The 143,733-nt window shown below is 46.6% G+C and overlaps 3 protein-coding genes, 1 long non-coding RNA gene and 2 pseudogenes across 11 annotated transcripts; 2 read left to right on the top strand and 4 right to left on the bottom strand.

Annotated features, from left to right (window-relative positions):
- The first annotated feature begins 3,903 nt into the window (after positions 1-3,903).
- Positions 3,904-12,328, top strand: LOC133749316 (5-azacytidine-induced protein 2-like; annotated as a pseudogene).
- Positions 12,329-22,822: 10,494 nt separating this feature from the next.
- Positions 22,823-27,503, bottom strand: LOC133749677 (tRNA (cytidine(32)/guanosine(34)-2'-O)-methyltransferase-like). Its single transcript, XM_062178962.1, has 2 exons — positions 27,394-27,503; positions 22,823-26,550 (listed from the first exon to the last, which is right to left on the bottom strand). Exon 2 carries the CDS (start codon positions 26,280-26,282, stop codon positions 25,302-25,304), a length of 981 nt encoding a protein of 326 aa, XP_062034946.1. The 5' UTR covers positions 26,283-26,550; positions 27,394-27,503; the 3' UTR covers positions 22,823-25,301.
- Positions 27,504-27,686: 183 nt separating this feature from the next.
- On the top strand, positions 27,687-48,751 carry LOC133749561 (uncharacterized). Of its 8 annotated transcripts, XR_009864595.1 has the most exons (9): positions 27,687-27,828; positions 31,483-31,530; positions 31,684-31,871; positions 34,422-34,551; positions 42,202-42,321; positions 44,380-44,504; positions 44,682-44,806; positions 45,300-45,451; positions 45,734-46,797. It is a non-coding gene; the product is annotated as an uncharacterized LOC133749561 (long non-coding RNA). The 8 variants fall into 8 exon arrangements; XR_009864596.1 differs by lacking the exon at positions 31,483-31,530; XR_009864593.1 differs by lacking the exons at positions 31,483-31,530; positions 31,684-31,871; positions 34,422-34,551 and adding an exon at positions 46,804-48,751 and having other exon boundaries at positions 45,734-45,916.
- LOC133749915 (OCIA domain-containing protein 2-like) lies at positions 40,157-40,617 on the bottom strand (annotated as a pseudogene).
- A 35,974-nt stretch (positions 48,752-84,725) lies between the features above and the next one.
- Positions 84,726-89,744, bottom strand: LOC133749317 (H(+)/Cl(-) exchange transporter 4-like). Its single transcript, XM_062178508.1, is given in 14 exon segments — positions 84,726-84,922; positions 85,663-85,946; positions 86,011-86,227; positions 86,304-86,693; positions 86,787-86,973; positions 87,377-87,504; positions 87,507-87,751; positions 87,753-87,913; positions 88,051-88,131; positions 88,451-88,599; positions 88,602-88,656; positions 88,796-88,910; positions 88,983-89,471; positions 89,734-89,744. Coding segments are annotated over 14 exon segments (2,709 nt in total).
- Positions 89,745-91,399: 1,655 nt separating this feature from the next.
- LOC133749319 (female-specific lacrimal gland protein-like) lies at positions 91,400-96,419 on the bottom strand. Its single transcript, XM_062178509.1, has 6 exons — positions 96,345-96,419; positions 96,128-96,267; positions 95,372-95,442; positions 94,705-94,815; positions 93,924-94,025; positions 91,400-91,536 (listed from the first exon to the last, which is right to left on the bottom strand). Exons 1-6 carry the CDS (start codon positions 96,417-96,419, stop codon positions 91,400-91,402), a joined length of 636 nt encoding a protein of 211 aa, XP_062034493.1.
- Positions 96,420-143,733: the final 47,314 nt, after the last annotated feature.

A 143,733-nucleotide genomic window follows, 5' to 3' on the forward strand; every position in this document is an offset into this window, starting at 1 on the left:
TAACTTTCAAATAAATAAATAAATCTTAAAAAAAAATATGCATGAACCCCAGATCTGCGTTCCTGGTGAAATTCTGGGTGTGTTAGATCTTAGTTGGATAACTTTGGGTAAATCACGTTGTTTTTCTGAGCCCCAGATACTCTTATATAAAATGGGAAGTGGCAAATGATCCTTGCCATACCTTACAGGGATATTGAGTTGGAAAACAGTACACAGATTTAAAAAAAATAGATATTTTTTAATTTGTAAGGCAGACTTATAGAGAGGGAGAGACAGAAAGATCTTCCATCAGCTGGTTCAATCCCCAAATGGCCACAATGGTCAGAGCTGGGCCGGGTTGAAGCCAGGAGTCAGGAACTCCAGCTGGGTCTCCCGCATGGGTGGCAGAGGTCCAGGTAATTGACCCGCTTCCAGTGCCTTCCCAGGCACATTAACAAGGAGCTGGATCAGAAGTAGGGCATCTGGGACTTGAAGTGTTTTTGTAATCTACAAGTAACCAAATAGAAGCCGCACATATACACTAAGTGTTTGGATATGAATACATACACACAGAGATATGCTTGTCTAAAGAACAAAGTGGGGCTGGTGCTGTGGCTCAGCAAGTTAACGCTCTGGCCTGGGGCGCCGGCATCCCATATGGTCGCCAGTTCGAGACCCAGCTGTTCACTTCCGATCCAGCTCTACTGGTGGCCTGGGAAAGCAGTAGAAGATGGCCCAAGTGCCTGGGCCCCTGCACCCACGGGGGAGACCTGGAGAAAGCTCCTGGCTCCTGGTTTTGGATCAGCACAGCTCTGGCCATTGCAGCCAGTTGTGGAGTGAACCAGCGGTTAGAGACCTCTCTGTCTCAACCTCTCTCTGTAACTCTGTCTTTCAAATAAATAAAATAAATCTTAAAAAAAAAAAGAAAAAAGCAATAATTGGGGACTAAAATAGAATCTGAAACACCTGAGTGTAAACATGCAAGGAGGCCTCTTTTTTTTTTTTTTTAAGATTTGTTTATTTTACTTGAAAGAGTTACATAGAGAGAAGGAGAAGCAGAGAGAGAGAGGTCCTCCATCCACCGGTTCTCTCCCCAATTGGCTGCAACGGCCATTGCTGGGCCAATCTGAAGCCAGGAGCTTCTTCTGGGTCTCCCACATGGGTGCAGGGGCCCAAGGACTTGGGCCATCTTGTGCTGCTTTCCCAGGCCATAGCAGAGAGCTGGATCGGAAGTGGAGCAGCCGGGACTTGAATTGGTGTCCATATGGGATGTGGGTGCTGCAGACGGCAGCTTAACCCGCTGCACTATAGCACCGGCCCCAGTGGTAAATATTTTTATATAATTCAAAAAATGCTGGGTTATAGGTGTGGATCAATTCAAATGTAGTAGGAAGCGTTCATAGACTAGATAGATTAACCATTTGACCATTTATTCATGATTGTTAATGTATTATTTATTTTGCTAACATTTTAAATGATCTAATTTATTCTATCTAGTTTTAAGTAGTATATCTGTGATTATACATTGTTAAATATGTATTAGTCCTATTTTTATATTTATGCTGTGATACTTATACTGATTACTGCTGGATGTGTGTATTTCTCCTTGCAGTAGTATGTGTTTGTGACTCATGTAATTTGCTACTCTGTTTAGGTGCGTACCTATTATGAATTATCAGGTATTTGGAGAACTGCCTGCCTTATCATTAGGTAATCACTACATCCCATGTAACTTCCCTTAAAGTCTAAGCCTGAAATGGATATAGCTAGTCCAGATTTATTTGGATTAGTGTTATTTGGTGTATAACTTTTCATCCCTTCAAAATGTCTATCTACACTTTTAAGTTTGTCTTTTAATAATTTTTTTTGTTAAATTGGCAAAATTGAACATATTTGCCATATTAAAATGATGTTTGAAAATAAGTATACATTGTGGAATGGCTACATTCAAATAATCATAGTCACTACATCACATCCCTATCATCGATTATGATAAGAATACTAAGAATCTAACCACAGTGTTTTCCATAGAATACATTCTTAATAATTATTGTCACCATGTTGTACAATGGGTCCTTAAACATATTCTTCCTAGGTGACTGAGGTTTGTTAACCTTTTATCAACATTTGATGACTATACATTTAAAATGGGTTGCTTATTAGCTATTGAGTAATACAACTTTTGATCAATGTCTAAGAAATTTATTTCAATCTCATTCTTTCCTTAAGGCCTAGGAGTCAATTGAAATCCTTCAGTTTCATTAATCTTTTATATTTTAAGTAGTTCAGTCAAGAAAAGTGGGTTGGAATAGTTTGCTGTTGGTAAGAGTAATAAGTAAATATTCTACCTACTTCATCTAATCTTGGGCTAATAGATAGTTAACCCCTCATAGTGCTCCTGGATAGCATAACAGAGATGTGGAGCCACCTACTAATCTGTTCAACACGTTTCAGGCCCCCAAATGATAGCAATGCTCTTCAAACATTATCAGTTTGTTGGTAAGGAAACAGTAAAATGAGCATTTTCATATGTTATTAGTGGGAGTATGTATTAGTTATACTGCCAAAAAGCTGTTTAGGGCCCGCTGCTGTGGCGCAGCAGGTTAATGCCTTGGCCTGCAGTGGTGGCATCACATATGGGTGCTGGCTCGAGTCCCGGCTGCTCCACTTCCCATCCAGCTCTCTGCTGTGGCCTGGGAAAGCAGTAGAAGATGGCCCAAGTGCTTGGGCTCCTGCACCCGTGTGGGAGACCCAGAAGAAGCTCCTGGCTCCTGGCTCCTGGCTTTGGATCGGCACAGCTCTGGCCGTTGCGGCCAATTGGGGAGTGAACCATCGGATGGGAGACTCTCTCTCTGCCTTGCCTTCTCGCTCTGTGTTAACTCTGACTTTCAAATAAATAAATAAATATTTTTAAAAAAAGCTGTCTAGAAATATGTCAGTAATTCCATTTTTCAGGCAACTATAGTATAAAAAAGTAGGCCAATGTAAACCAAGATTTGTGTACCCAGTTATTCATTTCAGCTTTGTTAACAAAAGCAAAAATGTGTATTATCCTACACAGCCAGGAATAGGATTAACTAAATAAAATAAAATACATAACGTGCCAGCACTGTGACACAGCAGGTTAAAGCCCTGGCCTGCAGCGCTGACATCCCATATGGGCACTGGTTCAAGTCCTGCCTGCTCCACTTCTGATCCAGCTCCCTGCAAATGCACCTGGGAAAGCAATAGTAGAAGATGACGAGGCCGGACAACACGGGCTGGCTCATCCAGCGCGCGGGTTGCTGGGTACCCTCATGAGGCTTACCGGGTCCACGCGCGGGTCGCTGGGTGCTCTGAGGAGGCCGGCCAGCACCAGCGGGCAGGCCCCGCGCGAGGGCTGCTGGGTACTCTGACGAGTGGGCCAGCACTGGCGGCCTGGCCTCGAGCGAGTCGCTGGGAGCTCTGACGAGGCCGGCCAGCACCAGCGGGCAGGCCCCGCGCGAGGGCTGCTGGGTGCTCTGACGAGGCCGGTGGGCGCCAGCGGGCCGGGTCCCGCGCGCGGGATGCTGGGAGCTCTGACAAGGCCGGTGGGCGCCGGCGGGCAGGCCCCGCGAGAGGGTCGCTGGGTACCCTGATGAGTGGGCCAGCACCAGCGGGCCAGGTCCCGCGCGCGGGTTGCTGGAAGCTCCGACAAGGCCGGTGGGCGCCGGCGGGCAGGCCCCGCGCGAGGGTCGCTGGGTACCCTGACGAGTGGGCCAGCACCGGCGGCCCGGCCCCGCGCGAAGGTTGCTGGGAGCTCTGACTAGGCAGGCCAGCACAGGCGGGCCGGGTCTCGCACGCGGGTGTTGCTGGGTAACGGGCCTTCTCCGGCGGCTCCTGCCCGGCTCGCCGCTCCTTCCGGAAGCCCCAGGGCCCCTGCCGGAGGGCGGGTCCGCGGAGGGCATGGGGCAGCGGCAGCGTTCCTCCACGGCGCACCCGCAGCAGCTGCCTTTGCGGGAGAAGCGGCGGGAGCCCTGGTGGCCCCTGGCGACCCTGGGTAAAGGCAGCCCGGTGGCCTCACCTGGGCCGCCGCAGGCTGTCATGATGTCTGCGTTCTGAATCAGGAGAGCGCTCCTGAGAGATCCAGTGACTCCGGTCTCAGTATGTTCAGGGACGAGTCTGTCGCTTCACACTTCGCCCTTGTCATGGCATATGAAGATCTCAAAGAACGCCTTCGCGATTCAGAGAACTCGTTCTTAAAGAAGCGAGTAAGGTTTCTGGAAGAAAAGCTTATAGGCGCTCAGTTAGATGAAGAGACGCATTCCTTGGGACGAGAACAACTAAACAAGGCTTATTGTGCATATCGAGAGGTTTACGTTGATAGAGAAATTTTGAAGAACACGCTGGATAAAATGAACCAAGACAACTCTGAACCTCTGAAAGTATTGGATGAACAGCTACACTCTAAAGAAGTAAAATGCCTTCAGCTAAGAGCAGAAGTAGGAACTCAGCAGGTGCTGAGAAATTCAAATCCTCCTTTAAGGAACTGGGACTTGGAAAACTTGAACTGTGACCTGAACATCCATGGTTTAGAAAAAGAGCTGGAACTGGTGAGGAAAGAATGTAGCGATCTCAAAATAGAGCTACAGCAGGCCAAACAAATGGATCCATCCGAGGAAGACAACCTGAAGAACAGTGCTCTTCCAAGAGCAAGCATTTCAAGGGATAATATGCAATGAAGGACCCTTATGGGGGAGAGGGACAAGAAACTAGGCCTGGGCAGATATCAGGGGCTTCTTAAGAGGTTAGATGTTCCCCAGAGTCCAGCGGGCAGGACGTTCTCTGGGAAGGAAAAGTCAATCCCCTTCAGAGAACCTCTAGGCATGCCCAGAGCAGAGCTGCCACTCTCCTCAGCACGTTCCCTCAGCACTCTCCTCAGCACTCTCCTCAGCACTCCCCTCAGCACTCCCCTCAGCACTCCCCTCAGCACTCTCCTCAGCACTCCCCTCAGCACTCTCCTCAGCACTCTCCTCAGCACTCTCCTCAGCACTCTCCTCAGCACTCTCCCTCAGCACTCTCCGATATGCTAATTGTCCCTCCGAACCAGCCAATCCCGTGTTGCCACTGCATCCCATATGCTAATGGTCTCTCTGAACTGACCAATCCTATGCATGCGCATTAGGAATATGCTAATTCGTTGCCTATATAACCTGTGTGAAACTGCCGCTCAGGGCTCCTCACTGCCTGAGGTGGGGGCCCGTTTGCGCAAACGTACAATAAAAACCTCGTGCTTTTTGCATCAACTGGTCTGGAGTCTGGATCTTTGGGCGTCCTCCCGAGCAAGTGGGCATCTCTGCAACTGAGAGGTCCTACATTTGGCGCCCAACGTGGGGCTCGAGGTCGCCCTCAGACCCATTCTCTGCAGGACCAGTTGGAGGTATAATTAAGTGTTTTCTGTCTGTTGTTTTTTGTCTTGAGTATTCTGACTGGATTCTGACTGAAGTATTCTGACTGGCCAGTATCTGACCTGACTCTGTGGGACCAGTGGGGGAGGCAGGCGTGCCCAGCAACCCCTGGCCCGTTCCCCGGAGGACGCTCCGGGATGAGAGGGGAAACCCTCGGTCTGTTCCCCCGGAAGACGCACCGGGGTGGTCTGGAGGTGGGTCGGAGACCAAGTCTCCCTCCTTCCCGGGGAGGGCTGGTCAGGCAGCCGCTCCCAAAAATAGCGCAATAGCGTTCGATTTGTCCTAGATCTGGTGCCATGTGTTTTGTCTTGCTTACTGTATATGTCTGTGCATTGGCTGTTCTTTTTGTTTGGGCTGAAATCCTTGTACGCATGGGTCAACAAATAACCACCCCTTTAAGTCTCACTCTAGATCACTGGAAGGACGTTCGAGAACGCGCGCGCCACCTCTCATTGGAGGTTAAAAGGAAACAATGGGCAAAATTCTGTTCCTCAGAGTGGCCGGCCTTCGAGGTCGGCTGGCCAAGGAACGGCACTTTTAACCTCGATATTATTTTACAGATTAAGGAACGAGTCTTTCAGCCAGGATCCGATGGACACCCTGATCAGGTGCCCTACATTACCACGTGGGAGGATCTTTCACGTAACCCCCCTCCCTGGATAGAACCCTTCTCCTTCCCGACGGAGCCCATACGTACCCCGATACCCCCTCCTCCTATCCCGGTTGTGCCAACCTCCTCCCTATACCCTCTGAAGGAGATTCGAGATCCAAAACCTGACAAGCCACCGGTTCTTCCGGCTGATCAGGACTTTCTGCGCTTTGACTCTCCCCCACCCTATCTTCCCGGCCAGCCTGCTCCCCCGCAGGAACTCCCACAACAACCAGAGCGGGATGTGCAACCTTCTGCACCATCCCCTGATTCCACGAGGGCAGGGGAAGAAGTCTCAGCGCCTTCCCCGCCCTCCAGCCGCCTGCGCCTCCGTCGGGGGCAGGCAGGGGGCTCGGGAAGCGTCTGGACTTCGCAGGCTTTTCCTCTTCGCTCGGTGGCTGGCCAGATGCAGTACTGGCCATTTTCTGCTTCCGATCTTTACAATTGGAAAACCCATAACCCCTCTTTCTCTCAGGACCCCCAGGCTCTGACTGGGCTGGTCGAGTCAATTTTATTGACTCATCAGCCCACCTGGGATGATTGTCAGCAGCTTCTGCAGACCCTCCTCACTACTGAGGAAAAGCAGCGTGTCTACCTTGAGGCACGGAAAAACGTCCCTGGAGCAGATGGCCGACCGACCCTACTGCCAAACGAAATCGAGGAGGCGTTTCCCTCAACCCGTCCTGATTGGGACTACACCACCGTTGCTGGTAGGGAGCGACTTCGTCTTTACCGCCAGATTCTCCTTGCGGGTCTCAGAGGGGCTGGAAAGCGCCCCACCAATTTGGCCAAGGTACGTGCAGTAGTACAGGGGGCTGAGGAAACGCCGGCAGGCTTCCTAGAAAGATTAATGGAAGCCTACCGTATGTACACCCCGTTTGACCCCCTGGCAGAGGACCGGCAGGGAGATGTAATCATGTCCTTTATAGGACAGTCAGCGCCGGACATCCGCAATAAATTGCAGCGGCTAGAGGGGCTTCAGGGGTATACTATACAAGATTTAATGAAGGAGGCAGAAAAGATTTACAACAAAAGGGAGACCCGAGAGGAGAAGGAGGAAAGGATCCGCAAGGAGCAGGAGGAAAGGGAAGACAAAAGAGACAAAAGACGTAATCGAGAGCTTAGTAGAATTTTGGCCACCGTAGTGCAGGATACAGAAAGGAGTAGACCAGGACAGAATAGGGACTTGGGAGACAAACGAAAGCCTCGGGTGGAAAGAGATCAATGTGCCTATTGTAAAGAAAGAGGACACTGGGTCAAAGACTGCCCGAAGAAAACACAGGGACCAAAGAAGAGACCAGTTCCAATCCTGTCCCTGGAAGAAGACGACTAGGTGAGTCAGGGCCAGGAGCCCCCCCCTGAGCCCAGGATAACCCTTGAAGTGGGGGGCAGACCGGTAACCTTCCTGATTGACACGGGAGCCCAGCACTCGGTACTGACTTCAGAAAAAGGGCCTTTAAGCTCCAAGACTTCCTGGGTTCAGGGGGCAACTGGAGGGAAGTTATATCGCTGGACAACCAATCGAGAGGTCCAGTTAAGTACAGGACTTGTGACACACTCGTTCTTACTAGTGCCAGACTGCCCCTACCCCCTCCTGGGCAGGGACCTACTCTCGAAGGTAGGAGCCCAAATTCACTTCCATGAGAAAGGAGCTACCATCACAGACTCAGGAGGGCGGCCCCTCCAGGTATTAACACTACACTTGGAGGACGAACACCGATTATTCGAGAGGCCCTCGTCCACCATGGCTCCCATGGACCCCAAGTGGCTCACAGATTTTCCTCAGGCCTGGGCAGAGATTGCGGGAATAGGGCTGGCCGTCAACCGGCCTCCCTTGATCATAGATCTGAAGCCCACGGCCATTCCCGTGTCAGTTCGTCAATATCCGATGGGCAAGGAAGCTAAGGAAGGTATCCGGCCACATATCCAGAGACTGTTACACCTAGGCATTTTAAAACCTTGTCGTTCACCTTGGAACACCCCCCTACTACCAGTAAAGAAGCCTGGTACGGGTGACTACCGCCCGGTACAGGACTTGCGGGAGGTTAATAGGAGAACGGAGGATATGCATCCCACAGTGCCCAACCCCTACAATCTGCTAAGTACCTTGCCTCCGACCCACGTATGGTACACTGTGTTAGATCTAAAAGATGCATTCTTTTGTTTAAGACTGAGCCCTCAGAGCCAATCCATCTTTGCTTTTGAGTGGAAAGACCCAGAGACCGGGTTTTCAGGACAACTCACCTGGACAAGGTTGCCCCAAGGATTTAAAAACTCGCCTACCTTGTTTGACGAAGCTCTGCACCTAGATTTGGCCGACTTCCGAGTTAACCATCCGGACCTGGTCCTCCTGCAATATGTGGACGACCTCCTCCTTGCCGCTGAAACTGAGCAGGACTGCCTAAAAGGTACCGGGGCCCTGCTACAGAGACTGGGGGAATTGGGCTATCGAGCCTCCGCGAAAAAGGCCCAAATATGTCAGAAACAGGTGGCCTACCTAGGCTACCTCCTAGAAGGAGGGCAACGGTGGCTGACGGAGAGCCGAAAAAGGGTGGTTGCTCTAATTCCACCCCCCACCGATGCCAGAAAGATGCGGGAATTCCTCGGGAGTGCGGGATTCTGCCGCCTTTGGATTCCTGGGTTTGCGGAGCTGGCAGCCCCATTGTACCCCCTCACGAAGTCCAATGCTCCCTTTCAATGGAGAGAAGAGCAACAGCGGGCGTTTGACAACATAAAAAAGGCCCTATTGTCAGCCCCAGCCCTGAGCCTCCCTGATATGACCAAGCCCTTCACATTATACGTGGATGAGAATAAGGGAGTGGCGAAGGGAGTGCTAACACAAATGCTTGGACCCTGGAAAAAGCCGGTGGCATACTTTTCAAAAAAGCTAGACAATGTAGCGGCCGGCTGGCCTCCGTGCCTCCGCGTGATAGCGGCCGTGGCAGTTCTGGTGAAAGACTCGGATAAATTGACTCTAGGCCAACCTCTCACCATAGTGGCACCTCATGCTGTGGAGACAGTTATCCGCCAGCCACCAGATCGGTGGCTCTCAAATGCTCGGATAACTCATTACCAGACTATGTTATTAAACTCAGAGCGGGTCCGGTTTGGGACTGCCACCTCCTTAAACCCGGCCACCCTGCTCCCGGAACTGGGGCCCCAGGCCCAGGTAATCCATAACTGTCATCAAATCCTGGCTGAGGCCCACGGCACCCGAAAAGACCTAACCGACCAGCCTCTGCCGGATGCCGAAATGACCTGGTTCACGGATGGGAGCAGCTTTCTACAGAACGGTGAGCGGAGGGCTGGGGCAGCGGTGGTGGATGGAAAAACTGTTATCTGGTCAAGTGCCTTAAAGCCTGGAACTTCTGCTCAAAAAGCCGAGCTCATAGCCTTAACTCAAGCTTTAAAACTGGCACAAGACAAAAAGGTCAACATTTACACAGACAGTCGGTATGCTTTCGCCACTGCCCATGTACATGGGGAGATATACCGGCTAAGGGGCCTCTTAACCTCAGCAGGCAAGGACATTAAAAATAAGCAGGAAATCCTAGATCTTCTACAGGCCCTGTTCCTGCCTAAAATGTTGAGTATAATTCATTGCCCCGGGCACCAACGAGGAGACGACCCCGTAGCAAGGGGAAACAGGATGGCAGACGAGGCCGCTAGGGCGGCAGCCCTGAGCCAACAGGTGCTCCCGTTAAAGACAATTGAGCCCACCCAAGTATCGAGGGAACCACCTTTCCTCTATTCGGACCAAGACTTAGATACGATCCAGCGGCTCGGTGCAGAGTATGATGAACAAATAAGGGTTTGGAGGCTCGGAGAGAAAATAGTCCTGCCACACCAATTGGCTAAAGAAATAATTACCAGCCTCCATCAATGGACTCATTTGGGACACAAAAAGCTAAAAGCAGCCTTACAGGAAGATAGGCAGTCTTATTACATCCCCGGACTTGACTCTTTAGTCCAGCAGGTGACTGAATCCTGTGTTCCGTGTGCCAAGGTAAATGCCAGACACCTCAAGCTCCCGGAGGGAGCTAGGGTAAGAGGAGACCGACCAGGAATCAACTGGGAGGTCGATTTCACTGAGATAAGGCCGGGCAGTTATGGGAATAAGTATCTTCTAGTTTTTGTAGACACCTTCTCCGGATGGACTGAGGCATTCCCCACAAAACGGGAAACCGCCCAGGTGGTCGTTAAGAAGATCATAGAGGAGATCTTCCCCCGGTTCGGCTTGCCTAAGGTAATCGGGTCCGACAATGGCCCAGCGTTTGTCTCCCAGGTAAGTCAGTTGGTGGCCAAAGCATTAGGCATAAATTGGAAATTGCACTGTGCCTATAGACCCCAAAGTTCAGGACAGGTAGAAAGAATGAACAGAACAATTAAAGAGACCTTGACCAAATTAGCGTTGGAGACTGGCGCTAAAGACTGGGTCCAACTCCTCCCTATGGTGTTGTTCCGGGTCCGAAACACGCCCTCTCATTGCGGGCTGACACCATACGAAATCCTTTATGGAGGGCCCCCACCAGTAGCAGGCTTGCTTGACCTTGCCAGTGACTCTGTTGCCGATGCCCCTAAGTTACAGGCCCGGTTGAGAGCACTCCAGATCATCCAGAACCAGGTCTGGAAACCTCTTGCAGCAGCCTACCAACCCAAGACGACAACCATTCCACATCCTTTCCAAATCGGTGATGCTGTGTATGTCCGAAGGCACCAATCTAAGACTCTAGAGCCCCGGTGGAAAGGCCCCTTCACTGTGCTGTTGACAACTCCCACCGCTCTCAAGGTCGACGGAATCGCTGCTTGGGTCCACGCCTCACACGTGAAGCGAGCACCACCTCCCCAGGGCCCCGAGGATCCGGACAGACCAGCCAAATGGAAGCTCCAGCGCACTCAGAACCCGCTCAAGCTAAGACTTTCAAAAACTGTTTAATATTTGTGATGTTCCTGGCCTTTCCCCATTGTTTTTCCAATCCCCATGCTCCACAATTGTTAACGTGGAACCCAACCCAGTCCAGCAAGAACAGAGTTCCCTCCCTCCAGTGAGGCAGGCTCTCCCCAGGCCGGTCCAATAGATTTTAGGATTAAAATCTTTGCAAAAAGAAAAGGAGGGAATGAAGGACCCTTATGGGGGAGAGGGACAAGAAACTAGGCCTGGGCAGATATCAGGGGCTTCTTAAGAGGTTAGATGTTCCCCAGAGTCCAGCGGGCAGGACGTTCTCTGGGAAGGAAAAGTCAATCCCCTTCAGAGAACCTCTAGGCATGCCCAGAGCAGAGCTGCCACTCTCCTCAGCACGTTCCCTCAGCACTCTCCTCAGCACTCTCCTCAGCACTCCCCTCAGCACTCCCCTCAGCACTCCCCTCAGCACTCTCCTCAGCACTCCCCTCAGCACTCTCCTCAGCACTCTCCTCAGCACTCTCCTCAGCACTCTCCTCAGCACTCTCCCTCAGCACTCTCCGATATGCTAATTGTCCCTCCGAACCAGCCAATCCCGTGTTGCCACTGCATCCCATATGCTAATGGTCTCTCTGAACTGACCAATCCTATGCATGCGCATTAGGAATATGCTAATTCGTTGCCTATATAACCTGTGTGAAACTGCCGCTCAGGGCTCCTCACTGCCTGAGGTGGGGGCCCGTTTGCGCAAACGTACAATAAAAACCTCGTGCTTTTTGCATCAACTGGTCTGGAGTCTGGATCTTTGGGCGTCCTCCCGAGCAAGTGGGCATCTCTGCAACTGAGAGGTCCTACAGCAACAGTGTACTGGGAACTGAAGAGGGAAATGTCTGACTTACATCTGGTGACTCAAGTACAAGCTGAACGGCTAAGAAAACTGAAAATGCCAACTGCATTCAAGAAAGCCCGTGCCCCAGTAACCTGCACTGCAGACCTTGGGAAAGAGCACAAAACTCCACTTGACAAATTTTACTGCATCTTATAAAAGACATCTGTGTCTATCACCAAAGCTGTTTTCACACTATTTCTTCCACTTTACCAGGAGATATAAAGATTTTATCAAAAAAAAAAAAGCAGTTCTGCAGTCATGGATAGATAATGAGAGATCTATTCCTAGTGATAGTAAAAACTTTCAGGAACACGAGTCTTACAGCAGAGAGTTTCTAGAAGATAACTCCTGGGTATTCCCAAACCCTCCTAAGTCAAGTGAGACAACATTTAGGGAAACTAAAACTCTGCCATCACCCAATCTGCCATCATTGCAATTCCTTGGATCGACATAATTAAAACTGCTTTTATAAGAATGAATTCTGAAGAGATTCCTGATTTTATCATGAGAATACTTTATCTCTCTCAGTAGTTCTCCCAAGAAATTATTTAACAAACTGGATTTTTGAGTAAATTTTTGCAGGGTTCTTCAGTGTATACGTTTGAACACACTGCATGATATTATATACTTGATTTTTCCATTGCGAAAGAAGAGTACCCTCCAGCTCTGTATACAAAGAATCAGTTATGTGCTACTATATTAATAAATAAACAAGGTATGTTTCAAAAAGACAGTTCTGCCTTTGATTATAATTGTAAAATTTTGCCTCAAAGGAGACATTTTTTTTCTTTTTTTTTTTGACAGGCAGAGTGGACAGTGAGAGAGAGAGACAAAGGTCTTCCTTTGCCGTTGGTTCACCCTCCAATGGCCGCCGCGGTTGGCGCGCTGTGGCCGGCGCACCGCGCTGATCCGATGGCAGGAGCCAGGTGCTTCTCCTGGTCTCTCATGGGGTGCAGGGCCCAAGGACTCGGGCCATCCTCCACTGCACTCCCTGGCCACAGCAGAGAGCTGGCCTGGAAGAGGGGCAGCTGGGACAGAACCGGCACCCCGACCGGGACTAGAACCCGGTGTGCCGGCGCCGCAAGGCGGAGGATTAGCCTAGTGAGCCGCGGCGCCGGCCCAAAGGAGACATTTTTAAAAAAGATTTATTTACTTATTTGAGAGGCAAAGTTAGAGAGGGAGAGACAGAGAGGTCTTCCATATGCTGGTTCACTCCCCAAATGGCTGCAATGGCTGGAGCTGAGCCAATCAGGAGCCAGGCGCTTCTTCTGGGTCTCCTGCATGGGTGCAGGAGTCCAAGAACTTGGGCCATCTTCTACTGCTTTCTCAGGCCATAGCAGAGAGCTGCATCAGAAGTGGAGCAGCTAGGACTCACACCAGTGCTCGTATGGGATGCTGGTGTTGCAGGTGGAGGCTTAACCTACTATGCCACAATGCCAGTCCCAGTAGACATAGGTTTACAAAGTGTGTGAAATCCCTAAATATTCATTCATGAAAGTAAAAAGAAGGCATTAATACAAGAAAAAAGAATGTACGTAGCTTCAGATTGTATATAGATTCAAATAGGAATGTAATTAGAGTTCTGTTGACTTTTAATGCATAGATATGAAAGATATCATAATGGAATATAAATATATAGGTTCAAAAAAAGAATACTGGAACATGGATACCTCAAGTTAAAAGCCACATCATAGTGAAATGCCTCAGTGCTGGCCAAATGTGTTTCCTGCTTACTTTTCAAAAACGGGGGACTGACCTCTGTGTTCTCTCCCACTCCTTTAAACATCCTCATGGGAAGTGCCAACCTTGGCCACCCCAGATTTTGTCATGCTCCCTTTCCCAACACCACATCCTCTAATTTGCACTAGCTATTTTTTTTTTGACAGGCAGAGAGGACAGTGAGAGAGAGAGAGACAGAGAGAAAGGTCTTCCTTTTGCCGTTGGTTCACCCTCCAATGGCCGCTGCAGCTGGTGCGCTGTGGCCGGCGCACCACGCTGATCTGAAGCCAGGAGCCAGGTGGTTCTCTTGGTCTCCCATGCGGGTGCAGGACCCAAGGACTTGGGCCATCCTCCACTGCACTGCTGGGCCACAGCAGAGAGCTGGCCTGGAAGAGGGGCAACCGGGACAGGATCTGGCGCCCCGACTGGGACTAGAACCCTGGGTGCCGGCGCCACAGGTGGAGGATTAGCCTATTGAGCCGTGGTGCCGGCCTGCACTAGCTATTGATAGCTGTGTAGAAATGTCATCCTACTACGGTATCATGGGAAAGCAACTTAAGACTTTCTGTCCTCAGTCATCCCTCAGCCCTGTTAGACACCAGAAAAGTGAATCCCCCTAGCCTATGCCCACTGACCTGGCTGCTATGCCCACCTTTTCACTCCAAATCCTGGTGTCTCTGTCCCTAGTACAGTTGACCAACCTGGGAACACTAGGATGAGAAGTTCTTATGCACCTGCACCAAAGCTGTTTATAAGCACAGGGGATGTTGAATGGGCTGTAACAAGCCATAGCCAGGGCAGGAAGGAACCCCACAAATGCTACGAAATCTCTAAAGACCCATCTCACGATAAAGAATACCACCGACACTCTTCATTTTGGTTTCCTGTGGCTGTGTAGTTCATTGGGGTTGTATATTGCAAGAGGTAATTATGAAGACCTGAGATAATCAAGGAAGCATATTTTGGTGGTTCTGGTGAGTACATAGCATCAATGTGGTGGTTCTTGGTTCAGGAGAGAATCATCAAAGGTTGCCATGGTTGGTGGATGGGGTTGTAGGAGGATTGTGACATTGACATAAACTCAGACTGTCTCCCCTTTAAGTCCCATAGAAGTTAAGATGCCTGTGTCCATACTGACATGTCTGGGTTTGAGGTTTCACTCAAGCTCCTGCCTCCAACTTATTTCTAATGCAGACCCTGAGAGGCAGAAGGTGATTGCTCAACTGTGTGGTTCCCTCTCACCCATTTGGGAGAATGGAGTGATTTCCTGGCTGCCAGCTTCAGCTCAGCCAACCACGGCTGTTGTAGGCAGGTGGAGAATAAACCAATGGATAAAAATTTCCTTTCTGCTTGTTTTTGTTTCCTGTCCCTTTCCACACAAACAAAAATATCCTCCTTTACATTGAAGTAAAAATAGTCTGTGTGTTCACAGAGAATCCTGACAGAAATATCATCCATCTATCAAGTTGCCATCTCTAGTGGTAGGTGGGTGGGGAGACCCAATGTGGGCACACACAGCTGGTTTGTCCTGATGACAGTGCAGAAATTCTCTTCTCTGAGTTAGACATTGGGCAGATCTGGGTTTGAATCATATGAGCTTGTTAACCTGTGAAGGGTGAGAAAGTGAGGGAGAAGCTTGAGATACGTTCCAGACTAAAGGGAAGAGGACCAGATTGGGAGGGAAGAGTTGGCTCAGCTGATAGAATTTTACTGGGACCATCAGTTGGATGCGTGTTGAAATGATGATGATGTTTAGATTTCAGGGTTTGGTTATCGAAGAGAGTGTTGTATTTTGAGGCTATCTGCCCTATAGTGAAGGGGTATATGTCAGTTAGTCATGTAAACAGGGCAAGGGGATTACAGGAGTTTATAGTAGAGCTACTGTGATTTTCCTATAGATATAAATTTCAAATGAAATATTTTCCAAAATAACTCTCTCACCACAGTGTCAGCAAGGCAGGAACTCAGTTAAACCCTGTCACGGAGGCTGAGTCTTACCCATGTCCAGGTGAACCAAAGCAATGAAATGTGTTGCCTTGAAATCTGAATGGGATTAATGAGATGATGCTTGGAGGGTAGATTAATGGCCACTATTTGTTTAGTGTCCAGGATGATTCTAGGATGCTCTGGACTGGTGGTGCTTTTCAAATTTCATTTTGCCACATGTACCTCTTCCTTTAAAAGGTACTCTGAGTGCTGTCTGCCTTTCGCCTCACGTGACAAGTGGCAAGCAAGGGTGTATACATTACAGCCTCTATGGCTAATGAGCCGTTTCACCCTGGGTGCCCTTGTTCCATTTTCATCATGAAACTCAGAAGACTTCTCAGTCTTGCATATGAATTTTTGTGGATTCTGCTTTGTGTTCCCTCCTCCATGCAAACGTCATGGGTAAGACTCAGACACTTGGACAGCTTGTGAATCCTCCTGGTAGGTCTTTCACCTCAGTGATTTTGCTTTCATAAATTTCTCTCCTTTCATGTTGAAAATTTCTGCTTGTGTCTGGCGCTGAAGATCAATAGGCTAATCCTCTGCCTGTGGTGCTGGCACACCGGGTTCTAGTCCCGGTCGGGGCGCCAGATTCTGTCCCGGTTGCCCCTCTTCCAGTCCAGCTCTCTGCTATGGCCCAGGAAGGCAGTGGAGGATGGCCCAGGTCCTTGGGCCCTGCACCCACATGGCTCCTGGCTTCGGATCAGCGCAGTGCGCAGCAGCCATTGAAGGGTGAACCAACAGTAAAGGAAGACCTTTCTCTCTGTCTCTCTCACTGTCCACTCTGCCTGTCAAAAAAAAAAAAAAAAAAAAAGAAAAAGAAAAAGAAAATTTCTGCTTGCCTCAGCCTCCTTTAATACACCTCATAGTTTGCTAAGGTATGCATATTTCCAGTGTGTATCATCCTTTGGAGAATATTGTTACTTAGGCAGACAAGTGCCTTCAGGGACACAAGGGGTTAACTTGGTAGTGATCAGACTTCTGTCCCCTCACCCACACTCCCACCCATAGCGTGGAGAGTGCTTCTGGATCGCAGGTTGTGGAATCAGTCTTCTGTTCTGGGTGGAGATGGAAGACAGTGCTATTTCTGCCTTGAAAGGTTGTGGATGCACAATACTTCCATCCACTTTTGGAACTGCAAGGGGGAGAATCATAACCAGAATTTTATTTTGTTTCTCATAAAATACATTCTTTTTTTTTTATACTTTTTTTTTTTTGACAGGCAGAGTGGACAGTGAGAGAGAGAGAGACAGAGAGAAAGGTCTTCCTTTTGCCGTTGGTTCACCCTCCAATGGCCGCCGCGGTAGCGCGCTGCGGCCGGCGCACCGCGCTGTTCCGATGGCAGGAGCCAGGTGCTTCTCCTGGTCTCCCATGCGGGTGCAGGGCCCAAGCACTTGGGCCATCCTCCACTGCACTCCCTGGCCACAGCAGAGAGCTGGCCTGGAAGAGGGGCAACCGGGACAGGATCGGTGCCCCGACCGGGACTAGAACCTGGTGTGCCAGCGCCGCAAGGCGGAGGATTAGCCTGTTGAGCCACGGCGCCGGCCTAAAATACATTCTTGATTGTCATGAAGATGGGAGAACTGGGCCCAGAACCACTGGTGTCAAAGAAAGCCAGCAGTTCCAAGTGCAGGTCCAGGGCTTTTGACCTTCCAGGACTCAGGTAATATGGGTCAGTCCAGTCCTGAAGACTTCTTTTTCCATTGCTTAGGAAATAGACTTTTAAAATAGTTTTGCACATCATGGGTAAGCAGCAGGTTGAGTAGAAAGGTCATAGTAGTCAAAGTGCCAGGATTCAATTCTAGGGGTCACTTGGGAAGCTGCTTCATCTGTCTACACCCATATTTTCTTATCATTGACACCTCCTTTTCCATTTCATCAAGGATTCCCCTAAAATTTGCCATGTGCCCAAAGGAGTTATATTTTCATTTTATTTATAAAGATTATATACTCATAAATGTATGACTATCAAATATTTGAAAGATTTTTTACCAAAATAAACTCACCTTTTCATTTTATTGTCCCACAGATTTTTGCAGTCCCCTCAAATAACCTTGATATTCTTATGAGGTGGATTTATAATTATTAAGTTATATTGGTATTGAATTATATGAAATGATATATCTACATGAAGATGAATTTAGTGAGGAGTTGAAATATTTTTTTAAATATTCATTTTTGAATATATGTTTATTTGAAAAGCGGAGTGTCTTTCCCTCCCTCTCTCTCTCTGTCACACACACACATACATACACAGAGAGAGAGAGAGAGAGAGAAAGGAGGGAGGAAGAGAATTTTCTTCTGGTTCACTTTCCAAATGGCCACAAAGGTTGGACCAGACTGATTCAAGGAGCAGGGACTTCCACCATTCATGTGGGTGGCAGGAACTCAAGTGTTTGAGCCATCATCTCCTGCTTGCCAGACACATTAGCAGGAATGTGGATTAGAAATTTAACAGCCAGGATTCAAACCAGCACTCCAATATGGAATGCAGGCATACCAAGTGCAGCTTAACTGCTGTGACAAAGGTCTGCCCCCTCACTTCAAACACTCTTAATTAATATAAATGTCTGGTTCAGAGTACAATATAGTTTTGTGAATTAAAGCGTGCTATGACTTACATACAAATGTGATTAATAGTTGATTTATATATATGAAAATGTATAAATATATATTTAAGTAGAAGAACATTACTGTTGGCTTCACTTACTAATGTGTCATTAATTTCACTTTGCTATTTTCTTATTTTTTAGTATATATAGAATGTATAATGATCAGATTAATTAGCATATTCATCACGACAAATATTTGTCATTTGTGTTGGGGACATTCAGAATCCTATTAGCTATTTTTAGACACACCATTAATTAACTTTTTAATCAGATATCTCACTGTGCTGCAATCATTACAAGTCACTCCTCCCACCCACCTGCACCCTTGTACCCACCAGCCAATGCTTCTTCAGTTCCCTCCCCTTTCCAGCCTCTGGTAACCACTTTCCTTCTGTGAGATGAACTCTCTCAGCCTTCACTTGTATGTGGGAACATGCAGTAATTGTCTCTCTGTGCTGACTTGTTTCACTTAACACAACGTCCTCCAGGCTCATCTGTGAGTTCTTTACTTCAGATGAGCATTATTCCATTGTGTATACATAACCACCTGCTCTTCATCCATGCATGTACCAACGAGGCCACTAGGTTGATCCACATCCTGGCTGTGTGAACAGTGCTGCACGAAACACTGGAGTGCAGGTGTCTTTTTAACATCCTGATATCCTTTCCTTTGGATTTATACCCACAGTGGGATTGCCGGGTCCCGTGGCAGTTCTAGATCTAGATTTCTGAGGAAACGCCATGCTGTTTCTCACAAGGGCTGCATTGATTTACATTCCCATCGACAGTGTACGAGAGTTCCCCTTTCTCTGCATCCTCACCAGCATTTGTTTTTTGTCTTTTTGTTAATAGCCATTCTAGCTGGGGTGAGACAGTATTTTTTTTTTTTTTTGACAGGCAGAGTGGACAGTGAGAGAGAGAGAGAAAGGTCTTCCTTTTTCCATTGGTTCACCCCCCAATGGCCGCTATGGCCAGCGCATTGCACTGATCTGAAGCCAGGAGCCAGGTGCTTCTCCTGGTCTCCCATGCAGGCGCAGGGGCCCAAGCACTTGGACCATCCTCCACTGCACTCCCGGGCCACAGCAGAGAGCTGGACTGGAAGAGGAGCAACTGGGACAGAATCCAGCGCCCTGACCGGGACTAGAACCTGGTGTGCAGGCGCCGCAGACGGAGGATTAGCCTATTGAGCTGAAGCACTGGGCGAGACAGTATTTTTTTTTTTTAAATGATTTTATTTATGGGCTGGTACTGTGGCACAGTGGGTTAACACCCTGGCCTGAAGTACCAGCATCCCATATGGGTGCCAGTTCGAGACCTGGATGCTCCACTTCCAATCTAGCTCTCTGCTGTGGCCTGGGAAAGCAGTAGAAGATGGCCCAAGTCCTTGGGACCCTGCACCTGCGTGGGAGACCTGGAAGAAGCTCCTGGCTTTGGATCAGCGCAGCTCTGGCTGTTGCAGCCAACTGGGGAGTGAACCATCGGATGGAAGACCTCTCTCTCTGCCTCTCCTCTCTCTGTAACTCTTTATGTAATGATTGGGACAAATCCACTCATGTGATTAATGGGTCAGTGGGTTATCTGCAGCGGTGAGCTATAGAAGCCACTTTGCACTGGCCTCTTCTGCACTTCCTTTATTTGGTCACATGGGCTCAGTGCCACTCCAGGCCTCGGCCAACCAGAAGGAGGGCACCAGATGCTGCTACAGAACCTTGGACAAAAACCTTGCCCCAAATTATAGTGTGTGTGTGTGTGTGTGTGTGTGTGTGTGAGAGAGAGAGAGAGAGAGAGAGAGAGAGAGAGAATCACCCAGCCTGTGATATTTTGTTGCCAGCAGCAGCAAAGGGCCTCTGGCTCCTAGGAAGAGCTATACTGAGAGCACCAGGTATGGACATTAGAGCTGTTTCCCCACTCAGGGGAATCTAGCCATGTCTCTGGAGAAAGGTGCAGCAGAGGACCCCACAGATCGCAGCTTCTCCCACACGTGAGGCCATCTGTGAGGTCTGCAATCTCTGTGAGGACCTCCCGTCTCACCACAGTTTGGGATGATGATGGGTTCCCTGGCTGAGCCAAAGGCTCTGTCTACAGGGACGGGACAAGATGCCCAGAGTTCCAGCTGCTGGCCCAGCTGACATCCAGAGCTGGACGGCCAGAGGGGCTGGGCCCGCACTCACCGTGTTCCAGCTTCGGAGTGCTCTGGACATCCTGGGGCTCCTGCAAGGGAGGCAAAGCTGAGCCACCTGGAGCCACCATCAGCAGAGCCATGAGGCACAGAAGGAGGGCGCCTAGAAAGATCTGTGGCGGTGTTGCCCAGGCAAGCCTGATTGGACAGTTCACATAGCCGGTGAGCACACAAGTCATCAAAGCAGCATCCAATCAGAACCACCCCTAGCTTGAAGGGGGTCTTTTGGGGTTGTGCCTGGTTGGGGGAATAAGAGGGGGGTGTGATTTGGGCTCAGGTGTGAAGTGGGTTCACCTTCCCCTGAGACTCCCAACGGTAGGGGGTGACGTCACCTCCCTGATGATGTCCTGAGACCCCTTCCTCCCTCCGTTGTCCCAGATCCTGCCAGGGTTTTGTGACCTGGAGTTTGCAATAAGCTTCTTTGCATGATAAACAATTTACCAAGTGTTTACTGAATTCTGGGCCTCTTTCTTTTTCTGTGGGTTTGAGATTTTTAATACCAATTTGAAGGCTAATCATTAGTCTTTGTCTTGTGTCTTTTGTTTCCTGGTCTGTGTTTTGTCCTTTAAAATTGTTTTCTATTTGTTTCTTGCAGTGCAAAGTAACACCTTTCATTGCAAATATTGTTCTTGTACCCAGTAATCTTGCTTAATCCTCTTTTCAGTTTGTTTTATTATGTCTGATTATCTCTGTATATAATAGTGTCATCCATGTGTCAGTTTTCTTGCTTAAAAATTGAGCCTTTTACCTAATATTACCTGTTTTTTTTTCTTTTTAAAATTTATTTGAAAGACTTAGTACACACACACACACACAGAGGGAAGGAGGGAGGGAGAGGGAGGGAGGGAGGGAGGGAGGGAGAGAGAGAGAGAGAGAGAGAGAGAGAGAATATCTTCCATCCACTCGTTCACTCCCCAGATGGCAGCAATGACTGGGGCTGGGCCAGGAGGAAGCCAGGAGCTAGGAGCTTCATCCAGGTCTCCACGTGGGTGGCAAGGGCCCAAGTACTTAGGCCATCCTCTGCTGCTTTTCCCAGGCCATTAGCAGGGAGCTGCATTAGAAGTGGAGCACCCAGGACTTGAACCAGTGCTAATATGAGATGCCAGTGTCACAGGTGGTGGCTTTACCTGCTATGCCACAATGCTGGCCCCATATTACCTGTGTCTTTAATTTCTCTGACTACACGTCCAGAACAATGTTGAAGACAGATAGAGGAGGGAGCCTTCCAGGGAAACAGCCTTCAATGTTACGTGTTTATTATGCTATTTGGTATAAATTTTTATAGACAGCCTTCATCCAAATAATGGAATTGCTTATTTTTATTATTCTGCTAACAGTTTAATTTTATAGTGATATGCAAATAATAAACTAATTATAATTTGACATTTAATCTAAATGATCATGTGATTTTATTCTTGTGTTAGTCACTTACTTGAATTACATTATTTATTTTGGAATGCTAACCATCTTTTAGTGTATCTTGCTTGTTAATGATTATTATGTTTTCATATTTGCCAAAAATTTTCCTTGAATATTTTAGCTGTTTTTATAAAAAGAGATTTTTTATGTTCTTTTTATTTCCTCATCTATGTCATCTATCGAATGCTGGATTCAGAAAGGAAATTAAAATGTTTCTGCTTATTTCCATTGTGGGGAAATCTGGGAAACTGAGACTCTTTTTCGTCCTCAGAAGTCTGGAATGTTCTGTATGTTTGGGCCTGAAATTTTGTTATTTATTGCTTATTTTGAGACTATGTATCTGTAGCTTTTGGAAATGGTTAGTGTTTTTTGTCTGTTCTGATAAGCTGTTGAGAAAACCTATGCAGTAAAGTTAATATTTTTGATTTTGTGCAATGAATTTAATTTTGGGTGATTTGGCAAATATTAAAAAAACCACATCTCTACTTTCACATTATATCACTTTATATACCACATAATATAAATAAGAACTTACTTCTTTGGGTTATTTTTTTCATGAAAGACTTATTAAAATGGAAATATTCATGTGTAATTTATTAAAGAGACATGCTTTCTTAGGAAGAATATTTGACACGTTTTAACCTCTCTGTGTTTAGTGATTCATTTTATACACAACATTTAAACCGTACTCTGTAAAAAAGACAATGCGGACTTTGTTAAATTAAAGATGCCCACACTTCAGGGCATCAGCACTATAGAGCAATGAGCTAGGCTGCTTGTGTCGTCCACACCCCTAATCAGAGTGCTGGTTTGAGTCCCAGCTACTCTCTGGCTCAGGTGCCTGAGAAGTCAGCAGATGGTCCAGGTTCTTGGACTCCTGCTGCCCATATGGAGGACAAGATGAAGTTCCTGGCTCATACCTGGCTGTTGTGCACATTTGGGGTGAACCAGCAGATAGAAAATCTCTCTCTCTCTCCATCTCACCTCCCCTTTACATAAATAATAAATATTTAAAAAGATGCCATACAAATAGCAGAAGATAAGCCCCATTTGAGGAAATAATATAGGCAACACATTAAAAATTTATCAAGAATTTACTTGACAATAAGAAAAATAAATTCCCCAATTTAAAACTTGGTATATATATGAAAAGTCACTTTTGCACCAAACACATACAGACCAGAAATAAACAAATAAGATGTGCTGAATTAGCAAATTCTGAGAAGGAATGAACTGTGCATTAAGTGACTGCAAGCTAACACAGCAATGAGATAGATACACTACACACGTATAAGGGTGTTTATAAGAAACACAAATAAACACCCATGACAATGACAATGGTTTACAAGGATAGAAAGTATCGAGGGCCGGCACTGTGGCATAGTGAGCTAAGCCTGCAGCGCCGGCATCCCATAGGGGCGCCAGTTCGTGTCCCGGATGCTCTTCTTCCGATCCAGCTCTCTGCTATGGCCTGGGAAAGCAGCAGAAGATGGTCCAAGTCCTTGGGCCCCTGCACCCTTGTGGGAGATCCAGAAGAAGCTCCTGGCTTGAGGCTGTTGCTGCCATTTGGGGAGTGAACCAGTGGATGGAAGACTCCCACTAACTCTACTTCTCAAATAAAAAATAAAAAAATCTTTTTGAAAAAAAGGACAGAAAATACCATAAAAATCTCATTCATTTCTGGTTAGAATGTATAGTGGTAATTTACAAATTTTTTAAAAAGATTATTTGAAAGGCAGATTAGGGAGCAACACACACACACACACACAGAGAGAGAGAGAGAGGGAGAGAGGGAGAGAGCTTTCATTCATTGGTTCACTCTCCAAATGGCTCCAACAGCTGTGGCTGTGCCGAGCAGAAGCTGGAAGCCAGGAGATTCTTCCAGGTCTCCACGTGGTGCAGAGGCCCAAGAACTCGGAGGCCCAAGAACTCGGACAATCCTCTGCTGCTTTTCCAGGGACATTAGAAAGGAGCTGGATCAGAAGTGGAACACCTGGGACACAAACTGGTGACCGCAGGGGATGTCAGTATCACAGGCAGCAGCTTGGCCTGCTACGCCACAACACCTGCCCGATTTCACAAGGTATCTTGACATGTTGTCACGAAGCCTACACAGCATCACCATATGATGTGGCAAAGATGCCCTTCTACAGTTACCCAACTGGTATAAAAACAAAACAGGCCTACAAACAACCTGACATTAATAGGAATATCTATAAATACACATACAGTACATAAAATGGCTTTATTCACAATGACGAAGGCTTTAGGAAATGAGGGTTCCTTCAGTAGGTCAACAGAGGATCCAATTGTCCCAGTAGTGAAGACTCCTGAGGCAGATCAGGAGATGAAGACACACAGATTCTGTGGGGTTAAGGCATCTGGCGTGGGGACCAATAGGAAAGGCAGAAAGATAAAAACAAACTGGCTACAGGTAAATCGACCTAGAAGACTGGAATAAAGCCAAGAAAAAAGATAATGGCAGGCATTATGAAATACAATAAAAACAAATAAACAAGAAAAAAGGAGTTCTTAAAGCAGACACGATACTAACAAAAACTAGCAAACGTGATTAAGGAAAACAAAGAGAAAGGTAACACAAATCACCAATTTCAGGAATCGGAATGAATAATTATTTAGTTTATAGACCTTCACAAAGTACTAAGAGGATTTTCTTAACTAGGAGTAACATTTTTAAAACAGACAAAAATCTACTGAATTTTGGAAGCCAATTTATCAAAACAAAAATATACAAAAAGCAGGAAGCTCATATAAAGTAAGTTTAATCTATATTTGAAAAATCACAGCAACCAACTAATAAAAAAAAGACTGACCAGCAAAATTTCAAGGGTAGACTTACTGAGCGTTCCAACCTTTTTTTTTGCAATAACATTAGTTAGAACATCGAGTTATAAAGTCTGCTATCATTCAGAGTGGTGACAAATATGAACAATATTGTCATATGCATCCAACTTTAACATAACATAAAAATGATATTCTGTTTTCGTGGGAAAATCACAGGTACCGTTTTTCCTGTTGTGATTTGTTACCAGCAACGGTATCACAGGCGGCAGCTTGGCCTGCTATGCCACGACACCTGCCCGATTTTACAAGGTATCTTGACATGTTGTCACGAAGCCTACATCATAGGCTATTATTATTATTATCATGCCTATTTAGCATCTGGGAATCAAGCTAAATTTCAGTCCTTCATGAAAATACGTAACTTTCTCCTCCATCAAATTCATGCACACCCTGATTTCCATCCAGCTGAAAAATCTCTGCTTTCAGGGGAAATTGTGGACATAATTAGGACACCCCTAGAGAGGTAGAGATAAGAGGGGAGGCCTCAGTCGGGAATTCCCCAGAGTAGTGTTCTACTTCTTTCCTTGGTGTCTTCACGGTGGCCTTGCAGATTCCAACACGTGGCTTGTTTGTTTGGGCCCCATGATGACATGATCTTGAAAACAGGCTCAACGCAAGTTCTGGCTTTCCTGATAGCAAGCAGCTTTGGCGTTTTTATCAGCTTGCCAGCTAACCACGTTAACGTGAACAGTTCATTTCAGTTTCATTATCTTCCATCTCAGGGGCTAGCTGGGTGTCCAGGGGCTGAGGCATTGTGACTGCTCTGCTGATGGGGCCATCCTCAGGGCGGACCTCCTTAGCTAGCCGGCCCGTCTTCTTCAACGTGCAGGCCTCCTGGTACGGGGGTGAGATGGGGGGCTGTGTGGGCGGGGTGTACTTGTACTCGGAGCCATCCTGTAGGTCCAGAGGGTAACTGCAGTCCGAATCATAGGCGCTCAGGTCCCCACAGGTCACAAAAGGCACAATGACGCGGGTGGGTCCATCCAACTGGTTGAAATCTGGGTCGTATGAGTGGTCCAGCAGGGGCTTGCTCAGGTCTGGCTTGAAGCCTTCAGGAGGGTCGTAACCCTGGCAGACAGCAAAGGCCTCGATGCTGGAGTTCCGGCTGCTCTTGGGCTTGGCACAGAGCACGCTGGAGAAGAAGATGCGCAGCTGACTGTAGAGCAGCGTCACATCCCGGCCTCGGAATATCTTGGCCACGAAGCAGCCCCCCGGCTTTAGGACGTGAGTGGCAATGTTCAGAGCTGCGAGGAGGAGCTGGGCCTGCATGTACTCATCCATGTCATGCAGGCCAGTGACGTCGGGAGCCCCGTCGCACACCACCAGGTCTGCTGGGCAGCCCTGGAAGTGCTGGATGATCTCCTTGGCAGTGGACAGCTGGGTGATGTCCCCTTGGATCTGGGTCACACCTGGTAGCGGAGCCATAGCCTGCAGGTCCACAGCCACCACTTGGCCAGCCTCCTGGCCCCCAGTCTTCTGGCTCAGCACCTGGCTCCAGCTGCCCGGGGCTGCACACAGGTCAACAGCCCGCGTCACACCTCGGAAGAGCTGGAACTCCTCATCCAGCTGCAGCAGTTTGAAGGCGCTGCGGGCACGCCAGCCATTCTCCTTGGCCAGGCGGTAGTAGACGTCACGCTTGTCTTTCGAGGTACGCCCCATCTCACCACACTGCTTGCCCAGGCACCTGCGATGGTCAGCGGATGCCTCAGTAACCAGGTGACTCTGCCACCACCTACTCTGGGGGGAACTTGTACTACCCACCAGGTAGCAGCCCCTGAGCCTCAGCAAGAGCACAAACAGGTAAGAAAAGGCAGGGCTTTGCTGGCCGCACACACCTAAAGGTTACCGTGGCTGGCCTGGGGGTCACGGGGGGCAGCCGACACAGCAGCGAGACCTGGTCCCAACTTGAACGTAGTGCGTATGTTTTCTGCGTTCCAAAGTTTTAAGGAAGAAAAAAAAGACATTCATAAATTTCACAGATTCACCCAACGTGGAGATAAACAGAATATGTCCGACTCTCTTTTGTGCATCCAGCATCACACGGATGACACCATCAGTTCAGGACATAAATGGTACTTAAGGAACAACCGTTTTTATAAACAGAGGCGTAACTATTTTAAGCAAAATATTATTTTGATTAAACCATATACAGATGCATACTAGATTAATAGCAAAATGCATACGTGGACTACAATCTAAATTATATAAAGCATCCATGTAGATGGGAAATAGTTATGTAAAAATGAATTATGTAAGTCATAATTAAGTCATAATAAAATAAGTCATAATAAATAAGTCATAATAAAAAAATGTGGCTGAGAAATGCAAGACACGTGGTCACCTGGACCAAACGTTCTAGGGAAGCTGCCTCCTGTCGCTCTCCTTAGATGTACTGGAGTCGTCGCCAGGAAAATAAGACACAAAGGAAACGTAAGAAAGCCAAACTGTGCGTGGGTGCGGACGACACTATTACATAATCCCACATAATCCAAAATTAAAAAAACACCGACAACAGAACCAGGCGAGATTACACACAAGTAAGAGTACCAGCGAGAAACAACGTTCAACGACCAAAGACAGACTAGGAAAGAGATTCTTTAGGATTCGCCGATGCAATATATTTAAGCACTATTCAAATTGCTATGTAAAACAAAAAAAAAAACAAAACAAAAAAACCTTGTAAATGGCCCAAAAGAAAGAGAATCCTAGAATAGCAGGAAAAAGAAGGGCTCTGAACCCAATAATAAAATATTTGGGAATTGTAACTCACCCGAAGCGGATTACCAGACACCTCCGCCCCGCAAGCTCACAGGCAGTGAGGTCGTCAGGGAGGTGATGGCGCCCCCTTCCGGCTGGAGGCCCGCATCCCGGGCGGACAAGGCGGCTTCAGACCCGCCCCCGGGCCTCCTCGTTCACCTCCCCGACCCGGAAGACACTCCACGGGAACCGCCCCCGTGCTAGGGGCGATGCTGATTGGCTGCATCTTCCCTGACGTCGTGCGTGCTCACGGCTGTGGGAAACTGACCAATCAGGCGCGCCAGGGGGCGGTGCTGCGGTAATCCCGCGAGATCTTCCTCATCATGGCGCCGTCCAGCTCTGCAGTTCAGAGAGGACCGGTTGGCTCCGGCTCTGGTCTTCCGTGAGCTTCTCGCGCTGCCGGAAGCTACGAGGAGCATCGCGGGCGCAACTTGGAAGCTGGGAAATCGTGAGTCTGTGCGGCCAGGGCGCTGTGGGCTGCAGAAAGTGGGCTGGGCCGGCAGCCGGGCCCCTGCTCGGGCGATTTCAGCTCAGAACCAGAACCTTCTCCGTGCTGCCCCGGGGCGGCGGGACTTAGGAGCTATGTCCCCCTTGATAGGCTTAATTCAACCAGAACTTTCTCCGTGCTGCCCGGGGCGGCGGGACTTAGGAGCTATGTCCCCCTTGATAGGCGTAATTCAACTTCTGGATTTTAATAGATTTTTTTTTTTTCCCACCACAGAGTAGCCAGCAGCTCTTTGGAAAGTTTATTTTCTGTTGGTGAGCATTTCTTGGGAGAGAGAGGCCGAGCATACCCATGTGATGCTACAGCGTTAAAAAAAAAAAAAATTCTTGTGCCCGAGCGGATGTTAGATGAAGGCGCTGCTTGGGGTGGCCACAATCCTGTATCAGAATGCCCGGGTTTGAGTTCTGGCTCTACTTCCGGTTTCTGCTAACGGTACTTGGCCTGGGAGACAGGGAGGTGACGAGGGCTCGAGTTCTGGGGTCTTTTGCTGCCCACGTGGGAAATGCAGATTTTAGTTGTGGGCGCCTGTCTGCAGCCGGCCCCAGATGTGGCCCTTTGGGGAGTGAGCCAGTTAGATGGAAGATCTCTCTCTGTTGGTTTCTCTCTCTGCTTTTCAAGTAAGCAGAAATAAATTTAATCTAAAATCTTTGCCCGTCTCCATTTCCTTAAGGACAGACACCTTGTAGAGGGGTATCTTGGCAGCGCACCTCTCTTTACCTTGTCTTGGGTAAAGACATCATGATGATGCAAGATGTCCCAAGGGCTCAGAGTCCCTAGGAGTTTGGAGTGATTGGCAAGCCCCTGTCATTCTTGGGGAACATGGGGAGAAGTTTTCCTGGGAGTAGCTGTGCCCTGAGCCCGGGGCTTCTGCTCTGTCCCTTCCATCTCTACTGCTAACACCTTGGGAAAGTAAAATTTCTCCTCCTGACTATATTCCCCGTTCCTTAGAGACATATAATTATCAGCTACCTTAGCGGATGCTGCAATTGAAGGGGAAAAATAAAAGCCGAAAGTGGGTCATGGAATCTGGATTCTCTCAACCTTGTGAAGGGAGGAAAAACTTCCATGAAAACGGAAGAAAACCCACCCCAGTTAAGTGGCGTGAGATCCGAAAAGCAGATGCACTCTGGACACACAGCAGTTTGGTTTTGCATCCACAGAGCTGGTTCTGTTGGGGTACAGTTTGTGCCAGTTGAGAATGTCTGGAGAACATCAGATTCTGATGAGAAAAAGTTTGTGAATTTAAGAAGTTTTTTTTTGGGGGGGTGGTGGTTTCTGGTCTAATAAAATATTTATTTTATTTGCCTTCATTTTCTGGCACAGAGATCCCAAGTCCCATGGAATTTTCTGAGTGATAGGAGTGGCTCTGATTCTACATGAGGCACACCCTTTTCAGACAGTAGCTTAGCTTGTGTTAATGACATGGTTGGATGGGATCCCTGGATAACTTCAGAATGAAGACAGGGGACCAGAAAGATCCAACACGTGGACTGGACTGCCCTCTGCGTGGGACTGTGTGGTGGGAGTGAGCCCTTAACCACTGCTAAGTCTAGGTGGAATGGCATCCGCAGTGGCCCTTAGCCACTGAGGTCCCTGCTGAATCTCGCTGGTGTTAGAACTGCATTGCTTGGCGATTACTGGGAGCGGGAGAATCGGTGGGTGATCAGCCAGCACCACACATTGAGTGTTAAAAGTGATGTCAAACAAAGGCAGCCCTCGGTGAGACCCTTAAGCTGATTTTGGGTGAGACTTGTGGCCTTCTAATTCTGCTTTTGCCCATTTATTTCTGAATTATGTGCCGTGATTTGAGTGTTGGGTTTTCATTTTCTTGCATGGAACCTGGGTTTACTCAGTAATGCCTGAAAAGGGAAAGAGAATTCTTGACATCATTCTTTTCTGCCGATTTTCAAGAACAGTATAAACACCTGTAGATTTGCCACCCAGGTGAATACATGGGCCTTGGTCAGTTCAGGTGGCTTCCTGATCTCTTCAACCCTTTCCCCAGAAGTGACCAAGCCCTGATTCTTCTGGTGTTTTTTGTAGCTTACTGTCTATCTTTCCCAAAGGAGAGGTTCGTTTTGTTTTGCCTTTTGTGAATTTTCAAGGCGTTGATGTTACCTATTGATACTGTACTCTTTATTATTATTATTATTATTATTATTATTACTTTAGCTCAGGCTTTTGCACACACAGCATGATGCTGAGGTTGTGATTCACCTAATTCCTTCACTGCTTCTGCTGTTTACGGAACTTAGATTGTTTGAAGTTTGTTTTTGATGTTGGTGAGGATGTCTGTCTTTTTGTTTTGATTTCTCAAGTGTTAATGCATAGTATTTGTTTCTTTTTACATAATGGGAAAATATTGTTATTTTTTAGACTGTGAAAAAATTCAGGCTTCAAAGGAAGCGTTAGTAGAACAGGTGGATTAACCATATAACTTCAAGCTTGTGCAGTTTTTTTATTTTACACTTTGCTAAAGTTTTGAATTTGTTTATTGATTTTTTTCCTTGCAGTGGTATCTGTGTGATTACCCATTGCTAATAAACACTTCGTGTGTATACTGCTGTATTTATTTATACTGTTTTGATACTGGTATATTTATTTTTCTCTGCAGTCCTATAAGCTTTGCCTTATGTAGTTTGGTACTCTGTTATGTTCAGATATAAAACATTTTAATGTCTTTTTAGAGAACTGCGTGCTGCATTTTTATGTAACCCTTTTAAATTTTTCTGATCTAAATCCTGATTAGTCTGAAATGGATATAGCTATTCCAGTTTTCTTTGGATGGGTGTTTTTTTTTTATTTTTATACAATTCTATTTAAGCTATACAAGTTTCATGTATTGCATCTACACAGATTTAGGAGCATAGTGATACTTCCCACCCTACCTTCCCTCACACCCTTGCTCCAACCTTTTTTCCTCCTCTCTCTCTCATTCCCACTCTTAATTTTTACAAAGATCTGTTTTCAATTTACTTAATGATCATAAAGTTAATCCTACACTAAGTAAAAGAGTTCAGCAAATAATATGAAGAAAAAAACATTGTTCCTCAACAGAAGAGACAAGGGCTATAAACAATTATCAAATCTCAAAATTAGACTGGTGTTATAATGGTATATATTTCTGTATATATTTCTATTTAATCTGTGTCTTTTTAAAAGGTTTATTTATTTGATAGGCTGTGTTACAGAGAGACAGAGAGAGATCTTCCATCCACTGGTTCACTCCCCAAATGGATACAACAGCCAGGGCTGGGCCAGGCCAAAGCTGGGAGCCAGTAGCTGCTTCCACATCTCCCACACAGGTGTAGGAGCCCAAGGATTTGGGGCCATCTTCTGCTGCTTTCTCAGGTGCCTTAGCAGGCAGCTGGATCAGAGTGGGACCTGAACTGGTGTCACAGGCAGTGGCTTAACCTGCTGTGCCACTATTAGGCCCCTAACCGATTTATGTTTATCTTTAAAAATACTTATGTATATTAAGTTTACAAGCAGGTCTTTAGCATATAAAATGAAATTTAGAAATATTTATATGCTGCAGACTAGATACATCAAGCTAATTATGATATGCATTTTTTCACATAACTTTTTTTTTTTTAGGATTTATTTTTTTGAAAGGCAGGAGCGACAGAGAGAGAGAGTGAGTGAGTGAGTAATCTTTCTTCTGCTTGTTCACTCCCCAGATGGCTGCAATGGTTAGGGATGGACCACACCAAAGCTAGGAGCCTGAACCTCCATCCAGGTCTCCTACATGGGTGGCGGAGGCCCAGGCATTTAGGCCATCTCTCGCTGTCTTCCCAGGTGCATTACAAGGGAGCCATAGCCAGGATTTGAACTGAGGCACTCCAGTGAAGGCTGGGCTAAGTGTCCACCCGCAGTCTGTGTTTTAACTGAGAGGCACAGATACAAGGCTGAGCACCCTGCCTGTAATTTGACAGCAGTGTTAACAATGAATAAACAGCGTAAGGATCCTTCTGTCTGGCTTCAAGGTGAGTTTTTAAATAGTGGCATTTTCAGAATTCCAGAATACTTAGTTGTAAATCATATAAGGGCTGATCAGAAAATTTAAGGGGCGGAGAAAGCACTGTGACACAGCAGGCGAAGCCACTGTCCAAGGTGCCAACTTCTCACAGGAGCACCTGTTTGAGTCTCGGCTGCTCCGCCTACAATCTAACTGCCTGCTGATGTGCCTGGGAAAGCAGCAGACAACCTTGCCACCCACATGTAAGCCCAGATGGAGATCTAGGCTCCTGGCTTTGACCCAGTTCAGTCCAAGCCTGGCTGTTGTGGCCATCTGAGGAGTAAACCAGTGTATGGAAGATTTTTATTTTCTCTCCCTCACCCTCTCTCTGTAACTCTGCCCTTCAAATAAATACATAAATGTTTAAAAAATAGAAGATTCAAGAGAAAATTCCACCTTGACTTACTGATGATAGAACTGGGTATTTGATTAACCCTCTGACAGTACTGGTGGATATTGGCTCCTAACTGATATTTTATGCTGTTATAAATGGGATTGTTTTTCTAATTTCTATTAAAGATAGTTCATTTGTTAGTGTATAGAGATGCTTCTGATTTTTAAAACATTATTTTAAGCAATTTTTGAAAACATGCCCTACTCTTACATTACTATAGGATATAGTGCAATATTTGTTTTTAGAAGATTTTTTTTTTTTTTTGACAGGCAGAGTGGACAGTGAGAGAGAGAGAGAGACAGAGAGAAAGGTCTTCCTTTTGCCATTGGTTCACCCTCCAATGGCTGCCGCAGCCAGCGTGCTGCGGACGGCGCACCGCGCTGATCCGATGGCAGGAGCCAGGTGCTTCTCCTGGTCTCCCATGGGGTGCAGGGCCTAAGGACTTGGGCCATCCTCCACTGCACTCCCTGGCCACAGCAGAGAGCTGGCCTGGAAGAGGGGCAACCGGGACAGGATCGGTGCCCCACTGGGACTAGAACCCGGTGTGCCGGCGCCGCAAGGCGGAGGATTAGCCTAGTGAGCCGCGGCGCCGGCTAGAAGATTTTATTTATTTGAGAGGTAAAGGGACTGGCATTGTGGCATAGTGGGTTAAGCTGCCGCCTACAACATCAGCATCCCATATGGACACTGCTTTGAGTCCCAGGTGTTCCAGCTCCAATCCCTGCTAATGCACCTGGGAAAGCAGCAGAGGATGGCCCAAATGCTTGGGTCCCTGCACCCTCGTGGGAGACCCTGAAGAAACGCCAGGTTCCTGTCTTCAGCCTGGCATATCCCTGACCATTGCAGCCATTTGGGGAGTAAACCAGCAGCTCTCTCTTATTCTTTCTCTGACTGTAACTCTGCCTTTCAAACAAATAAAAATAAAATCTTTAAAAAAAAAGATTTTATTTATTTGACAGGTAGAGTTCCACACAGTGAGAGAGAGAGACAAAGGTCTTTCTTCCGTTGGTTCACTCCCCAGATAGCCGCAATGGCTGGAGCTGCGCCGATCTGAAGCCAGGAGCCAGGTGCCTCTTCCCAGTCTCCCAAGCAGGGGCAGGGGCCCATGGACTTGGGCCATCTTCTGCTTTCCCAGGCCAGAGCGGAGAGCTGGATTGGAAGAAGAGCAGCCGGGACTAGAACCGGCGGCCATATGGGATGCTGGCACCACAGGTGGAGGATTAACCTACTACGCCATGGAGCCAGCCCATAAAAATAAAATCTTAAAGAAAGGTAGAATTAGAGAGAGAGAGAGAAGAGACAGAAATCTTTCATCCACTGGTTCACTCACCAAATGGCTGCAATGGCCAGAGTTACAAATGGCCAGGCTGAAACCAGGAGCCAGGAGCTTCATCTGGGTACCCCATGTGGGTACAGGGGCCCAAGGACTTGGAGCATCTTCTGCTGCTTTCCCAGGCACAGTAGCAGGGAGCCGGATCAGAAGTAGAGCAGTCAGGACTTGGACCGTACTCATGGGATGCCAGCATCTGAGGCAGTGGCCTAACCCATTGTGCCACAGTGCCAGCCATAGTGCAGTATCTGAACATAAGCTTGTATTGAATATAAGCTGACCAAGCCAGACACCCAGCCTTTCCATATTTGACTAGCTCCTCTCCTCCAGTTTTTCACACAGTATAAATATGGTGAACTGTGGTCACACTATATTGCACCATGGAACACTACAGTTTACTTCTACCTTCTTGTTTTTTGGCACCTGAGAGCCAACCTCCTCAATCCTCAACCCCAGCCTTTAGTAATCACTGTTCCATGTTCAGATGCGTTGTTTTTCCACTTTCCTATATGATAAACAATGTGGTATTTGTGTTTTTATGTCTGGCCTATTTCACTTAATGATCTGCAGTTCTACCCATTTTGCAGCATTTATGTCTGAATAATGTTCCCTTATCCATATCTTTGATATATTGATTTCATGTCTTTCTGACACACAGCCAGCCATAAGGTAGTTATGCCATATGGTAGACCAGTTTTTATCCTTATTTTATGACTGTGCTGTTCTCCATAATGCCTGGGATAATTCACATTTTCTTTTCTTTTTTTTTAAGATTTATTTTATTTTTTTGAAAGACAGAGTTACAGAAAGGTAAAGACAGAGAGGTCTTCCATCCGCTGGTTCTCTCCCCAGATGGTTGCAACGGCTGGAACTGCACTGATCCGAAGCCAGGAGCCAGGAGTCTCTTCCAGGTCTCCCACGCAGGTACAGGGGCCCAAGGACTTGTGCCATCTACCACTGCTTTCCCAGGCCACAGCAGAGAGCTGGATTGGAAGTGGAGCAGTCGGGACTAGAACTGGTGCCCATATAGGATGCCAGCGCTTCAGGCCAGGGCTTTAACCCACTGTGCCACAGTGCTGGCCCTGATCCTATATTTAGATCTTTGATTCACTTTGAGTTGACTAAGTGTAAGAGGTGAGGGGTGTAGTTTCAGTCTTGAACATACGGATTTTCAGTTTCCTCTGGACCATTGGCTGAAGAGATTTTTCTTCACTGTATGTTTGTTCCTTTTTTTTTTTTTTTTAAATTATTTATTTGAGAGGCAGAGCTACAGACAGAGAAGTTCCTCTGCTGGTTCACTCTCCAGATAGCTGCAGCTGCCAGGCCCACAGGCTGAAGCCAGGAGCTTCTTCTGGGTCTCCCACACGGGTGCTGGGGTAGCTTCTGCGTTTTTCCAGGCACGTTAGCAGGGAGCTAGACAGAAGTGGAACAGCCGGGCCTCGAACTGGCACCCATATGGAATGCTGGCACCACAGACAGAGGCTTAATCCAGTATGCCACAGCACTGGCCCCTTGGTTTCTTTTTTTAAAGATCAGTTGCCTGTGGGTGTGTGGGTTTGTTTCTGGGATCTCTGTTCTGTTTTGCTGTTCTGTGTGTCTGTTTTTATGTCAGTGGTGATACTACCTCTGTAACATGCCTTGAAAACAGATATTGTGGTGCTTTCAAATTTGTTATGTTGTTCAAGATTGCTTTGGCTATTTCAGGGTTTTCTGATTCCATGTGAATTGTAGGTTTGTTTTTTCTAGTTCTGTAAAGAATTTCTCTTTAAAAAGGATTTATTTTACTTATTTAAATGTCTGAGTGAGAGAATGAGAGAAACAGACCTCTGTCTTCTGATTGACTCAGCCACAATGGCTGAAGCTGTGTCAGCTCAAGACCAGGAGCCTGAAACTCCATCTGAGTCTCCCACATTGAAAGCCGGGCTGAAGCGCTTGGACCATTTTCTGCTGCTTTCCTGTGGATGTTTGCAGATAGCTGGATCAGAAATGGAGCAGCTGGGGCTTGCACTGTTGCTCTGATAGGGAATGTTGGCTTTGCAGGTGGCCGCTTAGTCCACTGACCCATAATACTGGTCCCTCTGAAGAATTTCATTGGTGTTTTGACACAAATTCCATTAAATCAGTAAAGTATTTTGGATAGCATAAAAACTTCAACCATAGTAAGTCAGGAGCTTGAGAAGTCTGCAATTTTTGTATCTTCCTAAATTTTTCTTTTTTTTTTAATAGCTAGGGGCCATGAGTTTGCTCTCTTGCTTTTTTTTTTTTTTTTTATAGAAAGTGAGAGAGAGAGACAGAGAGAAAGGTCTTCCTTCTGCTGGTTCACTCCCTAAATGGCTGCTATGGCCAGCGCTGTGCCAGTCCAAAGCCAGGAGCCAGGTGCTTCCTCCTGGTCTCCCGTGCAGGTGCAGGGTCCCAAGCACTTGGACCATCCTCCACTGCCTTCCCAGGCCACAGCAGAGAGCTGAACTGGAAGAGGAGCAGCCGGGACTAGAACCCAGCGCCCATATAGGATGCCAGTGCCACAGGCAGAGGATTAACCAAGTGAGCCATGGCGCTGGCCCCCTAAATTTTTCTTTTGAAGATTTATTTATTTATTTGATAGGCAGAGTTACAGAGAGCCAGAGGGAGAGAGAGAGATTGATTGATTCCATCTGCTGGTTTACTCCCTAAATGGCTGCAATGACTGGAGCTGGGCCGATCTGAAGGTAGGAGCCAGGAGCTTCTTCCAGGGTTTCTCACACGGGTGCAGGGGCCCAAGCACTTGAACCATCTTCTGCTCTCCCAGGCCACAGCTGAGAGCTGGATCGGAAGTGGAGCAGCCAGGCATTTGGCGCCCATATGGGATGGTGCTACTGCAGGCAGTGGGCTTTACCTGCTATGCTACATGTAGTGCCAGCCCCGTGTCCTCTTATATTTCTTTCTTCAGTGTTTTGTGATTTTTATTATAGAGGACTTTTGCAATTTGGGTTAAATTTATTCTGAGGTATTATATTTTCCTGTCACTGTTGTAAATATTGTACTTACAGTTTATTTTCTCAGTGGGTTCACCATTGGTGTACAGATGTGCTACTGATTTTGTTTTTTATCATGCAGTTTTATGGAGTTCATTTATTCATTCTAGCATTCTTCTGATGGTGTTGCTAGGTCACCCTGTACATAGATTCTGGTCATCTACAAACACATAACTTGAATTCTTCCTTTTCTATTTGAATCCATATTATTTCCTTCTGCTACCTAATTGCTTTGGCTAAACTTTATGGTGCAGTGTGGAATAACAGTAGTGAGAGTGGGCAGCTTTGTCTGGCTCCTGATCTTAGAGGAACATACTTTCAGCTTTTCCTCCTTCAATGGGATGTTGGCTTTGTGTTTGTCACATGGAGCCTTTATTGTGTGTAGATTGAAAAGTTTTGTTCAGAGTTTTAATCATATATAGCTATTGAATTTTATTGAATAGTTTTTTTACACCTATTGCGATAATTATAATTTTATTTTTCATTTTATTGATGTGATTTATTTGGTTTATTGATTTTTATGCTTTTTTAAAAGATTTATTTATTTGCAAGGTGGAGTGACAGAGAGAGAGAGACACACACACACACACAGAAAGATCTTCCATCTGCTGGTTCTCTCCCAATTGACTGCAAAAGCTGGGACCCTGGAACTCCATCTGGGTCTCCCATGTGGGTGACAGGGACCCAAGTGCTTTTACCACCTTCTACTGCCTTTCTAGGTAGAGTAGCAGGGGTCTGGATGGGAAGCAGAGCAGCTGGGACTGCAACTGATGTTCATATAAGATACTGGCACCACTGGTGGTGACCCAGCCCATTGTGTCCCAGTGCTGGCTCTTAATTTCTTTTTTTAAGATTTATTTTATTTATTTGAAAGAGTTACAGGCAGAGGCAGAAAGAGAGAGTGTTCCTCCATCCACTGGTTCACTCCCCAAATGGCTGCAGTGGCCAGAGCTAAGCTGATCTGAAGCTGGGAGCTAGGAGCTTCCTCCGGGCACCCCACATGGTTGCAGAGGACAAAGGTCTTGGGCCATCCTCAGCTGCTTTCCCAGGTACAATAGCAGGGAGCTGCATCGGAGATGAAGCAGGCGGGGACCCAAACTGGCGCCCATATGGGATGTGGGCACTGCAGGCCGGAGCTTTAACCTGCTGTGCCATAGCACCTGCACACACACCCACCCCTCCTTTACATATGCTGGCACATCCCTGTATCCCTGGGATCATTCCCATTTGATTAGGATGCCTGACCTTTTAGATGTTGTTGGATTCAATTTGCTATTATTATAGTGAGAATTTTGACATCTGTGTTCACCAGGCATATTGGTCTATATTTTTATTTGAAAGAGAGAAAGGTTGAGAGAAAGATTGATTTCCCATGTGCTGATTCACTGGAAAGTGTCTCATAAGTGTTTGCGAAGGTTCCCTCATTTCAAATTTTTGGAATAGTTTGAGAAGAATTAATGTGATTCCATTTTTAAAATTTGATAGAGATTGGTAGAAAAATCCTGTGCTACTGTCTATTCCTGTATGGAGACTTTTAATTCAATCTTTCATTTTTTTTTGTTAAGATTTATTTATTTATTTGAAAGCCAGAGTTACAGAGAGGCAGAGGCAGAGAGAGAGACAGAGAGAGGTCTTCAATCCATTGTTCCATTCCCCAAATGGCTGCAAGGGCTAGAGCTGCACCGATCCGAAGCCAGGAGCTTCTTCCAGATCTCCCATGTGGGTGCAGGGGCCCAAGGACTAGGGCCATCTTCTGACGTCCCAGGCCATAGCAGAGAGCTGGACTGGAAGTGGAGCAGCTGGGACTACTAGAACAGGTGCCCAAATGGGATGTTGGCACTACAAGTGGTGGCTTTACCAGCTATGCCACAGCTCTGGCCCCTAATTCAGTCTTGTCATTCATTATTGAGCTGTTCATGTTTTCTATGTCTTTGCAACTCAGTTTTTGTAAGCTATATGTATCTAGAAATTAACCATTTCTTTTAGGTTTTCCAGTTTGTTAGTTTATAGTTAGTTAATAGTTCCTATTGATCTGTTGTGTTTGTGTGGTATCAGATGTAAAATCTTATTTTATTCTTTGATTTTATTTATTTGAATCTTTTCTTTTTTCATTATTGTAGCTAAAAGTGATCATTTTGTTTCCAAAAAAATCAACTCTTCATTTTATTGATTTTAATAGTGTTTAAGATTATTTCTTGGGGCTGGCGCCGTGGCTCACTTGGCTAATCCTCCGCCTGCGGTGCCAGCATCCCATATGGGAGCCGGGTTCTAGTCCCGGCTGCTCCTCTTCCAGTCTACTCTCTGCTGTGGCCTGGGAAGGCAGTGGAGGATGGCCCAGGTACTTGGGCACCTGCACCTGGCTCTTGGCTTCGGATTGGCATAGCCCCGGCTGTAGCGGCCATTTGGAAGGAAGACCTTTCTCTCTCTCTCTCACTGTCTTAACTCTGTCAGATAAAACAAAAAGATTATTTCTTATTTTTTCTAGTCTGATTTTTTTTTTCCCATTGGGCATTTTTTTTAAAGATTTTATTTATTTATTTGAGAGGTAGAGTTACAGACAGTGAGAGGGAGAGATAGAGAGAAAGGTCTTCCTTCTGTTGGTTCACTCCCCAAATGGCCGCAACTACCAGAGCTGTGCCAATCCGAAGCCAGGAGCCAGGTGCTTCTTCCAGGTCTCCCACATGGGTGCAGGGGCCCAAGGACTTGAGCCATCTTCTACTGCTTTCTGAGGCCACAGCAGAGAGCTGGATTGGAAGAGGAGCAGCTGGGATTAGAACCAGCACCCATGTGGGATGCCAGCGCTGCAGGCAGAGAATTAACCTACTGCACCACAGCATCGGCCCCTCTAGTCTGATCTTTATTCACTTTTTTCTACTGCTGTTGGGTTTGGCTCATCCTTGTTTTGTTTTTTTCCAGAGAAGACTAAATGCTTTTACTTAGCTTAAGCAAGGGAAGTGCAACATCATTTCTCTTTTGCTGTGTGAGGGCTCCTAACATATTCTTTTTTTTTTTTTTAATAGAAATGTATTTATTTATTTGAGAAGCGGAGTTTACAGAGAGGCAGAGGTAGAGAGAGAGGTCTTCCATCTGCTGGTTCACTCCCCAGATGGCCACAACGGCTGGATCTGTGCCGATCTGAAGCCAGGAGCCAGGAGCTTCTTCCAGGTCTCCTTCGGGGTTGCAGGGGCCCAAGGACGTGGGCCATCTTCCAGGCCATAGCAGAGAGCTGGATCAGAAGAGGGGCAGCCGGGACTAGAACTGGCGTCCATATGGGATGCTGGCCCTGCAGGCGGTGGCTTTACCTGCTATGCCACAGTGCTGGCTCCCCTAACACATTATTAACAGAGCAGGAACACAGATCGTGCCTAGTTCTATGGACAACCTTCCACAGAAAGCCTTTCAGTGGAGTGACAGAATCACAGTATTTTTATTCCACTGCACTTATAAAGTGTACTTGAAATTTTCAATGCATCCAAATTCAGAAGTTTAAAAATCTTCAAAAGCCGTGGACACAGAGTTTAGGAAGCTGCTGGCTGTGAGTTCCCTTCTGGCTTAATCTACGCCTTGTTTTGCGTTCCTCACAGGTAAGCAGACATTACCTGTTGTGATATGGACTAGATCCAGCCCCTCACAGCTGACTTTCAAGGGAATGGAATTTACTCTGGCACACTCCAATGTAGGATGCCGTTCCCAGGCCTAATCCCAAGATACCAGCACGTGCCACTTTAGGCAATGATCCAAGTCTTGGATTAGCTGCTAAGTAACCTTGGTGGACTAGTCCCTGGGTGACAAGCGAGATTACAAGAGAAGAGGTCAAAGCTGTCTTCCAGAGACTTTCTCCTTGACATTCTCAGACGATCTTTGCAGCCTCTCCATTTTGGATGTGCCATTTTGATTTTGGACAAAACAGCAGGCTCTTGTTTAGCGGTGGCAAATGTGGACTTTTCTCCTGGCTTTCATGAGTCGACACGGATGCCATGGTGATTTGTCCTGGCTGCTTTTCTAGCTGGGTGTACTCTTGCTACTCCCTTACTCTTTGAGATGAGTAGTTAGGTTGCTTATTTCGTACCTTTTTTTTTGTTGTTGTTATTTTATTTTTAGGTGGCTACCTGAAGTCATAATTTTTAGTTCCTGTATTTTCCTCAGAAGAGGGGAGACCTTTTAGGTGACTGCAGGAAATGTTGGCAAAAATGAGAATGTATTGATTTGCCAACAAAATACCACCAGCTATGTGGCTTAAATCGTGGAAATTGGATTCTCTTGGTTGTGGAGTTTGAAAATTCAAGATCAAAGTCATGGTGGGTTTGGTTTCTCCAGAGGCCTCTGTTCATGGCCACCAGACAGCCATCAGCTTGCTGTGTTCTCACATGGTGTCTCCTCTGTGTGCATCCTTCCTGTCTGTCCTTGTAAAGGCACGGGCCAACTTGAATTATCACTTCACATGTGTGATATCATTTGACTTCAATTACCTGCCTAAAAGCTCTGTAGTTCACTTCAATGTATGAGGTTTCTTCTTTTAAAAAAAGAAGATTTATTTATTTATTTGAGAGACACAGTTAGAGAGAGAGAGAGAGAGAGAGAGAGAGAGAATATATCTTCCATCTGCTGGTTCACTCCCCAAATGGCTCTAATGACCGAGGCTGGGCTAGGCTGAAGTCAGGAGGCAGGAACTTCTTTCAGGTCTCCCATGTGGGTGTGGGGGCGCAAGGACTTGGGTCATCTTCCGCTGCTTTCCCAGGTGCATTAGCAGGGATCTGGATTAGAAGTGGAGCAGCCAGGACTCAAATTGGCACCCATATGGGATGTTGGTGTTGCAGACTGCAGCTTTTACCTGCTTAGCCACAGTGCCGGCCCCTCAGTGTATGAGTTTTAAGGAGACAAGTTTCAGTTCATAGCAGTGAAAAGGGACCCAGTGGTTTGCCCCATAGGCAGCTGTCTCTGAGGAGGACTTAGTTTTTGAAGTGAGTGTTAAGAGTTTCTCACAGTGTTATTTTCAGTGCTGTCTTCACAGCTTGTGTATACGTGCACACACACACATGAACATCCGTACACACACATACACATGAACATCCATACACATGCTGACGTTGGAATACCCAGTGGCTGTGTATAGGTAATATCAGTGTAGTGATCCATAAGAGGGCATACTAGCAAACGCTAAAACATGAAGAGATCGGAAAGAATGAGAACACAGTCTGCAGTAAAACAGAAATATACATGATATTCGATATTTATAGTTGCTAAAAGAAAATCATTGATGTATAAAAAATGAAATATAAACCTTACAGGTTAGTCAGCATCAGGACATATTCCTAAGCCCTTTCAAATCTTAAATCATTGTTACACAGAACTAGAATTTAAGACTCCATTACACATAGGAGAGATATATTCTGCAAATGGTCAGTCTAGTGCCATGATAACAAAGATTTTAACAAATGTTTCTGATTTTCTCAGTATTAACTACTAAATCATGTTAGTGAGTCATTGTGGGATTATCAGTTCTTTGACAGCCTCTTATAATACTCAATAGTTTATCAAATCTATCATTATTTGTGTTTTCCAGCACGTGCACTGGGCTTACCAGATTAATGAACTTGAGGATGCCTGTTAGAGGATTTAAAATAAAAATTTTACATCATCTGTGCACACCTGAGCACCGGGATGAAGCAGGTGGGGCTTCCAGGTGGGTCTTGACAGGCTTGGTGGCTGCTGGCAATAAGGCGGGCTCAGGCTCCATCCCACCTCTAGCTCCTAACTAGGGTGTGTGAGTGTTTGGGGAATGGGATGTGGGTGGACTCCAGGCCCCCCAGGGTCTCTAGGGAAGCCCTGAGTATCTGCCTGCTTCCTCCTCCAGCTGTGGACTTCTGTGACTGCCCCCAGAAGGGGAGGTTGATCCAGGCTTAGAGGTGGCTTGGACCCCACCCCCGAGGAAATGCAAAACCTGGGCCAGCTACCAGTGGTGGGTTAGGGCAGGTACAAAGCGGGCCTCTGTGTAGCCTAGCCTGACTGCCCACTGGATTCTGGGGGAGGAGGCTGGAGCTAGTTTCTGTCCTATTCTGCTTCCTGTGAAGATGGCTGGAGTGCCTGGAACTCTGGCCCAGTCTGGTCCGTCCAGCCCACCCACGGCCCCCTCCCCTATGGTTTCCTGGGCCTTGGGATACAGCTCCAGACTTGTCGGCACCATAGCCCTAATGTGGTTTACCCAGACCTTGAGAGCCTTCCCAGGGCGCATGAAAAACCTAGGGCTTCCCCCAGGCTCAGAACTGAACTGGGTCTCATCATCCTGCCAGGGTCACTCCATGTGCCATGGAGCTAAGGTTGGAGAGCCAGGCCCGGGAGTCAGACAGACCTGGGTTCAAATCCTGGCTCTGTCACTCATTGGCCTTGGTGACCTTAGGCAGGGGGCTTTACTCCCTGGGTCTTACTTGCTACACCTGCAGAATGGGGCCACTAATAGATGCAGGGTTGTAGAGAGAATCCGATGAATGAGTGCGGGAATGTGTGAAACAGCACCTGGCAGAGGGCGTGTGCAAGCACTGGGACCTGCAGAAGTGGGCGGGGAGGGCCTCCATCCTCCTGGCCCCCTCCTCATCCGCGCTCAGGCGCCACCCTGTGGCCCTGCTACAGCCTTGCTCTCCAGATCTGCTTCCCCACCTGCAAACCACATCGCAGGAGGTGTGCCCACCCCCTGGGGCCCTCCCCCTGGGACTTGGGGGCTGGTGGGGGTCAGTGTCTGGAGCTGCTGGTTCTGTCGCCCCTTTCCTTTCCCACGGGGCCCTGTGCTCATGGCTTCTGCAGTTTGGGGTGAGGAGGAAGAACCATTTAACAGGTGAGACACTGAGGCTCAGTGGGAAGGGCTTGGTGGAAGTCCACAGTCAGGGAGTGGCAGGATGGAGTCTGTTCCCCGCCAGGCCTGTGGACCTGTGCTGCCCTCTGCCTACTGCTGGTCCATGTGTTTCCAAGCAGCTTTCCCCGGCCTGTCCCCTGGTGCCACCCACCAGGAGGGAGGCCCTGGGTCCAAGGACTGCGGTCCCAGGTTGCTGTCAGCTTCAGACATCACCACTTTAGGAAACGTTTAGCCCAAGGTCCATATGATCCCAAATGGATGGGGGCATCATCATCTCTCCATAGTAGCTGCTTCTCCGTGGCCTGCTCTGCATGGGGCAGAGGGTGGGAAGAGGCTGCATATGTGCAGGCTGTCATCTCATGGTCCCATGTGGTGGGGAGAAACGGGCTCAGAGGCCTATGCCAAGGTCACAAACTGTTTGTCCCACGTGGCTTGTGGTGCTTCCTGTTCATGGATACATTAATGTAGATCTAACCATCTTTGCTGTTTTGTTGAACTGTAACCTGGTAATACCAAAAGTCTGTTTTTCCAAAACAAACATCATTACCCTGGTTACATTGAATGTGTGTCACTCTGTTCACCTGACATGTTGTTTCAGGTGTGTGTTTATACTCCTGCCTGCAGGCTACGTTGGGAGCTGCTTTCAGAATCATCAGGAAGAACATTCCAGAGATACAAGAAAGCCTCTATTACAATGACTTTAGAATTGTAAAAGGAACAGAGTTAAAGTATTTAGTATTTACGTTGTGATTTTGCTTCCTGTTGCTAAGCAGTATACAGAATAAGCTGCTGCGTATGTAATAGGCAGATAAGACACGCACAGAAGACTGGACTCTCTGTCCCTCTGTTTTGTGACCCGGGGCTGATGGGTCAGTAAGAAATGTGCCATTACAGGTGTGGTGTCCTCTGAAGACCTGGCTGTGGACTCCACCCAGGAGGAGTGGCAGCACCTGGACAGTGCCAGAAGACCCTGAAAAGGGATGCGATGCTGGAGACCTAAAGCAGCCTGCTGTCCCTCGGTGAGTGACACTCCCTAGTCACACCCAACTAACTGGACCACTGTTTTTTTTTTTTTTTATTTGACAAATGAATGGTTTATAAAGTGCATTGCTGTTTAGGCATGGAATTTGATCTATGCAGCGTGTGAGTATGCATGCACCATAGCAAGGATTCAGATGGGCCCTTTTCTCACACAGAAGCCTGAAAACAAAATCCTACAGCCACACAGGATTGTGTGGCGCGAAACCCGAGCTGATCTTCAAATTGGAGCAAGGAGTGGAGCCGTGGATCACAGAGGAAGCCCCGAATCAGAGCCTCCCAGGTCAGCGAGCACATACTGGGCTTGGAGGCCGGGACGAAGATGGCTCCGCGGTGGTCCGTTGTCGTCTGTGTTCATCCGCCACCCTTGTGTTTTGTAGTGCATGAGCATTTTCTTAGGCTTAGCAAAAATGCAGTCTTTTTAAGACTGTACAAAGGTGTTTTTCCAGATTAGGGATAGTCTCTGAATCATAACTTGTCCTGCTGTCCACTTTCATACTCTGTTTTACTCCAGGAATTGGGAGTGTGTGTGTGTGTACGCGCATGTGTGTGCACACACACATACATACATATAACTCTCTGTAACTATGCCTCTCAGATAAAAAAAGTATACAAGTCATAGTAGAAGACACTTTAAAGCTCCATTGAGATTAGAAAGCAAGTGACAAGTAGGAGTGGAGCCAAGACACAAAACGGAAGTAGTAAGTAAACGTGGAGAGGTCTCCAGTATTAGCTTAGAGTTCCCGGTGCTGATTTGTATTGATGTTTCCCACCAGGCCGGGGCACAGCCGAGCATCCTGAGTGCACAAGCTGACTTGTGGGCTGGAGGAACCATGGGACTTGCCAGAGCCCAGACTGTGTCCATCCCAGGAGAGGAGTTGCAGAGCTATGGCTGCTCCTGCCCAGGAGCTTCTTCCGGATCTCCCACGTGAGTGCAGGGGCCAAAGGATCTGGGCCATCTTCTGCTGTCCCAGGCCATAGCAGAGAGCTGGGTTGAAGTGCAGCAGCTGGGACTTGAACCTGCGCCCCTTGGGATGCTGGCACTGCAGGCGGCAGCTTTTGCTCACTACACCAATGCTGGCCGCAGTCCTATCACATTTTCTAAATTCATTGTGATTTCTTCTATGACCCGCTGGCTACTTGGGAGTATGCTAGTTATTTTCCATGTATATTACAACTTTTCAAATATCCTTTTGGTTTTGGTTTTCAGGTTTTGGAAAATTTTTTTCTTTAAGAGCTGGAAAGACAAATAGATCATCCATCTGCTGCTTTGCTCCCCAAATCTCCACAACAGCTGAGCCATCACAGACCACACTGGGAGCCGCGAAATCAATCGAGGCCCTCACATGGGTGACAGGGACCCAACCGCCCGAGCCACCACCTTCTTCCCAGGGTTTGTGTTCAGAGTATGGAAGTGGAGCAGAACCAGAGTGGAACCCAGGCACTCTAATGCTGGACATGCACATACCGAGACACCTTCACCACTTGGCCATGCATCTCTGAGTTTCAGTTGTACTCCATTGTGTTCAGAGAAATGCTTTATGGCTTAAGTCCTTCCAGATTTATTTAGGCTTTTATATGACTTAGCAAACATTGTTCTCTGGAAAATGTTGCATGTTCACTTGAATATAAATATTCTTTTTTTAAAAAAAGATTTTACTTATTTTAAAGATTTATTTATTTATTTGAAAGAGTTACAGAGACGCAGAAGCAGAGAGAGAAAGACAGACAGACAGATAGATATCTTCCATCCATCCGCTGGTTCATTCCCCAGATGGCCACAAGGGCTGGAGCTGTGCCAGGCTGAAGCCAGGAGCGAGGAGCTTCTTGGTCTCCCATGTGGGTGCAGGGGCCCAAGCACTTGGGTCATCTTCTGCTGATTTCCTGGGCACACCAGCAAGGAGCTGGATTGAAGTGGAGCAGCCGGGACTCGAACTGGTGCCCATAATGGGATGCCGGCACTGCAGGCAGTGTCCTCACCTGCTATACCACGGTGCTGGCCTTAAGTTCGAGGCTGCCCATTGTTTGCTTGTATAGCTATCACTCTTACATGTTGGCAGGTTGTTTTTCATTCTTTTAACTTTTGAACCTTTCATATCTTTGAATTTAAGTGTTTTCTCTTGTACATGATAGCTTGCTTGATTTTATCTTATTTTAATTTAATGAGACAAAATTTGCCTCTGTAAAGGATTTATTTGAATGATGGAGTGACACAGAGAGCAAGGTGGGGAGGAGGACAGAAAATCTTTCATTACTGGTTCACTTCTCTTTTTTTGACAGGCAGAGTGGACAGTGAGAAAGAGAGAGAAAGGTCTTCCTTCCGTTGGTTCACTCCCCTAATGGCCGCTACGGCCGGCGCTGTGCCGATCCGAAGCCAGGAGTCAGGTGCTTCTCCTGATCTCCCATGCGAGTGCAGGGCGCAAGGACTCGGGCCATCCTCCACTGCCTTCCTGGGCCATAGCAGAGAGCTGGACTGGAAGAGGAGCAACCGGGACAGAATCCGGCGCCACGACTGGGACTAGAACCTGGTGTGCTGGCGCCGCAGGCGGAGGATTAGCCAAGTGAGCCGTGGCACCGGCTATTGGTTCACTTCTCAAATGACCACAACAGCCAGGGACAGGACAACCCTAAGCCAGGAGACAGGAGCTCCATCCAGGTCTCCCACATGGGTGGTAGGGGTGCAAATACCTGCATGATCATCTGCTGCCTTCCAGGTACATTAGCAGGAACCAAGATCAAAAGCAGGAAGGGTCTAGAACTCAAGCCAGGTCCTGAATTGTGGAATGTGTGCATCTCAGGCAATAGCTAACCTCACTGTGCCACAATGCCTACCCCAGCTTTTGCCTTCTTAAAAATTTCATCTTCAGCTGTAAGATAATTGTATATATTTGTAGGCAAAACATGACATTTCAGTGAATGTGTTCTGGAATTATCAAATCACGCCAAGTAGTATATCCATCCCATTATCTACTACTGTGAAAGATACGTTACCTCAGTCTCTGGCTGTGCAGAGCAGCAGGGGAACCCCTTCCTCCTGCCTGTCAGAAACTGTACCCTCTGCCCCGTGTCTCCTTTCACCCTAGCCCTCCATTTCTGCTTCACCTTGTGGTAGCCGCCCGTGTGCTCTCTGCTTGATGAGCTGTGGTTGTCAGAGTCCACATGTTACAGTGGGTCTGTCTCTATCTGGCCTGTTCCCTTACACAATGTTGTCCCTTTCCCTTTAAGGTGGCAGTTTTTCTCCTCCCATGATACCATCATCTCTCAGCACAGATTCACGTCCTGTTCTGAACACGTGTTCTCACGTTTTGGGGACTTAGGCTGAGAATTTCTCAAACTTTTACGTTCTCATTGCAGTTTGCTGTCAGTTCCTCCGATTCCTGGCTCTCCTCTTGGTCTTCTGTAAGCAGTCGGGAGAGCAAGCTGCTGCTTCAGAGCTCTGCTTGGACATTGTCTCAGTCACATACAGATCTTTATTGCTCACAAGCTGGACCTTCCGCAGAGGACAGCACCACGTTGCTTTATGAGAAATGCCCTTCCTCCAGGCTTTGCTGACATGTTTCCCATCTCCTTCTGAGACACATACGGATCACCCCCATGTCCATATTTCATTAACATCCTTGCAACCCGGAAACCGGTATCCAGTTCAGAGGCACTTCCATATGTTTATGTAATTGTGACAAAAATACCTTATGTTTGGTAATGTAATGTTTCCTAATCTGCTTGGACTGCCAGAGCAAAATACCATAGGCTGGGGTGTTTTGACAAAAGACATTTTTTTCTCACAGCTCCAGGAGCTGGGAAGTTTGAAGCTGCTGACTTGGCTTCTCATGAGAGCCAGGAGCTAGGCGCTTTCCCATCTTGCCCTCAGAGGGGCTTTGGGATGTGTGTGCAGTGGAAGGGTAGAGTTCTCTTTTTTCTTATACACTAGTCCTACCAGGAAGGCCTCACCTCATAGCCAACTGTAACGTGAATTCCCTTACAGAGACTTCCTCCAGATACCAGCACCATCGGGTAAAGGGCTTCAGTTCATACAAGATGGCACAGCCAAAAGTTGGTGAAAAAATGAAATAAAAACATAAACTCATTTTGGTGCAGAGAGTTCTGTAGCCATATGTAGTTTTTCATAGTAAATGTTTTTCATGAAATTTCTGGAAAACCTTTTATATATGCGGATGCAATTATTATTACTTTTGTCAACAAAATAAACATGTCTTTGAGCTCTGTTGTCCACAGTTGAGCTGAAGTAGTTTCATATTTGTGTGGGGCAGAAACCTTCCAGGAAAGGTGTGCTTGTGGTGGTCCTGATTGGAGGCTCAGGGAGGGGGTCATGGGAGCTAGCGGAGCGGGGTGGGGGAGGAACTGGTGAAGAGGCCCTTCCCCCAGGAGTGGAGTGTTCACTGACGTGAGACAACTTGCCTCTCGAAGGCACCATCGACACTGGCACAGAAAGAGCAGCTCCTACCAGATTTCCCCTTTAGGGGTGGGATCATAGGGTCTTTGTATTGGGAGAATTCAAAGGGTAGACCAAGAGCACGAGCAGTTGCATAATATGAAGGCCACACTGGATGTGGGAGTGGGTTTGCAGTTACGTGTCTGGATTTCCAGTTGGATCAAGTTTTGTACTTTTCAAAAATGTGTATGTAACACTTTTCTTCTATAACTAGATTTTTTGTTGTACTTTATACTTTTTCTTTTTTTCGTTTTTTTTACCTCTTTCTGGCTTAAGTCTTTAGGAAGCAAAGCCGTGGTTTGTATTTCTGTGCTTCCTCTGATGACTCATTGTGTGGAGCAGTTAGGTGGCAGCAGCTGTGGTGGGCAAGGGAGCGCATACTTCAGTTTCCCAGGGCAGGCGTGGCAGATCGCCACAGGTGGGGTTATTTAAACATGGATTTATTTTCTCGTGATTCTGGAGGTTTGATCAAGGCAGAACTCCCACGGCCACTGGTGCCCAGAGTTGGACTGTGGGGTGATGGCACATGCAGGGACCTCAGGGGAGGCCCCGGCCAGGCAGACAACCAGACCCACGAGTGGGAGGGCGGCCACTCATTCCTGTTCTTTGACTCACAGTCAAGCTTGCAAGAAGAATGAAAGTGTGGTGGCAACTAACAGTGCCAGAGTGTGATGGAGAGGAGTGAAGTGGACATTGGGAGATTCGAGGATTGATTATAGACCCTGTCTTCCACTGTGAGGAACAGTGTGTTTTTCTTCTTATTGTTGAACTCTACTTAGGGTAGGATTAATCTGATGAGAATAAAGTACACTGAAAGTAGATCATTATAACAATTTTTAAAAAGATTTATTAATTTGAATGAGTTACACAGAGAGAGGAGAGGCAGAGAGAGAGAGAGAGAATCTTCCATCCCCTGGTTCACTCTTCAATTGGCTGCAATGGCTGGAGCTGCACCAATCTGAAGCCAGGAGCCAGGAGCTTCTTCCGGGTCTCCCACATGGGTACAGGGCCAAAGACCTTGGGCTGTCTACTACTACTTTTCCAGGCCACAGCACAGAGCTGGATCGAAAGTGGAGGAGCCAGGACTCGAACCAGCTTCCATTGGGATGCCGGCACTGCAGGCAGCAGCTTTACCTGCTGTGCCACAGCGCCAGCCCCCAATCTGTAATAATTAAGAGAGGGAATGAGAGGAAGGAGGGGGAAAGGTAGGAGTGTGGGTAGGAGAAAGGAAAGAAAGAGTATCACTGTATTCCCAACCCTCTGTATATGACATACATGAAATTTGCTTACCTTAAATTTAAAAAATGATAGGAATTAAAACTCAAGAAAATATTGTAAACTCTTCAGTGTTGATAAAAATGAACAATTGAATATATGTATTTAAAATACATCTAGGGTGCACTTTTGGCTCGGTGGTGATGATGTAAGTGATGACACTCAGGCCCAGCATCAACTTCTGATTCTTGCTCCCAATGGCAATGCAGTGCGTGGGAGGCGGCAATTTTGGCTGAAGTAATTGGGTCCGTGACACCGACAGGAAGACCCAGACTGAATTTCTGGCTCCTGGCTTCAGCCATTGGCCTGCCCCAGGAGCGTTGTAGGCATTTGGGGCAGTCAGATTATTACCTACCAGAATTTAGTGTCTCCCAGCCATGTAGGATTTTTTTTTTTCTTCACTTAAAAATACTTGATTGTGTTTTTTTGGAGAAACAAGTAAATAAAATACTTTGGGATCATTTTACAAAATTGAAGTCCATAAGAACTCTAAAGCCATTGCAGAAATATTGTATAAACATGTACTCATACATATTTTTAAAATATTTATCTGAGAGGCAGAGAGAGACAGAGTAAGAGAGAGAAGTCTTCCATCTGCTCCTTCATTTCCCAAATGGCTGTACAGCCAGAACTGAGCCAATCGGGAGCCAGGAGCTTCTTCCAGGTCTCCCACATTGGTGCAGGGGCCCAAGGGCTTGGGCCATCTTCTACTGCTTTCTCAGGCCACAACAGAGAGCTGGATCAGAAGTAGAGCAGCCGGGACTCGAACTGGTGCCCATATGGGATGCCAGCACTGCAGGTGGCTGCTTTACCCGCTACGCCACAGTGCCAGCTCCAGCTCCAGGGGCTAGAGATTTCAGAGGAATCTTAATGCCCAGTGGAAGCTTCTGGTACAACAAGTGTCAGAAGAAAGGAAGCATCTGGGAACAGGACACCTGCCAGTCTCCACAGAGACACATGCCATAGATGGACTTGTAAACACCTCTGGGGAAGAAGCCGCCACTGAGCTAAAGGGACTCGCCTGATGTTGGAAGTGTGTCTGTGTCTTCCGCTGAGGAGCTGAAGGTGTGTTGCAGTGTGTGATCGAGTGTCTTGGGGCACAGCGCATTTGTTGTGTGCCTTTGTGAGGAAAAAGTTGAGATAGAGAAAAACCACTCAGGGATTCCCCTGGTGACCAGTGAGAAAGATGCAAGACTCTGACTTGGAAAGGCCTCATGTTTCTCCCTACAACATCCATGGCTTCCTCTTATACCCCGTGTATTACCCAGGAACCCAAGGGTCTGCAATTGCTCTCAAAAAATAATGCATCTCACTGAGCTGCTCTCATAGGCAGCCCCTCCTATGCCCCGTTTCTTTTTCTGGGTAGGTGGGATGGGGGAGGCAAGGTCTGTGTGGCTGGGGGTAGATGTTGGGAACTAGAATCAGGATCCCAAGCAGCATCCCAAAGCTCTGCTCCTAGACTCTGGAAAATTTGGTCGTGGCCCTGAGTCACCTTCTGACTGCACGGTGCATCCTCTGCTGACTTTGCCAGGTCCTTTGATGGGATCGTGGCTGCAAAGGGAGCCGTGATTTCTGTGTGTGGAGGGTGGTTAACCGCACCCACCTAGACCATCACTGCAGCCTCTCGAACCACAAAAGCTCCCGGTGCCTTCTTGTTGACCCGGAAAGAAGGGTGAGAGCCGTGAGCACTTCACTTTTGTACTGCAGGGCCTTTCGTGGCTGCCCTGGCCCAGTACAGGGGCTGCAGTGTGTGCGAGCAGTCGGCGGCACCCACAGGCTGCAGGGATGTCTGGAGACCCACGCCTGGCGGGTGCTGAGCAGCCACCAGAAGAGCAGGAGAGGAGGAGAAAGATTAGCCCTGGTGCTGGGCGGCCACGACGTCCGTCCACCATGGGAGATTGCAAAGGCAGCAGAGTGCCCCAGCTTCTCCTGGCTGCCTGTATCCCTTCTTGCCATCACCCGCACTCTGCTTGGCTGCCACAGGAGTCCCTGGCATGCGTCTGTGGCTGTGTTAGAATCCCCGCACATGGGCCCTCAGCTTCCTGCACGTCACCCCTGACCCTCCCCATGACAGTATGGATGCAGGCCAGGGTACAGCTGCAGGGAGACCGAAAGGGGGGCATCCCACTAGCCCTCTCTGTGCCTATCACCTTCCCAAGGAAGGCACTTAGGCAGTCGGGGTGCTGTGTAGGTGCGTGGTAGCCGACAGCATGGGCACAGTGTTTTGGCACACTACCCCAGGGGCCTGGCTCCTTACCTGAATGACAAGGACTTCTTCAGCAACCACTGGACTTCAGCAACCACTCCTCACCAGACCCTCTGCAGGCAGCTGATGAGCTCCGCGGGCCAAGCTGGAGGCACTGTGCCTGCTGCTGCACTGTGCCCTGGGTGCCTCCACAACGTACTTTGCATGTGACTCATATTCTGTTCCTAGTTTGAAGACAAACCCATGCCAGTTCTTCCTGGCCCACATTATCCCCTTATGCCTCTTGGAACCACAATTAAAGAAGATGGGTGGGGGGCTGGCTCTGTGGCATAGCAGGTAAAGCTGCTGTCTGCAGTGCTGGCATCCCGTATGGGTGCTGGTTCTAGTCCCGACTGCTCCACTTCCGATCCAGCTCTCTGCTATGGCCTGGGAAAGCAGTAGAAGATGGCCCAAGTCCACACCTGTGTTGGAGACCCAGAAGAAGCTCCTGGCTCCTGGCTTCAGATTGGCACAGCTCCAGCCGTTGTGGCCAATTAGGGAGTGAACCAGTGGATGGAAGATCTCTCTCTCTCTCTCTGTCTCTCTCTCTTTCTCCCTCTCCCTCTCTCTCTCTCTCTCTCCCTCTCTCCCTCTCTCCCTCTCTCCCTCTCTCCCTCTCCTTCTCTGTAACTCTAACTTTCGAATAAATAAATAAATCTTAAAGAAATGATTTGACTGTTGAAGCACAGGGTTCGTGCAGGAAGACTCGCGAGGCCCACGCGGTCCAGTGGCATCCCTAGAGGCGCACGTCGGTGACTGTCACTCCCGATCCACCTTAGCCCTGTCCTGGCCCCACTGGCTGCTGACATCCCATACCAGCCCTGCCGTCCTCACTCATAGCAGACATAGGCAAAGGAGGCACAGCAGCCTCTTGTAAACCAGCGTCATTCACCACTGACTACCCTTCTGGTCTCCAGTCAATTGCCCACTGCCTGGCTCTGCTAGGTGGACCACAGCGGTCTGAGGTCAGAAGTGGTGACAGCTAAGCAAGGACCCACTGAATCGTGCAGTTCCCAGCATAGGACAAAGTACATGGAATAAAATCTGGAGTTGTGGGAGTTCTGTGATCCCCCCCTCCCCAGCCAAGTCAGGTGTGGGTCGTGTGTCCACTGAGAAGGCCCCCTGTGGCATCTCATCGTGGGAATGAGTGTCCTTAACACAGAGTGTAGGCCTCCTCGAAACATCTCCTCACATGTCTACCTTGCTTCACCACCACTCTTGGTCACTTTCTGGATAATTTCATTCCTAATTAGCTTCCTTTATTTTTAAGTGCCATCAGGACATCTTCTGGTTTTCTGTTTCACTTCTACTCCTCTCCACTAATCTCTTAGTGCTTTGATTTGAAGATCTACAAGTGCACTGTAAAAGTTTATGGAAGGCCAGCGCCGTGGCTCAATAAGCTAATCCTCCGCCTGTGGCACCGGCACACCAGGTTCTAGTCCCGGTCGGGGTGCCGGATTCTGTCCCAGTTGCCCCTCTTCCAGGCCAGCTCTCTGCTGTGGCCAGGGAGTGCAGTGGAGGATGGCCCAAGTGCTTGGGCCCTGCACACATGGGAGACCAGGAGAAGCGCCTGGCTCCTGCCTTCGGATCAGTGCGGTGCGCTGGCCGCAGTGCGCCAGCCATGGCAGCCATTGGAGGGTGAACCAACGGCAAAGGAAGACCTTTCTCTCTGTCTGTCTCTCTCTCTCTGTCCACTCTGCCTGTCAAAAATTTAAAAAAAAGTTTATGGAAAATGTTTTTTTAAAAAATATTTATTTGAAGGCCAAGCCAGAGAGAGAGAGAGGGAGAGAGAGAGAGAGGAAGAGACACACAGATCTTCCATCTGCTGGTTCACTCCCCAAATGGCTGCAACAGCCAGAGCTGGGCCAAGCTGAAGCCATGAACCAGGAGCCTCCCCTGGGTCTCCCACGTGGGTTCAGGGACCTAAGCGCTTGGGCCATCCTCTGTGGCCTTCCCAGCTGCATCAGTAGGGAGCTGGGTCAGAAGTGGAGCAGGCAGAACTTGACCCAGCACCATGGGATGCTAGCACTGCAGACAATGGCTTAACCTGCCCTGCCACAGTGTCGGCCCCAGAAAATGGATTTAGAAATAATTTTTGGTGCAAAGCAGTTTGAATTGATACAGTTCTTTTCTTCTTCCCCAAAATATCCTTCATTACATTTTAGAAGATTTGATATTCATGAGTTTGCACAAGCTTTTCCCAAAGATTAACATCATCCAAACCCATTTAACAGAAACTTCTGAGGTACTCTTGTATTTATTCTATCATAAGTTAAGTAGAGTGAGTAATCTAGTGCCAGATGATTGAAATGGGTGTTTTGTGGGGCTTACATATGTGTGTGTAGAAGCAAGTGTGACCAGAGATTTTTATCTAAAGTATTGCTCTTGTCTGGTAACCTTGTTAGGTAGGTCCTGGCCTCTCCCAGGAGCAGCTTGGAGGAACCTCTCCCCTGTCTCAAGGGGACTGTGGGCTTCATTAGGAAGTTCTGGGAGGAATTTGATGAGTTTAATGCCCAGAAAGACTTCCACCCAGTAATGTCCCCCCGGGGAGCAATGGAGGGCTCATACCAAATCCTCCGGTGTGAATAGACTGGGCTCTCGGTATTTTACTGAGCTGTCTTCCTGGTCTACCAGGTATACTCTCTTCATTAGACATGGCTAACAAACTTACTGCTCTTCCTTGCCTCACGTCAGATTTTCTCTTGTGCAAAGAACCATCTCTGATCGGCCATCTCCGGAGGCAATTTGACTTTCATTCTCAATTCTGTGAATTGAAGGTTACACTTTTTTACTAAGTTAACGAGTGCAGCTTGGTTTTAAGTCCCAGATCACACAGGCGGCAGGAGAGTGAGTCAGAATTCTGTATCAACTCTCATATGTATCACATATCATCTGCCTGTTCCCTCTTAGTCTCCCCACTTTTTTAGTTTGTTTAATATGGCTTTCAAACGGGTTAGCTCATTTGCTGATAACATTGCCTGATGAAATAAATGGGCAGGTGTACTGTCATTTAAAGTAGAAACTGATTCAGAAAGGCTAACTTATGGGACCGGCGCTGTGGTGTAGTGGGTAAAGCTGCCGCCTGCAGTGCCGGCATCCCATATGGGTGCTGGTTCAAGTCGCTTCCGATCCAGCTCTCCACTATGGCCTGGGAAAGCAGTAGAAGATGGCCCAAGTCCTTGGGCCCCTGCACTTGCATGGGAGACCTGGAAGAAGCCCCTGGCTTCAGATTGGCACAGCTCCAGCCGTTGCAGCCAAATGGGGAGTGAACCAGTGGATGGGAGACCCCCCCGCCCTCTCTGCCTCTCCTTCTCTCTGTAACTCTGACTTTTAAATAAATAAATAAATCTTTTTTAAAAAAAGGCTAACTTACGTCATGCTATGGAGCCATGAATGAAATTGAGTGAATTTCTAACACAGTGGTTTGAGACTACCAGTGCCAAGTGAGAGGCATTCCTGTGAGGCAGAGAAACTCCAAATGCTGGAGGTCCCTGCAAAGATTTTTATTGAAAAATTTTTTTTTTGAAAAAATGCAGTAAATCTTGGAGAGGTGAAGGTAAAAATAAATGAATAGCATGGTGGGGGAGGGGCACGTCAGCTCTGGGGCAGAAGATGGCACCAGTCGAGGGGGACGGCTGGCACTGACCTTGTAGCTACGGTGAACTTGAGCTCTGGGGCGGGGGAGCAGGTGTTCCTGGCATCAGCCCTGCTATTAAAGGAGCTGCTGTTTTTGGCTGTGGTCCAGACCCACAACTGGTGCCAGAGCTTGCAGTGGCTCCAGGGTTGCTTCTGCTGAACTTGGCTAATCTTCTGGATCTGGAACTTTCGGTAGAGTTTTCTGGCACTCTGGAGCTGGTTGCCACAGTGGGTTTGGCTTTAGATCATAGCCCCTTAGATTTACCTACACCTGGAATCTGCCCTAATCTGGTGGAGTTGGGGGTGGTCCATGGTGGTGTGGTTTTGAGCTTGGGCTGGCCCTGGCCCTGAAGCTCCCTGAGGAGTAATGGTCACAACCTGGACTGCCTTTCTGTTGCCTCCTGACAACAACCAGAACTCTTCCGTATGCTTTCACTGAAGCCTCAGTCCAGAAATCCTACACCTACACTCAGGAAGTCTTCCCAGACAGCAGTAAACACAAGAGTGACCTGGGCGCTAGTTTGAGTCCTGGCTACCAACTTCTAATCCAGCTTTCTGCAATGGCCTGGGAAAGCAGAAGATGGCCCAAGTCCTTGGACCCCTGCACCCATGTGGGAGATCTGAAGAAGCTCCTGGCTCCTGGCTTAAGATCAGCACAGCTCTGGCCATTGCGGCCATTTGGGGAGGGAACCAGCAGATGGAAGACCTCTCTCTCTCTCTGTCTCTACCTCTCTCTGTAAATCTGTCTTTCAAATAAATAAAATAAATATTAAAAAAAAAGAAATGGCAGTGTCAGGTCATTGCACCAGCACCCAGTAATTGCTCTCTGACAAACAGGAGAACAAAAGCCTGTGTTCTGGCCTAGACTCATTGGCGTGGCTTACCTGGAGGGGTGCTGCCCCAGTGGAACAAGGGCACTGGTTATGGATGGAATGTTTCTCACTGGGATGTGAGATCCCTTTGCACTCTTGTCCCTAAACCCAGCATCCGTGTGCTGAGAACTTGACCCAAGGAGCACTATCAGTCCAGTTGTCAGTGATCCACTGAGATTGGCCGCCTTGTTCACTCAAGGCTAGGGAGGAGGCTGGCCTCTCTGACAAAGTCATCCCTACAGCAGTTCCCAGCTGCTATGAGAAATGCTCCATTCCTCAGGGACCCAAGGGTCAAGACTCCTGACAGCTGGCTTAAGGAAACCGTCTTCCATATCTAGGGACACAGCAAATGATTGCAGAGACACGGATACTATTTCTTTCTTTTTAAAAAGATTATTTGAAAGACAGAATTATACACACACACACACAAAGAGAGAGAGAGAGAGAGAGAGAGAGAGAGAGAGAGAGAGAGAGGTCTTCCATCTGCTGGTTCATTCACCAATCGGCCACAATGGCCAGAGCTGAGCTGATCCGAAGCCAGGAGCCAGGAGCTTCTTCTGTGTCTCCCACATGGGTGCAGGGGCCCAAGGACTTGTGGCACTCAGGGACATGCTGACAAAGGAGAGAAGCAATGGGAATGTTACAGGCAGGGTTTGTGCCTAAATTAATTTTCCTGACTCTTGTCTTCTACTCAGAGAAGAATTCTAAGTACAGACCCAAACCCAGCATGCAGTGTGGTAAACTTTATTTTTGCCAAGTGGGAAAAATACACAGGCCCATTAGGGCTTCATTTGGGGAGAACAAGGTCAGAGAATCATACCCTGCTCTGCTCGTCCTGAGTCCACGTGGAGGAGAGAGCATGCTTCCATTCTTCTTAGCTTTCTATGCGCTTGGAAAAATGGAAATGTTTGCACGGTACCACTCCCACGTCCCAGGTAAGAGGAGTTACTTTCTAGGGGAGGGGTCCTCTGATTGACAGGTTGATGAACATGACAAAGCGAAGGAGGTGTGGCTTCCAGCTCATGAACTTAAACTGGTCTATCTAATCTTTTTTTTTTTTATTATTATTTGACAGGCAGAGTTAGACAGTGAGAGAGAGAGACAGAGAGAAAGGTCTTCCTTCCATTGGTTCACCCCCCAATGGCCACTACGCTGATCTGAAGCCAGGAGCAAGGTGCTTCCTCTTGGTCTCCCATGCAGGTGCAGGGCCCAAGGACTTGGGCCATCCTCCACTGCACTCCCGGGCCACAGCAGAGAGCTGGACTGGAAGAGGAGCAACTGGGACTAGAACCCAGCACCCATATGGGGTGCCGGTGCCACAGGCGGAGGATCAACCAAGTGAGCCACGGCACCGGCCCTGATCTACCTAATCTTTACCACATCAGGAAGAGCCTCCCCCCAGGGGCATGGGTTAAGGAAGACCAATCCATGAGGCTTGAGTCACCACAATGAAGGCAACCAGTGTGGCTCTGATCTACTTTACAGTGTGGAATAGCATCCCCATGTAGTCATAATTTCAAGACAGAACTGGGCTAGTGTTGTAAAATCTAGGAAAGATGGTATAGATGGGAAAGTATACATGGTGGGCAGACAGGAGAAGGGTTGCAGGAAATAGCAATTGCTTGTCGCTTCATTTTTCTTCTGAGCCTAGTTCTCTTGGGCCAGTGCCAGGACTTGGCACTGGTTTTGTTTTACTGGGACTAAGACAGATGGAGTCCTGGTCCTACTGAGCTGTAGCTGCTTGGCTGTGTACAGCACAGGGGAAGGAGGCAAGAGCACCTGTGTTTGCCTTCATTCTGACTCTGCCTCCACCTTCTGCCCTGAGAGCTGTGGGTCTCTCAGTTCTCCTGTTCATTCCTCTGCATCTGTTATCTGTCTGTCTCTCTGTCTCCAAGGTCAGGCGGTTGGGATTTGCTGATTTATTATGTTTTCCGTGTTGTAAGAATTTGCAGTCTGCCTGCCCACGAACACACTAGCATGGGAAGTGCTGGTTTGCTCTGTGTACTCTTTTGCTTGATGTCCTTGGCTGGAGGAGCGCAGTAGGGAGACAGGGCTAAGGCCAGGTGATAGCGAGAGACTGCTGGTTACATATCTCGAAGCTGAACTTCTCAGCTTTTATCAACTTCCCATCCATATCCTCCCACTGAAGTGGGAGGCAGAGAGGTTGGAGAGGGGGCAGACAGAAAGCAGTTACCACTGAGCAATGGAATATAAACTACACGCCTCCAGCTATACCATGCTTTGGTTTCACTTAATGCTCAGAACAGCGCCTTGAGGTCGCTACTATCATTCTCCAGCTCATAGTAGAGAAAGCTGGGCTCCAAAGAAGATAGATGAATTTCTCCAAGGTCTGCACGCAGTAGTCTGTGGAGCCGAGATTAAAACTTCTCTAGCTTGCTTTGACCTCAGCTGAGATGTCCCTAACCACAGAGCTCCCCTGACAGGTGTGTTAGGTTTTGCTCCTGGCCATGTCACCAATGTGTGTGACTACTAATGCAGACATTTCTCTGGGCCTCAGTTTCTCCTGGCAAACTCCGGGTATGATGGCCCTCGTCCTGCCCTACTTCTGAGACTGCCATGAAGGTTAAATTCCTTGGGGGAATTATGAGCCATTATCCCCGGTGTGTGTGGGTGGGGGGTGTGGAATAGCCGATCCTCGAGTTGGGCTGCCTGGGGTCCAGTCGTGGCTGTAGCCGTCCCTGCTTCTGTGACGTTGGATGAATGAATTCAAGTTTCCTGACCTCAACTGTGAAACGACGGAGGTGGCCTCCAAGGGGCCATTCAGTTCTGTGGGGCTGCGATCCCTTACCCTCTCTCAAGTCCAAGGCCGTGTACCTTCTGCTGGAGTGATCTTGCCACACTAAGCCGTCTTCCTGCACCATGCTCACATCGCCTGGGTCTGAAAGGCTGTGAAAGAAACAAGAAGCCAGAGCCAAATGGTCTCCTTGTCTGACTATCCCAGCTGCTGGCTACCTTCACAGTGTCGGTCCCAGGTATCGCCCTTGTCTTAACGGGGACTGAATGTGCTTTGATGCCTGTCTACAAGTAGCACCACCCCACTCCCATTTCTCCCTTCTAAAGAAAACTGAGTGACACTGGCTTCACTCGGAGTCTTCTAATGCTGCTCTTAGGAACTGGAGGAAGGGCGTGGTCCAGGGTTTGGGCTGTAAAGCAGCATCTGCACTCCTAAAATGCCACGTTCGCAGCAACATCTCGAATCCACGAAGCACCACTGCACTGGGGATCGACCATGTGCCAGGTGCTGTACAAGACACCAGGAAGGGAGCAGTCAGGCTGATGGGAAGCTCACAGAGTGATAGATGAGCTTAATTATGTGTATCCCTAAGACACAAGGGCATTCAGAATATGACATTCTCAGATTCTCAAAACTTCTGGCAGATAACGCAGGGCACTATCATCTTCATTTCACAGATGGGCCAACTGAGTCACGTGAGCACCTGTGGGACCACAGGGCTATAAAAGGGGAATAAGAGTAGAGGTGACAGCTGGCGCTGTGGCTTAACAGGCTAACCCTCTGCCTTGCGGCGCCGGCACACCGGGTTCTAGTCCCGGTTGGGGCGCCAGATTCTGTCCCGGTTGCCCCTCTTCCAGGCCAGCTCTCTGCTATGGCCCAGGAAGGCAGTGGAGGATGGCCCAAGTCCTTGGGCCCTGCACCCGCATGGGAGACCAGGAGAAGCACCTGGCTCCTGGCTTTGGATCAGCGCAATGCGCTGGCTGCAGCGGCCATTGGAGGATGAACCAACGGAAAAAGGAAGACCTTTCTCTCTGTCTCTCTCTCTCTCACTATCCACTCTGCCTGTCCAAGAAAAAAAAAAAAGAGTAGAGGTGACAATGTTAGAGTGTCTGGTGATAGGACGTGGACAGGTCCTCGCCACACAGGATGGCGAGTCACTGGGAGAGGAGCATCATGGGAGGACCTTGCTCTCACGGTCAGCTTGCTCTTGGGACGGTACTTGTGTGGACAGATCGGAGGCACAAGGATCTGATGCAGACTAGCTCCGTCCCCAGGTGACCTGCTGGTTGAGGAAGAAGGAGCTGTTCTTCAGGGTAAGCAGAGTCACAAGGGAATGAAATTGGTTTCAAATATTCCTAGCGAACCTGCCTTAAGAAGCTTCCAGAATGGAGCTAGGGCTTGATTGGGAGCCCAGGGGATCTCCCCCAGAGCTTTGCTCCTGAGTGAGCTGGCTCTGCAGGGCAGCTGAGTATCTTCCCAGCACATCTGCCCTCACTGAGGGTCTCACTGGAGGCCCCAGGGGTGCTGCAGCTTGCCCAGCCCCCCAGCGTCCTGACTTCTTTCGAAAGCAGACCTTTGCCAAGTTCCTTCGCTAACAAGCAGTCTTTTCTCTGGCAGCCCTGGCCTTCCACTGGAATAATTTGGCACAGGAGTGCACGCATACACACAGATATGGGAGATGCTGGGAGGGAGGAAGCGGTTCTCTCCCACTTTCCAGCTACCCTGCTGGTTACTCCTCTCTCCAGATGCCTGGTTTTGCCACCCTTGCTCTTTCCTTTCTTGGCCGCCTTCAGATTTCAGGAAGGGGCTCCCCGCTCTGGGCCCTGAGGCCGCATTGTCCCAGCGTCCTACAAGGCAAAACACTAGGATTTTCTGTGAGGCAGGTCAAGCCTTCAGGGGCTGAGAATCAGAGGGGAGAAGGAGTAGATCAAGAGGTGGGGGCAGGACAGGGGTTCATTAGGCAGGTGTACATAGAATTGTTAGAGTATGGGATCTAGAGGGGGATTATCCCAGCTCAGAACTGTGCAGCTTCTGTGCCTCAGTTGTCTTTCCCACAAAATGGGGACATTCTACAGATTCAATGCTTGCTTATCTATGAATTAATTAAAACAGAGCTGGAGATATAGCAAGCATGCAATAGCTATTAGCCGTAAGTGGTTTTTAGTGTGGCTTCTGGGACCTGGGCTTGGGATGACTTGTTCCTGACTCCCAAGCTTCTGCCCATCCTGATAAGGGGCCATGGACCTTCTCCAGTGCTCTCTCCATGGATCATCGGCTCAGCCTCAGACCAGTGTGGTCAGCCCTGCGGCCTGGAGAGCTCTAGAAAGTACCACCTGTGCCTCTGTGACTGCGGTTCCCTGAGGGCTTAGGTCCCAGTGGCCTTCTCCACGCGGGGCGCACAATGGTCTAGTGTGGGGAAGAGTGATAAGGTGTCCCTGCGTATCATGGTCGAGAACAGCTGCACCTGCCGGAGGGAATCGGGGCAGGTCGACGAGGTTGGCAGCACCCCAGAGAAGGCCCTTCGTGCTTCCAGCAAGAGCAAGCTCCCAAACAACATCCAGCAATGCAACCAGACAAAGAGGCTCAGGAGGCTCAGCAGCCCAAGGCACAGGGAATCACTGAGATTCTAATCATTGAAAACTCTCGTATACTGGGAAAGGAAACGAGAGTGGAAAGATCCAGGCCAACTTTGGAGAAGCAGAGAATTAAAAATAGTGGAACTTTGAATCTTTGTTTCTTCTCTCTCTGGATGGTGGAGGCAGACTGAGGATGGCCGGTGCTGGCCAGGACACAAGAAGCATTTGTTTTCTCTTCTCCGGGAGGAGAAGATATGTGTGAATGAAATGTTCTGGGTCACTGTCCAGAGCACTCACTCACTGCACACAGATCAAGGATTCCCTTGTCACCAGAATCCCCTGTGCCCCCACCAGCCTCTGCCTACAGGTGACACTTGATGAATTCCCATTTGGTCCCTGTGCACCTACAGTATCATTAGACTGGGCACTGAGGAATGACAAGAACACCATTCCAGGCATAGGAGGGGATTGTGGTTGAGAGACTGGGTATAGGAGACAGACATCATTTTTAAAGATTTTTAATTGACACATAATAATTGTCCATATTTATCAGGTCCAGTGTGATGTTTCAATGCATGAAGACTGAATGTAATGCTCAGAACAGAGTAATAGGCATTATCTATCACCACAGACCTTTATCAATTTGTTATTGTGATTAGAACATTCAGAATTCTCTCTTAATAGCTACTTTGGAATACACAATAAATTATTATTGTTAACTGCGATAACCCTGTTGTGCCACAAAATGCTAGTACCCATCAACCAGGTGTACGTAGAGTTTTTTCTCCCCCTTCCCAGGCTCTGGTAACCATTCTTTCTGCTTCTGTGAAATCAACATTTTTAGCTTCTAGATATGAGACAAATCATGTGGTATTTGTCCTTCTATGGCTGGGTTATTTCACTTAGCATGCCCTGCAGTTCCATCCATGCTGCAAGTGACTGGATTTTTTTAAGATGTATTTTATTTATTTGAAAGGCAGAGTTACAGAAAGAGAGAGGAGGATAGTGCATGGGAGAAAGAGAGAGCAAGAGAGAGACTGAGAGAGATCTTCCATGTGCTTGGTTCACTCCCTAAATGGCTGCAATCGTCAGAGCTGGGCCAGGCCAAAGTCAGGAGCCTGGAACTCCACCTGAGTCTCTCAAGTGAATATCAGGGGTCCAAGCACTTGGTCCATCTTCTGATGTTTTCACAAACACATTCTCAGGGATCTGGATCACAGGTTGAGCAGTCAGGACTGGAGCTGGAGCTCATATGGATGCCAGAGTTATGGGCAGTGGCTTAACCCACTGAACCACAACAGCAGCCCCGAGCATTTCATTCGTTTTTCTGAATACATAGTATCCCGTTGTATATAACATTCATCTGTTCGTGTGTCAATGGACACCTAGGAAACTTCTCTATCTTACCCATTGTGAGTAACATTGTGATACCAATGAGATCACAAGTATCTACAGAAGAGGGACAGTATTCACTGCACAAGGCATTCTCAAGGGGAAGGTGCTCAGCAGAGTGGCTTCACCTGGGGCTTTGGCATTTGGGATAGGTGAAGATGGGTCATGGACCAGCTCCTAAGAGTGAGGGAAAAGATGCAGCCGAGAGGATGCTGGCCAGGATGGAGCTGTGAGAGCAGCAGTCCACCACAAGGTGCCTGAAAATCTAAGCCAGCCTATAGGCATCAGAATGGGGAAAGGAGTTAGGGGAATTACTATCGATCAGGTCCTTATTATGCCAGGCAGGTGCCATGGTCTCCCTTTCATAATAGCTGCCTTTGAATGAGCAGCCATTGAGTATCAGGTACTTTCTGTCCTTGAACCCACCTACTTCACAGTGGTTACTCTGTGAGTTGGCCATTAAAATCTCCACTGTTAAATTAGGCAACAGGAACTCAGAAAAGTTAAGTGGCTTGCCTGAAGTTACACAGCTGGTGCAGACCCAAAATTTGAATCCAGTTCTGACCGACTTTGAAGTTAGTGTTTAGTATGCTAGTCATTCAGTCATTCCTCAGTGCCAACACACTCCCCCAGATCTTGGGCACAAGAGATTCCACAGGAAAAAAGGACGTCCTGACTGTTAGTCATGATAGGACAGCATGAATTCTGTAACAGGTACCATCCAAATCTCAGGGGTGTAAGATAATCAATAACTCTCATCAGTGTCACAGTCTGGTGCTGCTTGGAAAGGGTGGGGGGTGGGTTGGGTTGATGGACTACTTGTGAAGTCATTCCGGGGTCCAAGTTCATTTCATGGCGTTTCTTGTCCATCTTTTACATCCTTAGAATCCCTTATTGAGTCCTCTGTAATCTTCCAACAGATAAGGGGAAAGGGAATATAAAGGCAGACATTTGGCACAGCAGTTACGCTGCCCCATGGGACACCCTCATCCAATTCCAGAGGGCCTGGTTCAAGTCCCAGGACTTCACTTCCAATTCAGATTCCCTCTAATGCACACTCTAGAAGGTAGCAGGTGATGAGATTAAGTCCTTGGGGCCCTGACCCCCCATGTGGGAGTTTCAGTCTCCCAACTTTGGCCTGGCCTAGCCCTGGCTGTTTGTGGGTATTTGAGAGTGAAGCAGCAGATGGAAGATTCTCTCTCCCTCCCTCTCTCTCTCTCTCTCTCTCTCTGTCTGTCTCTGTCTCTCTCTAATAAATACATACATAAAACTCCAAACAGAGTATAGGGTGGGTGCTCATCTGTTCAACTTCCAAAGGGCCTGGGGAATGTACTTCAGTGGTGAGCCCTATGAGAAGAGGAAATGGATTCAATGAACATCTGCACAGTCCCCAGAGTATCAGCTCTGTTGATTTCTTGCTTGCGATTTTGGATGGAGTACTTAACCACTCTATGCCTTCACTTCTTCATCTATAGCATTAAGGTAATGATATCATCTATGTTATGTGACAAGATTAAGCAAGGATTACTACACGTGAAACATTTAACACAGAGGCTAGCACACAGTGAGCGCTTGATAAATGCATCAATCTGTACTGGCGCCATCTTTTAGAGATCATAACGCAAGTTAGTGTAGAAGTCCTCAGAAGTCTCAAAGGAGAGAGACTGTTTTTTTTTTAAAATGTTGATTAACCCAGGCTTTCCCAAACATGTTTGTCCTGCAAAACTGTCTTTTTTTTGTATGACACCTTTCAGCATCCAGTGAAACTGGTATTCTCTGAAACATACTTTGGGAAACTACACTCTCCTTCTGGTCATAGACTCCAATAAAGTTGGTTAGCACCTTGGAACTATTTCTGTTGGATGTTAACTTATTCTTTCTATTCATTATCTGCTATTTGCAGGAGTGGTGGAGGAAGGTGCCTTTTAAAAAACGCAGACTATCATCACTTGTACCTCCTCCTCCTCCCTCTCCCACTCCTTCTCCCCATCCCTGTCCTCTTCCTTCTCTTCCTATTCCCCCTCCCCTCTTCTCCCTCCTGTTGGGGGAAGGGGCAGAGAGATGGTGTCTTTGTAGGGGCTGGGTTTTCCAGGAGGAGATGCAAACTGGACCCATGGCTAGGGTGGCCGTAGTGTAAGCAACAGCATGGAAATCCAGATGGACCAAGTCAGTCCTCCTCTATAACCTTCCAGACAGAAGCTTCGAGAATCTGCTCTCAAGCACACCACAGATCATTCCAATGACCTCACTCTCTTCCTATGCCTGTGAAGGAGGGCACGAAAGTGTTCTCTGTATCTTTAAAAGAGACCATGAACAAGGCACCAGATTAAGCTAGGGCATTGTGGGAAATGGAAGCCTGGTCCTTACAGCCCCCTTGGTCTAGCACACTCACTCCTATCAGTCCCACTGCTCTTGCTGGAAGATCCTGAATATAGTCTAAGGCAGCTGCTGTCACAGCTGGTTCTCAGGGAGGAACAACTGTTTCTGAGACACTGTGACCCCATCGTTGACCCCTTCTCAAGACCCTAGACCCTTCTTGGTTGCATTTCTCTGGCTTCCTCTGTTTCATGCCTGGCCCAGGGAATGAGCTGCTCTCATGACATCTGGAAGTCAGGGTGGCTGGAAATAGATGTAGTTCTATTCTCATTGCTGCCACCTGCTCACCAAGCCATCCTCAATGGGAGTATAATTAAAAGAACCTTTTATTTTATTTGTTATTATTTTTTCTTTTTTAGATTTATTTTATTTATTTGAAAGAGAGAGTTACAAGTTATAGAGAGGGGTAGAGATAGATAAAGGGGTCTTCCATCTGCTAGTTCACTCCCCAGATGGTTTCCACTGTCGGAGGTGCACCGATACAAAGCCAGGAACTTCCTCTGGGTCTCCCACATGGGTGCAGGGGCCCAAGGACTTGGCCATCTTCTACCACCATCCCAGGCCACAGCAGAGAGCTGGATTGGAAGAGGAGCAGCCGGGACTAGAACCGGCGCCCATATGGGATGCTGGCACTTTAGGCAAGGGCTTTAACCCACTGCACCATAGCGCTGGCCCCCCCAAAAGAACCTTTTGAAAAAGATTCATGCATTTGTTTGGAAGTCAGAGTGACAGAGATGTGAGAGGGGAGGGGGAGAGGGGAGAGGGGAAGAGAGGGAGAGGGAGAGAGGCGTAGAGGGGGAGAGGAGAGAGGGGAGAGGGGAGAGGGGGAGAAGGGAGAGGGGGAGAGAGGGGAGGGGACGGGGGAGAAGGGAGAGGGGACAGGGGAGAGGGGAGAGGAGGGGGCAAAATTTTTTCTTATCCCAGAATGGGTGAAACAGCCTAGGCTGGGCCAGGTGCCTGGAACATCATCCAGTTTTCCCACATTGGTGGCAGGGGCCCAAGCACTTGGACCATCTTCTGCTGCTTTCCCAGGTACATTAGCAGAGAATTGGTTTACAAGTTGAGCAGCAGACTTGACCCAGTACTGCAATATGTTATGATGGCAGCTTAACCTGCTTTGACATAGTACTGCCCCCCAACAAAAAACTTAAAAAAGCAACTTACTGGCAAACTCCTCTAACACACATTGTCCTGAAGTTTCTGTTTCATGAAAATGACTGGAGTTTTATTTGTTTTCTCTCTCACTTTCTTCATGCTCCTCACTCTTGAAGACTCATTCCTTTCTCTTTTTCTTTCTCTTTGTTTCTTTGTCTCTTTCTTTCTTTCAGATTTCTTTATTTATTTGAAAGGCAGAGCTACATAAAGAGAGGAAGAGAGAGAGATATTTTCCATCTGCTGGTGAAGCCAGGAATCAGGAACACCTGGGTCTCCAACATGAGGGACAGAGGCCTAGGCACTTGTACCTCCTCCTCCTCCTCCCCCTCCCCCTGTCCCTCCTTCTCCCCATACCCCTCCTCTTCATCTCCTCCCTTCCTCCTTCCCCTCATCCCCTCCTCCTCCCCTTCCTCCTCCTCCTCCTCTTCTTCTTAGGCACATCAGCAGGGAACTGGATGGGAAGTGGAGCAGCTGGGACTTGAATCGATGCTATAATGGCAGACAGTGGCTTATCTGGTAGTTATCCTGGAGCAGACACAGCCAGATCACTGAGTGTTCATACTTCATCCGAGGGACCTTGATTGCTGGGCTTTGTACCCATAACAGCCAATGCATCTGTCCCCTTAACTACAAGACTGTATTCTTTAGCATCTCATCACTTGGTCAATAACTGTGTAGTGGCTTTTGAAACTCTGTAAGGACACATCAGCCAACTGCAAGACTAACAATGATCAAAAATGAAATTATTATTACTCTGGGGAACAAATGGACTTATCCCCAGCTATTTTACCTCTCTTATAGTATACAGCCATAGTAAGCAGTGTTTGCTATAGCATAGAATTCCCCATGCCTAGAAGAAATCAAGGTGTGAAGTGATTATGCAGACAACCATAGATACTAAATGTACATTTATTGGTCTTCCAGAGTAGAAGTTATATTATTTATGGTTTTTGCTTGAGTCAGAAACAAGTTGTGAACATTTCTGCCAGCTGTATTAGTCTTCACACAGGAATCACAGCTTGCACAATAGGCATGAAGAGCCAGTCAAGTACTTCTTTGGGGGAGTTTTCCAAAGTAGCCTACCCATATCCCATTGTGGGGGTCATTGGGTAATTTGGGGATAATTTTAAAAGTTAATTTTAGAGAAACATGGTCTGCTGGAGGAGTGGTGGTTTTCAGTACCTGAAAGTCTCTAAAAACTATCCACACACACAGATTAAATTCAAGTGGGGCATTGATGTTTGATGTCCACCTATGAGAGGTAGAGCTACAGACAGAGAAGGGTCTTCCATCTGCTGGTTCACTCCCTCAATGGCTTCAATGGCCAGAGCTGAGCTGATCCAAAGCCAGGAGCATCTTCCAAGTCTCTTACATGGATGCAGGGGCCCAAGGACTTGGACCATCTTATACCGTAATCAGAGAGCTGACTGGAAAAGGAGCAGCTGGGGCGCTAACTGGCACCTATATAGGATGCTGGCACCACAGGTGGAGGCTTAGCCTGCTATACAATAGTGCTGGCTCCAATCTCAAGCTTTTAACTATATATTTAAATATGAACTTACCAGTATATTAAATAAGCAATATGTCATATTTATCGTACAAATGAACTATACCAATTTATTAATGAAATTGGAAAAATATCCATAATCATATGCATATTTCTATTTCTTTGTAATTATTGTACCTACTGTAATGAACCATTTCTACTAATTCTTACTTTTAACCAAAGTAAGTAGCTTTTGTTTCTTCAGACATGAGGTAATTAAGAAACAAGAAATAATTATTTTGCTATCTTTCCTCCATGAACAATTATTTAATATCACTTTAACAGTTTTAGGATACATAGCCCCTAAAGCTGTTAAAATATATGTGCATATATGATAAAATAAATATATATTATATATACATATCAAATTCTTCATAAGTTTTTGTATGCTTTCTTAGCTTACTGGCATTTTAAAAATAAGTACAAATCAATTAGACAGTGAGAGAGAGAGAGAGAGAGAGAGAGAGAGGTCTTCCATCCACTGGTTCACTCCCTAGATGGCCCCAGTGGTTGGTGCTGCGCCGATCCGAAGCCAGGAGCCAGGTGCTTCCTCCTGGTCTCCCATGCGGGTGCAGGGTCCAAGCACTTGAGCCATCCTCCACTGCCTTCCCGGGCCACAGCAGAGAGCTGGACTGGAAGAGGAGCGACCAGGACTAGAACCAGTGCCCATATGGGATGCTGATGCTGCAGGTGGAGGATTAACAGAATGAGCCACGGCGCTGGCCCCCAATGTATTTTTTTTTCTTTTTGGAGCAGTAAAAACATCTAGTGATTATTTATAATTAAATAAGGTCTTAAAATTAACTGAGAACTGGGGTGGCACTGTGGCACAGTGGGTTAAAGTCCCGGCCTGCAGTGACAGCATCCTATATGGGTGCCAGTTTGAGTCCTCATCGCTCCACTTCTGATCCAGCTCTCTGCTATGGCCTGGGAAAGCAGTAGAAGATGGCCCACGTCCCTGGGTCCCTATACCTGCCTGGGTGACCCAGAAGAAGCTCCTGGCTCCTGGCTTCAGATCAGCTCAGCTCTGGCCATTGTGGTCAGCTGGGGAGTGAACCAGTGAATTGAAGACCTCTCTCTGTGTCTCTGCCTCTCTCTGTAATTCTTTCAAATAAATAAAATTTTAAAAAATAACTGAGAACTTAGAAATTCCAACTTAGCTGTCACTGAATTCTTGACATATTGCATCGTACTTCACAATATTATACGCTTTGTATGATCTCCACTTTATCATTGTTTGGTTGAATATAATTTTATAGATATACTTTTGTTTATTGTTACAATTTTTACTTATTTTATTTAGTTTAAAGGCATATAGACAGAAAGAAAGAGACAAAGAGGGAACTTCCACCCACTGATTCGCATGGCAGGTTCACACAAGAGCCTCCCGAGGTATGCAGTAGCAGGAAATGGAGTTGAGAGCGGAGCTGCACTCAAACTCAGGCCTTCTGATAAGGTTCTGGATGTCCCACATGGCATCTAACTCACTTCGCCCAGTGTCTACCACCTCCTTTATTTTGCTAACTGCTGCTTTTCCAATAGCTACAATAATGCCTGCGATATAGCAGGAACTCAATATAACCAACTCCAAAATTTTCCTTTTAAATACATTTGGCTTTATCTGGACTATATTCCTAGAGTGTGTACATGAGAACTAAATGCATTTTTCATATGTTGATCTTATAAAAAAAGAAAGGGAGTGGAACAGAATAAAAAAGCAAAAAATTGGTAGGTACCCAGTTACAGCCTAGTGTTAGGTTATCACTGTAAAAGGCCAGCTATGTTTCCTTTGCAAGAATAAAGAAGGTTAATGTATAGAAGTACAGATTTTGAGATATATACACACACAAAGGAGTGGGCACACAGCCATTTTTGGCATAACATGGATGCTTGCCGACTTCATCAAGTTAGCCAGTATTTGATCTCCCAAATACAGAAACTGAGGAGGTCATATCTTCTACATTAATGAAATATGATCTTAGACAGACACAACCATATCCTAATGAAGTTCCTTCTGATCTTTATTCTGAAGTATCTCTCTTATTTATTTACTTTTACTTATGTAAGGTGAGTGAATTTTGTATATGCAGATTTAGGAGCATAGTGATACTTCCCTCCCTCCTGCCCATGTTAATTCCTTCCTTATTCTTTCTTTTCAGTTTTTTACAATGACACACTTTCTGCTTATTTTATAATCTTATGATTAGCCCTCCACTAAGTAAAAATTTAACAAATAGTGAGATGTCTTAAGGTTCCTCACAAATGGCCACTGCAGGTTTAAATTGTCCCTGGTGAAATTCTGGCTGTCAGCAGGGTGGTGATGGGCCTGGACGTGTTTAGAAAGCAGGCGTTGACACTGGAAAATGTGAATCATTGGACTGAGAAAGCCCCATGAGGTCTGTGAAGATGGTGGAGTTTCCTATCTGCACAGTTTGGTCAAAGGCTAGACCATTTGTCAGGGGACACACAACTCCCTTTGAGTCTGGGTAGATGAAACTAGCGGAAGCAATCTCAGGTACACAAAGACAGATGGGAAAGTCAGGACATGGGTGTAAGGAGACCTCATGAAGTCCTCTGTCCCCCAGGTAGCTCAAGGAGAAGCTTATCAAACTTATGCTTACCCAAGCCTGACAGACTTTTCCTACCTATCAGCAAACATAAAGACATTAGGTGAGCAGAAAGACCATAGCAGCATGTGTTAGAGCACTAGAAATCCTTATCACCAAGGAGCAAACAAACCTGGACCGAGAACCAAGAATGTCCAAGGGAGCCCATTCCTAGAAAAACCAAAGAAACTCAAGCTAGTGGGCTTTAGTGAAAAAGATGGAGGACCTTTCTCTCTCTCTCTCTCTCCGCCCCCCCTTGTCTCTGTCTCTCTGTAATTATGTCTTTCAAATAAATAAATAAATCTTTAAAAAACAAAAAACAAACAAAAAGATCAGCCCTTTCCCCAGTCAGACAATCTTCTACCCAAAAACAATTTCTCCAGCTTTCTTGCCTGGTTTGTTTGTTGTCTATTTGTCTTCAGTACATTTTACTCATGTGTGAAAAGGCTATAGCAACCCTACCTCATGCGCCATGGTATTAACAGTGGTTGTGTTTATATAAGAGAAAATAGAAATCAGGGAGGAAGAGCAGGGTTCTCAATGTGGAGTGACAGAAAATAGAAAGAAGGTTGTGGCCACACAAGATAAACTGGATTCAGAAGTTCTTTGGGGGCCCACGTTCAGAACCACATGGGATACCAAGCCTCCCGAGAATTCTCAGCAACTTGAGGAAGACAATGGGCTTTAATGATGAAAGGAGGGAAGGGCTTGAGTCAGTCTAATTTGAGCGGGAAAGGACAGACTGTCCCTCTGCTGGTGAACTGCCTACATGTGCACTTAGGGCAGGTCCAGCCACAGGGTAGGCACTCATGTCAGCTGCGTCTGGATCTCCAATTGGTTATTGTTTCTAATGTGCTTTGTGGATGAGCTGTCTTCATTGGCAAGGGCTGTGTCCAGGAACCATCCCAAGTCTCTGCTTCTCCCTTAATGTCTGACAAATGCTAAGAAAGGGAGGGAATGTAAAAATGGGAGAAATGTCAGGTTCTAAGCATTACCAACAATGACTGTGCTATGTCCCAGGTGAGGTGCAATATGGGCTCAATTAGTTGGTGGCAAAAGTCAAACTGACATCCATTATATATTGTGAACCTGCCTTAGGGTCTGTCCCAACTTACCCTGCCCCAGACCATCCTCCTGAGGATAAGCCATGATTGGGGAGCCAGGGCAGATCCATAGGATGAAGGATGTGGGAGCTTAAATGAAGAGGAGAAGCAGTGTCCATAGAGGATATGAGCTTTTCTTTGATGTTTTCCTAGACAGCTTGCCTTGCCATGGCTCACTCCCTTTTGTTAGGACTGCCAGATTAGCAGAAATATCAGTTAAAATTGGCTTTCAAACAATTTTTAAATACAAACATGTTCCATTCAATATTCTAAACAACTATTTGCTGTTCAACTGAAATGTAAATTTAATCAGATGTCATGTGTTTACCTAGTATTCCTACTGGTTTGGTCATAATATTTCAGACAGTGCAGGAATAAGAGAATTCCCCATTCAGTGGCTTCAGCACAGGGAACCTCGCCTCTGCTGTTGTTGGCAGCCCTGTGGCAAAGGCTTCACGGGCAGTGCTCAGAGCAGTGCAACAGTGCTGGTGTGGGCTCACCATCTTGTCCTGGTTTTCCCACCTCTGGGAAACCTCTTTATTCTTAGCAAAGCAGATAGTTGGCTACCCCAGTGCTGGATATACCTACAGGAGCTACGATGTTGACAGGTAATGGATGTGTGGCAGAACTGCTAGGAGAGTCTTTGGGAGTCTCAATATTTCTTTCACATGCATTTCTTTGGCTACTGGAAAGATAGGTGGTGGGGGCAGAGCCAAGATGATGGAATAGTGAGGACGCACACTGATATTCTGGGAAAAGATAGGTTAATAAAAGTGGTGTTACAGTAGTCGCAGGCAAAGGCTCAGGGAAAACATTGCAGAGGAAACTCTTTCGGATCTAGTGGATGTGACACGGACAACCTGCGGGGAGAGCAAGGATGCCCATGGCTCAGAAGCCCAACAGCGGAGTCTACACATTTGCGCTGGAAGGGGAGGTGAGCTCTGCAACCCGAGACATCAGTGGGGAAATGGCTTGAAGCCCTGCTGGGGAAAGTGCACCAGACTAACTACAGGAGAGAGAGACAGAGAGAGAGAGAGAGAGAGAGAGAGAAAGAAAGGGACCAGTAAGGTCTCTGTCCACCCACCTCGCAAAGGCGAGCAGGAGACAAACAGCAGGTGCCATTTTGGACATACGTAAAAGGTGTGCAACCTCAGGGCTATGTGCGACCTCAGAGCTGCACCTGCCCTCAGTCAAACAGAAAAACCTGACTCTGGAGTGTGTGTGTGAAATAACAGGAGGTTAGGACTTAGTGAATGGGTGGAGCTAATGAACTGAGACAGTGAAAAAAGAGATGGCGGGTGAGAGAACTCACGGAGTTCACGTGAGTACTCTCCAGAGACGCTACGATTTGGTAACCTTGACCACCTGGTGGGAGACTGCAGGACAATTTGAGCCCACACTGAGGGCAGCACAGATTCCCTGTGTGGTCCTTGGGAAAGAGCAGACAAATGATATACACACAGGAGCCAGAGATCAGAAGCTGATTACCTTCAATTCCACTCAGCTGTGTGGTATTACTTCCCTCCTGAATCATAAATAGAGAGAGAGAGAGAGAGAGAGAGAGAGAGAGAGAGAGAGAGAGAGAGATATTTGCCATACTTACCTTCGTCACCTTTGGCACACCCTGAACCCTGAAGAACCAAGCAGAGCTCTCTGGCCACACCCATCTCAAGCCTCTAAGGCTCATCCAAAAGCAGACAGTCCACTTAACACAGTCATAGTATAACAAGAAAAGAAAAAAAACACCACAGCGAGGGAAGGAGAATTCAGAGAATATCTACACAATGCCAAGGAACAAACACAGAAACCAAGGGAAAAAGAACAAGGAAGACATTATGACACCCTCAAATGAACAAGCCACCCCAAGCCAAGATTATGAAGATGATGAGATAGAAGAAATGCAAGATACGGATTTCAAAAAATTTATGATAAGAACATTTAGAAGTTTTCAAAAACGAATTCTTGAACTACAGAAATCCTTACTGGACAGGATAGAAAATCTCCTTCGAGAAAATGAAATATTAAGGAGGAATCAAAATGAAATGCAGAAACTAGTAGAACAGGAAAGTGTGATAGTGAAGAGAAATAAAAATTAAATGAAGAACTCAATAGATCGAATGAAAAACACATTAGAGAGCCTTAAAAACAGAGTCAGTGAAGCAGAAGAGAGAATATCGGACTTAGAAGACAGAGCACAGGAAAGTATACAGTCAAGGCAAAGAAAAGAAGAGGAAATTAGAAATCTAAAAAATATTGTCAGGAATCTATAGGATACTATTAAAAAACCCAACATTCGGGTTCTAGGAGTTCCTGAAGGCATGGAGAGAGAGAAAGGATTAGAAGGCCTTTTTAGTGAGATACTAGCAGAAAACTTCACGGGTTTGGAGAAGCAAAGAGACATCCAAGTATAGGAAGCACACAGAACCCCCAATAAACATGACCAGAAAGAGATCCTCACTGCGACACATTGTAATCAAACTCACCACAGTGAAACATAAAGGAAATATTCTAAAATGTGCAAGAGAGAAATGCCAGATTACTCTCAGAGGATCTCCAATTAGACTCACAGCAGACTTCTCATCAGAAACCCTACAGGCTAAGAGGGAATGGTGAGATATAGCCCAGGCACTAAGAGAGAAAAACAGCCAGCCCAGAATATGATATCCTGCAAAGCTCTCATTTGTGAATGAAGGCGAAATAAAGGCCTTTCACAGCAAACAGAAATTGAAAGAGTTTGTCGCCACTCATCCAGCCCTGCAAAAGATGCTTAAAGATGTGTTATACACAGAAACACTGAAACACAGTCATCAATATGAAAGAAGGTAAAGGGAGGAAACCTCACTGCAAAAGATCACTGGAAGTTCAAGGCATATGTTAGAAAATATCTTTGGGAAAACGGCAGGGCAAAGTTACTACTTATCAATAGTCACATTGAACGTTAATGGCCTCAACTGTCCAGTTAAAAGGCACAGATTGGCTGACTAGGTTAAGGAATGAAACCCATCTATTTGCTGCTTACAAGAAACACATCTTTCCAACAAAGATACATGCAGACTGAAAGTGAAAGGCTGGAAAAAGATATACCATGCCAACAGAAATGAAAAAAGAGCAGGTGTAGCCATCTTAATATTAGACAACATAAACTTTAACACAAAAACTGTTAAGAGTGACAAAGAGGGGCACTATATAATGATTAAGGGATCAACTCAACAGGAAGATATAACAATTATCAATGTATATGCACCTAGTTACAGGGCACTGGTTTATTTAAAAGATTTGTTAAGGGACTTAAAGGGAGACTTAGACTCCAATACAATAGTACTGGGGGACTTCAATACTCCACTCTCAGAAAAAGACAGATCATCCAGACAGAAGATCAACAAGGGTACAGTAGATTTAAATGACACTATAGCCCAAATGGATCTAACAGATATCTACAGAACATTTCATCCTACATCTAAGGACTTTACATTCTTCTCAGCAGTACATGGAACCTTCTCTAGGATTGACCACATACTAGGCTATAAAGCAAGTCTCAACAAATTAAAAAAAAATTAGAATCATACGATGCAGCTTCTCAGACCATAGGGGAATGAAGTTGGAAATTAGCAACTCAGGAATCCCTAGAGCATATGCAAACACATGGAGATTGAACAACATGCTCCTGAATGAACACTGGGTCATAGAAGAAATCAAACGAGAAATCAAAAACTTTCTGGAAGTAAATGAGGATAACAGCACAACATACCAAAACTTATGGGATACAGCAAAAGCAGTGTTAAGAGGAAAATTTATAGCAATAGGTGGCTACATCAAGAAATTGGAAAGGCACCAAATAAATGAGCTTTCAAGTCATCTCAAGGATCTAGAAAAACTGCAGCAAACCAGACCCAAATCTAGTAGGATAAGAGAAATAATTAAAATCAGAAAAGAAATCAACAGGATTGAATCCAAAAAAAAATTACAAAAAATCAGCCAAACGAGGAGGTGGTTTTTTGAAAAAATAAACAAAATTGACACCCCATTGGCCCAACTAACTAAAAAAAGAAAAGACTCAAATCAATAAAATCAGAGATGAAAAAGGAAATGTAACAACAGACACCACAGAAATAAAAAGAATCATCAGAAATTACTACAAAGAGTTGTATGCCAGCAAACAGGGAAATCTATCAGAAATGGACAGATTCCTGGACACATGCAACCTACCTACATTGAGCCAGGAAGACATAGAAAACCTAAACAGACCCATAACTGAGACAGAAATTGAAACAGTAATAAAGTCCCTCCCAACAAAGAAAAGCCCAGAACCAGATGGATTCACTGCTGAGTTCTACCAGACATTTAAAGAAGAACTAACTCCAATTCTTCTCAAACTATTCAGAACAATCGAAAAAGAGGGAATCCTCCCAAATTCTTTCTATGAAGCCAGCATCACCTTAATTCCTAAACCTGAAATAGATGCAGCATTGAAAGAGAATTACAGACCAATATCCCTGATGAACATAGATGCAAAAATACTCAATAAAATTCCGGCCAATAGAATGCAACAACACATCAGAAAGATCATCCACCCAGACCAAGTGGGATTTATCCCTGGTATGCAGGGATGGTTAAATGTTCGCAAATCAATCAATGTGATACACCACATTAACAAACTGCAGGATAAAAATCATATGATTATCTCAATAGATGCAGAGAAAGCATTTGATAAAATACAACACCCTTTCATGGTGACAACTCTAAGCAAGCTGGGTATGGAAGGAACATTCCTTAATACAATCAAAGCAATATATGAAAAACCCACGGCCAGCATCCTATTGAATGGGGAAAAGTTGGAAGCATTTCCACTGAGATCTGGTACCAGACAGGGATGCCCGCTCTCACCACTGCTATTCAATATAGTTCTGGAAGTTTTAGCCAGAGCTATTAGGCAAGAAAAAGAAATTAAAGGGATACAAATTGAGAAGGACGAACTCAAACTATCCCTCTTTGCAGAAGATATGATTCTTTATTTAGGGGATCCAAAGAACTCTACTAAGAGACTGTTGGAACTCATCGAAGAGTTTGGCAAAGTAGCAGGATATAAAATCAATGCACAAAAATCAACAGCCTTTGTATACACAGGCAATGCCACGGCTGAGGAAGAACTGCTAAGATCAATCCCATTCACAATAGCCACAAAAACAATCAAATACCTTGGAATAAACTTAACCAAGGACGTTAAAGATCTCTACGATGAGAATTACAAAATCTTAAAGAAAGAAATAGAAGAGGATACCAAGAAATGATAAAATCTTCCATGCGCATGGATTGGAAGAATCAATATCATCAAAATGTCTATTCTCCGAAAAGGAATTTATACATTCAATGCAATACCAATCAAAATACCAAAGACCTTCTTCTCAGATCTGGAAAAAATGATGCTGAAATTCATATAGAGAAACAGGAGACCTCGAATAGCTAAAGCAATCTTGTACTACAAAAACAAAGCCAGAGGCATCAAAATACCAGATTTCAGGACATACTATAGTTGTAATACATACATACTACAGTTGTAATCAAAACAGCATGGTACTGGTACGGAAACAGATGGAACAGAATAGAATAGAAATCAACGCAAACATCTACAGCCAACTTATATTTGATCAATGATCCAAAACCAATCCCTGGAGTAAGGACAGTCTATTCAATAAATGGTGCTGGGAAAATTGGATTTCCATGTGCAGAAGCATGAAGCAAGACCCCTACCTTTCACCTTACACAAAAATCCACTACATGGATTAAAGACCTAAATCTATGACCTGAGACCATCAAATTATTAGAGAACATTGGAGAAACCCTGCAGGATATAGGTACAGGCAAATACTTCTTGGAAAAGACCCCAGAAGCACAGGTAGTCAAAGCCAAAATTAATATTTGGGATTGCATCAAATTGAGAAGTTTCTGTACTGCAAAAGAAACAGTTGAACTCTGTAATTAACACACAATTATTCTTGGGTGTTTGAATTTTATCTGAAAAGTGATCCCTGTTAAATATAAGAGTGGGAATAAGAGAGGAAGGAGATGTACAATTTGGGACATGCTCAATCAGACTTGCCCCAAATGGTGGAGTTAGAAATGTGCCAGGGGATTCCAATATAATCCCATCAAGGTGGCATGTACCAATGCCATCTCACTAGTCCAAGTGATCAATTTCAGTTCACAATTGATGGCTCTGATAGGTCTAAGAGTCAAAGCGATCACATAAACAAGACTAGTGTCTGCTAATACTAACTGGTAGAATCAAAAAGGGAGAGAATGATCCAACATGGGAAATGGGATACACAGCAGACTCATAGAATGGCAGTTGTGTTAAACAGCACTCTGGCCTCGGAATCAGCCCTTAAGGCATTCATATCTGGCTGAAGAGCCCATGAAAGTATTGTAGGCATGGAAAGCTAAGACACCATGGAAAAGAAAAAAAAGAAGAAGACCTAAATGAAAGATCTCTGTGAGTGAGATCCCAGTGGAAAGAACGGGGCCATCAAAGGAGGTACCTTTCTCTGAAGGGAGGAGAGAACTTCCACTTTGACTATGACCCTATCTGAATAAGATCAAAGTTGGCGAATTCTAAAGGCTTCCATAGCCTTGGCAACTCATGACTAAAGCCTAGGGAGATTACTGATGCCATAAACAAGAGTGTCAAATTGTTAAGTCAGCAACAGGAGTCACTGTGTACTTACATCTCATGTGGGATCTGTCCTTAATGTGTTGTCCAATGTGAAGTGATGCTATAACTAGTACTGAAACAGTAATTTACACTTTGTGTTTCTGTGTGGATGCAAACTGATGAAACCTTTACTAAGTATATACAGGATCGATATTCTGTATATAAAGATAATTGGAAATAAAAAAAAAACCTGGTGTTAACTTGGAAATGGCATAGAAAATTAATTAATTTTTAAAAAATATCATGTAGGATCTCTGTCTTTAATGTGCTGTACACTGTTATTTAATGCTATTACTAGTACTCCAACAGAATTTTTTCACTTTGTGTTGCTATGTGGGGGCAAACTGTTGAAATATTTACTTAATATATACTAAACTGATCTTCCGTATATAAAGAGAATTGAAAATGAATCTTGATGTGAATGGAAGGGTAGAGGGAGTGGGAAAGGGGAGGGTTGTGGGTGGGAAGGAAGTTATGGGAGGGGAGAAGCCATTGTAATCCATAAGCTGTACTTTGGAAATTTATATTCATTAAATAAAAGTTTAAAAAAAGAAACAGGAAAGTGAAGAGGCAACCGACAGAATGGGAAAAAATATTTGCAAACTCTGCAACAGATAAAGGGTTAATAACCAGAATCTACAAAGAGATCAAGAAACTCCACAACATCAAAACAAACAACCCACTTAAGAGATGGGCCAAGGACCTCAATAGACATTTTTCTTTTTTTGGGTTTATGTATGTATTTTTTTATTTAGTAAATGTGAATTTGCAAAGTACAGTTTATGGATTACAATGGCTCCCCCCCCTTAATTTCCTTCCCACTTGCACCCCCCCATCTCCCACTGCCTCTCCCATTGCATTCACATCAAGATTCATTTTCAATTTTCTTTACATACAGAAGATCAATTTAGCATACATTAAGTAAAGATTTCATCAGTTTGCACCCACACAGAAACACAAAGTGTAAATTACTGTTTCAGTACTAGTTATAGCATTACTTCACATTGGACAACACATTAAGGACAGATCCCACATGAGCATTAAGTACACAGTGACTCCTGTTGTTGACTTAACAATTTGACACTCTTGTTTATGGTGTCAGTAATCTCCCTAGGCTCTTGTCATGAGTTGCCAAGGCTATGGAAGGCTTTTGAGTTCGCCGACTTCGATCTTATTCTGACAGGGTCATAGAATAGACATTTTTCAAAAGAGGAAACCCAAATGGCCAACAGACACATGAAAAAATGTTCAGGATCACTAGCAATCAGGGAAATGCAAATCAAAACCACAATGAAATTTCACCTCACCTCGGTTAGAATGGCTCACATTCAGAAATTTAACAACAGATGCTGGCGAGGATGTGGGGAAAAATGGACACTAACCCACTGTTGGTGGGAATGCAAACTGGTTAAGCCACAATGGAAGTCAGTCTGGAGTTTTCTCAGAAACCTGAATATAACCCTACCATACAACCCAGCCATACCACTTCTTGGAATTTACCCAAAGGAAATTACATTGGCAAACAAAAAAGCTGTCTGCACCTTAATGTTTATTGCAGCTCAAATCACAATAGCTAAGGCCTGGAACCAACCCAAATGCCCATCAACAGTAGACTGGATAAAGAAATTATAGGACATGTACTCCATAGAATACTATACAGCAGTCAAAAACAATGAAATCCATTCATTTGCAACAAAATGGAGGAACCTGGAAAACATCATGCTGAGTGAAATAAGCCAGTCCCAGAGGGACAAATATCATATGTTCTCCCTGATCGGTGAGAACTAACCAAGCACCAAAAAGGAAACCTGTTAAAGTGAAATGGACACTATGAGAAATAGTGACTTGATCAGCCCTTATCATCACTGTTGATGTACAATTTAATACTTTATCCCTTTTAGTATTTTTGTTTGTTCTACTTAATACCATTGGTTGAGCTATGTAATTAACACACAATTATTCTTAGATGTTTAAAGTTAACAGAAAAATGATCTCTGTTAAATATAAGAGTGGGAATAAGAGAGGAAGGAGATGTACAATTTGGGACATGCTCAATCGGACTTGCCCCAAATGGTGGAGTTAGAAACGTGCCAGGGGATTCCAGTACAATCCCATCAAGGTGGCATGTACCAATGCCATCTCACTAGTCCAAGTGATCATCTTCACTTCACAATTGATCACACTGATAGGTCTAAGAGTCAAAGGGATCACATAAACAAGACTAGTGTCTGCTAATACTAACTGATAGAATCAAAAAGGGAGAGAAGGATCCAACATGGGAAGTGGGATACACAGCAGACTCATAGAATGGCAGTTGTGCTAAACAGCACTCTGGCCTCGGAATCAGCCCTTAAGGCATTCATATCTGGCTGAAGAGCCCATGAAAGTATTGTAGGCATGGAAAGCTAAGACACCATGGAAAAGAAAAAAAGGAAGAAGACCTAAATGAAAGATCTCTGTGAGTGAGATCCCAGTGGAAAGAATGGGCCATCAAAGAAGGAGGTACCTTTCTCTGAAGGGAGGAGAGAACTTCCACTTTGACTATGGTCTTGTCAAAATACGATCGAAGTCGGCGAGCTCAGGGGGTTTCCATGGCCTTGGCAACTCATGACTAGAGCCTGGGGAGATTGCTGATGCCTTAAACAAGAGTGTCAATCTGTTAAGTCAACAACAGAAGGCACTGTGCACTTACTCCCCATGTAGGATCTCCATCCTTAATGTGTAGTTCAATGTGAATTAATGATATGACTAGTGCTCAAATAGTATTTTATACTTTGTGTTCTGTGTGTGGGCAAACTGATGAAATCTTTACTGAATATATACTAAATTAATCTTCTGTATATAATCAAAAATGAATCTTGATGTGAATGGAATGGGAGAGGGAGCGGGAGATGGGAGGGTTGTGGGTGTGAGGGAAGTTATGGGGGGGGAAGCCATTGTAATCCATAAACTGTACTTTGTAAATTTATATCTACTAAATGAAAGTTAAAAAAAATAAAAGATAGGTGGGTTTTGGGGGAAATTTACGAAACCCAGATCTGAAAAGCATTGATTCTAGAGAGCACTAAAATTCATCCTCTATTTGTTAAGTGTTTATGCAGCATTTCCAGACATACTCTGTTAGCTCACTTGGTTATTCTTATTCTTATTATTGTGCCTAGCATAGGCACTGTGAGAACATTTTTACATTGTTGTATCATCCTCTCAATAGTCTTGTGAAGCCATCACCATGAATATATATATATATATATATATATATATATATATATATATATATATAACCTGAAGAAACAATCTGGGTGTAATTCAGTGTATATCTATACATTTTTTTTCTCTATGCTTAAAGGATCAAAAAACTAGAGTGGGCAGATCCCAATAGCATGTTCATTTCTTTTTGATATTATCCTTAGAAATTATTATCTGTAACATTTTCTCAGTTTATCAGACTTCAGTGGAAGAGTGAGAGAGTGAGAGATCTCACATGTGTTGGTTCACTGTCCCAGATTCCATCAAGAACTTGGGCTGGGCCAGGCGGGATCCAGGAACCTGGAGCTCTATCCAGGTCTCCGACTTGGGTGCAGGTGGCAGGGACTCAAGGACTAGGATCATGAACCAGCTCATTCTCATGTGCACTAGCAAGAAGCTGGGTTAGATGCAGAGTTTGCAGGACTTCCAATGGCACTTGGATATGGATGCCATTGTCTCTCATGGCAGCTTCACCTGCTGCCCCTTCATGCCTGCTGCAACTTCTGCTTCTTTAACTGCTTCAAACTTCTGGAATTATTTCTTGGTACTGCTTGTATGTCTTGGAATATTCATGAATACAGGATAGGTGTGTGCATCGATTTCACATTCACAGTCATCAATGTTTTCACGAATGGATCAGTCACAACATTTTATAGACATGACATCCAGATGAGGGCTAGGAGAGGAGGATAATGATGTCACCTGGGGATTCTGAGAACTGGCCATCGTTGTTTCCATTTTTAAAAAATAATTTTACTGATGTTAAATATAAGATAGACTTATTTTCTTTCCTCTTTTTTTCCCCTTTTTGATTGTTTGAGATTTGGTGAGCTAGAGACCTGGCATTGGCCAATGCTGTTCCAGGATGTAGCCAGGTGCCAGTTCAAGAGTTTTGGTGTGCCATATGTTTGGCAGGGAATCAACTACTTCAACCAAAACCTCCTGACTCTCAGAGTTCACAGTCATAAGAATTTGTGGGGCTGGTGCTGTGGTACCCACATTCCTTATGGCTGCTGATTCTAGTCCTGGGTGCTCCTCTTCCAATCCAGCTCTCTGCTATGGCCTGGGAAAGCAGTAGAAGATGGCCCAAGTGCTTGGGCCCCTGAACCCATGTGGGAGACTGGGAAGAGGCACCTGGCTTCTGGCTTTGGATCGGCACAGCTTTGGCCATTGTGGCTGTTTGTGGAGTGAACCAACAGAAGGAAGACCTCTCTCTCTCTCCCTCTCATTGTCTGTAAGTCTACTTCTTAATTAAATAAATCTTTAAAAAAATTAAGAATTTGGAATCAGGAGCCTCATGCAGGAATCAAATCCAAGCCTCCTGATTTCAGATGCAGGCATCCTAACTGGTTTCTTAACCATTGGCCAAATACCCACAAATGTGATACTTAGACTTCCTCGTCTCTGCATATGCTCACTTACAGTGTTAAGCCTATACTTAGTAACATAATTATGTGCTAACTATATTACTTCTGCATAGAAAATTCTACTGTTATGCAGAATTCCTTCATTTAGGCCAACGCCGTATAGTGCCAAATGGCTCCTTGGAGTCAAGTGGTCATTTAGGGCTCTCCAATGAAGTGTATCTAAAACCCAAGGGTTATTGCAGTTCACCATATCGCCAACTATGAGTCTATGCTATATATGGATATATAAATGTCCCAATAAGGGATCAAGAAACTATTTTGCATTGTATGTTTTTATACCTTAGAACTTAGAAAAATAACATCTGAAACAGTCGAGTATAATTCTCTTTGGGTTGTCAAGTATACGTCTCTCAGGAACAGTTCAGGAAGAGGAAACGGATAGGAACCTGTCAATATGTGGGTGACGACAGCAACCAAAGTTTGGTTTAGTAGTGTTTAAGCAGTAGAAACCCTTTTTAAAAATAAAATGAGGGACTGCCATTTTGGTAACTATACTATGTGTGTGTGTGTAAAATAATGGCTTCCTTTATAGTGAAAAATTAAAAATCTGGGAAGAAATGGAAAGGACCTGATTTCTTAGACTTCAGGAGTTGATACCTGGTGGTGTCAGCACTGTTGTTGAAGTCAGAAGGCCCTCCCCACCCCCAAGGTGTGGTCCATGCTCTCACACAGATCCTCCCCCAGCCCACGACTGTCACCCAAGGGTACCACACCTTTCATCAGGGGGTGCATGTCCACCTCGGGGCCACACCTCTCATCAGGAGGCGCATGTCCACCTCAGGCCCACACCTCTCATCAGGGCATGCATGTCACCTCAGGGCCCACACCTCTCATCAGGGGGCGATGTCCACCTCAGGGCAACACTTCTCATCAGGGGGCGACATCCAGCTCGGGCCCACACCTCTCATCAGGGGGCGCATGTCCACCTCAGGCCCACACCTCTCATCAGGGGGCGATGTCCACCCCTGGGGCTGTTGTCCCACTTCTCTGTGCCCCCTTTGGAAGCTTCTTGCTTTGGCTAACTTGGTGCCTGGGTGACATGTGTACATCAGGCTATGACAGAACCGTGTTTTCCCGTGACAGGGCCAGCTCTGAGGGGAGCTACACAGAAAGAAGATGGGAACAAACATCAGCCATCTTTGACATTTTTAGGGATTCAAGTCCAGAAGGATCCAGTTTCCCTTGCAAATGTTCCATGGAAACCCTAATAACAACACAGACAGAAAGGTTTGTCACCAAAGGAGGTGGTGTTTGGCCGAGCATTGAGTCACTGTGACATTTCTGCTGAGTCATCACTGTCACGTACCCGATGAGTCATTGTTATGACGTACCTGGTCAGGCCTCATGAAATTTCTGCTGACTCATCATTATCACATACTGAGTCATCACCATGATGCTGATTCATCACTATCATGTACCTGATGAGTCTTCGCTATGACATACCTGGTCAGTCCTCATGAAATTTCTGCTGACTCAGCATTACCACATACCTGCTGAGTCATCACTATTACATACCTGATGAGTCATTCTGAAATTTCTGCTGAGTCATCAATATGACGTACCTGATGACTTATCGTCATGACGTGCCCGGTCAGTCCTTATGAAATTTCTGCTGACTCATCATTGTCACATACTGAGTCATCACTATTACATACGTGGTCATTGTGACAAATCTGCTGAGTCATCACTGTGACGAACCTGAGGAGTCATCGTTATGACGTACCTGGTCAGTCCTCGTGAAATTTTTGCTGACTCATCATTGTCACATACCTGCCACGCCATCAACCATCATCCATCCCAGAGTATCCCAGTTCAGTTCCCAGCTCTGGCTCCCAATCCCAGCTTCCTGCCAGTTACATGCACAATCCCTCCCCCCCCCTTCCACCAGAGCGCTGGATTTGGCGGCCCCCAGGGCGTAATCAAGATAATGACATCTCGCTTGTTGATGTCTTTTAGAGTGACATGGAGCTCTGTGCTCTGTGATGGACTCGGGGTCCTGGTTGGCCATCTGGGCCATGTGCCTCAGGACGTCCTTCTTGGCGCTGAAGAGCCTCCTGGGGCAGAAACAGAATGGAGAGCCCAGTCACTTGGTCACTCCCCAGCTGCCTGGCCATTCACCCGCTCCGTGTCACCAGGCACTGCTGCAGCCCCAGCTTGCGGAAGATGTCCACCATGGTCTCCATGGGTGTGTGGTCGGTGACAGTGAATGGGCTGAGGTTCAGGATGTGCCACAGCTTCAGGGGCTGGGGGCCGCCAGCTGGCAACTCCGGGGGCTCTTCTGTGAAGTACACAGTGGAGTTGCTCACCACACCCTCCTGCCACTGCCAGGCATTCTCTAGAACCAGGAAGCCAGGAGCCATGTCAACGCCCAGCCCTGGCCGTCCACTGCCCCACCACTGGCCCTGCCTCACTGATGGCCAGGATGAGCTGCCTGCGCTGGGCGAAGGCAATGAGATGCTTGGAGTCCCGGGACACCACCACCGGGAAGCCATTGTAATTGGTGTCCTGCACTAGCTCCTCCATGGCCATGCCATCCTGGGTGAGCACTGCCAGTGGCGGCTCCCCACACCGGGGCCGCATGACGTCTATGGCCAGCGTGCAGTGCATGAACTTGTCCTTGATGTCTAGGAATGGGTAGCCATTCAGGTGGATGTGGGCCTCGTAGATGCCCTCCTTGCCAAAGGCTTCAGCCACCCACTTGCTGGTCACTGCTGCCGCCATCAAGGGCACAATGTACTCCAGGCTGTCGGTCAGCTCAAACATGATAAGCACCAGGGACACGGTCATCCTGGTCACCCCACCTGTGGCCAGAGAGGGGAGAGAGACATGGGCAGGTGGTCAGCTCTCCCGCACTGGCTCCCACGGTCACTTCTACACCACCTGCGGGGCCATACCTAGGCACGCCGTGGCACCTACCATGGTGTAGAGCCCAGGCATGATGCAGTTGGCGCCGGGCTGGCACCAGCTCCGGAAGATGATCCAGTCACGGTGGTGGTAGGCCAGCTGTTCCATGCTGATGCCCACCATCCTGCCCACCATGGTGCCCACAGCCATGCTGGGGATGAAGAGGCCCGAGGGGATCTTCGTGCAGAGAGAGGGTGGGTGAGCGACACGGGGCCAGTCCCAGGCTCTCCCATCAACCCTGCCTTGCCTCTGCAACCGCCCTACCTCACCTCTACAACTGCCCTCCTCACCCTTGAGACCACCCTCCCTCACCTCCTCGCCCTCCTCACCCCTGCCAACCACCCTCCCTCACCCTCCTCACTGCTGCAACCGCCCTCCTCACCCCTGTGACCACCCTCCTCACCCTCCCTCACTCCTGCAATCGCCCTCCCCACCCCTGCAACTGCCCTCTTCACCCCTGCACCCACCCTCCTCACCCTTGCGACCGCCCTCCCTCACCACCTTGCCCTCCTCACCCCTGCAACTGCCCTCCCTCACCCCTGTGACTGCCCTCCTCACCCCTCCCTCTCCCTCCCCCCACCTTCATGCCGAAGGTGAAGACGGTGACGATCTTGAAGGCCAGTGCCAGGGCCAGCTGCTCCATGGCGGCATAGACGCTGCACCCAGCTGGCCAGTTGGGGATGTCATCCAGCGGCTGGGTCGTGTTGGGTTGCTGATGTAGTCGCAGAGCTGGGAGGACACCAGGGCCCCACAGTTGTGGAACAGCTTGGAGATGAGCTCACTGGTGCTGCACCACGTGTAGAGGTTGGGGTAGGCGACCACGGCCATGACGGCTGTCACCGCGAGTACCTCCAGCACCGAGTACTGGCCCAACCAGGTGATCTTGCGACAGTGGCACCAGGCGATGTTGCCGTGGATGAAGAGTGCCCCCCAAAGGCCGCTGAAGACACCCAGCGAAGGGGAGCAGCTCGGCCATAAACCAGGGTGTCTGGTACTCCATGTAGAACAACACGAGCCAGCTGTTGCCGAAGGGGTCGATGGAGCGCAGGGTGAAGGCCGCCACCAGGGCCGTGAAGAAGGAGTGCCACAGCATCTTCAGGGGGAAGTAGTAGCTGACCTGGGATGGACAGGCAGGCGTCAGGGGCTGGAGGGGCATAGCCGACCTGGCCAGATTCTCAGAGATGTGGCCGACCTGGCCAGACACCTAGAGAGGCATGGCCGACCCAGCTGGATGCACAGACTCCCCACATTCACCTCCTCCAGGCTGAACAACACACCCCCGATCGGGAACCCGAAAGCCATGGAGAAGCCGGCAGCGGAGGCAGCTGACAGGACCTGCAGGGCAGACGGACAGTGGCTGGTAAGCTCCCACAGCTTCCTGAAGAGGAGCGTGGGCTGGGGAGGGGTCCGGGCCTCAGAGAGGAAGGGGTGGGCCTCAGACAAGGGGTGGGGCCTCAGAAAGGAGCATGTGCAAGTGAAAGGGTGGGCCTTGGAGATGAAGGGGTGGGCCTCAGAGAGGAAGGAGCAAGTGCAAGGGAGAGGGCAGGGCCTCAGAAGGTAAGGGGTGGGGCTTTGGACAAGCCTGGGCCTTGGACAAGAAGGGGCGGACCTTGGGCAGCAGTCTCTGGGGTGGTGACTGTTGGCCCCCATTCACCTCCCGCAGCTTGCCCTCGTTGTGGCTGTACTTGGAGAAGAGGCCACTGAAGAGGTTCCTGCAGCAGCAGGCCACGTGCACCAGGGGCCCCTCCTTGCCCAGGCTGAGCCTGGACGAAACCACCAGCACCAGCGTCACCATCTTGATTGCAGCGTCCACTTGCCCAGCTAGCCCCAGATCACGAAGCCTCTCAGGATGGTCTCGATCTGGAGTGGGGTATAATGGGAAATGAGGGTTGGGGATAGCGTCGGGAGCCATGCCCACCCACGGAGCCACACCCACCCACAGGAGCCACATCAGGAGCCACACCCACCCACAGGAGCCATGCCCACATCTGCCACTCACCTCCAGGATCCTGGAGCCGCAGGTGTAGGGTGCGAACACGCACACCAGGGACACGGCCAGAAAGGCAAACAACAGCGCCCACAAGACATACATCAGGTAATTGAGGACGTAGGCGCTCAATCAAGCAGACGGACACGAGTGGCCTTCCGGGGCACTGGCTACCTTCCTGTGGCGGTTGGTGTCCCACGACTTCTCTCGCAGCCAGTTGATGGTGTGGAAGTCCTCGTAGGTCCCCACGTCTGGGAACGGCTCCTCCAGGAAGTCCATCAGATTCCTGGGGCTGCTCATGGCTCCCATGCGGACCACGTGACATAGGCCTGTGAGACGGAGCCAGTGCTGATGCGTCATCCGCAGTGTCATTCCAGCCCGTGGCCACCAGAGGGTGCTCCCTGCGCTTGGCAGGCGCTGCCGGCTCTTCACTTGATCACAGCGCGTGGCCACCAGGGGGCACTCCCTGCGCTTGGCAGACACTGCCGTCTCTTCGCTGTGAGCACAGCGCGGCCACCAGGGGGCGCTCCCTGCGCTTGGCAGGCACTGCCGTCTCTTCGCTGTGAGCACAGCGCGGCCACCAGGGGGCGCTCCCTGCGCTTGGCAGGCACTGCCGTCTCTTCGCTGTGAGCACAGCGCGGCCACCAGGGGGCGCTCCCTGCGCTTGGCAGGCACTGCTGGCTCTTCGCTGTGAGCACAGCGCGGCCACCAGGGGGCGCTCCCTGCGCTTGGCTTAGGCGCCAACCCTGACCTCCCAGCACCAGCTCCCTACCCGGCCCGGTGGGGCTGTCCGTGGGCTGTCCGTGGCCGACCCCCTCTCAGAGTCCGTGGACAGCCACCCGGCTCCTTCGTGTGCCACTGACTCACGTGGTCCACGCAGCAAGCGGACTCTGGATTAGAGACTGCGCTGGGAACCCCGCACCCCGAGACCCCCAAGCAGAGCCGCGCACACCTGCACCATCCTCGCTGCGGGCGCCGTGACGTCAGCGGGGGCGGGCCAGGAGACGTCACAGGGCCCGGCGGGGAGGGGAGGGCTGGGAGAGGAGGTCGGCGCGGAGACCCGGCTTCAGTGTCTGGTCAGTGGGGGCGCGGGTGCCTGAGGGTCCGGGGAACGCGGGCGGCGGCTGAGGGATGCCGGTGGCGGCAGCGACTCCCGGGCGGCGTCGCCCCTTAGGCCCCGTCCCCGCCGCCGACCGCCCTCAGCGCCTTAGCCGCCGCTGCGGCCACTCCGTTCCTGCTGCACACCGCCATCTTGGGTTCTCGGCACGGCCATGTTGGGCCCTCGGGAGGGGCGGGGCCCGCGGAGGCCACACCCATCTGAGGTGGCCATTGGCTCCTCGGCGCAGCCGGGTAGCAAAGGAGGGGCGCGCCCGCAGAGGCCACGCCCCGCAGGCGGCCATGTTGTGTCCTCGGGAGGAGTGCGCCCCGCGGAGGCCACGCTCTCAGCGCGGCCTGGTAGGCAGGGAGCGGGCGGGGCACACGGAGGCCACTCCCCTCCCGCCTTTGCTCCGCCCCCTGCGCGCTGCTGCCCGCCATCTTGATTCTTCCATATTTTTTCCTGTCATAGCAACTCCACATACGGGTTACATTGCATTAGGTGTCATAAATCATCACCCCAGTGTCAAATCCATGACAGGCGCTCCATCCGGGTGCCCGCTGCCCCCCTCTTGTGTTTCCTCTTCTGTCTGCCTGTCACCCCGTGCATGCATTCCCTCCCTGGGGGCCGGTGCACCTGCTAGAAACCCAGATGGAGCCCTGGGGACCCAGATGGAGCCTTGTGCACCTTATAGAGGCCCGGATGGATCTTTGGGGGACCCAGATGGAGCCCTCGAGACCCGGATGGAGCCCATGGTGGCCCTGTGCACCTGCTAGGGACCTGGATTGAGCCCTAGAGACCCGAATGGAGCTCCTGGGGGCCCTGTGCACATGCTGGAGGCCCGGAATGGAGCCCCTGGGGGCCCCATGCACCTGCTAGAGACCCGGATGGAGAGCTCCAGGCTCCTGACTCCAGCCTGGCCCCACCCCCTGGTTGTTGCTGTGGGCGTTGCAGGCATGTTCCCAGTGGATGGCAGAGCGCGCAGGATGCTGTACTAAGACAGGGACTGGGTAGACGAGCCAGGATGCCAAAAATTTCTTTAAAAGAAGGGGGGGGGGAGAGCTCTGAGCCCAGGGAGCAGGGCTCTCAGCCCAGGTTGGGGGGAGTCTGAGCTCAGGGGGCTCCTTCCTTCCCTCCTTCCCTCCTTCCCTCCCTCCCTCCTGGGTTCCTAAGTCATTTCTGGTCCACTTCTGTCCCTTTTATACCCATTTTTGGGTACTTCCGGCCTACTTCTGAGTTTTTACAGTCACTGCAGGGTGTCTCTGGGTGTCCCAGGTGTCTCTGGGGGTCTCTGGGGGTCCCAGGTGTCTCTGGGGGTTTCTGGAGGGTCTCTGAGGATCTCTCAGCATCTCTGGGGTCTCTCAGTGTCTTTGGGGGTCACTTGGGGTCCCTTGCATCTCTTAGGGTCTCAGGGGGTATCTTGGAGCTCTGGCCTCTGAGGGGTCTCTGAGGGGTCTCTGAGGGTCTCCTAGCATCTCTGGGGGTCTGAGGGTCTCTCAGGGTCTCAGCATCTTTGGGGGTCACTCGGGGTCCCTTGCATCTCTTGGTGTCTCAGGGGTTCTCTGGGGGTCCCATGGGTCTCTGGTAGCTCTGGGGGTCTCTGGGGATCTCTGGGGGTCTCTCAGGGTCTCAGCTTCTCTGGGGTCTCTGGGCATCTCTGAGGGTCACGGGGGTCTCTCAGGGTCTCTGGGGGTCTCAGGTTCTCTTAGCATCTCTGGGGATCACTTGGGGTCCCTGTGTTTTTCTTGGGGTGTCAGGGGGGTCTCTGGGGGTCTCAGGTTCTCTGGGGTCTCTGGGCATCTCTCAGTATCTCTGGGGGTCCTAGGGGTCTCAGTGGGGACACCTGTCCATCACCCACCACCCCATCCATCACTCAGAAACCTGTCACTCAGGAAAAAAATCTTTAATTCTCATACAAGTTTCTGTCAGGAAATTGGTCCTGGGTCTGAAAGACTTTTCTTGACAGGTACGCCCTGGAGTTTCTGTCAGAGAAGTTTTGCCAGGATCCAAGATGGCTGCCGCTGCTGTCAGAAAAAAATTTGCCAAACTCCAATATGACCACCGCTCCTGTCACAAAAAAACTTGGGATTCAAGTTGGCTGCCGCTCCTGTCATAAAATAAAGTTGCCAGACTCCAAGATGCTTGCTGTTCCTGTCAGAACGAGAACTTGCCAGACTCCAATATGGCTGCCACTGCCATCATACGAAATTAAAAATAAATTCATTAAAAGTTAATTTTAAAAATTCAAAGATTAATTTAAAATAAATTCAATTAAAATTCATTTAAAATTTATTTAAAAAATTAAAAATTCATGAAAAAGTGCACCTGCTGGCGTTGCCTAGAAACTGGGTTAAGCCTAGAGGCCTGGGTTGCCTGCGGGTATTGCCTAGCAATGGAGAGCTGGCCAGAGACCCTGAGGGCGCCTGCATGGGGCTGCCTAGCTAGCCATGTTCCCACAGTCCTGGCCAGAGGCCTCAGGGGTCCCAGCTGGACCGGAAATGGAGTTCCTGGGGCCCCTGGGCAACTGCTGGGAACCAAGATGGAGCCCTGTGCACCTGCTAGAGACCCGGATGGAGCTCTGGAGACCCAGATCCAGGGGTGGGGGAGGGGCGGGGGTCTCCACCCTCAGGGACACTCACTGGGGCTCGGCGATCCTCCCTCCCCCCAAATCTGGGTTCCATGGCCCGTAGGTGCCAGGGCACCATATTTTCCCACAGTCCCCGGATTTCCCCATGGTCCCGGCCTGGCAGCCTCTGGGTTGTCCCAGCTTTGTCGGGGTCCCAGCTGGATCAGAAATGGAGCTCCTGGGGACCATGGGCACATGCTGGGGATCCAGATGGAGCCCTAGAGACCCGGATGGAGGCCCTGGAGACCCGGATGGATCCCTGGGGGCCCGGATAGAGCTCCTGAGGGCCCTGTGCACCTGTTGGGGCCCAGATGGAGCCCCTGGTGCAAGCTCAGGGCCTAGAAATGGGGCGGGGCTATCATGGTTGACAGCCATAAAGAGGTAGGACTATGGTGATTGACAGCCCTGATCCCCAAACCTATGTCCCTGCAAGGTGCAGGTGATGGGGAAGACGGTGCTGAAGTAGGAGTCCCAGGGGTTTCTGGGAGCCGGAAATTAGGTCCTGGCTTCTCCCAGGGGGTTCTGGGAGCTGGAAGTGGGGGGGTGTGGCTTATCCCCTGGGGATTCTGGGAGTGGGATGTGGGGGTCCAGCCACGGAACATTCCAGAAAGACCACAGAACCCACAGTCATGTGCAATGCAGTTTATGGAGTCAGTGAGAGAGAGGAGCAGAGAGAGGGTGAGCTGGGGACAGAGGCTTCCAGGACATTCCAACACATTCCGAAACATTCTGGAAGCTTCCAGTGGCAATTGTGTCTGAGGGGCAGGGAGACTTCGGCGAGAGTATTTCGGCTGTTCTGTTGGGGGCGGGAAAAAACAGAAAAAAATGGGTGTTCTGGAATGTTAAAGAATGTTCAAGAACATTCCAGAGAGTTCTAGAACATCCTGGAACATTCTGCAACATGGCCACACCCCCCAGAGGCGACCATGGCTGTGTCGGGAGCATCTAGAACATTCCAGGGCATTCTAGAATAATCTGGACACTCTAGAGCATGGCCCCACCCACCGGGGCGATTGTGGCCCTGCTGGGAATGTCTAGGACATTCCAGAACATTCTGGGACATTCCAGAACATCCGGAATGCTCTCCTGGGGAGGCGTGGGGACCAGCTGGCACCGTGGCTCTGCTCACCGGGGCATCGGCGTTGGTGTCACTGGGGACAGGTGTCTGTCAGGGAGAGAGAGACACAGCTGATGCAACACAGGGCAGCCCATGCGCTGCACAGAACGTTCTGGACTTTTCTGGGACTCCCTGGAACGTTCTGGAATTTTCTGGAGCCCCCTGGAACATGCCAGCCACGCCCCCTCCACCCAGCTCTCCCATGCCAGCTATGCCCCCGACTTATGGCCATGCCCACCATGGCCACGCCCTCACTCCCATCTGGCCATACTCCCTCCACCCCGGCCATGCCCAGGCTCACCTGTGCCGGCCACACGATCCACATTCTCCCGGGGGATCCCGTTCTCCTCCGTCAGCGCCGTGAACCGTGCCAGGTGCTCGTCACTCAGCTCCTGGTCCCGGGCTGTGGGAAGCACTGACTGTATAAACTCACCCTGTCTAGTTGGCGCCCACTGCATACCGCCAAGATCAGTGTTGACCTTATACACTTACCTTGTCTAGTGGGTACCCACTGCTTAACGCTGGGGCAGCACAAGGTCAGCGCCGACTGTATACACTCAGGGTGCCTCTGTCTAGTGTGTATCAGCTATACACAGTCAGGGTGCCTCCATCTAGTGGGTGCCCTCACTGTAACACTGGGGTTGGCACCAACTGTATACACCCAGGGTGCCTCTGTCTAGTGGGCATTGGCTGTATACTGCTGGCAAGACCCACCCAAGGCAGCATGCAGTTAGTGCTGACTGCATACACTCAGGGTCGGGATGGCTCTGCTAGTGTGTGCCGACTGTATACAGTCAGGGTCATGATGGCTTTCTCTCTCCAGTGTGCACTGGCTGTGTACAGCTGAGCAAATGCACCCAGGATAGGATGGGGTCAGCATGGCTCTGCTTAGTAAGTGCTGACTGTATACAGGGAAAACCATCTGGATATTTAGTAGGCACCGACTGTATACACTCGCCATGTCTAGGGGTGCCAATTGTATATGCTAGCTTTATCTAGTGGGCGCCAAATGTATACAGTCGGGGGCAGGCTCTCTCTATACCAGGCGCTGGCTGTATACACACGTGTGTGGGGGTGCTCACCGGCAGCGAGGGTAACACGGGTGACAGTGCCGTCGGCGCCCACGTTCTGGCTGAGAAAGTCAATGTGGCCGTTGTCCTGTTCCAGGAACTTGAAGTAGTTCTGGCCCTCAACTGTGGGGGAGAGGTGGGTGGTTGGGGCATGCTGGGACATGCTGGGACATTGTGGAACATTCTGGGGCATTGTGGAGCATGCTGAGACATTCTGGGGCATGCTGGGACAGCCCAGAAGCTTTTTCTAGAACATTTCAGAATGTTGTGGAATTATTTAGAGCATTCTGGAATATCCCGGAATCGTCCAGAGCAAAATCGGAAGATTCCAGAATGTTCTAGGACATTCCAGGAGATTCCGAAACATTCTAGAACATTCCAGAAAAGGTCACAGACCATTTGTCAAATCGTCTAGAAAATTCTAGAACACTCTGGGACATTTCTGGAAGACTGTGGAACATTCTAGAGCAAATCCGGGATATTCTGGGAATTTTCTGAAATATTCTGGGACATTCTGGAACATTGTAGAACATACTGCAAAAAGCTCTCTCCCTAGAATGTCACCTGAAGTCACCTGCGAACCCCCCAGCACTGTGCACAGACAGCCCCACCACCAACCCCCGCCCCATGGAATGTCCTGCAATTTTCTGGAATGTCCCAGAATCTCCCCTGCACTCACAGTCGGTTGCGTAGACGCCGTCCGCATTCTTCTGGGCCACAACTGTGTGCAGGACACAGACGCCGTTATCCCTGGGTGGGGGGATGGACCAGGAGGACAGCTCTGGGATCGATTACTCCTGCCTGCCTGGTCTCCAGGATCGATTACTCCTGCATGGGCCACTGGCTGACTTTGGGATCAACTGGTCCTGTCTCTGGGCTTGATTACTCATGCCTGCCTGGTCTCTGGGCTCGGATGCCCCTGTCTGGCCTGCTCTCTGGGATAGATTGCTCCTGCCTGGCCCACCTGCTCGATGGCTCTGGGATTGACTACTCATGTATGCCTGGTCTCTGGGATTGATTACTCCTGTCTGTTCTCTCTCTGGACTGGGCTCTTCTTCCCTGTGTCTCTGGGCTTGACTGCTTCCTCGGGCCATCTGCTCTCTGATTCTGGGCTCCACTGCTTTACCCGTCTCTCTCTCTGGGCTCGACTGCTTTCCCCTGGCTCTCTGTAGGTTCGACTGCTCTCCCCTGGTTCTCTCTGGATTTGATTGCTCCTGTCGTCCCTGCTGACTCTGGGCTCCACTGCTTCCCATGTCTCTCCCTCTGGGTTCGGCTAGCCCACCTGGCCCCACCCCAGCTCACTTGACATATAAGCCGACCATCAGCTCTCTGACTCTGGACTCGACAGCTCTCCCGTCTCTGGGATCCACTGCTCCCCCCTTTCTCTCTGACTCTGGGCTCGGCTCGTCTCCCCTGGCCCCGCCCACATATTCACCTGACGAAGAAGCTGATGGTCAGCGCCTTGCAGCCCTCGTCGCACTGAATGTTGCGAAGCAGCACCCGCAGGGGGCCACCGTCCGCGGTCAGGGCGGGGTTGTCAGAGGCAATGGCGACGGTACGCCAGAGCCCAGAGACCTGAAGAAATGATGTGAACTAATGACGTGAACTAATGTGAATTAATGACGCCATTTAATGACGCGAATTAATAATACCTGGGTGGGGTCGACGTCGGCACAGGCCACGCCCACCACGAGGCCGAGGAGGAGAGCCTTCATCATCGTCTTCATCCTCGTCTTCGTCGTCTTCGAAGTCGTCTGGAGCCGGCTGGGACCCGGTGTCTATTTATAGTCCGGGCTGGGGGGGGAGTAGGCGTGGCCGAGGTTGTGCAAACATCCGGGTTGGCGCTGGGGATGGGAGGAGGTTCCAGAACAATGCTGGAGATTCCGTCATGGATTTGTGGGGCTTGGAATTTTCCAGAACACCTGGTGGGTGTTTCCGGGGTCTTAGAATATTCGAGAATTCTATGGAATTTTCTAGAATGTTCTTAGAACTTTTTAGAATATTCTGGAATGTTCTACAATGTTCATAGAATGTTCCAGAATGCCTGGTGAGTGTCCTCAGGGTCTTGGAGTGTTTCTAGAACATCTGGGGAATATTTTTATGATTTTCTAGAATGCTTTTAGAACTCTCCAGAATGCCTGGTGAGTGTCGGGGGGAGGGTGTCAGGTCTTGGAATTTTCCAGAATGTCTGCAGAGTTTTCTAGAAATTCATAGAATGTCCTAGTACATTTGAGAATCCCTGGCGAGCATCTTGGGGGTTTGATAACCTGCCCTGATGGGCTGGAAATTTCCACAGCCCCCAGAGATGGGCACGGGATGTGCTGGCTTAGCCCCAGCCTTGGGCCCCCCTCCCGCACTGTGCATGTGCACTTGGGTTGTGTGCCCTGTGTAAATGTCAGCCGGTTTGGGCACGGCGCCAGGATGCCCGTGAGCCCAGTTGGGGAATTTCCACTCAGACCTGCATCCCAGAATCCCCCCAGACTCACTCGGTGGCATTTTGGGGCATTCTAGAACATCCTAGAAAATTCTAGAACATTCAGGGGAAGTCTGGACCATCCTAGAACATTCTGGGACATTGTGGAACATTCTGGAACATCCCGGGAAATTCTAGCATGTTCTGGAATGTTCCAGAGTTGTCCAGAATCCAGATTTTTCCGGCATCTTCTGTGCCTGGGTGCCCAGGCATGACCTCGAGCTCTCCGGGGAGGTCACTCTAGGTCTCTGTCTCTCAGTTAAAAAACCGGCTCGGACCAGTTCCACAGCATGAAATCCTTTAATCCCATTTCCTGCTCCACTCACCCTGGGCTCAGGCTGGCTCTGGCCAGAACAAACTGGCCAGGGGAAGTGTGGGAGTGTGTGCTGGGCCTGCCTGGACCACCTGGCACAAATTTGGAAGATTCTACGGCATTCCTGGCTTCTGGAATTTTCTAGAATGTTCCAGAATGTTCTAGAATATTCCTTTTTTTGGTCAGGAAATCAGTTACTCTGAATAAAAAATGGAAAAAAGGCCAAAGGTGAGTCTTTCATGAAAAAAATTCTTTAAAAAATTTCTGGAATGTTCCAGAATGTTGTAGAGTGTTCTTTCTGTCAAAAATCCATTTTTCTAATGTAAAAGGTCAAAAAACGACAAGAAACCGCCTAGGGAGAAACAACATGGAAGCAAATTTCTAGAACATTCTAGAAAATTCTAGAATGATGTTTCTGTCAGGACACCTGTTTTAGAACATTCTTTCAGTGAGAAGATCCATTTTTCTGGCAGAAAAATGTCAAAAAAATGACCAAAAATGAGGTTTCCATAGAAAAATATCCATAAAAAAATTCCAGAATGTTTTAGAATATTCTTTCTGTCAGAAAACCTCTTTTACTGACAGAAAAAAATCTAAAAATATGAGAAAAAATGTCCTAGGGACCTACAATCAACACATAAAAGCAATTTCTAGAACATTCCAGAACATTCTAGAAACATTCTTTCTTAAAACCTGAATTTCTTACCAAAAAAGGTAAAAAAAAAAAAGACCAAAAATGAGGTTTCCATGAAAGAACTCTGAAAAAAAAATTCCAGAATGTTCTTTCAGTTAGAGAACCTCTGTTTCTGACAGAAAATGTTTAAAAAAATGAGAAAAACTGGCCTAGGGACAATCTACAAGAAACTGATTTCTAGAATATTCTTGAATATTCTTTCTGTCAGAAAAGAATATTCTTTTTCCTGAACATCATAGAATATTCTTTCAGACAGAAAAAGGAAAAAAAAAAAACAAAAATGAGTTTTTCAGGAAAAAAAATCCTCAAAAAAAATTCCGGAATATTGTAGAATGTTCTAGAAGGTTCCAGAATGTTTCTGTCAAAAAACCTGTTTTTCTGACAGAAGAAGTTTTTTTAAAAAGTCAAAAAACTGCCTAAGGAGAAACAATCAACATTGAAGCGAGTTCTAGAAACATTCCAGAAGTTTCTAGAACATTTTTCAGTTACAAAACATGTTTTTCTGACAGAAAAAAAGGCAAAAAATGAGCAAAAATGAGTTTTCCATGAAAAAAACTTTTAAAAAATCCCAGAATGTGCCAGAATTTTCTAGAATGTTTTTTCAGTCTGAAAAGTTGTTTTTCTGACAAAAAGTTTTTTAAAGAGAAAAAGTAGCCTAGGGGCCAACAATCAACATGGAAGTGATTTCTAGAATATTCCAGAATATTTTAGAATATTTTTTCAGCCAGAAAATCCGTTGCTTTGACAGAAAAAGTTCAAAAAGCGACAAAGAATGAGCTTTCCATGAAAAAAAAATCTAAATATAAAAAATTCCAGAACGTTTTGTTACCCCCATAGCCGCCTATCACCCAGCTCCCCTGTTGCTATGGAAACAGCTCAGGCGGGAGGATGGAACTCCTGGAAGCCTTGTGCACCTGCTAGAGACCCAATTGGAGCTCCTGGGCGTGGCTCAGGGCCCCATGCAGCTGCTAGAGACCAGGATGGAGCCCCTGGGGGCATGGGTGGAGCCCCTGGGGGCTCTGTGCACCTGCTAGAGACCCGGATGGTGCTCCTAGAGACCCAGATGGAGCCCTAGGGATAGCTCAGGGCCCTGCGCACCTGCTCCACCGCACCGTGAGACCCGGATTAGGCCCTGGTGACCCGGATGAAGCTCCTGGGGGACCCGGATGGAGCCCCTGAGGTTGTATCAGGGCCTTGTTCACTTGCTCAGCCACTTTGTGAAGCAGATTCAATGGGTGCAGCAGGTGCACGGGGCCCTGAGCCTAACCAGAAGCTCCATCTGGGCCTCCCAGGAGCTCCATCCGGGTGTTCAGCGGCTGCCTGGTACCCAGGACCAGCCCCAGGATCTCCATCCGGGTCTCTAGGGGCTCCATCTGGGCCCCTAGCAGGTGCACAGCGGCTCTCAGGAGCTCCATGAAGGTCCTCAGCAGGTGCACAGGGCCCTGAATCAGCCCTAGGAGCTCCATCCGGGCCCCCCCGCGAGCTCCCAGCAACTTCTGGGGCCCATCTGGATCCCCAACCACTTCCTGGGGACCCGTACACCTGCTAAAGATCCGGATGGAGCCCCCAGAGACCTGGATGGAGCCCCTGGGGACCCGGATGGAGTCCTAGAAACCCGGATGGAATGCTGGAGACACAGATGGAGCCCTAGGGACCAAGATGGAGCTCATGGGACCCGGATGGAGCCCTAGAGACCCAGATGGAGCCCCTGTGCACCTGCTGGAGGATGGAGCCCTCGGAGTGCTGCTGGCCCCTCGGCGCACGCCGGGAGTTGTGTATGGGGCAGTATCGGGACCCATGAACCCTGGGGCTGGGTCGGGGGTCCCTCCGCCTCCCCCCAGCGTCCTCTGCGTCCCCGGTCACACCCCAGCTCACCCTGGGCACGCAGCCCCGCACTCAGTAGCAACAGCAGCAGCCCCAGTAGCATGGCAAGCGCGGCCATGGCGGTGCGGTATCTGGGGGACACTGCACATGCGCAAAATCCATGAGTCATAAGTGCATGCACTAAAATGGCCCGGGTTCACAATATGCATGCGTCAAATTGCCCAGGGTCACAGTGCGCATGTGCGCTGGGTATATTTCCTACTGCACATGCGCCTCATTCCTGGCCATGGCGGCCATTTTTTACACTGTGCATGCGTCGAAATGGCCGAGATCCCACTGCACATGCACACTGGGTGGGATCCTATTGTGCTTGTGCTCAGTTCCTAATCATGGGGACGGGGTTCACAATGTGCATGCTGTAGAATTATGGAAAAACATAAACTAGCCTGTGTGTAATGAATGTGGTTAAAAATGTGAAAATGTTTAAACTAAATTTTATGCAAAATATGAGACAAAATGGTCACAGAGGTATTCAGTAACTTACACATATAAGGATCCTTTGGAAAACAAAAGTTATAAAGTGGCACCAGTGCTGAAATCATGGGCAGGTAGAATTGGCATGTGGATGTCTATCTTGGGTTCTGTTGAGTTTCAGTGGAAGGTAGTTGCTTCATTTTCAGGTCTTTCACTAGAATATCTAACACCAAGTGTCTCTCTGAGTTAGTTACTGCTTTTTTTATTTAAAGATTGTATTTATGTACCTGAAAGACAGAGTTACAGAGAGGCAGAATTAGACAGGGATAAAGAGGGGGAGAGACAGAGAGAGCGAGAGAGAAAGACAGCGAGCAAGAGAATGAGAATGTTTCTTCCATCCACTGGTTCACTCCCCAGATGGCTGCAACAGCTGGAGCTGGGCTGATCCAAACCCAGGAAGCAGAAACAACTTCTAGATCTCCCACGTGAGTGCAGGGGCCCAAGGACTTGGGCATCATCTGTTTTCCCAGGCCATAGCAGAGAGCTGCATTGGGAGTGGAGCAGCCAGGACTCAACCCGGCGCCCATATCAGATGCTGGCACTGTAGGCGGCAGCTTTATCTGCTACACAACAGGGCTTTTCCCTGAGTTACTACTTTCGAGGTAGGTAGGCTTGTGTGCATAACTTTTCTACTGGTAAGGAGGTAAAAGGACTCAGTGAAAATCCAAGTTAAATCAAAAAAGAACCCAATAAAGTCATCAAGGGAATATGCATATGTTGATGTTGAATTTTCATAGGCCACTGAGAGATGGACACTTGTCTCAAGAGCTACATTCATGTGATTTTGAACATGCGCAGGAATAGTTGGGTTAGTTCACACTGATTTATAAGGCATCAGAATACACAGGTGAGTCACAGTTCTTCAGAACCTGGGAGACCCGTTTGCCTCTTCAGAGTTGCAGTCCTGCACCCTGTGCATTTGACAGTATGGCACAAGTGACACTAACATTCGAAAGGCCCTGGGCGGTGGGGAATCCCTTGATTCCAGTTGGAATCATCCTGGAATATTGAATTGTAAAAAATTTTTGATTATGGAAGTTTCTGATTTCTTCCAGACAAAATATTAGAAAAGATTAGAAAGGCCCTGAGAATGTTCTCAGACCAATCACTCTTCATTCCCCATGGAACAGGAAGAAGATGTACACAAGACTGATAGGCCCAAAGGCTGGGGCAGTCCTGGTTTTTCACTCCTCCTGCCTTCTCAGCTTTTACCTTGACCTTCTGCTCAACCTTAGGATCTTCTCCAGAGTGACCATAGTTTTGTTCATGGACTAGGATAGCTGGGAATGTCTGTCACAAGAGAGGGAATGTGGTAGACTGGGGTGAGGGGGGCGGGCTCAGGCTACTGTGATCCAAAACCTTACTGCTACACCTTCTGGAACAGGAGAGGTAGGAATGGAGTCTCTCCTTTCAACCATCTCCTCCAGCATCCAGTCAGGGAAGGTCATGGGTACTTGCATGTTTCTCTGCCCTAAGGACTTACTGGAGTCTTTCAGTTGCCTGTTTTCTTTTCTTAAGATTTATTTATTTATTTGAGAGACTTATAGAGAGGCAGAGGCAGAGAGAGAGAGAGAGAGAGAGAGAGAGAGAGAGAGAGAGAGAGTTCTTCCATCCACCAGTTCACTCCCCAAATGGCCGCAATGGCCAGAGCCAGGCCAGAAGCCAGGAGTCAGGAGCTTCTTCCAGGTCTCCCACATGGGTGCACATGCCCAAGGAATTGGACTATATTCTACTGCCTTCCCAGGCCATAGCAGAGAGTTGGATCAGAAGTGGAGCAGCCAGGATCAGAATCAGTGCCCATATCAGATGTCGGCACTGCAGGTGGCTGCTTTATCCACTATGCCACAGTGCCACCCACCTTTTGAAGATTTTATTTATTTGAGTGGCAGAGTTAGAGTTAGAGATGGATGGAGAGAAAGAGCTTCCATCCACTGGTTCATTCCCTAAATGGCTGCAACAGCCAGTTGTGCTCTGATATCTCTATTCTTGCTAAACCATAAGGCCTACCAGTAACATCTGCTCCATTAAAAAAAGATAATCACACCAGAGGCACAGGTGTTAGCATAGTGACAGGAGACTTGAAGAAGTAAGGTACATGCAGCCTCCCAAAAATCACAATGGTTCTCCAGAATTAGATCCTGAACTAAGGGAAATCCATGAAATGTCAGAAATAGAATTCAAAAAATGATTTTCAGAAAACTCAATGCAATGCAAGAGAATACAGATAGGTTAAAGAAATGAAGAAATCAATAAATGGCATAATGAAAATATCACTAAGGAGATAGAAATCATTAAGGAGAACCAGGTAGAAGTTTTAGAGATGAAATCTTCAATCCGTGAAATTAAAAGTACGATTGAGAGCTTTAACAGCAGAAGAGACCAAGTGGAGGAAAGAGTTTCTGACTTTGAGGACAAGACAACCCAATCAAACAAAAATAAACAGGAAAGAATTTTAAAAGTCTATATGAAATCTGGAACACCATTATATTCAAATTAGTGGTATTCATGAAAGAGAAGAGAAGAGGCATTGAGAACCTGCTGAAGAAAATAATAGTTGAGGGGGCTTTCATTGTGGCATAGTGGGTTAAGCTGCTGCCTGCAGTACCAGCATCCCATATGGGTGCTGGCTTGAGAGCTGGCTGCTCAATTTCCAATCCTGCTCCCTGCTAATGTACTTGGGAAAGCAGTGGAGGATGGCCCAAGTCCTTGGGCCCCTACAGCCACATGGGAGACCAAGAGGAAGCTCCTGGCTGCTGGCTTCAGACTGGCCCAGCTGCAGATATTGTGGCTATTTGGGGGAGTGAACCAACAGGCAGAAGCTTCTCTATCTGTGCTTCTGCCTCTCCATCTCTGTAACTCTGCCTTTCACATAAATAAATCTTTAAAAAATCAGTTGAAGATTTCCTAGCTCTTGAAAGAGACAGGTACATCCAGATACAAGAAGATCAAAGGACCCCCAAAGCAGACTTAACCTTAACTATTGTTGAGGTTTTTAATCCCCAGGAGAGGAAAGTTTTTTAAGAGTTATTTATTTATTTGAAAGTAGAATTACACCCAGAGAGAAGGAGAGGCACGGGGGAGGGTGGCCCAAGGACTTGGGCCATCCTCTACTGCTTTCCCAGGCCATAGCAGAGAGCTGGATCAGAAGTAGAGCAGCTGGAATTTAAACCGGCATTCATATGTGATGCTAGCACTTCAGGCTGAGTCTTGAAGCCACTGAACCACAGTGCCAGCCCTTGAAGGAAAACTTTAAGTACAATCTCCCCTCCCAAACAAATGCCAGTGATTCCCTGAGCATCCATCGATTCATGTAGCCTTGGTAACCAGATTCTCCTGATTCTCTCAGTGAGTTTAGCGCCACCCATTTCCTTTTGCTTAGTGTCTCATTTTCTGATGTCCTAATACAGAGGCTTGGTGCTGGACGTCTTTTGCTGTTATTTTTACTTCTTTCCTACTCTTGATTTGAGATCCAGAGAGTAGCACATAGGAAACCAGAACCCATACACTGATTTACTTCTCAATTATTGCCAACAGTGTATTATTTTTCTTACATATTTATTTGAGAATCAGAGACTGAGAGAGAGAGAAAAGACAGAGAAACATGAAAGAGAGAGAGAAAGAGGGAGAGGGAGAAAGAGTTAGTTCTCATTCACTGGTGCAGTCCTCAGATTTGGGCAACATAATGCCTTTGCCTGGCTGAAACCATGAGTTAGGAGTTCAGTCTCTGTAACTAGGAAGAAACCAGTGCCTATGACTGCCCAGCTAATAAGCATTGAAAGAAGTAACAAATACATAAATGGATGTCTGAAAAGAAGCCAGGTGTGTAGTACAGACAAGGCTGCTGTGGAGGAAATGTACTTTTCCCCTCTTACTATTTGCTGAACTCTTAGTGTAGGGTTAATCTTATGAGTATAAAGTAAACTGAAAATAGATCATTGTAAAAATTGTATGGAAATAAGAGAGGAAGGGAGGAGGAACAGGTGGGAGAGTGGACAGGAGGAAGGGCAGGAGATGAAGAATCACTATGTTCCCAAATCTGCAAATATGAAATACATACCCTCATGAAATACATGAAATTACAAGGGCAAGGTAGAATGTACGGGCTCTGTCTAATCTAGAAAACAGCCTTATTAGAGCCAGAAATTGATTGAAGTTTTGGTAAAAATCTAAGATAATATTCACTAAGAGCAGAAAAGTAAGTAGATGAACATACACATGGCAGCCTTCCTTGCAGATCGCAGAACCCCTGTGTCTGGTACATGATCCCAGCTGTTCTCAGAGCTGGGATGGGAAAAAATTAGTGATAAGAGCTCTACACAGTCATCATCTGCTGAGTTCTTTCTGGAGCTCTTTTAGTCCCAGCCTCCCTGCCCAGTGTGTGTTGACTGACGTGAGAGGCTCTGAGTGATGGATTTTGCCACCATCCAGGGCTCTTCTCCTTGCTCCAGCTTGAAGACTTCCTCACGTTTGGTGCTGCAATAGCCTTTTCCTAGGAAATGATGCTGGTCTTTGTGAAATCAGTAAGAGTGCTGAAGGACAATATTTGGTCTCAGAACTTATGCAGCAAAAGTGCCAATTTATTTTTTAAGGATTTATTTTTATTTATTTGAAAGACAGAGTTACAGAGAGAAGAGAGGCAGAGAGAGAGGTCTTCCACCCACTGGTTCACTCCCCAGGTGGCCACAATGGCCAGAGCTGTGCTGATCTGAAGCCAGGAGCCAGGAGCTTCTTTTGGGTCTCCCACATGGGTGCAGGGACCCAAGGACTCAGGCCATCTTCTACTGCTTCCCCAGGGCAGAGCAGAGAGCTGGATTAGAAGAGGAGCTGCTGGGCCTAGGACCAGTGCCCATATGGGATTCCAGCACTTCAGGCCAGGGCTTTAACCCACTGTGCCACAGTGCCAGCCCCAGCAAAAGTGCATCTGTACTCTTGATTATATCAGCTCTCATCAAAGATGGGGATTGCATTCTTCTGTGTGTATATTATTTACTTTTTATAAGGTGCAGCTTCCTTTGCAATCTACCTAGCAACAGAAAGTGAAATCATAGGGAAAAAATCTTGCTTCTACATTTTCTATTTCCAAAACCACTACAATGGAGTTTCCCTTATTCTGGAGCTCATCTTTAGTGATTCTGAATGGAGCTCAGACTGTGGTCTGAAGACTCAAGTATAAACACAGGACTGAATTCGCATTCTCGACAAACTACAGGAGAATATCTTCAATTAGGGTAGCAAATATTTTTTATTTTATGTTTAGAGATTTATTCATTTGAAAGGTAGAGATACAGACAGAAAATATTGCATCTGCTGCTTCCCTCCCCAAAAGTCCGCAACAGCCAGGGCTGTACCAGACTGAAGCCAGGAACCAGGAGCTTCTTCTGGGTCTCCCATGTGGGTGCAGGGACCAGGGACTTGGGTCATCTTCCACTGCTTTCCCAGGCCATAGCAGAGAGCTGGTTGGGAAGAGGAGAGCTGGGACTCAAATCAGCACCCATATGGGATGCCGGTGTTACAGGCCACAGTTTAACCTGCTGTGGCATGGAGCAGGATACAAGAATGTTTTAAAGAATGGATTTTTCTTTATTATCAGGTTTCAGTTCACTCAGGCAAGATTTGTTCATAAGAATATGATGCAGCCAGTCAGTTGTTAAAAGCAAAAAGAACCAGTCCAGCCCTAAAACCTGTAGCATTTTTAGGTGAGTGGCCCTGGGTTGTGAGGAGATAAAGGCAGTAAAGGTGTTTAAGGAGCTGATACTTAGGTGGCACTTTATGTATGCGCTTGACCTAATTCCAATGAGTTTTATGCACTTGCTATTTTTTAAAATTGTTTATAAAGTATGTTAATAAGCATCCTACTGTTTCCTCCAAATATTATCAAAATAATTGTTATTTTTTACATAAAAATAATTCACTGTAAATAATGGGGACCAATAAGATGTGGCAACTACTCGAACAGATTGGTGTATTAAATGTCATCCCCAGAGAGGCAAAAGGAGAAGAACTAAATGATAGAGGGAAGCAAAACAGAGTGAGACATGACCACTTCCCATCAGCACACAGAGCAATAAGAACAGGAAAAATGAGTGTACATGAGAAAATGGAAAAAGGGCAAGAGCAGAATTCACTGCTGTTTTGTTGTGAGGGGCGTGAAATGTGGAGTTTAATTCCATTCTGTGTGTATGATGAGTGGGATAGGCACTGGCACTGCAAACTGAACTCGGGGAAAAAAGGACAAAGAATGTGATGGAAAGAAGTGGAGTTGGGGCCAGTGCTGTGGCGCAGTGGGTTAACACCTGAGCCTGAAGCACTGGCATCCCATATGGGCATCGGTTTGAGACCCGGTTGCTCCACTTCTGATCCAGCCCTCTGCTATGGCCTGGGAAAGTAGTAGAAGTTGGCCCAAGTCCTTGAGCCCCTGCAACCACATAGGAGACTTGGAAGAAGCTCCTGACTCCTGGCTTTGATCAGCACAGCTGCAGTCTTTGAGGCCAATTGGGGGGTGAACCATTGGATGGAAACCCCCCACTCTCTCTCTCTCTACCACTCCTCTCTCTGTGTAACTTTTTCTATGACTCTCGAATAAATAAATAAATAAATCTTAAAAAAAAAGAAGTGGGGTTGATCTTGAACACGTTATGTCCAAATTTCTGTGTCAAATATATATGGACATCAAAATGGGAACTTAAGAAATGAGCTGGAATTTAGGAGAGAGATCCAAGCTGCATCCAAATAAGAAGCTAGGGAAAGGCATAGAGTTTACTCTCTGTCCTCAAGAAACAAACAAAAAACAATAAAAAAGGAATATAAGTTTATGAAAAGATGGATGAAATATGGTAAAAATGAAGAATCACGCATTAAAATTACACTGCAATATACTGTTCACCTAATATATTTGACAAAACTCAGTGATCACTGAATGATCACTTTATTATTTTTAAAGATTTATTTATTTATTTGAAAGGCAGAGTTACAGAGAGGCAAATGCAGAGAGAGAGAGAGAGAGAGAGAGAGGGTGAGAGAGGTCTTCATCCACTGGTTCACCCCAAAATGGCCACAATGATCGGAGCTGTGCTGATCAGAAGCCAGGAGCCAGGAATTTCCTCCAAGTCTCCCACACAGGTGCAGGAACTGAAGGACTAAGGCCATCTTCTACTGTTCTCCTAGGCCATAGAAGATAGCTCGCTTGGAAGTGGAGCAGCCAGGACTTGAACTGGTGCCCATATGGTTAGCTGGCACTGCAGGCAGCTGCTTTACCTGGTACACCTTGCTGCCAGCCCCCTCAATAATCACTTTAGAGGCTCTATCTCAAAATGTGTCCTATATTGGATCAGCCTTTACCAGTACCATAGTACTTACTCCTTCATAAAACACCATAACCTGTCCCCTATTTGAATGCTAAGCTTTGTTAAGTGGAATTGCTGTTTCTAAACTTTCCCTGGGAGAATTACCAATGATAGAAAATACAGCAAAGCTTTTGGAGGTTACATGGAGATGGAATGACAAAACTGGCAATTTGAGGGATATCAACAAGTGGGACGTTTTTATGTCAAGACATTTTCCATGTCCTGAAGATGTGCAATGTAGAAGGATAAATCCAATGTTGAGGGGCCAGTGCTGTGGTATAGTAGGCTAAGGCTCAGACTGCAGTGTCAGCACCCCACATGGGTGCCGGTTCATGTCCCAGCTGCTCCTCTACCGATCCAGCTCTGGTAATCACCTGCGAAACAGTGGAAGAGCTTGGGCTACTGCACCCACATGGGAGACCCGGAAGAAGTTTTTGGCTCCTGGTTTCAGATTGGCCCAGCTCCTGCCATTGCGGCCATTTGGGGAGTGAACCAGCACATGGAAGACCTCCCTGTCTTCCCCTCCCTCTGTCTATAATTCTACCTCTCAAATAAATGAAATCTTTATTTGGTCATGTGGTATCAACTCACTCTCTCGATATGCTGGAGACTAAAGGCAGATTATAGCTTACTCAACCATGTCTGTGTGACCAAATGTATGAAATTGACATAGAATAGTCTCAGATGAGATTGTCTGGTCATCAGTGTCCTGTGTGTAATGTCACACCCTGTTATTGGGAGAACTCGGTTACAAAAGAGTCCACTCAAAGGAAACAACTGGCAGCTCATTCTTGGCTTATATTTTAGTGGATTCTTTGATGATGATCAATAGGAAGGTGAGTTTGAAGACTCCTGGCTTCAGATCAGCCCAGCTCCAGCTGTTGCAGCTAATTGGGGAGTGAACTAGCAGATGGAAGACCTCTGTCTCTCTGTGTCTCTGTGTCTCTGTGTCTCTGTCTCTGTCTCTCTGCATCTCTGTAACTCTTTCAAATAAATAAATAAACATTTAAAAAATTTATGTGCCACTCTGTAGAACACTCACTAAAACACAACATATGCTGAGTCAAATCATAAAGTGATCTCTCCAAACACATGGAATTAAGTGAAAAAGCAAGAAAAAGAAATCCAGAAGAGTCTCCAATATATAATCATGTATGTGTGAATAAAATTACCAGGTAAGGCCGGCGCCACAGCTCACTAGGCTAATCCTCCGCCTTGCGGCGCCGGCACACCGGGTTCTAGTCCCGGTCGGGGCACCGATCCTGTCCCGGTTGCCCCTCTTCCAGGCCAGCTCTCTGCTGTGGCCAGGGAGTGCAGTGGAGGATGGCCCAAGTGTTTGGGCCCTGCACCCCATGGGAGACCAGGAGAAGCACCTGGCTCCTGCCATCGGATCGGCGCGGTGCGCCAGCTGCAGTGCGCCTACCGCGGCGGCCATTGGAGGGTGAACCAACGGCAAAAAGGAAGACCTTTCTCTCTGTCTCTCTCTCACTGTCCACTCTGCCTGTCAAAATAAAATAAAATAAAATAAAATAAAATAAATAAAAAAATTAAAAAAAAATTACCAGGTAAGTTAACGAATATGTTGGCCAAACTGCCCTATAACAATGACATTTGTGATAGATTAGTGGTGACCCCATTTTTTTTCCTATTCTTACCATTGAGGTGGAATCTAATACAGCTTGAATGTGGGCTGAAGTTATCAACTCGCTGAACAAACAGAACTTGGCTCATTGGAAACACTGAGACTGTCACAAGGGACAACAGATAGTACCCTAACAGGAACATGTAAAGTGTAGATTATGTTTCTAAATAAGTAACAGTCATCTCATTTTATGTTATGACATGAAGCCACAACTGTGAACAGAAAAGGATAAGAATGAACAGAGAGAAATGGTAACATTGAGTTGGAAACAGCTTATTTGGAGAAGTCTTTTTATTGCATGGGCAACAAAAGAAAACAGAAAAGGAACTATACAAAATTAATTTTTAATGTCAGAAAACACTGAACAGAAAAGGCAACCCACTTGATGAAAATATATTTTTAAATTATATTTCATGAGATTAATATAGAGAATATATGACATATAAGAACATCCTGCAACTCAAAAGCAAGAAAACATTCAAAAATGGGCAGAAGATTAAATAGACAAACAAAACACACACATGGCTATTAGCATAAGAAAAGATTCTCAACACTATTATCATTAAATAAATGAAAATAACCACGGCAATGAAATACTACTTCACATCTACTGTAAGCTCCATTAAGACAAAGAAAACTAACTGTAGGGACAGCTGGAGAAACTGCACTTGCTGCGCTGCTGGTCTGAGTGTCAAAGGATGGAATCAAAGTGGAAGACAGTACTGAAGGGTGGCATCTGGTAATGGCTTTCCTACAGCCAAGTCCAGAGGCAGCCTAGGGTGTCACAATGCAGGAGGCAGGGAGCACACGTCTCCTTTAAAGCCAACCTGTATTGACTCAGTCTTGAGGGATTCCCCCCAGATGACCTCACCAAATCCTACTCACCCCTCAAAGCCTCCACCCCCTAACACCATCATCAGATTAAAATCTCCATCCTCTTAGTAACTAGAACCAAATACTCAAATCATAGCAACATACAATGGAGTAATGTGGAGCTTCAAAAAGAACATTTTGTCAAATGCTACAACACGGATGAGCCTTTTGGACAATGCAAGGTGGAATAAGCCAGGATCAGGACGATGAGTGCTGTGTGATTCATGGCATATAAAGTAGCCAGAGGAGACAAATTCACAGAGACAGAAAGTATAGCAGTGACTGTCAGAGTCTGTTGTGGAGCGGAATAGGGATTTAGTTTTTGATGCATACAAAGATCCACCTGAAGGAGATTAAAATGTGATGATGCTTGCACAGTAATGTGCATACACTTAATGCCACTTTAAAATGTCCAATGCTATGAAGTGTTTTGTCAGAATAGTGTTTTTTTTAAAAAAAATTAATTAACTTTAGCAGATTCAATGTGCTTTGAATATACTTTTTAAAAAAGATTTATTTATTTATTTGAAAGGCAGAATTGCAGAGAGACAGGAGAGAGAGAGAGAGAGAGAGAGAGAGAGAGAGAGAGAATCTTCCATCGGCTGGTTCACTCTCCAAGAAGCTGCAAAGGTCAGAGTTGCACCGTTCTGAAGCCAGGAGCCAGGAGCTTCTTCCAGGTCTCCCATGCAGGTGCAAGGGCCGGAGGACTTGGACCATTCTTCACTGCTTTCCCAGGCCATAGCAGAGAGCTGGATAGGAAGTGGAGCAGGTGGGACTTGAACCAGCACCCATGTGGGACATTGACACTGCAGACAGCAGCTTTACCCACTATGCCACAGTGCCAGCAATGCTTACTTTTAATCCCTATCCAGAGTCCTCATCTATATCATTACTATGATTGATACATACACCTACTTTTCATTGCTCGTTTTAAAGTGACTACAAGAAATAACGGAATACAACAACTGAAGGAGTCTGAAAGCATGATAGGTCATTTTTGGCTTAGAAACACGCTGTTTTGTAGTAGTGCCAACTATAGACAGGATCATATACATAAGTATGCAAAAAGTACAAGTTACTTTAGTTTGATTTAATTATTCACTTGCTTTTATTTGAAAGGCACAGAGAAAGAGAGACAGAGATAGAAATTCTACCCAAATACTTACAACAACTAGGGTTGGGCCAGGGGCCTGGAATTGAATCAGGCTCTCCCATGTGGGTGGCAGGGACCTAAGTACTTGAGTTATCACATCCAGCCCCCTAAAGTCTGCATTAACAGGAAGCTGTAATTGGAAGCAGAGTCAGGACCCAAACCCACAGAACCCAATATGGGATTTAGGTGAGTCAAGAGGCATTTCTAAAACTTTTTTAAAAAGTGATTTTCATTTTATTTCAAAGGCAGGAAAACAGAGAGAGAAGTCTTCCATCTTGTGGTTCAGTCCTCAGATGCCCCCAGTAGTCAGGTGCCTGCAATAGCGATGACTCAAGCAACCGAGCTTCTTCCACCCATGTGAGTGACCAGGACCCTAATCCTGGCTCTTGGCTTTCACCTTAGCCAAGCTCTGGCTGCTCTGGGTATCTTGGGCTTGAATCAGCAGATAAAAGCTCTGTCTCTTGTATCTCTTAGTCTACCTCTCTCTATGTGTCTCTCTACCTCTTAAATATATAAATTATTTTACATATGGTAAAATATTTAAGCAAGACAAGACTAGACAGTAGACCTTAGCTTTGACTACTTGTTATTGGTAAATATTTGAATAATTCAAATTATATTGATGTGTTAAAGGCCAAATGAAGAATGGAATAATTCTTCTGAATATATAACTTTGGAGAGGCTGCAGTACAATCTACACCTATAGACTGGCTGAGAGAAATGTATGAAGAGTTACTTAAGAATGTGCTGAGGGGCCAGCACTGTGGCAGAGTGGGTAAAGTAGTGGCCTCATTACCAGCATCCCATAGGGGCAATGGTTTGAGTCCCAGATGCTCCACTTCTGATCCAGTTCCCCGCTAATATGCCCAGGATAGCACCAGAAAATGACCCAAGTACTTGGGCCCCTGCATTCACATGGGAGACCCGGAAGAAGCTTCTGGCCCCTGGCTTTGGATCAGCCCAGCTGTGGCCATGACAGCCATTTGGGTGTGAACCAGCAGATGGAAGATGGCTTGCTCTCTCTAACTCTGCCTTTCAAATTAATTAATTAATTAATTAATTAATAAGAAAAGAATGCACAGAATGTTCTGTCCTCCTGGTTGAATTCATGAATCCAATACAACTTCTCCAAAGCTATTAACAACCACACTCTTTTAGGAATTAAAAAAAATCATTATCTTATTTGATTTTTTTAGCAAGAGGTAACTTTCCACTACAGAGTGCTGAGTATTTATTTCCAGGTTAGTACTAAAACACTGTCCATTACATCATCTACAGGATCAAAAGATTATTTCAGACTTTATGTCCCACAAGAGCTTAGCAAATTACCCCTCTGAGTTTCAATTTGAATTATATGATGAGTATGTATTTTTTTAAAAAAGATTTATTTTGTTTATTTGAAAGGAAATGTTACAGAAAAAGGGGTAGAGATAGAGAAGGATGTCTGCCATCTGCTGGTTCACTCCTCAAATGAATGCAATGACCAGGGTTGGGCCAGGTCAAAGTCAAGAACCAGGAGCTTCATCTGGGTCTCCCACATGGATGCAGCGGCCCACAGACTTTTGCCGTCCTCTGCTGCTCTCCCAGGCACATTAGCAGAGAGCTGGATTGGAACTGGAGCTGCCGAGACTCGAACCAGCACCCATATGGATGTCAGCACTGCAGGGGCGGCTTAACCTGTTATGCCACAACACCAGCCCCACAACCACGTCTTTTTGTGATGGCATCAGAAAAATCGGAAAGCAATTCGCACATAGCTTAGATGGCTCTAGTGTCTTTTAGATTTTTAAAGATTTTATTTATTTATTTGAGAGGTAGAGTTATGGACAGAGAAACAGAAAGAAAAGTCTTCCATTCACTGGTTCACTCTCCAGATGTCTGCAGCTGAGCCGACCCAAAGCCAGGAGCCAAGAGCTTCCTTCAGGTCTCCGATGTGGATGCAGGGTCCCAAGCATTAGGGCCATCTTGTACTGCTCTCTCAGGCCATAGCTGAGAGCCGGATTGGAAGAGGAGCAGCTGGGACTCAAACCAGTGCTGTTAGGGGATTTAGGTGCCGCAGGCAAGGCTTAGCCCACTGCTCCGTATTGCCGGCCTCTCTACTGTGTTATAAATATGAGAACTTTAATTTGTTTTTATACCATTTCTGATGTTGAATTTTATGTACTTGTTCATTTTAATTATCAAACTGTCCTAAAGCTGCAAAAATGCAACATAACACAGAAGAATAAAGAAAAACTAACTTAATTGGTACAACGCTTTGACATAGTGGGTAAAGCCACCTTGTCTAATGTTGGCATCCCATGTGAGCACTGGTTCGAGTCCCAGCTGCTCCACTTCCGATCCAGCTCTCTGCTATGGCCTGGATAGAAGATGGCCCAAGTCCTTGGGCCCCTGAACTTGTGTGAGAGACCGAGAAGAAGCTCCTGGCTCCTGACAACGGATCAGCACAGCTCTGGCCATTGTGGCCAATTGGAGAGTGAACCAGCAAGTGGAAGAACTCTCTCTCTCTCGGCCTCTCTCTCTCTCTCTCTGCTTCGCCTCTCTCTGTGTAACTCTAACTGTCAAATAAATAAATCTTTTTTTAAAAAACAAAAACTAACTTACTGGAGGTGTATTCATTTTCTTTGGTCTTGGTACCAAGTAGAGGTGTCTAGAATTATACCTGCAAAGCAAGGTGAATGGAGGGAGTTGTGGGAGAACTGTTCTGGCTGGCCCCTAGATTCTGCTCTGCAAAACACAAGCCATTGTAGAAAGGAATACAAGATAACAGACACCTTAACTGGAGAAAAAAAACCATTCAGCTTTCCTGTGCCTGAGTAGTGCTTCATATATGAGGAGAGTCAGGAAAGATCTTGAAAGAGCCCCCAACGATTATACCAATTGGCAGTGATTAAGCATGAGTTACCATTAGGATAATGGAAACATCCAGTTGTTGCTTATTTTATAAAAAATAATATGGGGGCCAGTGCTGAGGCATAGCAGGTTAAGCTGCCATGGACATTACCATCCCATATGGGGCACTGGTTCGAGTCCCCAGCTGCTCCACTTCTCATCCAGCTCCCTGCTAATGTGTCTAGGAAAGCAGTGGAGGATGGCCTAAGTGCTTGGGCCCCTGCACCCACATTAGAGAAAGACCAGGATGAAGCTCCTGGCTCCTGGCTTTGGCCTGGCCCAGCCCTGGTCATTGTGACCATTTGGAGAGTGAACCAGGAGATAGAAGATCTCTCTCCTCTCTCTGTCTCTCCCTCTCTCTCTGTAACTCTGACTTTCAAATAAATAAGTAAATCTTTAAAAATGCTATCATTAAAAATAAATTACATATAATTTTAAGGATATTTTCCCAATACCTTGCAGTATACCATGGAAATAAATACTGTACTATCATTAAGATCTACACCAAAGAAAATACTTGGGTCTTATTATTTCCCATAGATACAGAGGTGCCACACAGGACTCCATATCAGCATTCCCACTGGAACATCGCTTGGTGGTATACACCTATGAATCATAGAACATACCTATCTTGCAACCTGAACTTTTCTGCCCACAGTTGGATAGGACAAATCGATAAAATGCACACTCATGGTAGCACATCTTTGCAGCAATTGTTTCCAATGACACTCCTCCCTGTCTCCAAGCCTTCACATAATCCTTCCATATTGTACTCCTTGACTTTACCACCACACTTCCTTTACATCAGTACAGATGGTAACAATGTACTTTGAAAAGTATTCACCTACTGGCTCATTTTATTGGACAGCCATCTTGTAAGGAAGCCCTAGACTTGCCTGTTAGAGACATAGGACCTAGGCAAGAGCCAGAGCAATTCAGCAGACACAGGGGATGTATGTTGAGGTGCAGCAGGTTAAGCTGCTGCTTGGGGCATACCACATCCCATGTGAGGGTGTCTGTGTTGTGTCCAGAAGATTCCACGTGTAATGAAACTTCCTGCTAATGTGTTTTTGGAGGCAGTATGCGATAAATAAGTGCTTTGGTTTCTGCTATCAGAGTGGAAGACCCAGATGGAGTTCCTGTCTCATGGATTTAACTTGACCTAGCACTGGCCGTTATGGGGAGTGAACTAGCATATAGAACCTCTCTCTCTCTCTCTCTCTCTCTCTCTCTCTTACATGCATGCTCTGCTTTTCAAATAATTTTAACAAGAATTGCAAATAAAATGGCTGTATTTTAAGCCTACACATTTGTTGATTTGTTATGTATTGAAAGTTGATACACCTTGGTACTGAGTGAACTGCCACATACTCTAGAGAAATTCACAGTCTTACACAAAGATTTTCATCAGAGTGACTCCCCCCAGCCACGTCAGCAAGGCTGCTGTCCCCCGTGGTCATGAGGCTGTGTTTTAATGTTTTTAGGGAAATTCAGGCACTGTAGTATGTTTTATTTATATTTAGCAAAGTAGCAGGAAAATGTGTTGTATTTACATTATTTTTGTGTTTTTTATTATTTTTATTTATTGGAAAATTGAGAGAGAGAGAGAGAGAGATAGAGAGAGAGAGAGAGAGAGAGAGAGAGATCTTCTGCCCATTGGTTCACTCCCCAGGTGGCCACAACAGCAGGGGCTGGACCAGGCCGAAGCCAGGAGCTTCATCTGGGTCTCTTACATGGGTGCAGGAGCCCAAGGACATGGGCCATCTTTATTAGGGAGCTGGATTGCAACGTCCTCTCCTGCAGCATAATGAACCACTATGGGGACTTGGGCGAGTATTGCTCTGGGGAAGGCAGGGCTGTGACAGGGAGGAAGCAGCTGAGGCCAGTGTCTCGGTAGTGAGGGAGATCCCACCATCAACCTCACTACCACCTACTCCTGGTTCTCACCTGTGCTCCAACGCGACTCTGCACAGCCTTGAAGTGCTGCAAGGGAACCGCGGGACCACACAAGGCGGGACGAGGAAACAGCAGCCTCCCAGCCTCCCGTGGCCTTCTCAGGTCCGCGGAGAGCCTATAGAGGTCCGGCTGTGGTGGCCCGGAGCAGGCTGCGTGGACTCTGGTCGCTGCCAAGGGCTGCATCCAGGGCATCGCCAAAGTCCGCGGCGCCAAGCGCGTCTCGGGCCTCTTCTTGGATCTCATCACCATCTGTCCTCATGCGGCGAGCTCGGGGTCTCCCCGAGGAGCCCTAGGGGCCACAGCCATGTCACGGCCAGGGACCTGGTGCAGGCGCTCAGTGACCAGGGCGGCGCCCTCTCTGGCTGGGGCGCCTGATCCTCCCCTCCCCGCGCCAGGGGCCCTCCTTGGCCAAAGGCCCTCTCCAGGGACACCCAGGTCTGTGTCTAGAAGATCTGGCTCTCGGGGATGGTTAGCTGCTTCTCCAGTAGAAGACGGCCGCAGATGGCGGAGCAGGCGTGCAGAGCTGTTGTTGCGGTCACAATCCTCTTGGAGACCTCTGCGGCCTTTTCTCCTTTCCATCAAATCAAAGCCTTGGCGAAGTCGGGTGATTTCAGGTGGGAGCAAAGCGATGCACCCAGAAACCGCTTAGAATTCCATTTATTTTAAATGTCCAGTAGACAATTGTGCCCACAGAACATTCTGAGAATTCTTTATGAATCTGTGGCCGGCTTGGTGCTTCTAAAGGACTGCCCTAGTGAAGGCTGTTCACTGGACTGGCAATATCAGTGAATGTGTCCAAAAAAGAACTGATAGTAAATTTGTCCAGTATTACAGGTAGTTGTCAAAGAGCAGAGAAACTCGGGGTGACTCACTCTATGGTTAACTTGGTAGAGAACGCTGAGAAAAGAAGAAACATTGAAATTTTCCACAATGCTGTGGGAGTTATGCTGTTAGGAGGGCATCTTTCTAAGTGTCCATACAGTCCCTAAGTGCTGCTTTTGAGTCACAGGAATTTAACATTTGCAAGGCTTTGTTAAACATCCTTCTTGTTGACTGTTCTGTAGGATAAGGTATAGTTTTTGTATTGTTTCATTTCTCATACTTCAGAGTTTATCTTTTCAAGGCTAAATGTTAGATAAAATACATATTTATTTTAGTTTGTTTCTACTTCTCAGCATGTTTGGCATCTTATGGATTACTGTATTTAGTTGTACACAATCCTCATTTTCATGACAGAGTGTGCATGTTTGTACAGGTGTTTGTGTGTGTGTCCATGTGTGAACAAATTCTCACAGAAATAGCACTGAAGATAATACTGTGAGGAATCCTAACACCGAGTCCTTAGAGACGGTTGCCTATGAGGCAGCCACAGGACTCAAGCTGTGGCACAGCAAGTTAATCCATCAGCTGTGATGCTGGCATCCCACATGGGTGCCAATTCATACCCCAGCTGCTCCTTGTCCGATCGAGCTCTCTGCTAATGGACCTGGGAAAGCAGGTGAAGATGGCTCAAATGCTTGAGCCCCTACCACCCACATGAGAGACCTCAAAGAAGCTCCTATCTCCTAAGACTCCAGCTTGGCCCAGCCCTGGTTAGTGCAGCCATGTGGTGAGTGAACTCTTGGAGACAGATCTCTCTCTGTAAGTCTTTCAAATAAATAAATATTTTAAAATATGATATATGTGAGTGCCTGATTCAACCTGACGATGTTTCTATAAGCCTATACAAGGACAGAGGAAAGAACACGTGAGGATTCAGCAAGATGGAGACTGTGTGGCAGCCCGTGAGAGATGCCTCAGGAGAAATCAAACCTGTTATCATCTTGCTCTTAAAGTTTTAATCTGTGAGAGCTATGAGAAAAACTTGCTGTGATTCAAGCCATGTATTCTGCAGTATTTTGTTATGGCAACCGTAACAAAGGATGCCCTCTTATATCTGCCTACAATTCCTGCAGTCAACTGAAGTCACCTACTATCATAAAAAATATAGAAATTAAAAGCTATGACCTGAGGCAGCAAAACACTTGAAAAAGAAAGATATCAAGTCGTCTATGGTCATACCATCCTGAATGTGCCAGATCTCGTCTGACCTCGGAAGAAAGATACCAAAGAAACCATGTAAGCACCCTCCTAAGGACCTAGAAAAACAAGAAGGAGCCAAGGACAGTATAAGGAAATAATAGAGGTCAGAGCAGAAATAGATAAAGAGTCTTCAGCAGACATACTCTGTTAGCTCACTTGGTTATTATTATTCTTATTATTGTGCCTTAGGGTAGGCACTGTGAGAACATTTTTAAGTTGTTGTATAATCCTCTCAATAGTCTTGGCAAGCCATCACTATGAATATATATATATCTATTTATATATATAAAAGGAGGCTCAGCAAGGTTAAATCAGTGCCTTAAAGTCACAGAGCTGGTATTCGCTAGAGCTGATATCCAAGCCCAGAAGTATCTGAATCTCAGAGTAAGGATTTTAAAGAACTCGTACTGCAGCCAGCCTCTAAAAACATAGCTTTCCATTGGCCTTGAAAGAAAGATGGTCCTCAGGGCTAACAAAATCACTACAGTAGCCTGCTGCTTTTTGTCTGCCTTCTTGGGGAAGGATAATAGGTTTTTGGTTACCAGTGCACTCTGTGACATTTGTAGAGCAGTGAGATTTAGGAACTTTGAGGGGATATCAGAGGGTTAAGGGTCTGAATTACAGAAAACAGATTTCTCTTGTAAATTATTTCTTTGTTCCCATTGTTTGTTTACATAAACCACCCTACTAGCTCAACTCTAGCCCCTTGGCTGCCTTTTTGTTTTTTTGCTTTGCTTTATCATGGATTCATTCCAGCTATGCATTAGTTAAGAATACTACCATTAGTGAAGGAACAAAGTCTATGAGTCCCTGAATGCTTAAGTCAAAGAAAACAGCTCTGTTTCCCTTTTAGTAAAGCTTCAAAAGAGGAAAAGCTTCAATGGAAAGCTAATATAACAAAGGCTTTGACTCTCACTTGAAATTCTGGGAATTACCACTTCCCTTGATGTAGGAATTTTCATGGGGGGTATCAAAGGTCATGACTCCCAAATTTTATCAGTTTTCTCTTTGATTGATTTTTCCCCAGAAAGTATGATAATAAAGTGTCATCTCTGAAAGAGAGTTACTGTACAACCCACTATGTTAGTGGTTGGGATGCCAGGGAACAGGGAGTGAGACACCTACAGTGAACAGTCTTAAATGCACTCTTGTTTCTTCTTGGAGTGACCCTGCAATGTGGGAGTAGAATATGGAATAAGGATAGAAGGGATATAGAATATGCTCTCCTGCACACAGTAAGAATTCAGAGTTGACTGATTTAAAAATATTGTAAGATTGGATGGATGTCGGAGCTAGTGGCTGTGGCCCAACATGAGATGCAGCAGGCTGAGGCTGTCCCTTATCTAATCCTGTTTCCTGTGCTTATTGTTCTGAAGGCACAAGACTCTTCGTCCCACATGCCTGCAGGCAGGATGTGACTTCTGATGAAGGTTTATGATGTTCTTTGCTCTATCAGCAAAACATGTACCCTGATCTTTGCTACCTTGTAAACTTGTTTTGTTCCTGTGCTATGCATGATTGGGCACAATGAATGTTATCTGTATGGGGCCTGGGGTATATATCCTTGTCTTTCTGTGTGCTCGGGGCTGGAGGTTGAAGAGTTTCCCCAGGGAGATGGCCTCCAGTCCCTCATCGCCGGGCTCCCTACCTTGGCCTGGAAGGCGATGAGGCAATAAATGTGGTGATGAATTGACTGAGTGCTGCATCTCCGTGTGGTTTGTTGGGTGGCCTCCAACAGCTGGTGCCATGACTTGGATTCATTTCAACCACAGGTAAGCCTCTGAAAGAGGGAAGTCTGCAGCGGTAGAACGCTCTGGGGATTTAATGGGAGGCAGATAAGCACGTGTAGGGCGTGGAAGACTAGGGTTTTCCCTGGGAGCCTCTCCAATTAACCATGGGGAATTTACAGTCACATCAAAATATGAAAAGGATAATGAAGGCCTTGTTAAAAAGCTCCGGGACACTGGTTGCAGGAGAAAGGAGGAGCAATTGGCACGTGTAGGACGTGGAAGACTGAGAATTTCTCAGGAGCCCCTCTAAGCCATAACTATGGGAAATGCACATTTAAAGAAAAAAAGCAAGCCATGAAAAAGGCTGGAAAAGCTTTATTGCAGATGCAGAGAATAGGGTTAAAGAAACAAACCGTAGAGCAATTTATCAGTACTGTTGAAAAAATTAGTCCTTGGTTTGCTGAAGAGGGTGTTGTGGATAGGAAACACTGGGAGTAAAAAACATAGATCAGTGTACACTGGAAAGCCCTCACCCTACATTTAAATATTTCATTTAAAGTAAATGTTATCTATTATAAAATTAATATTACTATGTAAAATAAAAAATTGTGGTGACAAAGTGTCCAGACTACCCATTCTGTTTCTGTATTATGTGCTAACTCTACCCTTATTATTGATAGGAATGCTTGAACAGATTATGCTTAGTTTGCTTTATAATCCTGCGAAAGTGTAACAATTACAGATAATAAGAGGCTAATTCCCCCTCAGATATGTTTCAATTTATCCTTAAAACACATTGAGTATTGTTATGTTTGATTGCTGGATGTATGCTTGTATAAAAAATTTGTATTGTATTCTTATGATGTGTTAATTATGTCTACCTCTCAATGCAACCCTAGGGCCAAATGTAAGGACAAATTTTTGGAATAGAGAGACTTGTGTCTAGGTTTGGCTCTGGTAACCAAGAAACTTGTCTGCCAAATGACCTTCTCCTGCTCCTTGGGAGCCTGGCTAGTTCCTGGGGAGGAGGATAAAGGAATGTTTCTGATAAATAGGTGGTCATGCTTCGTGTCTCGGCTCTCTGGCCAAGATCCGAGACGGGACGCACTGCTTGCCTAAAATGTTGGCAATGAGCCACCCTTGTCCTTGGGGGCTTTAAGAGGGAGCCAGAACAAGCCTCTGCTGCTGCTGTTTCATCCCAGGGGAACACACAGTCAAACTGAATGTTAAATGTGCCCGTGATGATTACTGATGATGTTTAATTCTCAGTATGGATCCTTTTCCAGTGCTGTGTGAAGATTGCCTAGTGATGCCCACAATACTGTAAATTCTACAAAACATAAGTACAACGTGGACATGGATCAATTGGCTACTGTGGCTGAGGTGTTCTGTGACAGTTCCTTTGATGAGGAATTAACAAAATGAATTCACTTAAAAACAGGACATTCGGGACCTGCCACTCTACATGGTATGTCATTACAAAAATCATCAAGGAGGGCTATGCCCAAGAAATAAGGGTGCTATAAATGTGGACAGCAAAAACATGTACAAAAAATTGTCCAAAAGTCAAAAATCAAAATAAGGCTCCTCCTGGGATTTGCCCCCGGTGCTAAAGGTGAAGGCATTGGGCCAATAAATATCACTCCAAAACTGATAAAGAAGGTAATTCATTAAAAAACAAAGTTCAAAAAACTAAAAGCGGGGCCAGCCTCAGGCCCTCCCTACAGAGATCAGTGGACCGTCTTGCTATAGTATCATTAAAGCAATGGAGCCATGTTTAAGGGCTGGAAAAATATAAACAAAAAAATCACTCAACCTATCCCGGCGACTGGGCAAACAGATCTCTGTGGCCTGGGTTTTCCCCGGGGGCCATTGTAAGACAGCAAGCTCTACCAATAACCTGGATAAAAAAAAAACCTATATGGGTTTCTCAATGGCCCCTTACGAAAGAGAAGTTGCTTGTGGTCCATGTCCTGGTCACAGAACAGTTAGAGAGAGGACACATTCAACCGTCCACATCTCCTTGAAACACACCTATATTTGTTATAAAAAAAAAGACTGAAAAAGTTCACTTACTACACAACCTCAAAGCCATTAACAAACAAATGCAGCCTATGGGAGCTCTACAGCCAGGGCTTCCGCTGGTTACTGCCTTGCCTAAGGATTGGGCCCTTATAGTTTTGGATATCAAGGATTGTTTTTTCTCTATACTGCTTGCTAAGACAGACCAACAACGGTTCGCTTTTTCCGTCCCTTCCACAAACAGTGCAGCCCCTTTTAACTGGTATGAATGGAAGGTACTCCCCCAAGGTATGGCAAATAGCCCCACTCTTTGTCAGCTGTATGTTCATGCTGCTATAGCACCTACACGCAGGGCCTTCCCTGTGTTCCAAATTCTTCACTATATGGATGATATCTTATTGGCAGCTCCCACAGATAAAGATGCTAAACTCATGTTTACTCATTTAAGTAAAAATTTAGCCAAATGGCATCTCCACATAGCTCCAGAAAAAATTCAAGAAGGTAACATCCTCCAATATTTAGGACTCAAGATTAAAGGTAACAAAGTGAGCCCTTTGGATTGCCATATTACTTACTCAGAGTTTATGACACTCAACGAATTACAAAAGTTATGTGGTTCCATCAACTGGATTTGGCCCTATGTGCGGTTACCCACCTCCACACTGAGTCCCTTGTTTAACTTGCTTAAGGGTGACCCTGACCTAACCTCCCTGCGTAAGCTAACTCCGGAAAACTTGCAGGCAATAAAGATGGTAGAGAAGGCCTTAAAACAAACTGAGGCTCAAAAAAGAAATCTAACAGAAAAACTTCTAATTCTTATCTACATAGTAAAAGACCATCCTTATGCAGTCCTGTGGCAGGGAGCCATCTTAAGCTTTAGTTACCCTTCCCATAGTCAGCCTCGCAACATATTGCAGATATCTCAATCCTTGGGCTCCTTGGCCCTGACCGCTGTAGAACGCTCTGTGCAGTGTTTAGGTATGTATCCCATTGGCATTATTCTCCCGTTGGCTAAGGAGGTCATAGAACTTTGGTGTCAAGAGAATTGGAAGTGGGCATACCTGGCCACCACGCTAAATCTCAATATCAATAATCATTATCCCTCTAATCCAATTCTTAAATTCTGTGAGGAGACCCCACTTCAATTTCATAGGAAGGTGACTAACAGCCCCCTCACTGGCGCGTTAACAGTTTATACTGACGGCGCTGCGGGTGGTTCGGGTGCTGCGATCAGTGACAAAGGAGTGTTAAAAACGGTAACAAACTCCAACTCTCCTCAACATGCAGAATTAGCAATCGTGGCAAAAGTCTTATGTACTTATAATAAACCTCTTAATATTGTCAGTAATAGTTACTATGTGGTACATTAGTCGCCTCGATCATCCTGCTGTCATAGCCCCTCAATCTACAATATTCCAGTACTTTACCATTCAGGCTGCCTTACGACAAAGGCGACAACTGGTGTACATTGCCCACATCCAGGGCCACACCAACCTCCCGGGGCCCATGGCTGAGGGTAACCAACAAGCTAATGTTTTATCCAGGTTTTCATTGGTATGCTCCGCCCTTTTAGAAGCGCAAAATTTTCATCAACAGTGGCATGTTAACGCACGCACTCTGTGCAAGCGTTATGGCCTTTCCAGGCAAGAAGTTCTTCAAATTATCCAAGCTTGCCCATTGTGCATTACCTCCACCCCAGACCATCAGAAGGCATCAACCCCAGAGGTCTCTACGCTAATGATGTCTGACAAATGGATGTGACTCATTTCCCTCCCTTTGGCCAACAATCCTGTCTTCACATGACAGTAGATACTTTTTCCCGTGTCATCATGGCAACGGCAGCAGCCAAGGAAAATGCGGTTGCCGTTCAAGACAATTTACTTCACTGTTTTACTAATTGGGGCATTCCTCGCACCCTAAAAACAGACAATGGCCCGGCATACACCTCACAAGCTTTTGCTAAATTCTTGGCCCTTTTTTCTATCTGTCATGTCACGAAAATCCCTTACAACCCCCAAGAACAGGGCATTATAAAACGGGCCAATGGTATTTTAAAAGCCACTCTTATAAAGCAAAAAGGGGGAATAGGGAAGCAGTTCCGCTCCCCTAAAACTCATCTTGCCATAGCTCTCTTCACCCTCAATTTTTTAATGCTCAAAACCTCAGGCTTAACCGCCACAGAATTGCACGCTTCTGGAACAACCTCAGGAAACACGGGTTTCGGTAACATAAGAGGTCAAAAATTTCCTGTGCCAGCTGCAAGTTCTGGGAATAGTATGCCCACCACTCCGGAATTAGTCATGTGGAAGGATGTAGTGACAGGCCAATGGAAGGGCCCAGATCCTGTCCTCTGGAAGGAGCGCAGTGCAGTCCTAGTCGTGCCCTCTGACATGGAAAATATCTGGATCCCGACACGGTTGACAGGCCAACTTGTGCCTTTGCCAGGCACCAACGTGGATTATGTGCCTGAAAATAACCAACCGCCCATGACTACAGAGAAATAGGTCACGAGGCATCGCTTGTTTGTTTCCTTTTCTTCATAGGGTGTGACACAGCCATCTGGGTTCCAAAAGAAGAGGTTGTCTGCTACAATCACCAGTCGCTGGAGATGGAGTGGACACAGGGGAGACAGTTAATTCTATGCCTTATGGTCTGTAGCGGTCTGACTGCTATTCATGGAGCCTCCTTTGTGTCTGATAACATTTGGATGCGCCTTGCCCAAATTGCAGGTTCTGACATTTGCCTTCAACAAGATCTGCATGTGGGAACCATTTTGGGTTCATGCCTTCTGCCCGTCTGTCATCCAGCAGAGGAACTCAAAAATCTCATGTTCTTCGCTCAATTCCCTAATAAAATCGTAACATATCAGGACTTGTATAACTGGGGTACTCCGTCATATAAACTACCTGCAAAAGAGATACAGCTTTGGACTCCTCAAATAGCTATCACCGAAAATAACACTTCTGTGGAGATAAAAAACTGTACCTCAAAATGTACAAACTTGGGTAATGGTTTACATCGGAACAAGACCCTTTCAATTTCCTATGGGACAGGGCATATCCCTCTCCCCGAAGGATGGTTTTTCTCTTGTGGTAATTTCACTTTCAACTATATCCCTGCTAATATGTCTGATAGCACCCATTGTTGCCTTAGTCAATTAACTGTTTTCCTTCCCTCTCCTGATTTGCTAACCGCTAATCAGGCTGTACGTAGTAAGAGACATGCATTGACGACCTTAGACGAATCATGCAATACAAGTGTCAATTTGTTTTCCAAGGCGGAGGTTGACACACTGACTTTCTCTCTTGTAGGAGTCCCTGACTTAGCTGTAGGTGCTTATAAGACTGTAGTAAAATTGGCCTGTGCTATGGTAAAAAATATCAACAGCACCTCTAAGGCGCTATCTCTGCTTAACGATGAACAGCAGGTCCTGAGACAGGAAATTCTAGATAATAGGGCAGCCATAGATTATCTTCTACTACTTCATCATAAAAAATGCAATCAAGTAAAAAACGTGTTGTTTCAACCTTACCGATAATTCATATAGTATTACTCTAGAAATACAAAACCTACGTAAATTGACAGCACACTTCACCTGGGATAAAGGCTCCGGCCTCTTTGACTGGCTTACATCTTGGTTGCCTGATTTTTCTTGGCTTAAAGAATTGTTTCTAGAAATGGTATTGTTACTATTTGTTGTGATTTTAGCTTGCATTGTGGGAAAATGTTTTGTGCACTGCCTTTCTAGGCCATGGTAGCCTCGGTCTCTCTCTCCCTAACTGCCTCATTGACTGCTTGCTCCTACACTGTTCTTAGGGTGGACCAGTAGTCAACGACGGGTAAACACTTGCAAGCTTCTCTAGCAACCTAAGACAGAGGACAGGACATGCTTCCTGTATCCTTGATGATGGGTAAGCAGAGTAAGCGCTGCAGGGCACCTAAGATAGGCACGAGTCCACACCGTTCAGTGTTTCACGCGAGGGACTTGTGGGGGATGGGCCCTTCCCCGCGGCCCTCTGGACAGCGTAGACACCGGTTACCATAAACAACAGGCCATTCTTGTACAAACAAGAAGGGGGAGATGTCAGGGCTAGTGGCTGTGGCCCAACATGAGATGCAGCAGGCTGAGGCTGTCCCTTATCTAATCCTGTTTCCTGTGCTTATTGTTCTGAAGGCACAAGACTCTTCGTTCCACATGCCTGCAGGCAGGATGTGACTTCTGATGAAGGTTTATGATGTTCTTTGCTCTATCAGCAAAACTTGTACCCTGATCTTTGCTACCTTGTAAACTTGTTTTGTTCCTGTGCTATGCATGATTGGGCACAATGAATGTTATCTGTATGGGGCCTGGGGTATATATCCTTGTCTTTCTGTGTGCTCGGGGCTGGAGGTTGAAGAGTTTCCCCAGGGAGATGGCCTCCAGTCCCTCATCGCCGGGCTCCCTACCTTGGCCTGGAAGGCGATGAGGCAATAAATGTGGTGATGAATTGACTGAGTGCTGCATCTCCATGTGGTTTGTCGGGTGGCCTCCAACAGATGGATTACAGCAAAGTTGTTCCCCTCACAAATAAGACCATTTTGTACTGTTTCACTAGCTAAGATCTATGTTCTACACTTAGCATTGTCTTTGTCACATGTAAACTTTGTATGCATTAAGTTCTCATTTGCAGTGGTTAGTCATCAGATAGCAACCTACACAAAAGCAAACTACAGGTTTTTTTTAATCTTCTCTTTCTGAGATGGGGGGAATTACATTGTTCTCTTTGCCTGTACTACAAAAAGCAACTAAATAGTCTTAATAATTAGGAGTGTCCTATTCTTTCCTTTTTTTTCTTCTTCAGAATTATCAGTGCTTACAGTAAATTATTGTAGAGTTTTGCAGTATACTTTAAAATGTTTTTCATGAACTTTTTATTTTCCAATTGAGAAAAGGGTGCTAGCATAGGTAAAGGGTTTGTGAAAGTAAACTAAGCCCTCTTTCCATTTCCTTTCTATTCTCCGTGGTGTTCCATTGTCCTTCCACAAAGATCTTCTAGTCTTCAAACTCTTTATTCATCAAATTCTGTTACCTTTTAAATAACTCTTAACCACTGCATATCATCCATCTTGAATTGGCAACTCTATATTCTGATAATGGAGTTTAGGTACAGCTTTTCAGTATTTCTGAGAGACGTGGTTCCCTTTTGTGATTGCCCAGGGTCATTTTGCATAATTAGAGTCCTTAATGTGCTTCAGAGAGCTAAGAAAATCACTGGTTGGGAGTGCTGGGAATGAAAAATCTTACTAAGGTATAGAAAAGCATCCACATAGAGTAATTGAACCTCCTTGTTGTCTGGAGGAAGAATATATAGCCTACTAACCTAACTAAGGCTATTACAGTCTCCCTCTTTGAAGCACTGTATTTTCCTCTTTCTTTTTCCCACTTTCCAATGTACCCAAGCAAATTTAGAAAATTGTAATCTATCAATGTAAAGTTTTATTTCTGAAAAGCCTTTTTTTCTTTTTGTAATGTGCAGGACCCTCCTCCTTTGATGGGAGTGTTGTGCCTGAGCTATTGCTGACAGAGGAGCACCACACACTGAAAAGTTTTAGAGTCCTTTATTTCCAGCAGCAGAGAGTGTACTCATGCCCCAAAGAACTCTCGACCCGGAGGCCCAAAGCTACAGGGTTTATAAAGGCAAAACCCATAAAATTGGGAGGGGAATACATGGTTGATAAGGTCAAAAAGGAGTACATAATTACTGGGGTCAAGCTTACCTAAGTCCTAAGTGAAATTAATATCCATTATAATCTTGACAGTACCAGTTACAATCTTAACAATTATCAATTTTAATCTTGACATTAATCCAATTATTGGTTTTAATTATATGTAGGGCACAGACAAATCACATTTTTATCATTAACCCAGGTGCAACCTTTCTACTTTCAAGCTTGAGTAATCATGCTAGGGGGTTTCTGTGCTCTGCCAAGTGTGATGTAGTGTACTGCTATTGTCCGACTATTTTAGATCATAGTTTCAGACCAGAGTCTTATGGTGGGGGGTTGCTTTCCTAGAATTGAGTCTCAAGTGCTCCAAAATGGAGTCCCTACTGTCAAGGTGCTACTTCAGGAGAGACAGGTAGTTACCTGAATCTGGGTTGAACAGGTGATATAAGAAGAAATAATGATAAAAGGGATACTTTGCTTTTCAAAAAAAAAAAAAACTGGTGCCGCCTTCTATTTTTGCTCTATTGATATATTTATTAATTTGAGAAATAGTGAGTTCGAGAGAGAGAAATGGTGAGAGACACCTCCCATCAGTGGTCCAGTTCCCAAATGCCCTCAACAGCAGGGCTAAGCCAGGCTGAAGCTGAGAGCCAGCAACTCAATCCAGGTCTTCTGCATGGGTGCTGGGAATCCAGGCACTGCTGCCTCCAAGGTCTGCTTAGCAGGAAGATGGTGGAGTCAGGGGCCAGAGCCAAAAATTAAATCCAGGTACTGGGGCTGGGAGACCAGAGGAGGCTCCTGGTTCCTAGCTTCAGATTGGTGCAGCTCTGGCTGTTACAGCCATTTGGGGAGTGAACCTGTGAATGGAAGACCTCTGTCTTTCTCTCTCTCTCTCTCTCTCTCTCTCTCTCTCTCTGCTGCCCCCTCTCTGTGTAACTCTGACTTTCAAATAAATGAATAAGTCTTTTAAAAAACTCCAGGTACTGTGACATGGGATTGGGCATCTTAACCACCAGGCTAAAACCTGCCCCAGAGTCTAGGTATTCAATCACTATAGAGAGCCCTGATCACCCAGAAGTTCCCCTTAGTGTCTAGCTAAAATCATTTATGCTAAAATTCCAATAACTTACCTCTTCTCCACTGATTGGTGGAGAGGTTTGCTCCCTGGAAACTCAGAAATATGCACTTCCTCCAAGTCTCTCTCTACCTCCCATATGTAATTTTTTTAAAAGATTCATTTTATTTATTTGAAAAACAGAGTTACAGAGAGTGGGATTTGAAGAGGTGCAGCTGGGGCTAGAACAGGCACATATATAGGATGCTGGTGCTTCAGGTAAGGGCTTTAACTGGCTGTGCCACAGCGCAGACCCCCAAATATAATGTTTTTTTAACAGATTTATTTATTTGAAGGTCATGAGTGGGGTTGGGGAAGGAAGCAAGAAATCAAGAAAGAAAGCAAGAAAGCAAGGAAGCAAGCAAGCAAGAAAGGAAGGAATAAATGGAAAGAGGTATCTTCCACCTGTTGATTCACTCCCCAGATGGCTGCAATGACCAGGGCTGAGCCAGGTTGAAGCCAGGGGCCAGGAGCTTCATCCAGGTGTCCCCCATGGATGGCAGGAATCAAACTCTTGGGCCATCTTCCACTGCATTTCCCAGACATTAGCAGGGAGCTGGATTGGAAGTGATGCTGCTGAGACAAATAGGTGCCCATATGGGATGTTGGCATTGCATGTGGTGGCTTTACCCACTATGCTATAATGACAGCCCCCCCAAATAGTATTTAAGGAACAAATAAGATAAAGAGGGAGATGGCATTTCTTGGGATATACTTAGGCAGTTGATACTCAGTTAAAATACTGTTCTTAACCCAATCACAATCAAAATCTGAAAAATAATTCAATACAATAATCCAATTAACAATGTATGCAAATTTAAAGGTGAAGATTTCCTTACTGTAAGAGTTTTTAAAATACTTCCCATTTTAAATTTTAAGTTTTTCTTTCCTTTCGTTTTATCTTAATGACAGAGAGTGATAGGGACAGGGACAGAGATCATCCTGTCACTGGTCCCTTCCCCAATTTCCAACAAGTAGGGCTAGGCCAGGCAGAAAACAGGAGCCTGGTCTCTATCCAGGAACCTAGGCAGTCCTATATGAGATGTGGGTATCCATGGGGCAGCTCAACCAGATGTGCAAACCCTCATCCCAAAGCATTGCACACTTTATAGATAAACGAGTTCAAGCATACTTATGTGAGAAACAGATCATCCTGGCTGGTGTGTCCTCCCTGCACAGGCTGTGCAGGCTGCATAGCCCCACATGGAGAGCCTCAGCCCCTAACACTGTAGGCCAAAGTGGGCCTGGGCATGACTCAGCCTCTACAATGACATCGACCCCATGTGGCAGGTGCTGCACATGGGATAGGGTGTAAGTCCCGAGAACTTGATGCTCTGTGGGAAGTTGTGCCTCATGGTAGGAGCACTCAGTAGTCATCCATCCTCCCCTCCCCTCTGATGTCAGATCTGTACATGACTTTTCCCGACACGAGGAAGACTTCCTGCTCTCATGCTTTCCTGAGCATTGACAAGGTGTCTACAGTCTCCTCTTCTGTGTTGGTCACTCACAGGGAAAGGATAAGGTCATTGACTTCTCTGATTGCATAGCCATGGAGGAGTGCTTATCCCTGAAATACATAGCACCCGGGCGTGTTGGAAATGTTCATTACTTAAAATTGCAACCTTACTGGTATTAGTTGGGAGTATGGGTTTGGAGGTTCTTTAGTTTGATTCTTTTTTTTTAATCTCTCAAATTTAAAAGCTTAAAATACTGTACACCTCAGATCTTTCTACAACTGGATTGAAATAGGTTGCTAGTGTGTTTACTGTTGCTTAGATGGGATATGGTGGTTTGGTTATTGTATAAAGGTTGCATGGCTCAAAAGAAAATGAAACAACTATCAGACCATTCAATGGAACCAAATGAAAAACCAAAACAGATGACAACAGACCTGGAAATTCTGCTCAAATAGTGGGGCGTTTTGCCTTCTGTCAAAACATGAATGTTTGGGAAAAGTGATTAGCCATTTTAAAAGCTTCATTAATGCGACACCATGCTCCATGTGAAAGCATGGATAAAGATTCCACTAAGGGAAATAAGGAAAAGTAAAGAAAACGAAAAGGCTGGCTAACAATGGAAAAGCAGGAAGCCTGAAGACATGGTTTTTACCTGTTTCTGCATTGCTTTCTGTTCCTAAGTTTGCACTTCATGACGCATACTGCCACAGTTTCTAGAATCAAGAGACACAATTTTGTTTAGCATCTAATATATTCCCATTGAAACCGACTAGGACCCCGGGGATCTGAAGGGGGAATCCACTTTGGGATCAAGCGATTCCGAGAGAGGGGTTTCAAGGGAGGTAACTCTGCATGAGACCTTCAGCGTCCTAACACCCTGCGCCAGCTTAGTCATGCCAGACTGCAGGGACCGCTTTCCCAAAAAGTCACCAATGCTTAGTCAAGTCCCAATGAGCTTGGAAAGCAAACCAAGTGCTCAGATTCCGCCTGAACATGCGCACTAACTACTCCTGGCTGCCAGGCTTCTGTGCGCATGCGCAGCCCACAGAGCTCGCAAGCGAGGCGCGCCTGCGCAGCTGTGTGTGCAGGCGTTTCTTGGCAACACTTACTGTGAGCTCAGAGAAGTGCCCTGAGCCCCAGGCTGGTGGCTAGAAATAGCTGCCACAGGTTCCTCAGGCCTCGGAAACTGTGAGAAGTGGCTGCCAGACTCGGTGCAGAAGAAGGCTTGCTCCTTCCCATTTCAGAAGGGGGATCAGGTGTGAAAACGGTGGCTAGGATGAAATCCCAGTCCGGGGTCTGCCAGCGCGGGTGGAGCGGCCCGAGACCGCCTTAGGTACGGACTACGTGACCCACCTCCTCCTTGAATAGTTCATCCGTTTTCACTGCTTTTGGATGGGCTGTGGAGGTGTTTCTGAGGGTCTAATCATGTCATCTACAGATATGGACTTGTGGTTTTTCTTTTAATCACACACCCTGTAAGTGAGAGCCCTGCTTTGTCCAGCCCCTCTCAGAGTGACAGACCTGATTTCTCCGGGCCCTCTGGCTGTGGCAGTCTTGCTTTGTTCTGGCCCTCTGGGCGTGGCAGCCCTGCTTTGTACCGCCCCTCAGGTTGTGTCAGTCTTGCTTGTTCCTGCCCCCTGGGAGTGACAGCCCTGCTTTATTCCGCCCCCGTGGGAGTGACAGCTCAGCTTTGTACTGCCCCTCCATTTTAACACTCTCGCTTTTTCCTGTCGCCTGGGAGAGACAGCCCTGCTTTGTCCCGCCCCTCTGGGTGTGACAGCCCTGCCTTGTCCTGACCCCAGGAGTGACAGCCCTGCTTTATCCTGTCCCTTTGGGAGTGACCGCCCTGCTTTGTCCTGCAACCTGGAAGTGGCAGCCCTGCTTTGTCCCAGCCCTCTGGCTGTGGCAGTCTTGCTTTGTTTCACCCCTCTGGGCGTGGCAGCCCTGCATTGTACCGCCCCTGTTAGTGACAGTCCTGCTTTTTCCAGCCCCTGGGACTGACAGCCCTGCTTTGTCAAGCACCTCTCAGAGTGACAGCCCTGCTTTGTCCTGGTTCTATGGCTGTGGCAGTCTTCCTTTGTTGTGCCCTTCTGGGTGCTGCAGCCCTGCTGTGTACCACCCATCTGGTTGTGGCAGTCCTGCTTTGTCCTGCCCCTCTGGGCATGGCAGCCCTGCTATATCCTGACCCCTGGGAGTGACAGTACTGCTTTTTTCTACCCCTCTGGGAGTGATGGCTCTGCTTTGTCCTGGCCCTCTGGGAGTTATAGCCCTGCTTAGTTGCATCCCCTGGGAGTGAATGCCCTGCTTTGTCTTGCTCCCTGAGAGTGACAGCCCTTCTTTGTCCTGCCCCCCTGAGAGTGACAGCCCCATGTCTGACTCCTGCTGGCTTTCTCTTTCAAACTGCTCTTGAGAAGGCTTCCAATACTCCATGAAATAAAAGTGGTGGGAGTTGATCTCTTTGTCTGGTTCCAGGTCTGTGGGGAACTGATAGATGACTTTGCTCTTCTAGTTTTCCTCCACATGTTCCTGCACTTGAATATATGGTGAAATCAAGCTTTTGTCCTTTTGCCTTCTCTTAGGATTGTGACTGTTACTTGACAGTCCCAGGAAGTGTTGCTCTCTTGAGTGGGTAAACGAGTGAATCAAAACAATGCTTCCTGAAGTCCTATTCTTTCCTTTCACAGGAATGAGTGGCCAAACCAGTCATTGGAAAAATGTTGACATTCATGAAAATTTTCTGTGAGGAAAGGAAATAATGACAAATTTACTTTAGTTGATTAAACCTGAAACAATAATATGGGTGTAATTCATTATATATCTATACATTTTTCTCTATGGTTAAAGGATCAAAAACCTAGAGTGAGCAGATCCCAATAGGATGTTCATTTCTTTTTCATATTATTCTTAGAAATTATTCTCTGTGATGGGACTTGGGCACTTCCTTGACTTGCATCCTCTGGTCTGCTTTACAAAAACCAGGAGGAAAAGAAAGCTAGGCATCAGAAGCAATGGGTGGCAGGCCCATTAATGGCTGAACTGTACAGTGATCTGCCCTCAAGGAGACCCAACAGGCCAGTCTACTGCAGTGGCTTTCAATGTGGTAAGCCTGGGCTTCAGCAGAAGTCAGATTGTGAAGAGCCCTGGCAGCTCTGCCAAGAGTTGGATCACTGGAAATGTACCTGCCCTGGAGTCGAAGGATGCCCAGGTCAGAGCCACAGATCTTATTGGCTCTAAGCTGAAAAGCCCTTCACTTGGCCCAACTTCCAAAGTGACCACTGCAGCTGAGGGGATGGCCAAGTAGGGTCAGCAACATTGCAGGCAGAACTGTAAATTTCTTGTCAGATATTCCACCTGCCTTTACCTGGCCAGCTCTCCTCCCAGGCCAGCCAAGTAATGAAAGTCAACAGAGTGCCTTCCCCTAGGAGGTTCACACCTCCCTTAGGATATACCCCATGTGAAGAGATAGATAGGTCTGGGTCTCTTAACTTACAAGGCCTAAAGCCCACCAGATTATTATCAAGCCCCTTCTATCAGGTTCTATTTGCCTCTCAATCAGAAAACTTAATTGTAGCTTAGACAGCACCTTTCTTAGCTCCTCTAATAATGACTCTGTCCTTTGTTCTAGATCCTGTCTAGTGCACTTGGGCCTCATTCCTTTGTAATCATAACCTCTACTCTACCTCCAATGGCTCTACACCCAACCTGTGTGTACTGATGGTCCTCTTCCCCACTTAATGCTGTATAATTGTTCAGACCTGGTTAATGCCACTCTTAGGATCATTGGTTACTATCCTCACCTTGTCTTTTTTTTTTAACTTTTATTTAATGAATATAAGTTTCCAGTGTACAGCTTATGGATTACAATGGCTTCCCCCTCCCATAACTTCCCTCCCACCCACAACCCTCCCCTCTCCCACTCCCTCTCCCCTTCCATTCACATCAAGATTCATTTTCAATTCTTTTTATATACAGAAGATCAATTTAGTATAAAGATTTCAACAGTTTGCACCCACATAGAAACACAAAGTGAAACATACTGTTTGAGTACTAGTTATAGCATTAAATCACAATGTACAGCACATTAAGGACAGAGATCCCAGATGAGGAGCAAGTGCACAGTGGCTCCTGTTGTTGACCCAACAAATTGACACTCTAGTTTATGGCGCCAGTAACCACCCTAGGCTCTCGTCATGAGTTGCCAAGGCTATGGAAGCCTTCCAAGTTTGCCGACTCTGATCATATTTAGACAAGGTCATAAAAGACAGAGTGAGGATAGTAACCAATGATCCTAAGAGTGGCATTTACCAGGTTTGAACAATTATACAGCATTAAGTGGGGAAGAGGACCATCAGTACACACAGGTTGGGAGTAGAGCCATTGGAGGTAGAGTAGAGGTTATGATTACAAAGGAATAAGGCCCAAGTGCGCTAGACAGGGTCTAGAACAAAGGACAGAGTCATTATTAGAGGAGCTAAGAAAGGTGCTGTCTAAGCTACAATTAAGTTTTCTGATTGAGAGGCAAATAGAACCTGATAGAAGGGGCTTGATAATAATCTGGTGGGCTTTAGGCCTTGTAAGTTAAGAGGCCCAGACCTATCTATCTCTTCACATAGGGTATATCCTAAGGGAGGTGTGAACCTCCTAGGGGAAGGCACTCTGTTGACTTTCATTACTTGGCTGGCCTGGGAGGAGAGCTGGTTAGGTAAAGGCAGGTGGCATCTCTAACAAGAAATTTACAGTTCTGCCTGCAATGTTGCTGACCCTGCTTGGCCGTCCCCTCAGCTGCAGTGGTCACTTTGGAAGTTGGGCCAAGTGAAGGGCTTTTCAGCTTAGAGCCAATAAGATCTGTGGCTCTGACCTGGGCATCCTTCGACTGCAGGGCAGGTACATTTCCAGTGATCCAACTCTTGGCAGAGCCGCCAGGGCTCTTCACAAGCTGACTTCTGCTGAAGCCCAGCTTACCACATTGAAAGCCACTGCAGTAGACTGGCCTGTTGGGTCTCCTTGAGGGCAGATCACTGTACAGTTCAGCCATTAATAGGCCTGCCACCCATTGCTTCTGATGCCTAGCTTTCTTTTCCTCCTGGTTTGTGTTAAAGCAGACCAGAGGATGCAAGTCAAGGGAGTGCCCATGTCCCATCTCTAATCTTCGGTGGCCTGAACTACAAGTCTATAGTCACAGGCATGTTCTGTAGTAGTTTTTCTAAGGTAGACAATGCCCATGAGGAAAATTATATTCTCACTTTAAAACTTTCTTTCCCTTTGGTCTGAAAGGGATGTTTTTTCTACTTACTGTATACTTCGCTGATGGCGAAGTGAATCTAGCTATGAGATTATTATTTAAGTTCTTATTTTGGCTATGCTATTACAGAAAAATGTTAGCCATCTCTTTTATAAGGTCTAAAGATTAAATTGTACGTCCTACAGATTCCTTCATAATAGAATTAGTTTCCTACCTTGAAGAGAATAGAGAAATGAAAGAATAAGTTGGGCTTAGAATAGAGAAATGAGGGAGCAAGTCCTAGATCGCTTGCTGACAATAGCAATATTACATGAATACTTAGCAAACCATTTCAACCATTAGATAACAACTTAAGAAAACATTTACCAGAAGGTCCAATGCCTTCTATAAATTTTAAGAATCCTGTATTTGAAAACACCTCTTAAATATCTAACATGGTGTAGTTTATTTAGCCAGTAAACTTAAGCACAACCATCTAAAATGTTTTTAGTTTCTTTCTACCAACATGTTTAAAACATATGATACACAGATTCAGGTCACACAAATTAAAATGTATCTTTGATTGATTTTAGCAGCTTAAATTTATGGACAATCTTATCTATAAGCCATTTAAAATAAAACTCTTAATAAAAATTTCCCATGTGGACATACAATATGTACACACATATAACACAGCATAATAGACCAATACAGCAATTTTAATAATAGCTTTTAAAATCTTTAACTCTTTTTGTAGATTGCCAATTGATTTGAATTGCTTTTTGTTTTTAGATTACTTTAACACATTGCTTTAACAGAGCATCAGAGTTTAATTCTATGTCAAAGAGAAATTGAGCTTCCTGTGATCTTTTGCTGTGAGGTTTCCTTCCTTTACCTTCTTTCATATTGGTGACCATGTTTCTGTGTTTCTGTGTGTAACACATCTTTAAGCATCTTTTGCAGGGCAGGATGAGTGGCAACAAATTCTTTCAGTTTCTGTTTGCTATGAAAAGTCTTAATTTCACCTTCATTCACAAATGAGAGCTTTGCAGGATATAATATTCTGGGCTGGCAATTTTTCTCTCTTAGTACCTGGGCTATATCTCACCATTCCCTTCTAGCTTGTAGGGTTTCTGATGAGAAGTCTGCTGTGAGTCTAATTGGAGATCCTCTGAGAGTAATCTGACGTTTCTCTCTTGCACCTTTTAGAATCTTTTCTTTGTGTTTCACTGTGGTGAGTTTGATTACAATGTGTCGTGGTGAGGATCTCTTTTGGTCATGTTTATTAGGGGTTCTATAAGCTTCCTGTACTAAGATGCCTCTGTCCTTCTCCAAACCTGGGAAATTTTCTGCTAGTATCTCACTGAAAATGCCTTCTAATCCTTTCTTCCTCTCCATGCCTTCAGGAACTCCTAGAACTCGAATATTAGGTTTTTTAATAGTATCCTGTAGATTCCCGACAATATTTTTTAGATTTCTAATTTCTTCTTCTTTTCTTTGGTTTGCCTGTTTCCTTTCCTGTTCTCTGTCTTCTAAGTCTGATATTCTCTCTTCTGCTTCGCCCATTCTGTTTTTAAGGCTCTCTAATGTGTTTGCCATTTGATCTATTGAGTTCTTCATTTCATTGTGGTTTTTTGTCACTATCATAGTTTCATGTTCTACTAGTTGTTTCATTTCATTTTGATTCCTCCTTAATATTTCATTTTCACGAGAGAGATTTTCTATCTTGTCCATTAAGGATTTCTGTAGTTCAAGAATTTGTTTTTGAGAACTTCTTAATGTTCTTATCAATTTTTTGAGATCTGCTTCTTGCATTTCTTCTATCTCCTCATCTTCATAATCTTGAATTGGGGTGTCTTTTTCATTTGGGGGCATCATAGTGTCTTCCTTGTTCTTGTTACCTCGGTTTTTGCGTTTGTTGTTTGGCATGTTGGAGATATTTGGTTTCTTCACTGTGGTGTTTTTTCTTGTTACACTATGGCTCTATATTAAGTGGACTGTCTGCTTTCGGTGGAGCCTTAGAGGCTTGAGATGAGTGTGGACTGAGAGCTGTGTTTGGTTCCTCAGGGTTGAGGGTGTGTCAAAGATGACACTCCCAGGTTAGGCGTGGTAAATCTCTCTTTCTTTCTTTTTTTTTTTTTTTGATTCAAAAGGGAAGTAATTCCGCACAGCTGAACGTAATTGGAGGTAGTTAGCAGGCGAGTGATATACCCACAGGAGCCAGAGATCAGAAGCTCTTTCCCAAGGACCACACAGGGAATCTCTGCTGCCCTCGGTGTGGGCTCCAATTCTCCTGCAGTCTCCCACTGGATTGCCAAGTTAGATCCTAATCTCCTGTTATTTCACCCCTCCCCCCAGAGTCAGGTTTTTCTGCTAGGCTCAGGGCTGGTGCAGACCTGAGGTCACCCTGCTTATGACGTATGTCCAAAATGGCGCCTGCTCTTTGTCTTGCTCGCCTTTGAGGGGTGAGCGGAGAGAGAGAAACTCGTGTCCATATCGGTCACTTTTTTTTTTCCTCTCTCTCTTCTAGTTAGCCTGGTGAATTTTTCCCCACGGAGTTTCAAGCCTCGTTCCCTCTAGTCTCCTCTTTCCGCTTGCCCGCTGGTGTCTCGGCTATTGAGGTTCGGCTCACCTCGCGTTCCAGCGCTGGTGCGTTGAGTCCGCCACTGGCGTCCTGAACTTGGGCTCCCACGCTCTCCACGCAGGTCCACTGTGAATCACTAGTTCCGGAAGAGTTTCCGCTGCTGTTTCTTCCCTACTCTTCCTTGACCCTGCAGTATCTCCACTTTTATTAACCTGTGTGTCTTGCTGAACTATCAATGTGCTCCCTTCCTATTCCGCCATCTTGCCGCTCCTCCTCACCTTGTCTTTTATGACCTTGTCTAAATATGATCAGAGTCAGCGAACTTGGAAGGCTTCCATAGCCTTGGCAACTCATGACAAGAGCCTAGAGTGGTTACTGGCACCATAAACTAGAGTGTCAATTTGTTGGGTCAACAACAGGAGTCACTGTGCACTTGCTCCTCATGTGGGATCTCTGTCCTTAATGTGCTGTACATTTTGATTTAATGCTATAACTAGTACTCAAACAGTATGTTTCACTTTGTGTTTCTATGTGGGCGCAAACTGTTGAAATCTTTACTTAATGTATACTAATTTGATCTTCTGTATATAAAGAGAGAATTGAAAATGAATCCTGATGTGAATTGAAGGGGAGAGGGAGCGGGAGAGGGGAGGGTTGTGGGTGGGAGGGAAGTTATGGGAGGGGGAAGCCATTGCAATCCATAAGCTGTACATTGGAAACTTATATTCATTAAATAAAAGTTTAAAAAAAGAAATTATTCTCTGTAACATTTTTCTCATTTTATCAGACAATTATTTACTTCAGTTGAAGAGTGAGAGAGTGAGAGAACTCACATGTGCTGGTTCACTCTCCCAGATTCCTTGAAGAACTTGGCTGGGGCAGGCGGGATTCAGGAACCTGGAGCTCTATCCAGGTCTCCACCTTGGGTGGTGGTGGCAAGGTCTCAAGGACTAGGATCATGAACCAGCTCATTCTCATGTGCACTAGCAAGAAGCTGGGTTAGATGCAGAGTTTGCAGGACTTCCAATGGCACTTGGATATGGATGCCTTTGTCTCTGCTGCACCAAAATGCCTACTCCAACTTGTGCTTCTTTAACTGCTTCACACTTGCAGAATACTTTCTTGGTACTGTTTTTCTCTATTGGAATATTCATGAATAGAGGATAGGTGTGTGCATCTATCTCACATGCACAGTAATCAATGTTTTCATGAATGGATCAGTAACAACATTTTGTAGAAGTGCAATCCAGATGAGGGTTAGGAGAAGAGGAGAATGATATCAACCCGGGACTCTGAGGAACTGATTGACAATCACTGGTTAGAGTTTTAACAATCATTTTCCTAGTGTGAAATGCAAGGTAGACAGGAACAAAGGTTTGGTTGAGTACTGTATCAGCAGTCGAAACCATTTCTCGAAATGAAATGTGTGACTGCCTTAGTGGTATCTATACTATGTGTGTATGTCAAATAATGGCTTACTTTCTTGCATTGCCATGGAAACAGACTAGGATCCCCGGGGATTTGGAGGGGGAATCCACTGTGGGATCAGGTGATTCAAAGAGAGGGCCTTCAGCGTCCTGAAAATCTGCGCCAGCTTAGTTGCGCCAGACTGCAGGGACTGCTTTCTCAAAACATCACTAATGCTTAGTCAAGTCCCACTGACCATGGAAAGCAACCCAAGTGCACTGATTCCCCCTGCACATGCACACTGAGCACTCCTGGCTGCCAGGAGGCCAGGGAGGCGCGCCTGAACAGTTGTGTGTTCTGGCGTTGCTTGGCAACAGTTACTGTGAGCTCAGAGAAGCACCCTGAGCCCCCGGGGTTGCACTGGAAACAGCTGCCACAGGTTAGGTGCCTTAGGCCTCGGAGTCTGTGAGAGGTGGCCGCCAGTCTTGGCCCTGAAGAAGGCTTGCTCCTACCCTTTTCGGAAGGGGGATCAGGTGTGATAGGGGCGGATAGGATGACATCCCAGTTTGGGGTCTGGCAGCGTGGGGGGAGTGGCCCGAGACTGACTTCTGTATTCACTACGTGAACTCCCTACTCCTTAAGTAGTTCATCGGTTTTCCCAGCGTTGGGATGGGCTCCGGAGCGTTTTCCGAGGGTCTAATCATGTCATCTGCAGATCTGGACCTTTGGATTTCGTCCTTTGAAATCGTGAGGCCTCTTGTTTCTCTTTATCTAACGGCTCTTGATAGATAATGCTTCCAAGACTCCATGAAATAAGAGTGGTGGGAGTTGATATCTTTGTCTGGTTCCAGGTCTGAGGGGAACTGAGAGATGACTTTGCTCTTGGAATTTTCCTCCATCTGTTCCTCCACTGGAATGTAGGGCAAAATCCCTCTTTCCTGTTTTTGGCTTCTCTTCGGATTGTGACTTTCCTTGGTAGTCCCAGTAAGTGTTTTCCTGAGTGAGTGGGTAAATGAGTGACTAAAAACAATGATTCCTGAAGTCGTATTATTTTCTTTTCAAGGGAAGGAGTGGCCCAACCAGGCATTGGAAAAATGTTGACATCAATGAAAATTTTCTGGGAGGGTAAGTAAATAAGGACAAATTTATTTCAGTTGATTAAACCTGAGGAAATCATCTAGGTGTAATTTAGTATATATCTATACATTTTTTCTCTATGATTAAATGATAAAAAAACAACTCTATTGGGTAGATTCCAAAAGGCTGTTCATTTCTTTGCAATATTATTCTTAGAAATTTTTTCTTGGTAATACCTTTTCCCATTTTATCAGACATTTATTTATTTGAATGGAACCTGGAACTCTATCCAGGTCTCCGCCTTGGGTGGCAGTGGCAGGGACTCAGGACTGGGATCAGGAACCACCTCATTCTCATGTGCATTAGCAAGAAGCTGGGTTAGATGCAGAGTTTCCAGGACTCCAAATGGCACTTTGACATGGATGCCCTTGTCTCTAGTGGCAGCTGAACCTGCTGCACTGAAATGTCTGCTCCAACTTGTGCTTCTTTCACTGCTTCAAACTTGTAGAATTCTTTCTTGGGATTGCTTTTGTTTATTGGAATATTCATGACTAGAGATGGGTGCTCACTTACAGTGTCCAACCTCTACTTACTAACATAATGATGTGCTAACCATATTACTTGTGCATAGTCACATTCTCCTGATATGCAGAATTCCTTCAATTAGGCCAACACAGTAGAGTGCCAAACAGCTGCTTGGAGTCAAGTGGTCATTTAGGGCTCTCCAATTAAGTGCATCTAAAACCCAAGGAGTATTCCAGTTCACCAGAGGGGCAAATAGGATTCTACGATATATATAGATATATAAATGTCCCAATAAGGGATCACAAAAAGATTTGGAATTGTATGTTTTCCTCCCTTGGAACGTGGAAACATAACCTCTGAAACAGTGAAGTACAATTCTCTGGGCTGTCAAGGATAACTTGATCAGGGACAGTTCAGGAAGAGGCAACGGATAGGAACCTGTAACTCTGTGGGTGATGACAGCAACAAAAGTTTGGTTTAGTAGTGTTTAAGTAGTAGAAACCATTTCTAGAAATAAAATGTGTGAGTGCCTTTGTGGTATGTATACAGTGCGTGTGTGTCAAATAGTGGCTTCCTTTTTGATATTTGCATTGAAACTAACTGGGACCCTGGGGGATCCGGAGGGGCAATCCACTTTGGTATCAGGTGATTCTGAGAGAGGGGCTATAAGGGAGTTTCCTCTGCAGAAGGCCTTTCAGCATCCTGGAACTCTGCACCAGCTTAGTCGTGCCGGACTGCAGGGACCACTTTCCCAACACATCACCTCTGCCAAGTCCAGTCCCACTGACATTGGCAAGCAATGCCAGCGCGGAGGTTCCCCCTGCACATGTGCACTGAGCAATCCTGGCTGCCAGGCTTCTGTGTGCATGTGAAGCCAACAGATCTCGTGATTGAGGCATGCCTGTGTAGTTGTGTGTTCACGCATTGCTTGGCAACAGTTACTGTGAGCTCAGAGAAGCACCCTGAGCTCCCAGGTTGCAGCTGGAAACAGCTGCCACAAGTTTCTCAGATCTCAGATACTCCATCTGAGTCTTTCAAATGTGTGGCAGGGTCTCAATCATTTGAACCATCATCTTTTGCCTCCCATGATGTGATAGCAGATACCTGTATTGGAAGCAGTGTAGTCAGGAATTCAACTTTTACTATTATGTGATGAGGCATCTGAATCTATGGTTTGACCCACTGCATCTGCTCCCATTAAAAGAAAATATTGCATTAGTTAAAGTAGTGATTGAACATTGGGAAAACTATTGCTTTAATTCATTAGGTTAATGCATTAATGACAAAAAGCAAATAATGGTCATATATCATATCTTTTACGAAGATGTTAACATGATATGCCTTAGGTTAGTAGGAAGTTTCTTTGCTGTTACATGAACAATCTAGTAGTAGATGTGGTTCATACATATCATTACTTTTTGTCATTTCAGTTGCCTATGTAAAGGATGACCTGTTTGGAACCACCCAGAAAAATCAAGAAATAAGTTTGAGGGAAGTTGTAATCACAGATAGCATGTCCATTCATAAGAGTTGAATTTAGAAAACCTTTTTAAAAAAAGTTTTTTTAATTTATTTATTTGATATATAAAGTTACAAAGAAAGGGAGAGATGGAAGCGTCTTCCATCTTCTGGTTCAGAGAAAGACTGAAGTCTTTCATCTGCTGGTTCACTCCCCAAATGGCTGCAATGGCATGTTTCTCCCTAGGGGGCCTGATGAGATACAACCTGGAGAGAAACCTGATGGCCCTCATGGACCTGGGAACACCCTCCAATGCTGGGTGCCTTTTACTCAGCACCTCAAGATTCAGATTGTACAGTTGCCATTTGAAGAGAGTGAACAAGGGAAAGTGTTCAGCAGGAGTTGTATATTCTTTATGTGTGAAAGGGTTCACACCTGTAGTAAGTCAGTTGTTATTTCATGAAATGCAACTGATATGGAAAAGAAAACTTTCCATAAAAATTCCTACCTCAAACCTCAGCAAATGCACACAAGAGAGAAACTCTATGAATCTTTCAAGTATGAGGAAACTCTCATTTACAAATCAGATCTTAAAAGAAATCAGAGAGCACATGTAGGGAAAAAACTGTGCATGTAAGCCCTGTGCTAAATCTTTCAGCTGGAAATCGTGCCTTAATATTGATGACAGCACTCACATAGGAGAAAAGACTATTGGGTACAGTAAATGTAGAAAAACCATTTACTGGAAATCAGACCTCACTAGAAATTTGAGAATCCACACAGGGGAGAAATCTTTTGCATCTGGAAAAGCCTTTTGCCAGAAATCAGAACTCCTTACACTTCAAAAGATTCACATAGGCCAGAAACCTTACGAATGTAAGACATGTGGAAAAGCTTTTTGCTGGAAGTCAAACCTCATCACATATCATTGAGTTCACACAGGAGAGAAACCTTATGAAT

The sequence above is a fragment of the Lepus europaeus genome, chromosome 20, assembly GCF_033115175.1.
Source record: "Lepus europaeus isolate LE1 chromosome 20, mLepTim1.pri, whole genome shotgun sequence".
In the NCBI taxonomy this organism is placed as follows: Eukaryota; Metazoa; Chordata; class Mammalia; order Lagomorpha; family Leporidae; genus Lepus; species Lepus europaeus.

Excerpts from the sequence above, each read along its gene's own strand:
- LOC133749677 (XM_062178962.1), bottom strand. The coding sequence starts at position 26,282 with ATGGGGCGTACCTCGAAAGACAAGCGTGACGTCTACTACCGCCTGGCC.
- LOC133749319 (XM_062178509.1), bottom strand. The coding sequence starts at position 96,419 with ATGAAGACGATGATGAAGGCTCTCCTCCTCGGCCTCGTGGTGGGCGTG. Across the intron at positions 96,268-96,344 it reads CCGACGTCGACCCCACCCAG|GTCTCTGGGCTCTGGCGTAC; the intron begins GTATTATTAATT and ends TCATTTCTTCAG. Across the intron at positions 94,816-95,371 it reads CGGCGTCTACGCAACCGACT|TTGAGGGCCAGAACTACTTC; the intron begins GTGAGTGCAGGG and ends TCTCCCCCACAG.